The sequence below is a fragment of the Leucopleurus acutus genome (assembly GCF_964270905.1).
Source record: "Leucopleurus acutus genome assembly, chromosome: 4".
Taxonomy (NCBI): domain Eukaryota; kingdom Metazoa; phylum Chordata; class Mammalia; order Artiodactyla; family Delphinidae; genus Leucopleurus; species Leucopleurus acutus.
In genome coordinates, this window is record NC_139146.1 from 117,227,662 (window position 1) to 117,371,840 (window position 144,179).

The 144,179-nt window shown below is 39.6% G+C and overlaps 3 protein-coding genes across 4 annotated transcripts; 1 reads left to right on the forward strand and 2 right to left on the reverse strand.

Annotated features, from left to right (window-relative positions):
- The first annotated feature begins 23,925 nt into the window (after positions 1-23,925).
- On the forward strand, positions 23,926-60,897 carry COPS4 (COP9 signalosome subunit 4). Of its 2 annotated transcripts, XM_082837820.1 has the most exons (10): positions 23,929-24,085; positions 32,730-32,809; positions 35,144-35,295; positions 36,388-36,491; positions 41,341-41,494; positions 41,655-41,805; positions 48,535-48,705; positions 53,238-53,353; positions 55,537-55,621; positions 60,408-60,897. In XM_082837820.1, the coding sequence occupies exons 1-10, from the start codon at positions 24,012-24,014 to the stop codon at positions 60,539-60,541; spliced, it is 1,221 nt and encodes a 406-aa protein (XP_082693946.1). In that variant the 5' UTR covers positions 23,929-24,011; the 3' UTR covers positions 60,542-60,897. The 2 variants fall into 2 exon arrangements, with proteins under 2 accessions (XP_082693947.1, XP_082693946.1); XM_082837821.1 differs by lacking the exon at positions 55,537-55,621 and having other exon boundaries at positions 23,926-24,085.
- A 5,947-nt stretch (positions 60,898-66,844) lies between these two features.
- Positions 66,845-104,632, reverse strand: PLAC8 (placenta associated 8). Its single transcript, XM_082837824.1, has 5 exons — positions 104,571-104,632; positions 90,693-90,834; positions 88,377-88,501; positions 83,123-83,237; positions 66,845-67,104 (listed from the first exon to the last, which is right to left on the reverse strand). Exons 2-4 carry the CDS (start codon positions 90,802-90,804, stop codon positions 83,133-83,135), a joined length of 342 nt encoding a protein of 113 aa, XP_082693950.1. The 5' UTR covers positions 90,805-90,834; positions 104,571-104,632; the 3' UTR covers positions 66,845-67,104; positions 83,123-83,132.
- A 27,098-nt stretch (positions 104,633-131,730) lies between these two features.
- On the reverse strand, positions 131,731-141,771 carry LOC309960879 (placenta-specific gene 8 protein-like). The gene is made up of 4 exons (XM_082837868.1): positions 141,453-141,771; positions 139,778-139,902; positions 134,284-134,398; positions 131,731-131,937 (listed from the first exon to the last, which is right to left on the reverse strand). The coding sequence occupies exons 1-3, from the start codon at positions 141,550-141,552 to the stop codon at positions 134,294-134,296; spliced, it is 330 nt and encodes a 109-aa protein (XP_082693994.1). The 5' UTR covers positions 141,553-141,771; the 3' UTR covers positions 131,731-131,937; positions 134,284-134,293.
- Between the last annotated feature and the right edge of the window lie 2,408 nt (positions 141,772-144,179).

Sequence of the window (144,179 nt, forward strand, 5' to 3'; positions counted from 1 at the left end):
GAGTTCAGGAGCCAGCACACCTCACAGGCCACTGAGCAGACTGTGATAACTGCTTTATGATTAGACATCCATATCTGTTTCAGTCAGGGTCACATGCAGGGCATGGTGGCCTATGCGAAAAGAAACTCTCAAAAGGAGCTTGTGGGCATGGCAGGAAAGGGTTTGGCCATCTAGTTACATGAATCATCACTCTAATTTTATCCCTTAGGAATGGAAGATATGTACTAGCACATGCAACCTCATCATCTCTGTGTTGAGGACCACTCCAAGAAAAGAGAGGATCTTCACAAGCCAATGGGACTGAGGAGCTTTAGTTTACCACATCTGTATGAAAGGTTACCTTTCAAGGTATGGAGAGAAAAGAATATTGAACATACAATGCATTCTCCATGCCTCCAACATTTCTGCTCATAAAATCAAGTTCTAAAAGCCTTAGTTTTAAACTTATTTATGTTTTTTATCAGCATTTAATTAATATGTATTGCTTCCCAACTTTGTGGAGGGAAATTAACCAGACAGACCTCAGAAATCAACAGAAGAGTGGCATGATCACAGCTGTACTTTGGGAGGATTAACTTCATCTCAGTATTTTATTGGACTGGAGGCAGGGAAACCAGTTAGAAGGCTATTACAGTAATTAGTTCAAGACAGAGATAAATGGAGGGACGGATTTAGGGCAGTAAAAGAAATGAGTTAAATATAATATAAAAAATAATATAAGATAGAAATGATAAATGCTCTATGCTTTCACATTTTTAAATGGTTTCTTAGAGAATATTACCAGTGCTGAAACACTCTTCTTTCCCTTAGTTACAGGTGGAGGACAACCTGGTAAACAACTGTTTTCATTCTTGCACATACTAATATAAAATGGTGATGACCTATCATCATATTATAGGTGAGTAATTGGTCAGATGTTGGGACAGAAACATTTGAATGTTTAAGAATTACACTTTTGTACCTAGAGCTTACCACCAGCACTATCTGGTTAACTATACTACTTGGATTTTAGCTTTCATTTCTAAGATCAAACATCAACAACTCAAAAACTAGGTACAGAACTACATTTCTCAAACTAAGGTGGGAGCAGTGAACTATAAAACATGAGTCTTGAAGAAATTTTGAGAAGTTCATATTTTCATTTCAATAATATATATTTTTTAAAAGTATATTCTGGATCACCTTGATAACCACCTCATATCTACCATCAATGGTACCAGAATTAGAGTGGGCATAGAAGGGTCTTACAAGGTAAATGATATATTTATGCCAAGTGAAAGCCAAACCACCTAATCAGTGATTTAAGGAGGAAAGCTCTGCAGCATTCAAACACAGAAAAGTAGTGTAGGTGTTGAGTTATCATAGGATATACAGCATATAGAAAACTGCACACCTAGCCAAGGCCCACAATAGTATATTCACTATGCAAAGAAAGATTTCATTTCAGCAAAACAACATCATCCATCACCCTAAATTTAACTGGTTTTACTGGCTTTATAGTTTTGTTTATATTTCATTTATAAATTTACTTTTCTTTTATACTTCCATATAAGCAATAAGCATAAGGAATTTATATACATCTAAAAATTAAATATTTTAATAAAATAAAACTATTTAGGCCAATACTGAGGATCCACAATATTTTTTTCCCTTTAAAGGGAGATTGTATATTATTCATGCTCAAGATTAACCTGGTGGAAAAAACATGGGGATTCACATCAGAAAGATCTGCTTCCAAATCTTGACTCTCCTAGTTGCTTATCATGTAACCCTAAGCAATAATCTCTCTAAGCCCTAGTTTTTTGGTTTTTTTTTTTTTGCAGTACACGGGCCTCTCACTGTTGTGGCCTCTCCCGTTGCGGAGCCCAGGCTCCGGACGCGCAGGCTCAGCGGCCATGGCTCACGGGCCCAGCCGCTCCGCAGCATGTGGGATCCGCCCGGACCAGGGCACGAACCTGTGTCCCCTGCATCGGTAGGGGGACTCTCAACCACTGCGCCACCAGGGAAGCCCTAAGCCCTAGTTTACTTGCAGGGTTACTGGGAAGACAGTTATGCGGTACAGTAAAGCGCAAATGAAAATTCTTCTCTTCTTTTTCTATCTAAATTAGCTTCTCCTGATTTCTCCCTTTTTTAAAAATTTTATTTACTTACTTACTTACTTAATTTATTTATTTATTGGCAGCTCCACATGGCATCTCAGTTCCCTGACCAGGGATTGAACCTGGGCGCTGGACAGTGACAGCATGGAGTCCCTACCACTGGACCACCACAGGGAATTCCCTCTCCATAGAACTTTTAATCTGTCATATATCATGCAGATTACACCTTCACAATGTCTCCTTCCCACTGTAACCAAGAGTTTCCAAATCTCCAAAGCTCAGAGCCAACTACGTATTTTTACCTTTATCTCCTCTCACCTGCAATACCTCCTACAGAAAAAGCTACAGGACTTATCTCCCTCAAGTGCATCTCTGAGGCTGTCACTCTCCTACTCAAAAATTTTGTGTAAGTCTCAAGGCCTTCTGTATTAAGGTCCTACCCAACCTAGCAACTTTATCTCCAATTCCTAAAGTGAAAGTTTCCTGAGGCAAAGATACTGAGGTATCGCCCATCCCTAGCATAGTATGTGACACATAATAGATACCCAATAGTAATATCTGAAAAAAGTAACAGGAATCTGTAATGCTCCTCTCCACCAAAACAGACGACCGACTACCTCCACTGGCATAACTCTTCATTTCTTTCTAACACACTTCTAATTATTAATTGTTTTAACCACAATAATCTAAAAGCTGGTCTTGAAAGACAATCACAAGGAATCACAAAAAGACAATAGCACTCGGTGATTTAAAAAAAAAAAAAGAAAGCCAGTGAAAAAGCATTAAATCTCCCTCTTTATTTTAATTATTTTAAGAATTCTTAGTTTTACTATTAACTTAGCAGCTTGGTTGGCATGGCCCAAATAACTGCAACATAAACGTTATAAGAAAAAACAAAAACAACCAAATTCCTACTGGATAAAACGAGAATATCAGGAAAAAAAATGATTTAGAAAATTCATTAACTAAAACCTCTGAGTACCTCTCAGTTATTTCCCCTAAAAATTTTTTTTGGTCTCTTATTCTTCTAGTGAATGAATTCGGACACTCAAATGTCCAAGCTATACACACAAATATTTCCTCTCTGAATAAAACACTCAGTGAATAATATTGCATGACATACTATGACATCATCTCTTTGTAGGAAACTTGGATAAGGAAAATCACTGCTATCATAAACATGACCAGGGGCCATTTCTTAAACATTCACCTCTCTGTTCACTCATATATTCAACCTTCCAGTGACCCAACCTTCCACTACAAAAGCTGGAAAAAAACAGAGGGCCCCAAATTAATGTATAAAAATTTGATTCACATGTAACTTTTCAGTAACACTACTGTTGGGGATCTGCAGCACAATCTAAAACATACATGAATCTTTAGGTAACCTAACAAAATTAGACAATGGCTGTCACAGAGTCAATCAAGCCAATTCTCCAGCTCTTTAAACAAAGGGCTAACAAGTCAAGTATGTAAAATAAAACAGAGGTCTCAATTTATCTTTAACCAACTTAAAATTTGACTCGTATCAAGTGCGAGCATCAAGCCATCACAACTTCCTTCTTAAGGAAGGTAAAACTTGTGAACAAAAATAGAGCGCCCAGAGCTGCACTTCACTTGGATCATAAAATCTACTGTGAAATTTTCCATAACTTTACTCTCTGAATTCATGAAATGGATGAGAGGCAGGGAAAAACATGGATATCAAATATGACTGACAGTATCTCAATTGTTATTTGCCAAATGGCAGGGCCCAAGGGGTCCTCTATAGATGACAGAGCCATAAAAGAAAACGACAACAGTTTTAATGATTACAAAACTGGTCCATATGCCCAAAAAATGTGAACATCCACACCCCAACAAGTCACAGACTATGATCTAAGACACAGAGCTTAAATGCAGAATAAAATGTCAATGCTCTGCCTCCCTAAAGAAACATACAACCCCATAAACTGCTGAACATCATCAAACCAACACCCGCCAGAGTGGATATTTTAAATATTAAATCAGGTAATCATGATAACTGCTAGCGGTTCATCTAGGCCTCAGCAGCAGCCTTAGGTGTAAGAGCAAACTCAAGCCCTCTTAACACTCAAAGAATAATGTTGATGTCATTATGAGGCTACTGATTCTTTGCCCTCTGAACTAGTCATTCCCTGACCCACGACGCAATTCTTCTCCCACCCACCCCCTCCCCCAAATAAAGAGAGCTCAAAACAGAGCAGCCCTCGGGTATCCCCTTCTCCTCTACCTCCGGCGGCTGCCGCTGTCTCCTCCCTCCGGCTCCGAGGTGGGGACTCCAGAAGGTCCCGGGCAATTCCGAGCCCGGGCGGTGCTTGTTTTGCCTGTGCACGGTAGCTCCGGCCAGCCGCTTCCTTCCCCAGTCTGCACGAACTGGAGCGCTACAGGGATCCCGGGGCCAAGGAGGGAGCCCGGGTGGCGACGCCGCCGCGGCCGCCGCCTCTGGTATGTCAGGGGCCGGGATTGTATTTCGAAAGATCCGCCATTTTCACCTCGTCATCACCATCACAGCTCAGCAGCTTCCCCGACAGCCGGAGCCCGGGCCGCCGCCGCCGCCGCCGCCAGTAACCTCCCCCTTCCTCCTCCTCCCCTCCCCGGCCCTCCCCTCCGGAGAGGCGCACACCCACATATCCGGGGAAACCTCCCGCCGGCCCCGCCAACCTTCAAATGCCCAGGGAGATACTAATGCACACACAGTCCACGCTGAGACCTTTCACCCTGCCACGAAAGATGGTGCTCCGGCGGGCCCGGTAGCAACGCGAAAGCAAGTCGTGCTACCTGCGGGGCCCCAAGTCCGGCACATTTTTGTTTTGAAGAGCAAAAAACATGCGGAAGGGGGCAGAAGGGCAATAAAGAGCCCAAACTCTCTCATTTTCAGGAAAGCAACTTGAGAGAGTTGACGGAATGCCTTTTATTCACTGTGTCCCTCTCAGACACTAAAAACAGGATCAAGACCTTTAATGCCATTCACCAGCTCTGACATTTTCCTCCACCGTCAGCACTACTTTTGACAGAGTGGGCTACTTCCAACTGCACGTCCGACCTCTCTGATACATTTGTAAATTACAGGCATTGATTCTCACGCAGATACTGTAGTCAAAAGGTCTAGTTTTCAAATAAATTTCTGAACTATTTTCCACTTAATTTCGTCTGATCATTTCTGTCCATAAACACTGTGACTTCCAGTTCGTTTGTCATTGGTTTAAGACGTCAAAGTGCCACTAGGTTTAAAATGTACTGAACCTATTCATAAGTGAACAATTTCTAAAATACAGAAAATATACCTCTAAGTTAAAATTCTTTGCCAAATGCTTTTAGAATCTAAGTCACCAAATTAAAAAAAAATCTGCCGCTGATATGTTTATTTGATACTGTGAAAATAAGCAGCTTGCTTCAGAGCAAGACCCTAGAGTTACCCACCCAGCTCCACCAGCTCCTCTCATCATGCAGTTTAATAAATAACTAAAAGAGAATATATGCAAATTTTCATCATCAAAGAAATATCAGGAAAACATAAGCTGCAAGGCTTCTGATGGGAACAGAATTTAAAAAAAAAAACTAAGTTGACTACCTTTGTTAATTTCAGATTTGATAACCACCCATTGAAAAGCTGAATTCTATACCTACCATTCAACTACAGCATAAGCTCTAAAAGACCTGTCTGAAATGAGCAAATTGAATTTCAAGGTTTCGAACAGAGCCACTCTACCGCCTTTTTTAAAAGTTAGTTTAAAAAGAGAAAGGCAGAAGTTGAAAAAAGGCATTTAATTTCCTTACCTTGCTTGAATGACAACTCCATATAAAAGTCGGTAGCTTCAGGCTTAAACAAGTACTATCACCCAGCCCAGTCGCCGTTTCTATATGCAGCCTGCTAGACTCTGAGAGTATCAAGTCTTCCCAATTTCTTTATCTTTAAACTTTATTTCCCCACGGCCAGCCCTGTTCACCCCCACTCTGCTTGGTGTTTACCGTTGGTTGGCCAAGCTAAGTCTTGGCCCGCTCCCTTCCCCCGTGCACCTCGGGAACATTGTGACATTTGACTGGTGGGCTTCGCGAGGAAAACGGACATACACGAAGAAGACACCATACAAAGGGGCATAGGAAGAACGGGGCGGCGGGCAGTAGGGAAAGGAGGAGCTGGTACAAAATGACACAGCAGCAAAACCGGTTCCCAGAAACCCGGGGACGACACGGGGGCTCCTCGGACCGCGCAGTGTGCGTGTCAACAGCCGCGGGAGCCCTTCCTCCAGACCGCCGGGAAGGGCGGGCTGCCGGCAGAGCGCCGGCCCCGCTGGGTGACAGCCGCCCTCCCGAGTGCCGGCGGGAAGGGGCCGAGCCCGGAGGATCCTCCCTCCCCCTGCGGCCCAGGGATGCGGCGCGGCGTCCCCCAGACTGCAGGTTCCCGCTCTCCGCCACTACCCACTAGCCCGGGCTCCCGGAGGGGGCGGTCCGGCGCCCTCCGCCCGCGCCACCACCCGCAGCGCCCCCTTTCCCGCCCGCCTGCCCAGAGGCCCCCACCCCGGGGGCTGACACTCACCAAAGCCGGCGGCGCCGCCGCCTCCTTCTCACGCCGCGATCTCTGGGCTCCCCGCAGCCGCGGCGGCGGCGGCGCCTCCAAGACACAGACCCGGGTTTGTTCAAAATCACGCGCCCAGCGCCATTCCACCGCCGCATCCCATAATACGCTGGGCCCTCCCCTCCCGCGCGCCCCTCTCCGCCCGCCCCTCCACTCTGCCCGCCCCGCCTCCACGGCTTCCTTCTCCCCGCCCTTTCCGCGGCGCCTTGCCCCGCCCCTTGGCAACCCTAGCTAGCGTCATCCCGCAAGGCGGCCGCGAGTACGCTCCTGCTCCACGTGACTCCGAGTGTGCGCTCTGTCAAAGCTTTCGCACGGAATGTTCCATCCAGCTGAAGCTGGGAGGGGGAAGGCAGGGTCGCGCACGAGCTTGGGAGGGAGTGTGTTATCTTCTAGCTTTCCTTGTTAGGGAGTCTGTGCTGTAGGTGCGATTTCCAGCATCTTGCCGTTGTTTGATGTTCTTGGGTGGGGAAGTGATCAGTAATCACAAATGCCAAATCTCTTTGTTTTTTAGGCACTGATTTTGCGGGGGTCGCTAAAAAAGCCCCTGGAAGACCACGCAGAGTTAAACTTATTTTGAAAGGGACTTTTTTTTACGGTATACAGTCAAGACTAACACAATCAAAATTCTTTGTATTTGGTAACCTTTTACTTTTATTTTTCCCGGTATTCTTTTTATAAGGTAAGAAAAGATGCCCAAATTTGGAGTCGGATAAACAGGTAGAGATTCAGTGAATAACTGCCCTGTATGAGAAGACTACAGAGGAAACAATAGAAAATACAAAAGAGTATATACGTAGTATAAAATGGTGTGGTACAGTTTGTAATTGCTAGTGAAGCACGGAGGACGTACAGGTCAACGTGAGAGACTGTAACCTGGGAACACAAAGGAGGAGGTGAGACATGCTGTAGTGGAAGCAACAATCATTTTGGGTTAAGCAGTCCTAGTTTTAAATTCTGGCACCTCCACTAAAGTGTATAACATTTATCAAGTTTCTTTTCCCATCTACAAAAGAAAAATAACATAGCTTTCCAAGATCCTGAGGATCATATAAAGTGAGAGGTGTCAAGCAGCTACACACAGTCTCTGCCTCAAATGTTAGTTCTATTTTACCATAATCAACAGCACCCCATACCTTCCACCTCAAACTCTATGGTTAGGATTTAGCAAGGCAAGTGGCATGAAATTAGCAAAGGCTTGGTAGCCGGAAGGTCTGGAGCCTGTGCAAGGAATGTGAGAAACCTGCATGATACACAGGCTTTATTGAGGATCAGTAGGTGAGTCCAGTTTATGAGAAGCTTTGAGAGCTGGTGTAAGAAAACATCCTGGTGGTGGGAATTCCCTGGTGGTCCAGTGGTTAGGCCTCTATGCTTGCACCCCAGGGGGCCTGGGTTCCATCCCTACTCTGGGAACTAGTATCCCACAAGCCACTCGGCCAAAAATTAAAGGAAGAAAGAAAGAAAAGAAAAGGGCCTTGGCAGTTAAAAAAAAAAGAAGTGGTTAAATGATGGGTGGTACTTGTGGGGCACCTCTGGAAGGAAGAAGAGAGTGAGATGGGGTACCCAAATCCGGCTGGAATCTAGGGAAACAAAGAATCACCTTCAGAAGGAGAAAATTTCTCAATTTATTCCACAAGGCTAGCATAAACCGGTTACCAAAACCCAAGGCAAAGAGCACCAAAAAAAAAGGAAAATTCTTCTATTCTCACTATGACTTTGTTAAAAAGACAAAATTGAGTATTAAGACATAAAATCCAGTAACATGGTAGTAAAAAGAATTCACACCATAACAAAGAATGGTGGTTTAACATTAAGAAATCTACTCATGACATTTATTAAAGGAGAAAAGCCAAATGATATTCTCTAGAGATGTACCATATAACATTCAACAGCCATTTCTGAATTTTAAAAATTTCTTAGTAAACTAGAAATAAAAGAACAGTTCCTTAATTGGATCAAGATAATTATAAAAAAATGACAGTAATATCATACATTAGAGTAAAATGGCAGAAGTACTCTCGTTAAAATCACAGATCCAGGGACTAACCTGGTGGTTCTGCGGTAAAGACTCTGCCCTCCCGATGCAGGGGGCCCGGGTTCCATCGCTGGTCAGGGAACTAGATCCCGCATGCCCCCGAGTGCCGCATAAGACCTGGTGCAGCCAAATAAATAAATAAATGAATATTCTTTTTAAAAAATCAGGGACCCACAAGGATGCAGGGCTATAGTAGCTATTTAACATTTTTCAGGGCGTCCTAGCTAAATGCAATTAAATAAGAACGTTTAAAAAAAAGCTTGAAATAGTGGAAAGAAGAGACAAAATTGTCCTTATTAAAAATAATCACAAAGAGCTCAGTGTTGTGGTTAACTGTTTGGCCTCTGGAGCCAGACTGCCTGGATCCAAATTCTGGCCCTGCCACTTAATAGCTGTGTGAACCTAAGCAAGTTACTTTCTCCTCTTGAACCTCTGTTTCCTCATGTGTAAATTGGGAATAAAGTATCATCATAAGGTTGTTGTGAAGATTAATGAGGTACTATGTGTAAAGCACTTTGAATAGTGCCTGGTATATGGTAAGAGCTCATGACTGAAAACTAATAATAATCTAAACTACAATACAGTCTAAAATATGATGTAATTTTTTACTTTTTCAAGGAGAGCATTTTTAGCCCCTAAGAACCACTGCTGTTCAAACAAAACAGAATCTGTTTATATTTGCATGACAGCTTTCCTAGATGAACTAAAAGCATTTATTCAGCAAGTATTTGTTGATCATCTACCAAATCCTAAGCACTGACAAGACACTGGGAATAAAGTGGTAAACAAGACAGAGCAGCTCTATCCAATGGAATGTTCCGCCATGGTAGAACTGTTCTATATCCACACTGTCTGATATAGTAGCCGCTAGTCACCTGTGCCTGTCAAGCAACTGAAATGTGGCTAGTGTGGATAAGGAACGAAATTTTCATTTCATTTCATCGTCATTAATTTAAATTTAAAGAGCCACATGTCGGGGCTTCCCTGGTGGTGCGCACAGTGGTTAAGAATCCACCTGCCAACGCAGGGGACACGGGTTGGAGCCCTGCTCGGGGAAGATCCCACATGCCGCAGAGCAACAAAGCCCATGCGCCACAACTACTGATGCCTGTGCTCTGGAGCCTGCAAGCTACAACTACTGAGCCCGTGTGCCACAACTACTGAAGCCCGCGCACCTAGAGCCCGTGCTCCGCAACAAGGAAGCCAACACAGTGAGAAGCCCGCGCACCACAACAAAGACCCAACGCAGACAAAAATAAATAAAATAAAATAAAATAAATTAATTAAAAATAAATAAATAGCCACATGTCGCCAATGACTACAGCATTGGACAGCACAGTTCTATAGGAAGTGACAGTCAAAAACTAGTAGGAAAAAATTAGAGATTTTAAATAAATAGAGTTTCTGAAGAAGATATCAATACAAAAAATAAAAAGATTGTATAGAGGTATGAGTTGCATAGAAGAAAAAACAAAATGTACTATGGGGCACCTATTATGTGCCAGATATACTGCTAGATACAAAGTACACACTAGTTAATAAAATTTTCTTAAAATATATTAGTTTCCAAAAGATTATTTAGACGTTCCTTTGCTCTTTAGTTCCTTTGTCATAAATCCAGGATATCTCTGTAAAGCAACTATCATGTATAAATCTATACAAGTGTAATTATCACCTTTATTTATTTTTCATCATCACATAACTCTTGTAACAGATCCATAACCCCTTATCAACAATTTTAAAATACAAAATGTTTTGAAAACTGAAAAATTTCTGGAAGCTTATGACAAACTCATTCAGTAGGAAAATCAATATGACATAAGGTATTAATAGTCTCCAAAACATTTAGTGTGAATATATGTCAGTGCAGAAACATGAGTGTGTTTCACTATGGAGCTTGTTAAAGGCTAAAGGGGTTGGAAGGAGCTTTCCAAGGTGATGGGAATTTTTTCTTTTTACAAGTTAAACATTTTTATTTTGATAAAGGTTACACATCAATATGGCAAAACAAACAAACAAAAAAAGTACCTTACATAGCCAAAGTAATCTCCCACTCAGGCTTGCTCCCCAGCAGGTACCCTTCCCAGAATGTGTATATATTTAATTTAACATTATTTACACACATTCTTTTGATCCTATCTTTCGTGATGGGAATGTTTTTGACCTTGATTGTGGTATTGGTTACATAAGGGTATATACATTTAAAAAATCAATTAAAAAAAACTATTCCACCCTGAAAAAATAATAAGGGTATATACAATGGCCTAAACTCATTGGGTATACTTAAAACGGATGTGTTTTATTGTATGTAAATTATACGCCATTAAAGTTTTTGTTTTTGTTTTTGTTTTTTTGGCTGCATTGGGTCTTTGTTGCTGAGCACAGGCTTTCTCTAGTTGCAGCGAGCGGGGGCTACTCTTCGTTGTGGTGCATGGCCTTCTCATTGCGGTGGCTTCTCTTGTTGCAGAGCATGGGCTCTAGGAGTGTGGGCTTCAGTAGTTGTGGCACACGGGCTCAGTCATTGCAGCTCGCGGGCTCTAGAGCGCAGGCTCAGTAGTTGTGGCACAGGGGCTTAGTTGCTCTGCAGCATGCAGGATCTTCCCGGATCAGGGATCGAACCTGTGGCCCCTGCATTGGCAGGCAGACTCCTAACCACTGAGCCAACCGGGAGGTCCCTAAAGTTGGTTTTAAAAGAAAAAAAAAAGAGAATTCTTAAAATTTGTGCATGTGCCATCTAAAATCCAAAATATCCTCAATTCCAAAACACATTGGTACCCAAGGGTTTGGAATAAGGAAATGTAGATCAGTATCACTTTGAACACACTCCAAGTTTTTTCACTTATGGTGCAGGATGTGATTAATAATGTCAAACCACCTAAAAAAATAAAATTAACCACTAAAATCATCTGTTGGTGTCAGGCAGCATTCATTTACTTTTCCTCTGGCTTTATGATTTCTTGGCCTCCTTAATAGTCATTTTTGTCTTTCTAATTAAAAGGATAGAAATAGGGGCTCCTCTGTAACGTTCTGATGTACTTGTCCTGCTAGGGGTATAACCATCCCTGTGGTTAAGAGCAGGGTTTTCCCTTGGAGGAAGTAGATATTGCCAGTATCAGTCATCCTAGGAGGCACATCTTGAGACAGCATATGGGAACTTGCAAGAAGGGCTCACACGGAGAGAGGGAGGTACTTCCTTTCTCTCAGCCTTACTTATTTGGACTTGGACACGAAGAGTTTAATGTGTTTGAAGGAATGTGCCCACCTTTCCACCTAGTCGGGGAAAGAAAAGTCTGCCTCCAGAGGGACTGTTTGATGTTCTGTTTTTTGTTTTAATTGTAAAACATCTTAAAATTCTTCATAGCTTATAACCACAAGCATTTATTTTTCTCATGATTTGTATGAATTGATCTAGGCTGGGCTCAGGTAGGCCAGGTTGGAACCCAGGCTTTTGGTTGGGTTCCCATCTATTCCATATATCTTAATTCTGGGCCCAAGCTGATAGGGCATTAGCTACCTAGGGCATGCTCTTCTAGTCGATCACAGGAACACAACAAAAAATGAGTGGAAACATGATATCCTTCTTAAGGCTACCCCTCCCCCTCAACCAACTGGCACACTGTCACTTCTGCTTATGTTTCATTGGCCAAAACAAGTCTTACTGCCAGGCCCAGCACCAATGAGATGGAGGATATGTATTCCTTGGTACTCTAGTGAGAGGTACTGCAAAGGTACATGGCACAGGGTGTAGATGTAGTACAAATTCTAGTACAAAGAGGGAATAAAGAATTGGGAGTATTGATCCAAACCAGCACAAGAAGACACCTTGCACATCGGCCTAAACAGGTGTTTAGGGAGGAGATCAGAATGCTTTAATACTTTACAATCTCCATGAAAACACCCCTTTTAAAAACAAATACAAATGACTCTTCAGTCCTTTGTAAATTGCTATGCCTATACAGTATTAACCTCCTTATTCCAGTTAAACTGCTATTCTTTTTTCTTCCAATGTAAAAATTCTAGAGTTGGCTCTGGCCTGGGACCTGTGAACTCACAAAGCTACCCACAAAGCTATCTGCTACATAGTTGTAACTTACTAGCTACAGTTAACTAGGCTGCTTTCAGCTGCAAGTAAAAGTAGCTTATATATTTCATAACTGTCTGCACAGCTCATAAAATAAATAGTATAGAAATAGGCTTTCCCAGGATAATTCAGCAGAGAAAAGATATTATCAAAGATCCTGGCTCATTCCTCCTTTCCACACCACCAGTCTCAGGGTGTTGTCTTAGATCGTAGGCTTGCCTTCCAGTGGCTGTCACTTAGTACCATACATAGACATAATACACACCACACACAAATATCAGCCACAGAGGAAGGATATTTCTTCCCATGCACCACTTTTTATCTGCAAGGTAAGTCCCCCAGAAGACTTCCCATCATGATGCACTGGTCAGTCCCGGACCATATATGTCTTGTTAAACCATTCACTAGCAAAAGGAAATGGAATTACCATAAATGGCCTAGAGTAGGGGTCAGCAAATTAAGACTCACAGGCTGAATGCAGCCCATGGCCTGTTTCTGTTAGGCCTACAAGCTAAGAATGTTTTTGTGTCTTTTACATTTTTAAATGCAAAAAGAAGGAGAAGGAGAAGAAGAAGCAAAGATACCATATGTGGCCCACGATATCTAAAATACTATTTGGCTCTTAACAGAAAATGTTTGCAGACTCCTGCCTAGATCAACCATGATATACCTTGGGGGATGAAGAAAGGCCTACCTTCCCTGAGCACCATACCAGTGTTAGGTCCACCATATCACATATGTGTAATTTCCTTCTGCTCTCCCCAAGCCTTGAGTAAGATCTTATTAACCATTACTGAACAGTTCCATTATTCACCACTCCTGAGGTAAATTAAAGGCAAAGTCAGTGTCCACATGGGTGTCAGAATGTTATGGGGGAGCAGTGGCTTTTCATTTCTCTTTTATGGGAATGATAGTGTTTAGTGAATTATCCCCAAAGGGAAGGTACACCTCAAGGGAAAACCATTAAAATGTAAAGTCCAGACTCCTTACGTTACCAACACGTCACTCCATTGTCTTCTGAATCACATAATTTGTGACAATACGTCTGTTTTAATTCCTCTGCATGTAATGTGCCCCCCCAGAAACCTTTAAGATTTTTCTTTTTATTTTTGGCTTTCAGTAGTTTGAATATTGTGTGTCTAGGAGTGTGTGTGTGTGTGTGTGTGTGTGTGTATAAGTGTTTTATCCTTTGGGGAGCTCTCTGAGATTCTCTGGATGTACGGTTTGATATGTTTGATATCTTTCATAGTTTTGGGAAAATTCTCAGCTGTTATCTCTTCAAATTTTTCTTCTGCCTTATCCTTTCTCTCTTCTGCTTCTTGGATTCCAGTTATACATACTTTGGATCACTTTGTCCCACAGTCCTTGGATGCTCTACCCACCCCACACTCTTCTACCTACACATTCTTTTTACTCTTTGATTCTTAATTTGGGTTCTTTCTATTGACCTGTCTTCAAGTTCCCTGATTCTTTCCTTGGGCTGTGTTGAGTCTATTCATGAGCTCATTAAAGGCATTCTTCATCTTTGTTGACATGTCTTTTTATTTCTAGCATTTCCTTTTTATATTTTCTTTTACTTTCCACCTCTCTGTTCATTCTTCATCTGTTCATTCATGTTACCTACATTTTATATTAGAGACTTTAACATATTGATCATAATTATTTTAAACTCCCTGTCAGATAGTTTCAACATCTCTAGATTATTTTGTCCCTTGAAAGTGGTGTGTGTTTGTGTGAGTGTGTGTGTGTATGTGTGTTTCTCATAATTACTGATTGGATGCTGGACCTTGTGTGCAGACAGGAGAGATGGAGATAAATATTATTTATGTTTTAAAATGGGCATGCATCTTTTTCTGCTAAGCTGTTAGTGTAAGAGGTTTAGTTATTCTAGTCAGGAGTTGAACTGGGCTTGGGTTTTATCGTTGCTATGGTTACCTTCAGTGCATCATCATTTTCAAATTCCTCTAAAGTTATTTTGTGCTTAGAGTTGGGGTGGGTTTGCTAAAGTTTTTTCTCAGTGCTGATATTCCACTTTCAGCTTTAGGCTTTCTATGCTCTTACCACTCAGAGGGGGTCACTCTAAGCTCATGCCTTTCTCCCAGCAGTAACCTGCTTGTTACTTGGTGCTTACTAGAATGGTTGTAGTGATGGGGAAGGAAGACAGTGTCTCTGTGGTCCTGTTCCAACTTCATTCTTAGGCAGGCTCTGTGTCCCTGGGTCTGGGTAATCCAGACCCTCCCAGAGCATTATGACCTCTAAGAGTAGACAGTTTCCAGTCTCTTCCCTGGGATTAGAGGTTTGGGGGTTTCTTTTCTTTTCTTTTCATTTTTCCTATTCTTCCAGCTGCAATGGATCTTTACTGGTGCCTTGGGGAACAACAGGGCTTGCTGCCTTCTCCCATCAATTTAAGTCTTTTGTTCCTTGGGGGAGAAGTGTCTGGGTTTCTTCCTGCCTTTCCTGCAATGGCAGCCACTCCTCTCCTCTAGGCTTGAAGGACTCAGGAGTCTTTTCCTTACCTACCACCCTGCCCCTAGTCTTTGTCCTGGCTTCCCAGTGGTGGTCTCTGGAGAAGAGCCTGTGAATAGTTGTGAACTCCTTTTATGACTGTGGCTTCTATGGTGTTCTACAAGCATGCCAGCCCACACTCAGTCTTTAGCAATTTATTTAAAAATTTAGCAGAATTCTTCCTTCCTGTTTGTATGGCTGCCCCATCTTCCTTCCCATGCTCTGCCATAGATGACACAGTGCCTGCATCTCATCTGTGTTTAGAAGCACCCGTCTTTCCTTAGATTTCAAGTTAGTGGGTTGCCCTATGACCTCAGATCTTTGATTGGCTTAATAAAAAATTATGATTTTATAGATTACCTAGATTAAAAAGCAATGCTTTTTTGCAGCTCCCTCCAGCTCGGCAGAAGCTGGAAGTCCTCCAGGTGTTATTTTATTAAGAGAGTCAGACGGTCTCTATTGTTGGACCACAGTGCTTATCACAGGTTTTACCCAGGATAGTCCTTCTACTTACTCTCTTAACCCACCCCTTCCTATTTGTCTTACTAGCTCTCAGAACTCTTGCTTTATGACTCGAGTTTAATATCTGCTTCTGGTTGTTGCCACAGTTGGTGGCAGATTTGGATAATCTTCTCCACCTTACCCACATTAGTTCCTACTCAGCCTTTGGATTTACATACTCCTTGATTTTAGTGCCACCTCCAGAGAAGGGAGATTTAGATGGAAACACCAGCACATTCAATGATGCTGGGATTTTCTAGGTCTCCTATTTATCCAACTATGTTCTTTACTCAATTTAACAAGTATTTTTTGAGTGATTACTTAATACAAAGAACATAGTTCTGGGTACTGGGTGGTTTATAGAAGTCAATCAAGCTAGCACATCTCTTTCACTCACTTTCAACTATATGAGCCCACTTGAAATATGAACACAAGGGAACAAGCAGAAAGACATGGTGGGCACTAGATGGCACAAATGAAGCCTCAGGTTACAGGGAATCTAGAGATAGCAAGGTAAGAGTATCAGAACACACTAGATAGTGAAGACAGTGTAGCCTGTGAAGATGCATGGACCTCCAAGTGGAAGGATAAGACCTACCTGGACACTATTATTAAGAGGATCTGTTGGTCATCTTGATACCAGAGGGAGTTTTGGGGAAGCATAACAGTTGTGTTCGAGCATCTCTTCCTCTGAGGCTGGAAGAGCACTAGCCTTTGAAACTAGTAGAGAAGACAGAAGACACCTTAACTGTAAATAAATACAAAAAATACATAAATAAAAGCATTCAAGAAGACTAAATTCAAAACATACACACAAGACTATGGAACAAAAAGCATGATTTTGTTCCCTTTTTAAATTAAGGTTTTACACTCAGTGAAATGCATAGATCATAAATGTATACTTTGATAAACTTTGATAAATCCATACACCCCATGTAACCCACACGCCTACCAACATATGGCACATTTCCGTCACCTCCACTTCCTGCTACTTCCCAGTAAATTCCTACCTTTCTCCATTTCCTCCTCCTCAAGCACTTTCTGATTTTCTATCATCATAGATTAGTTTTTTCTAATTCATAACTTCATGAGATGGAACCTTATTACATGTATTTTTTTAACGTCTGGTTTCTTTCACTCAACATATTGTTTTTGAGATTCATTCACATTGTTGCATGTATCTGTAGTTTTTCTTTTTGATGCTGAGTAGTGTTCTATTGAATGAATATATCACACTTTGTCTACCCACTTTCCTGACAATTTTTTTTGTTTTCACTTGGGGCTATTATAAATAAAGCAGCTATAACATTTTTACACAAGTAGATATATGAAAATCATGATTTTTAAAATACAACGTTGAAGATATATTGAAGGAGAACTGAATCTTGCTAAGTGGCCTGAAAAGTGGAAAAGATATCTCAAAACAGAGCGAAAATATAAAGAGAGAAATTATGAAGAAAAAGGCAAGTCACTTTGAAGATAAACCCAAGAGACCTGATATATGACTAGTTGGAGTTCCAGAAGGAAACAAAGGAAACGATAAAAGGAAGATAATATTAAACAAATAATACTAGAAAATTTCCCTGACCTGAAGATAGACTTGCATTTGCAGATAAAAGGGGTCACTGAATTTCAGGTAAGATCAATGAAAAAAGACACACCTAGGCACATTTGAGGGAAATTCCTGTAAAGAAAAGATCTTAAAAACTTCCAGGTGGAAAGAACAAGTTTCCTACAAAAAGAATAGGAAAAACAAGAAGAACAATGGGGAGGACACGGAGGTGGGGGAGGGGAAGAAGAGGGAGAGGAGGGGCAGGGGAGAAAAAGGAGGAAGAAAGTTGGAAATAGACAGGAAGACCAACCAGATGACAACAAGTAAAAGCTATTTATTCAGAACTTTCTATAGCAAGGGAATTGGTCACCATCACTTGTGTTTGACAGCGAGTCAGAGGCAGGCAGAGAAAGCTTTATAGTGGAAAAAAAGGAATTTAAATGTTCCCTGATTGGAGGCTGTGGACCTGAGGGGGTTGTAATCAGCCTAGCTTGAAGTGGGGTATCCCATGTAAGGGGGCATATTTGTCCTTCTCTGGTTAGTCATAAATTAGAAGTTAATTAGAAATTAAATTAGAAATTAAATTACTAAACTAAATTAAATTAGAAATTAAATTAGAAATTAAATTACTCGGGAATCTGGTAGTTATTGATCAGGTAGTGGCTGTTTTGGGCTGATGGTTACAGGAGTTGTTGTTTGGATCCTAGAAGGGTTGCTGCAGATAGTGAGTTGATTTTTTGGACTGGTTGCTACAGATTGTGGGTCAGAGTTTTATTTTCATATATGGTCTTGCCATTGCCTGTTTGCATATTTAGTCTCTCAAAGAGAAGAAAGAAAGAGAGAGAAAGGAAAAACAGGGAGAGAGAGAATGGAGGAGGGAGGGAGGGAAGGAGGGAGGGAGAAAGGAAGGAAAAAAGAGGAAGGGGAAGAGAGAGAGGGAGAGAGAGAAATCACTGGCACTGAACTTATCTGAAATCCTGGAAGCTAGAAAACTGTGGAATAACATTTGCAGGTCACTGAGGGAAAAGGACGGCAGCTCAGACAAAATCCCATTTAACTGTCAGGATGACAGAAAGATATTTGTGAATGTACACAGATTCACAAGTTTGTTAGCCATGCACAGCATCTGAGTGACTACTTAAGAGTAAATACGAACAGGAAATTCCCTGGCGGTCCAATGGTTAGGACTCCGTGCTTTTGCTGCCGAGTAGAGTGCGCGGGTTCAATCCCTGGTCAGGGAACTAAGATCCCACAAGCCGCGCAGGTGCAGCAAAAAAAAAAAAAAAAAAGAAAGAAAAAGAAAATAAAAAATAGTAAATACTACCAAACAATAAAACAATCAGAACAGACACCTCATATCAAGATAGGGAAGATGAAGAGAAAGGAAATTTGTGGTGAGTAATTCACCTTGAATTTATTATATAGTAATGTAAGTGAATAATGACAATGTGGGAATTATAACACAGTGGTAAATTAAGGATTCCTAAAATAGAAGAGACATACCACAAAGCAAAACAAAAAACTTGGTGAAATGGAAAGAAAGTACCAACTTTTCTCAGCGAAACCTAGGAATTAAGTGGAGGTAGAAGGGGCAGAAGTAAATACTGTAGGTTCTGAAAGTCTCCACTAGGAGTGAAGGGTATAGAAGAGAAAATATTCTAAAAGTCTCATTTATTGAGGTATAATAAACAGGTAACGGGGAACTAAAGTGTCTAGAAGGAAGGAAATGGCTGAAAACTTGTTCTCATATATTATTAAAGAAAAAGTGTTTGATAGTGAATGTCAGAAAAGGGAAGGTAATTACTAAATAGAAAAGAATATGATATAGGACATGACAGGATACCATAATAAAATCAGATATACCCAGAATGAGCGGTGGAATTCAGGAACGAATTAGAAGTAAAAATATTACTTTCAAAATGAAAACTAGACTAGAAGGAAACCAGGAGTAAATAAAAAGGAAAAATAATGCCTTAAGAGAAATAGAGAATGAAAAGGAGGAAATTTTTTAAAATAAAAATGATGTGAAAAAAGGAATAAAAAGATTTTGAGGATGGGTGACTAATACTAAAGATAGGTAGATCTTCTGTTTTAACATATAGATAATAGTAGTTTCTGAAGAAAGAAACCAAAGAAATAGAGCAGGTACAAGAGATTGTAATGAAAGACAATGTTGTTGAAAAAAATTAAAACTACATATTAAAAGAGCACACTGTGTACCTGAGAATATTGACCCAGAATGACCAATACCAACACTTAGTCTAGTAAAATTACTCGGTGTTAGAGGAAAATAAATTTGGGACATCTAGGCAAAAAGAGTAGGTCATTTATAAGAAAAGAAAATTAGACTCTCATGAGATATTTTTCAGCAATGCTTTATGCCCCAAGAAAATAGAGTACCACATTCAAGATTCTCAAGAAAAGTGAGCCAAGGTTGATTATATCTAACAAAACTGACTTTCAAACATAAAAGGCAGAAGATGTTACTGAGAATATGCCTTCTATGAGCCCTTCCTGAGAAACCTGTTAAAGAACTACTTTCAGACAACAAAAAGGACTAGAGAGATATCAATATAAGAGCTGACAGTGAGCCTTAAATATGTATTATTTATAGAACTAAGACTAAATAAGGATTAAAAGGAAGAAAGTACCATTTGTACTGGCTGTATTTGCTTATCATATAGTTACAGTACAATTATGAAAAATGAAAGGAAATGGGAGAGGATTAGCAGAAGATTGAACTCTTCTCAGCAATCGTATTGAGGGTGTTAGTTTTAGTATTGTTTTTCTGAAACTGTTGTGTGTATAATGTGGGATGAATTAAATGAATAATTATGGAATTTTCTGATTCTGTAATCCTCTATGTACTTGTGAACCAGGACTTTGGATGTGGAATTAAGGAGATACAGATGTAATACAGAAGAGGTTAAGTAAAATCACCTAAATTGGAATTGGAAGTATCACTATGAACTCATGAGTTATTTTATCTTTAATTATGTGTGTGTATGTGTGTATATATATGTAGGATATATATCTATATCTATATCTATATCTATATCCTACATCCATTCTATGAAAAGGTTCCCAATGACCAACACAGTAGCAGTAAGCATCCCTAGCACACAAGTTGTTATCTGTAACTATCATTCCTAAAAGGAACTAAAGGAACAAGGGCTTCTTGGAGAAATGGCTGATTCAGGGACTAGGCTGGTAAACACACAAGATGACTATAGAACAATTTTGATAACAGCACTAACAACATATGGAACAAATTCAGAGAAGCAATTGGTGCTCAGAAAACAGCACTACATACACTCACTTATACTTTTTTTTTCTATTACTTCTATAGCAAGGCATATTTGAGCTGGGCACATGGGATGCTGAGTGGAAGATGTGCTAGGAAAAAGATGTTAGGATGTCTCCCTTTGCATATTTGTAGGGAAATTGTGAGGGGGTAGAGATCATCTAGTTGATTATGTGAAAATGGGAGATCCCTGGCCAGAGAAATGGCCTTATTAAATAAGCATTTAATGAGAAGAGCTCATATACCAGTGGTGACATCTGCTAGAGCATTGTTACTCAAACTTTAATGTGCAAAATTACTAGAGGTATTTTGTTAACATGGCAATTTTGACTCAGTATGTTGGGGCTAGGACCCAAGTTTTTACCTAGTAAAAAAGAACTAGCATCAGTGCACTTCCCTTAACTCGGATGTGCCTAGTAACTTTCCTGCTAAGCAACTGGAGAGAGGGAGAGAATAAGCTTCCAGTGCCATCCAGGTTTGTTTTTCTCAATGCTATGAGCAAAAACTAAAAATATGTAGTATTCCCTTAGAACTTGGGCAGGGGTAATAAAGAGTTTGGAAGGGGGAGGCCTTGTCATGTCAAAAAAATTTAGTAAAATTGTTGCCTACAATAACTAGAAAGGCAGACAACCTCCCTCCCTAGCTTGTAGCTCTAGTGGAGATATCTGGAAAGAGCCAGTTTGTGTATGTGGCTGCTTCTTTTTGTCTTTTAGCAAGGTATTACAAGTAAAGTTTGAAGTCAGGGTAAAAAGGGAACAGAATGTCCAGAAATTCTGGAGCTTCACTAAGTTGAAAAAGCCAACTGCTTGTGTAAACCTAAATAACAGAAGAGGGATTTCCCTGGTGGTGCAGTGGTTAAGAATCCACCTGCCAATGCAGGGGACACAGGTTTGAGCCCTGGTCTGGGAAGATCCCACATGCCGCAGATCAACTAAGCCCGTGCACCACAACTACTGAGCCTGCACACCACAGCAACTGAAGCCCACGTGCCTAGAACCTGTGCTCCGCAACGAGAACCACCGTAATGAGAAGCCCGCGTATCACAACGAAGAGTAGCCCCAGCTCGCTGCAACTAGAGAAAGCCCGCGCGCAGCAGCAAAGACCCAACGCAGCCATAAATAAATAAATAAATTTAAATAACAGAAGAGAAGACTTGGCTTAAAGATCTCTCAGAGCCCATTATGACTTTTTTGCAGATGCAAGTAAATAAAAAAGCATCAGAAAAGAAAGATAAACTGAAGCAAAAATCAAACTAATAGAGTCCTCTTTACACCTAATCTTATTGTTTCAGGTGATTTCAAGGATGCCATGATTAAGATGTTAAGAATGGGCTGCATGTGGAAGTCAGGAAATAGGGCATATTTAACGACTACTTCTAGAAAAAACTTTGGGTGTGATTATTGGCCCCTGAAACTGTCTATAAGCGAACAGAGTTTACTGACTATTCAGTGAAATTATGTTAAAAAAAAAAACACTGATAAACCTGGCCTACAAATGCCCTCACTTGTTCAAGCTCTAAAACATTTCCCTAAAGAGGGACTACTCTCCAACATCCAGTTAACTTGTATTCAGAGGGCAAAGCTCAGGCTCACAGAATACAATGAACAATGCAATGATCCTCTCAAAATGCACTACTAGGGTCTAACCAGGGTAGTGGGTGTTCATAATTCCTGCCCAGGATTCTACCATTGCTGTGGACAAGTAACTGCTGTGTTTCCCACTCTTACTTTTTCTGGATTGTAACTGTGGTTATGCTGTTCCTCCTGTTCTTGCTCCACTATTGTTTTGTATTACATGTTTGTGCATGAGGCAGATAATTTGTTTTACAGTGCCATGAAAAGTTTCATCCCAACCTGATGGAGAGGGTTGTGCATCATCAGACATCCTGGATTTTAAGCTGCTAGAGAAACTGAATTGGGAAATTGAACACTCTTCTTTAGAGATGAGTGTTCTATTACAAGAAGGATACACACAGATATTATGGTCAGAGGGACAGATGGCAGTAAAGACTGCCTACTGTCCCTCCAAAACCATCCTTTCCTTTTTCCCTGGAAAAGGAAACTAAGTTTCCAGTCTCATTGTTGCCAGGCATGGTGATTTGACTAAGTTCTTAACAGTGGAGTGAGATCTGAATTGATGTGGGTAATCACCACATTACTTTCCCAAAGGATTTCCCTGTTCTGGTCTTCTTTTCTTTCCCCTTCCCAAAAGAGGGAACATGCTTCTTTTCACATATAAAGTGGCAAAAATTCAAAAGTTTAACATCCTTTGTAGGCAAGGCTATAGAAATTTGCACTCCTATGTATTGCTGCTTGTAATGGTCCCATTCCTATAAAGTGCAATTTGGTAATATCTTTCAAGATTGTAAGTACATCTAAGCTTTGACTCTCTTCTTGAATGTATTCTACCTGTACACATATAAAATGATGTACATACAAGGTTATTCATTGCAGCATTGGTTGATTGATTAAAAACAACTTAAGTGTCTAGCTATACGGATTAAATGAACCATGGCATCCCTTCATTATATGGAATACTCTCCAGCTCTAAAAAATGAGGAAGCTCTCTGGACTTACATGGTAAAATCTTCAAAAAGAGAAAAAAATCAAGAGCAGAATGTGCTATCTTTTGCAAAAGCTAGAAAGGACAAAAAAATTGCAAATTCTACAAGGATACATAAGTAATGAATATAATTACATATCAAGGTAAGGTGATCATATAATTTGTCATCCAAATGGAACAGTTGGTAGAGTGAAAGGGCATGTTATTAATAATTACTCCAGAACAACAGATGGAAAATGGCACTGTCCTGGACAAACTGGGAGGTATGATCAACCTATATAAAGGGGGCAGAGTGGGAAGGGGAATGGGGACCTTTTTTATTGTACTTTACAAAAAGTACCGGTCTGTGGTGAATTGTAACCAAAAACAACTCGTTCTTCACCATGGGTAGTTAAGGGCTGCCTTAAAGAACAAGGAACGGTAAACCACAGACGTGAGACACGGAACTTGATGAAAATCCGGTAGTTTTGCGTATCGGGCATTTGTTGGGGTTGCACAAGCGACACAGCCTCTTGGAGTTCATCCGCCAATCCGAAGTGGGAGCGTGCGAGCCTGAGCCTGTGAGAGAAGCCCGGGCCGGCCTCGGACTTGAGGAGTGGAGCTTCGCGTCACTCAACCCTGGGGGCGGGCCTAACGCAGGCTCCCACTCTCGGCGGTCTGGCCCACACAGGCGCTACTCTGTGGCATCTCGGGTTCCCTCTAGCCGCACTCTGGAGGCCTACACTCGTTTTCTTTTGGCCGTGAGAGGCCTCGCAGCCTTCGCTGAGCTGGGAGAAAGATGGCGGCAGCCGTGCGACAGGATTTGGCCCAGCTCATGAATTCGAGCGGCTCTCATAAAGATCTGGCGGGCAAGTGAGTATTTCCCAGGGGCCTGGGAGGTGGAGAGTAAAGCCAGAGACTTGTTCTCCTTGGATTGACGGCGGCTTTCGGATGTGAGGCTAGGAGCGGGCCTGATGACCAAGGGGGCGGGCCTGAGGTCGGTTGTGTAGGCAAATGTTGGGAGCAGCAGAAAACTGGAAGGGACCTTGTGTAAGGAGCCCTCAGAACCGTAGATCTGGGGTGACTGTCAACGTTTGCAGTCCCTGATGGCATCCTTTCCTGTATCTTAAGATTCTAGAAGCGCGGTTTGTGGGACGACTGCTTCCATGGCCTTCTAAGCCTTCCCTGGTGCCCCTTCCCATCGCCTGCCGGCCTCTCACACTGAATCGTGGCCTCTCTTTGCCCCTGCTCCCCCCTTTTTTCGTTTTGGTTGAAGGGAAATTTATATTCTGGGACCTTGGTGTAGAGTTTTCTGGGGAGATGGCTTCTTGAGGCTGAGAGGGCTGAGGAGGTATGGCCGCTATCATGTCGTTCAGAGCCACTTGAACCATCTTCTATGGGTTGTGTTTTGGGTACTCTCTCTCCGCCACCAACTCTGAAGAAGGGCACGTAGGCGGCATGTCACCATAACATGGGTCGGGATGTCTAGAGTAGTGATGTTTGCAGGGATCTGGATTGTTTAGGAATTTGGTCGGAATTTATGTGGAAGGCTTAGGTGCACTCCAACTTAAAATTTGTGATATGTGCCTGCCCTGCAAGCGGTGTTAGTTACAGACAGACACAAAGATGTCAGTTTTCTCTTTGTAGATTTCACAGCACTGTTTTTTGTTTTTTTGTTTTTTTTTGTAATGAACATGCATTCTGTTTAAAGTGTGCTTCTCAAGTTGATGCAATTTACATCCCGACGGCTGAGATCACTTTGATCCATTTAATAGGATACGACTGCTCTAACCTGGCCGCTGAAACCTTGACTTTGTTTTATGTTTTTGTCTGGTGGTAAATGTAATCTGCTTTATCAGTGGGAAATTTAGCTGTGTATCTTGGGCTTAACTACTTTGTGGGGCAATTTCCCTCTCAGGAAAATGGGATGATCATATATATCCTGTCTGAGGACAAAATGAGTATGTGTGTGTATATGCACTTATATCACACTTACATCACTTAGAACAGTACCTGACACTTAGAAACAGCCATAGGATTGTCGTTGTTACTATTATTATTAAGCAGTTAGTAAATACGTATGGACGTAATAATCCCTGGGTTGGAAATAAGTTGAATATGTCTCGTAGCTCAATCCGTTTTGCATGTAATTTTAATAGATTTGGATGAAAGTAAAACTAGCTTATATTTTTTTTTCCATGCCTGCTCTCCTTTTTGTTTTGGTGAAAAAAATAAGTGCATTAGGGCTTCCCTGGTGGCGCAGTGGTTGAGAGTCCGCCTGCCGATGCAGGGGACACGGGTTCGTACCCCGGTCGGGAGGATCCCACATGCCGCGGAGCGGCTGGGCCCGTAAGCCATGGCCGCTGGGCCTGCGCGTCCGGAGCCTGTGCTCCGCAACGGGAGAGGCCACAACAGTGTACAGAAAAAAAAAAAAAAAAAGCCCGCGTACAGAAAAAAAAAAAAAAAGTTTATTAGTTATCAGAAGAGATAAAGTTTTAATGTATTTGCAGGATTCTGAAACTTAAGCTAAGCATTTACTTCCTCTGCTCTGAATTGCAGATAAACAATAGTATCCACCTTATTGGGTGCTTTAGTTATTTACTGCTCTATAAACAAATCAGAAACTTAGTGGTGTAAAACAACTATAATTTCTCAATATGCTTTGGGTCTACTGAGCTATTTTGCTGGTCTTGTCTGGGCCCACTCATACAAGTGCAGTCAACTGGCAGCTCAGCTGGGGTTGGTGGGGCTAAAATGGACTCACATACACATCTAGCTGTTGGCTGGGTCTCTCTCCACACTGCCTCTCATTCAGTAGTTTAGCTGAGGATTCCTTACAGGGCCTTGGGAGTGTTCCAAGAGGGTGAGAGTGGAAGCTGCGAGGTCTCTTAAAGCTACCCTTGGAAGTCTCACAACATCAGTTCTCAAATACTGGTCAAAGTAAGTCACATGACCAGGCCAGATTCAAGGGGAGGGGAAATGGAGTCTACCTCTTTATGGGAAGAGTGGCCAAGTTACACTGGATACCATTACTGTAACAATCTAGTACACAGGATTATTATGCAGATTAAATAAAATAAAATAATGTGCTTGATAACTGATAGCCAGTGCTTCCTGAGGAAAGTCTTGGCCTTGCCTGTGGGTACATATCTGGTCCTATCTGGGCAAGAACGTGTCATATTTATTTTCATAAGAAAACAGTTCTGCCAGCTACATGCTTTATGAGAGAAATACTCTTGGAACATATCAGTGGTTTTAGGCTTTATGTTAGGAGCTGAGTAACAAAGGATTCCATATTAAAAAGTAATGGAGTAAATTTCTTTTTAAAATACTGATACTGTGTGTTACCAGCAATTTGCAGAATATTTATAACAGTAGTTATTCAATAAATATTGGTTGACTCAATGAATAGCTGAAAAGGTGCAGAGCATATATTTGAAACCAGGTTTGTCTACTCTAAAAAGCTCATTTTTAACCCATCAGACTACACTGCTTTTCTTGTCAAAACTTCAATTAGAAATGCTTTCCCATAACTATGAAATAACACAACAGTCTGAAATTGATGTAAGAAATTATCACATGAGAAGCATTTTTGCAAATTATATAGACTGCTTTTGTACATATTAGGCATTGTGTTCGTTATCTCATATAAAGTTTTAGAAGAAGTGAAAAGCCTTGAGAGAGGGAGCATTTGTTGTGATAGCTTATCTTATTCACTTGGCTAAAACCTGTGTGATTCTTCAAAATTCAGTTCAGATGTTATTTCTTCCAAAAAACCTTCTCTGAACAACCATCAACACATGGAGGACCTGGTTAGTTGCTCTTCCCATGCCCAGTGGCATCCTATGTTTACCTCTATGATAGCACTTACTTGTTTTGTCTTTTCACTTCTTGCTTTTCCAACTAGAATGTTATCTCTTTGAGGGCAGGTTTGAGGTCATGGATTATAGGTCTTTGTTGAGTCAATCCTATATAAATATGACCTTTTTTTTTTTTTTCCTTCCCAGTTCTGTGGTATGGAGGGTATTCAGAGGAAAATATCAGGCCTTTGAAATCTAAACGCTTCATTTTACAAAAAGCTGTCAATCTGGAGAAAGGAGAGAAAGGGAGACCTTTTAGCTGCCCTTGACTATTAAAAAAGCTGTTTTGCAGAAAAGAAAATAGACTTTTCTACCTCACAGAGGTAGACTTTGGATCACAGCTTTCTAGTAATACAGTGGAATAGAATTGTCAAAAAATAGAGGATATACACACACACACACACACACACACAACACACACACACACGAAACAGAGGTCAGACCTCAAAGTCCTCTTCTAACGCAGATTCTCTGGTTCTCTGTTATTCCCACACACAAGTTTCAGCGGTTCCCATCTGAAGAGTGGAGTTCCCTAAAATCTAGTGTTTACCATATGCCAAGCACAACTTTACTTACATTTTTAAATCTTAAACAGTAGGTGATAGTATTTACATTACATATGAGAAAACAGAGGTGAAACCCTTTGCTCTGGGGTCACATAGCTAGTGACAAAGCCAGAATACAGTCTGTCTGCTTGGCTCAGAGCCCTTAACTCGAAACACCTACCTACCTTTTGGTTTTATATTACTTTCAGCAAACTGGACTGCATTTCAGACAAATTTTTTTTTGCCTAGAATTTCTGTCTTCTCCTACTCTTTCCCATTTAACACTAACTAAGTCCAAATATTTAGACTGCTTAAAGATCAGCCTCATTGGTGGATGAACGTGGAGTCTGTCATACAGAATGAAGCAAGTCAGAAAGAGAAAAACAAATACCATATGCTAATGCATATATATGGAATCTTAAAAAAAAATGGTTCTCATGAACCTAGTGGCAGGACAGAAATAAAGACACAGGCATAGAGAAGGAGTTGAGGACAGGGGGAGGGGGAAGGGTAAGCTGGGATGAAGTGAGAGAGTAACATTGACATATATACTCTACCAAATGTAAAATAGATAGCTAGTGGGAAGCAGCTGCATAGCACAGGGAGATCAGCTCGGTGCTTTGTGACCACCTAGAGGGGTGGGATAGGGAGTGTGGAAGTGAGATGTAAGAGGGAGGGATATGGGGATATATGTATGCGTATAGCTGATTCACTTTGTTATACAGTAGAAACTAACACAACATTGTAAAGCAATTATACTCCAATAAAGATGTTAAAAAAAAAGATCAACCTCATTAGGAAATTATTTCTGTCTTCTAAAAAATTATATTAGCACTTAGCTGTAAGATTTTGTCTTTAATATTCTGCAACTTCATTATGATGTGTCTGTGGATTTGATTTTACTTATGTCAATTAGCTTCTGCTGTGAAATAAACCACCCCAGAACTTCACGACTTAAAACAACAATCATTTATTTAGCTCATAGTTCTGTTGTTTTGTACTTTGGGCTGGGCCCAGCTGGTTGATTCTTCCCTATTCCACGTGGTCTTGGTTCCACAGGGGCTCCAGGTGCACCTGTAGTCAGCTACATGTAGGCAGTCAGGTCAGGTAGGCAGCTCTGCTTCTCTGTTGGCTGGGGCGGTGGCAGGTGACTGGGCTACATATCTCATCATCCAATAGGTCGGCCTGGACCCATTCATGTGGCAAAGCCGTGTTCCAGCAGATAAAGACAAATTCTCTTAAAGTCCAGGCTTGGAACGGGCACTTTACTTCTATTTCTGTTGCCTTCTATTGGTCAAAACAAGCCCAGATGAAAGGCTAGGGAGATAAACTCTACCTCTTGATGTGAAGAGTTACGAAGTCACATTGCAAAGGGGCATAGATACAGAGAGTAAAAGAAATGTGGGCAATTTTTGTGAGTGCTTTACCGCAGGGGTCCCCAGCTCCCCGGGCGTTGGACCGCTAATGGTCCGAGGCCTGTTAGGAACCGGACCGCAGAAGAGAGCAGGAGGTGAGCTACGGGCGAAGCTTCATCTGCCGCCCCCCATCGCGCCCTGTTGCTCGCGTTACCGCCTAAACCACCGCCACGCCCCAGCACACCCCTTCCATGGGAAAATTGTCTTCCACGAAACCCATCCCTGGTGCCAAAAAGGTTGGGGACCACTGCTATACCGCATTATCCTGGTTAAGCTTCATTTTGTTTCTTGAATCAATGGATTGGATCATTCATTGTTCTGAGAGGTTTTTTAGCTCTCTCTTTATTTTATTTTATTATTATCATTATTTTTTGCGGTACGCGGGCCTCTCACTGTTGTGGCCTCTCCCATTGCGGAGCACAGGCTCCAGACGCGCAGGCTCAGCGGCCATGGCTCACGGGCCCAGCGGCTCCGCGGCATGTGGGATTTTCCCGGACCGGAACACGAACCCGTGTCCCCTGCATTGGCAGGCGGACTCTCAACCACTGCGCCACCAGGGAAGCCCTCTCTCTCTTTAAATGTTGCCTCTGTCCCGTTCTATTTTCTCCTCTAGGCCCCGGGTGAAACCCTTGTTAGGCGTTGTTACTGTGACCTCTGTGCCCCTTACTCTGTCTTCTGTACTTTCCATTTCAAGGCTTTATTCTGGATAAGTTCTCCTACTTTCTAGTTTGTCAGTTCGTCAAATGTGTCTAGTCTGCTGTTAAGAACTACACCGAATTTCAAGTTTTGGTAATATTATTTTTTAGTTCTATAGCTTCTGGTGATTCTTTTTTCAAATGACACTATTTATGGTTCCTAGTTTCTTCTGAAACTTTTTAAAAGCGTGTCTTTGTCTCTATAAACTTGATAAACATAAGTGTATTTCAGTCTTTCTGGTAACTCCAGTATCTGGAGTCCCTGTTTGTTGCTATTGACTGTTGTTTTTGTTGATTCCAGCTAATATTGTCGTATGCATTGTAATGTTTGTTGTTGGGCAAATTATTTTTAAATGTATTTTTAGAAACAACTGGAGGTCTATGATGTTACCTTTCAGGGAGGATTTTCATTTCCTTCTGCTGGACACCTGACAGGGTTAGGAGTCTAGGACCAAGGCTTCCAAATTTATTGGTCTTCTTACTAGATGATCCTTGGAATAGAATTTGTAACCATACTTCCAAAGTGCTAGTGTTTCCTCCTTTGACAGGTAAAACACCTTAGATTCCTGTTCTAGTTTTATCAGTCAGCTGGAAATTGCAACTTGCCTTTCAGCGTTTCCAGCAGATGGCAGAACACCCCAGAGCCGAGCCCACTTCTCCCCAGCAGAAGTGCCTCTCTGCCTCTCAGCTCTCTTTCCACAGTCAGCAAATGCTTTCAGACAGAAGCTATGGTTCACGTCTTTGCGCTTAGTCTCTTCTCTTTACTCTTTCTTGTTAGGATTTTATGCTATTAAATTTTTTTTTCATTTCTTTCAACTTTTTATGTTGTTTTGGAGGCAGGATTGGTCCAATATCTATTTCACCATTACTGTAAATGAAAGATCTGTGAATACATACCTGTTACACTAATTTTGAGCATAGATAGTGACTGTGGTACAGTTTCATGTGTGTATGTTTTATTTACCTCCAGATTCCTTTCAAGTGCCAAGAAATCAGAAATTGACATACTGAACTTTAGTTCACATACATAATAGATGCTCGATAAACATTTGTTGATGATGATGAATGGATAGGACAGATGCAAGGTGCCTTAATTAATTTTCTTTTCCTCCATAATATTTTTTAATGAAAAAGTATTTGGTACTTGTCATGTTCTCCACATCAGTCACTTTTCCATCTTTTCCATTGATTTTGATTGGGTTTTTTTTGGTGTTCTCAATACAGATTAGTTGATTGATAAGTTATGAAACTATATATTAAAACTTAAATTATTAGCAAATTTTTATAAGTGAGACATTGTCATCTTTGAATACAATATTGTTAGTATAAAATAACTGGGATTTAAGAGTAAGAGGGTTTAGCCATAGTCTTCATTTAATTGATTATGAAAAACAAGCCAATCTAAAAAAGAAATAATAAACCATTGAATGCATTAACTAGAACCATGCCCAGGGCAATAAGTAAATGTATAAATATAGATATGGAAAATATATGTGTATATGTGTGTGTATATATGTATATATGTAGAGAGAGAGAATGAGTTTTGTTTGTTTGTTTGTTTGTTTTTTGGCTGTGCTGCACAGTTTGTGGGATCTCAGTTCCCCAACCAGGGATTGAACCCAGGCCACGGCAGTGAAAGCGCCGAATCCTAACCACTAGGCCACTGGTAAACTCCCGAGAATGAGATATTTAATGTAAATAAATTTTTAGATAACTGTATTTCATCCCGCAATTTTTAAAATGACAATTTTTTATTTTAAAGCTTGATAATATTTCCTTGCTTTCTTGGAATTGTTTGTCTCTTCTTTTGGAGTTAGCTATCTTTTCTGTCAGTATACCTGCTTTCTTACAAAGCCAGTTTGATTCACTGCTGTTTTGAGAAATCGTATCACCAAGGCTGTGAGAATATTGTATGAGCTGAGAATCAGTAAGTGCTGAATTGTAGCTTGAGGGTGTGCCCTACAAATACAAGTCATAAATTTGAATGAGTTTGGGCCCTATTTGTATATTTTTATTTCTTGACTATATTCTGGATAATGCTCTGAATAATTGCAGTTAGGTTTGTAAAATGCATTAACTAATGCTTTTAATAAATATGATTGAGACAAACAAAAGGGATAAAGAATAGTATAATACCAATGTACCAACCACTCAATTTAAGAAATAAAATGTTACTAATACTGCTGTATCTTTGAGTCCTTATGATGTGCCAAGTACTCTTCTAGGCATTGTATATATAGCAGTAAACAAAACAAAAATCCCTGTCCTCATGGAGTTTACAGTTTAGGAAGGAACTTACCATTGCCTAATAATTGTTAGTGTTCTTGTTTTCCACATTTCCCCATCATTTGTAGAATGCTGATTTGAATTTTGTGTGATCATGAATATTAGGCAGAATGGTTATTGGAACTGAATGCAAATAAAGAACTAATAGGCACTGAAGGATGTTCTGTCAGGACATTTGGCTTGGTGGAATGTATTTTGTACACACTAAGACATTTAATCTCTAATATTTGGCTTCATTGCATAGTCAACATTATCCTATTGTTGGTAAACCTAGATTCATTAGGTCCATAAGGAAAATGTTCTGGGCCACCTCAAGTAATGTTCTTGTGTGTACTTTAGTGAAGGAAATATAGCTTATCTTTTGAGGCACTTGAAAGAAAATTGACGTTTCAAATTCAAAACTAAAACTTGAAAGAAAAAGTGGCACCTTAGATCCATTAACTTAGATTTACTCTTTTTGTGATAGACATGAAAACTTAAAAAATGGTGATATACTGTAAAGAAAACTAGAAGAAGTAGCACTTTGAATTACAGATTTAGTGTTTCTTGTGATGAACTAGAAACTTAAAAAAAAAAATCTGTAGTGTACTATGAAGAAAACCACAAACTAGAGCACTATGAAAGAAACCAGGGTAAATAGAAATGAACAAACATCAAAGTTAGCATTAGACTATATAATGCCTTCTAAACACTTTTTCTTTTTGGTATTGTTTTAGGTATCGTCAGATACTGGAAAAAGCCATTCAGTTATCTGGGGCAGAACAGCTAGAAGCTTTGAAAGCTTTTGTGGAAGCAAGTAAGTGGAATGAAAATTCTGTGTTTGCCTTGTATTACTGAGTTAGGACTTAAAAGCTTGCTCAAACCTTGTTTTATATCAGATTGTCAGTATAATTTACATTGAGATTAAATTAAATATGCATTGAGCTTGATTGATTTTAGAATTTAAACTACTTACAACTTGATATTTGATTGTTTTTCAATTGTTTTTCAATGTGAAGCCATTGTTACATTTACAATTAAGGTTTTGTATAGTTATTGATAAAGCAACTGATGGAGAGACAATATAGCAAATGATAAAAAAGAATAGTCTGGATTCAAATGCTGGTCTGCTATTTTATTAGCTATGTGATCTTGGGTAGGTTATATAACCTCTTTGTGCCTCCTTTTCCTTGTCTATAAAATGGGGATATGATACCTACCCTGTAGAATTGTTGGGAGATTAAATGAGTTAATATCCATAATGGAGTGCTTAGAATAGTACCTGGCACATGATAAGTACTAGATAAGTGTTAGCTGTTGTTAATGTTAAGAACATTTCTTTTGAATGGGAACTAGAAATTTCCATTCTTTAAGACACTCTTCCCCATTCCCTGACTTCTAACATATCCAGTTATCTGGAAAATTACTCAACATTCAGGCTGGAATTTATCCTGAGTTCACAATATTAATGATACTTGATAGTGCTTTACAGTTTACAGTGTGCTTTCATACACATTATCCATCACACAGGCTCCTTTTCATAACCTTGTGACTAACAATGCAGGTATAGATAGCCCTATATAATATATTATAAAATGAGTCTCAGGATTAAGTGACTTTTTCCCCCAAGGACATTCAGTTAGTCAGTGACAGAGCCCAGACGAGAAACTAAGTTTTCTTACTTATAGTTCTTATTTAATTATATTTCCCTGAGAAGTCCTAGTTTGTATAGTAATTTCTAACAGTTATAGGTACCTAATGGCACTTGTAATGAAACTGTTCTCAGTCACATCCAGTATCATCCAATTCCAATTAATATACTATAAACTGATTAGTTACAAGGCCTGTCAGTTACTGCCTCAAAAAATTGGGGCCTGCAATGTGAGACAAACTGGCAATGGTTTCAGAAAAACTCTTTTAGTGGCTTTTTTTTTTTAAAGACCGTTGCACTTAGTAGCAAAAGAGTAGTGCTTTTTATAAACTTTGATCTTTATATAAACTTTGAATCCAATGAACCACCAAAAAAAAAAAGCAGTCGGGCTTCCCTGGTGGCGCAGTGGTTGAGAGTCCGCCTGCCAATGCAGGGGACACAGGTTTGTGCCCCGGTCTGGGAAGATCCCACATGCCACAGAGCAGCTGGGCCCATGAGCCATGGCCGCTGAGCCTGTGCGTCCGGAGCCTGTGCTCTGCAACGGAAGAGGCCACAACAGTGAGAGGCCCGCGTACCGCATAAAAAAAAAAAAAAAGCAGTCTACTGTTAAAATCATTTGCATCAACTGAATAGTTTTGAACTGTCATTTATTTCCCCAGTAACTACTGATTTAAACTTAATTTATCTAAGGAGTGGTTCACAAGCATGATGCATCTTTTTAAAATGTAATAATAGTGATAATAATAACTAACATTTGCTGAGTGCTATGTGCCAGGTATTGTTTAAAGCACTTTATGTATATTGCATTTAAGCTTCACAGCAACCTTATCCACATGTTACAGAAGAGGAAAGAGAAGCACAGAGAAGTTAAGTCTCTTGCCTGAGGGCATGTAATCAGGAGGATTTGGAAGCAGTGTGGCTCCAGAGTTTTCATCCTTAATCATATATAATAATACCTCATAAATGTTTATAAACAGTGTCATAAAATATGTCTATGCATCTAGTGCTGACCTAAGTTCTTATTTGTTGTTTTTATCAGGAAAGTACAAGTGGCAGTGACTGTCACTACTCACTTTATTTAAACTTCGTGAAAATTATTTCACTGTTTCTTCTTTAACTCTTTTTTTGTAGCTAGGTAGAATATAAGAACATAAATAAAAATATTAAGTGTTTCTGTGCCTTCACTTTGTAGAAAAATAAAGAAGAGAAAAGAATGACTTAAAATTCTCAACTGTTAAAACTTTTTCCCAGCCATTTCTGTTTCTTAGAAAAGTTGTGGTATTTTTACTGTTTTGTTGTAGTTGTTATGTGATCAGATAATTCAGCATAAGGAAAACTGGTTCTATAATATAAGGTCACAGGGGTGTGGAGATTCCTAAATAATGCTTTGAAGAGTACACTGGTATATATTATTTTTAGTATTAATTTTAGGTGAAAATTGATTGCTTAATGAAAACATAAATTACTCATGTTTTCTTATCCCTTACTTTTTTTAACAAGTGGTAAATGAGAATGTCAGCCTCGTGATCTCTCGCCAGTTGCTGACTGATTTCTGCACACATCTCCCTAACCTACCTGATAGCACAGCCAAAGAAATCTATCATTTCACCTTGGAAAAGATCCAGCCTAGAGTCATTTCATTTGAGGAGCAGGTAAAAACCTAGAGCAGTGGTTTTTGTTTTGTTTTTAGGACTCTGTTTATTATGTGTTTCTTTTTTTTAAAAATTGAGATATAATTGATGTACAATATTATTATAAGTTGCAGGTGTACAACATAGTGATTCACGATTTTTAAAGGTTATATTCCATTTATAGTTATTATAAAATATTGGCTATTAGAGTGGCGATTTTTAAACTTGAGATAGCAGCAGTTATTTTGAGAGATACTATTAAATTTTTAAAGTAGGTAATCATTCAACTTCATTTTTACAAAACAGTGTGCCAAACAGCGTGCCAAACAGCATTTTACAATGTAAGATCAAATAAATATCATGATGTTTTAAGTCCAGCTGACATTTGCTCATATACTATAATTTGGTTTTATGAACCAAATATTACTCTTTAGATAATTTTTTTTTAATTTTATGTATTTATTTATTTATTTTATTTTTGGCTGCGTTGGGTCTTCGTTGCTGCGCACGGGCTTTCTCTAGTTGCGGCAAGCGGGACCTACTCTTCACTGCGATGCGCGGGCTTCTCATTGCGGTGGCTTCTTTTGTTGCGGAGCACGGGCTCTAGGCGCACGGGCTTCAGTAGTTGTGGCGTGCGGGCTCTAGAGCGCAGGCTCAGTAGTTGTGGCGCACAGGCTTAGTTGCTCTGCAGCATGTGGGATCTTCCTGGACCCGGGCTCAAACCCATGTCCTCTGCATTGGCAGGCGGATTCTTAACCACTGTGCCACCAGGGAAGTCCCTAGATAATTTTTAAAAATCAGTAAAATTGTTGATTAGGCTAAGAACATAGGAGAACTCCAGCATTATATATGCAGTGACACAAAAGCAAAACTTAATATTTCAACTAAATTATTGCCATAATCCACATTGCAGAATGTGTTAGTTCACTCTTTTGATATTCTGTAAATGCAGAAGTCATTAAAAATTTGGGTAGTCTAGGTAAACTTTTACTATTTACTTGCCTGCATAGTATGTTGAATGAGAGCATTGTCACAATAGATTATCATCTATTTATTTTAACTAGTTTACTAATATCAGCGGAAGTAATTTAACATGTATACCTCCTATTCCAGGTTGCTTCCATAAGACAGCATCTTGCATCCATATATGAAAAAGAAGAAGATTGGAGAAATGCAGCCCAAGTGTTGGTGGGAATTCCTTTGGAAACAGGACAAAAGTATAGTAAATAGTGGATATAAAACATGTATAATTGTTCACTTACTTTTTTTTTTTTACATTCTGTTACAGGAAACAGATAATGAACAATTTAATAAATAAATAAGTAAAACTTGTACTATTTTAGAAGGTGATAAGTGCTATGGGGAAAAGGGGCAAAGTGGGGACAGGATGTATTATTAAATAGGGTGATTAGAGTGGTAGGGTAGTCCTGATATCACCTTTTCAAACACTTGAAGGAGGTAACAGAGTAGCTATGAGCTGCCTGAGGGAAGAGTTATCAGTAGATCCTCTTAGAGAGGATGGCTAGTGCAAAGGCCCTAAGACTGGAACATGCTTGGAGTGTTTTAAGAAGAGCAGGGAGACCACTGTGGGTGGAGTGAGCAAAGGGGAGTGTGATAGAGGGTGAGATCAGAGAGTATTGGGTACCAGATTACATGGGGTCTTGTAAGCCATTGTAAGGCCTTTGGCTTTTTTTCTAAGTAAAACAGTGGGGAGCCATTGGAGGATTTTGTACAGAGGACTGACATGATCTGATCATGTTAGATCATTCTAACTACCGAGTTGAGAGTAAACTGTAGACATGCGATGATAGAAGTAGGGACATTAGTTAAGAGGCTTATGAGCTACTGCAGGTGAGATGGAGATTGTGAGAAATGTTGGACCCTTGATGTGTTTTTAAGGTAAAGCTAAGGGTTTCTCGACAACTTGGACATGGAGTACAAGAAAAAGAGCCAAGATAAGCCCTGAGTTTCGGTCTGAATAACTGGAAAAATAAAGTTGCCATCTACTGAGTGGTAAAGAATAGATTTTGAGGGAAGATCAAGAGTTCTGTTTTGGACATGTGATAACCAAGTGGAAATATCTAGTAGGGAGTTGAATATATTAGTCTGGAGTTTAGGAGAGAGGTCTGGACTAGAGATGTACATTTGGGAGTCATTGATATATAAATGGAACTTAAAGCCTTTAGATTGGACGAGATCTCCAAGGGAGGGCATATAGGTAGAGAAGAGCACTGAGTACTGAGCACTCTGACATTAAGAGGTCAGGGGCAGGAGGAAGATACAGCAAGTGAGGATTGTCCATTGAGGTAAGAGGAAAACCAGAAGAATGTGGAGTGTGATATCTCAGAAGCCAAATGAGGAAAATGTATCAAGAAGGAGCAAGGGATCAACATGGTGTTGATGGTCAAGTAAGATGAGGAGTTGAAGGTGAACCGTAAAAGGTAGTAACGTGGAGGTCATTGGTGACCTTGGCAAAAGCTGTTTTGCTGAAATGGTGAGAGTGAAAGCCTGATTGGAGCTGTTTAAAAAAGAATGGGAAGAGAAGAATTGGAGATGGTGGGCATGGGCAGCTCTTGGGGAAGTTTTCATAAAACGGAGCAGAGAAGTAGGGTAGAAGATGACAGCAGAGGTTAGGCTGAGATTATTTTTTCTTTTATGATTCAGTGGAAAGCAAAAATTTGACATAGGGGAGTAGTGAAGAGGATTCTTGCAGGAGTAGACTAGAGGGGAAGGAATCCAGTGGAGGGATAGGCTTCAGATTGGAGCATGGACAGTTCATTTGTGGCAGAGTTTCTCAGCCTGGGCACTCTTGGCATTTTAGATCGGATAATTCTTTGTCCTGGAGGCTGTCCTGTGTATTGCAGATGTTTAGCAGCATCAGTGGCCTCTACTCACTAGATGCCAGTGACACCACTATGCCTAGTTGTGACAATCAAAAATGTCTGTAGGGCTTCCCTGGTGGCGCAGTGATTGAGAGTCCACCTGCCGATGCAGGGGACACGGGTTCGTGCCCCGGTCCGGGAAGATCCCACATGCCGTGGAGCGGCTGGGCCCGTGAGCCATGGCCGCTGAACCTGTGCATCCGGAGCCTGTGCTCCGCAATGGGAGAGGCCACAACAGTGAGAGGCCCGCATACCGAAAAAAGAAAAAAATGTCTGTAAACATTGCAGATTGTTCCCTGGTGGGCAGAATAGTCCCAGTGATCTATGGTAACAGCCAGGAACACAGAGTATATGGGTGCAGATATTAGTAATGTGGTGATGGAGTTTGTGCAAGTACTGTTTTCTTTGATTGTTTCAATACTCTTAGTGAAGTTGGAATCAGAGTCATCAGCTGAAGTGTGGATGGGGGTGAGAGTTGTGAGGTTGAGGAGATATAAGAATATCAAAAAAAATTCTCTGGGAGAGTGAGACGGTGTACAGCATTAAGGCTCATTTAAAGGTCGTAGTCACTAAAATGGGATCAGTCAGATTGGTTGGGTGTTTTTCTTCATCAGAGTTCGGCTACATGGTTGCAGGAAAGGAGTAGATGAACTATTAGGTTTAACCAGCATTATGATTTCGCCCAACCAGTATGACAGCATGAGAGGGGCAAGGGAGACGAGCGCACGTGCAATTCAGTGATGGAAATGATTGACCATAGGAATTAAGCCAGGTAAGGAGGAAGTGAGGCCTTTAAGGGGAAAAATACAATAACTGTAGTAGGATCAGTGGTTTGGAGTCACAATGGGTTCAATGGATTGTTAGGTTTGAGATACTAGAGAAAATGAGATGGAGAAACAATTAGAAAAAATTAAGATGACTGTTATCCAGCCAGTCTTACCTTTGATATGTATTTTAAAAAATATTTATAGTTCTTTATGAAACATTCCTCCAAAGTATATTGTATAGAAGGTTGAAAGGTGTGAAACTCTTGGTTGTATTATTAAACACACTTCCTCTTTCAGTTGGCAAGTATAAAAATACCAACTGAATGACAAAAAATATTTTCAGTTACTTCTCTACTCTTTTACCAGGTGAATAAGGGATTCTTTTTTTGTCTTCATTAATATTTGTGATCATAAGTCAAACACTACTTCAGGCATCTTGCCTTTTGTGCATTTATGAAATTGTTAGTGATGCCCGTTGAAAAAGCAATCAGTATATTAAAAAGCCTTCATTCATACGCAGATGTTGAATTTTGTTTTCTAAGGCCTCTTGTTAATTTGGGTTTTTTTTTTTGTTTTTTTGTTTTTTTTTTTTTTTGCGGTACGCGGGCCTCTCACTGTTGTGGCCTCTCCCGTTGCAGAGCACAGGCTCCGGACGCGCAGGCTCAGCGGCCATGGCTCACGGGCCCAGCCGCTCCGCGGCATGTGGGATCCTCCCGGACCGGGGCACGAACCCGTGTCCCCTGCATCGGCAGGCAGACTCTCAACCACTGCGCCACCAGGGAAGCCCTAATTTGGGTTTTTTCTTGGATAGTTTGAAAAGGCTGGAGGCTTTCTTAATTGCTTTGGTCTTATTCTGTCTGGAACAGTTTCTCCCTAGCACAGAGCAAATGATGTATTTTCATTGGTAGTTGATGTAAATATAAAATAGATATTGTTCTTTGCAGTGGTGGTAATTATCATTTTGAGAGTACTATAACATTATCTGTGAGGATACCAAGAACTGAAAATTCAGTGGTTTTTCTAAACAAGTTAAAGTGATTTGGGTAAATTATTGAGAGCCTGTTTCTTTAAAAAATGATTCACTCTGATTCTGAAAATAATGGACATAATAGATATCTTGGCATAAAATATGGAAATGCAAAAAATATGGTGCTATTTATAGCAGTTTATGTAAATATGAGTTGTGAATGGAAATAATATAATAAAAAATAATAATATATGACTTACGGAAAATTTTGAATTGATATAAAATTTTTTTTTTTTTTTTTTCTGTACGTGGGCCTCTCACTGCCGTGGCCTCTCCTGCTACGGAGCACAAGCTCCGGACGTGCAGGCCCAGCAGCCATGGCCCACGAGCCCAGCCGCTCCGCGGCATGCGGGATCCTCCCGGACCGGGGCATGAACCCGTGTCCCCTTTATCGGCAGGTGGACTCTCAACCACTGTGCCACCAGGGAAGCTCGATATAAAAATTTTTGCAGAATTAATTTCAAAGCTGGGCCAAGTCAATTGTAAACTCTGTTCTTGCCAAATGGTGGCTCCACTTTTACTGGTAAATAGAATTAATTTTTCTGTGAGGATTAATCTTGAATTATGTGAGTTTTGAATTATGTTAGGTCTTCAGTTATACATTTTTTTGCATAAAATGTGACTATTGGGATAAAGAAGAAAAATGAAAACCACCTGTATTCTCAGAGATAATTGCTATTACTATCTTGATATGCATGTATAGAAATACATTTGGATGGTGTTTTATGTACTGTTTTATCCAATTTTTTCACTTAGCAAAAACTTATGACTATTATCAGAAGTAATTATTATAATAACTGTATAGCATCTACCATCTTTATGTACCACAACTTAATTGATTACCACAAATATGATTATGGGTGATTTCCATTTTTTTTATTACGGATATTTATGAATAACTTTACAAATGAATATTCTGTACATATATATGTCTGTACAACCATGATTTTTTTTTAAGGATTTATTTTTTAGAGGTAAAATACAGTAGGTAAAGAGGATATGCATTTTTAAAGCATTCAAAGGATGTTTGGCGAGCATACTGCCAAATTGTTTTCCAGGATGGTTGTACATGTTCATAGTTTCCCTGGTAGTATATGATATGTCCCTGAACTGAGCTTTTTTTTTTTTTTTTAAGATCTTTGATTTGTGAGATTATCTGAGGATTAGAAGAAGCTAAAATAAAACATGAACAATGATAAAAATAATAAAAATTCAATAAATCTTATTCTGGAAATATGTTTTAGCTTGTCTACGTAATATACTGCAATAAAAGTATGATTCCCTTATATTAACAGAATATATATAAGGAAAAAATAATGTATTTCCTACTACTCCCAAAATTTTCTTGATGAAATATTTAGTTATTCTGTGTCTTTCTGTTATACCCTAGACAGTACAATGTAGATTATAAACTGGAGACATACCTGAAGATTGCTAGGCTATATCTGGAGGATGATGATCCAGTCCAGGCAGAGGCTTACATAAATCGGGCATCATTGCTTCAGAATGAATCAACCAATGAACAGTTACAGATACATTATAAGGTAACAGATAAGCTAATTTGGAAAATTAATTTTGTATTGGAGAATCCTTCAGTAATAAGGTGCTCCAGAATATCTGATAAACGCTGTTATATAATAGAAATTTTCTTTTGCTTTTTATTTTTAATTTTTCTCCCTAATTGAAACATTTTCCCTCTTATAGGTCTGCTATGCACGTGTTCTTGATTATAGAAGAAAATTCATTGAAGCTGCACAAAGGTACAACGAGCTCTCTTACAAGACAATAGTGCACGAAAGTGAAAGACTAGAGGCCTTAAAACATGCTCTGCACTGTACCATCTTAGCATCAGCAGGTAAATATGTCATTTACACTTTAATGAACAGTAAGTTATCTTTGCTTAATAATTTCAGGTTCATTACTATTTGAGGATTTAGCAAGGAGCTATTCTTTAAGAGGATGTCTTGTTAATAAAATTATGATAAATTTAAACAGTTAAAAACAGCGCATTGCTAACTTAAGACATTTTAAAATATGCATTTATCAGCCTATCAGGTATTAGGAGTAGTTAAGAGGTAATCTGAAGTTTAGTGCTCCTAAAATATCACTGAAAAAACGGATATTAAATTGAGAATTAGACAAAGGGAAATGAAAATTAAAATCTAGAAATGAGTGCTGTGATAATGTACTGCTTTGGGGTTTGTTTTTTTTTTATATTCAAGCCTCAGTTTTAGACCTGGTGCTTATCTTTTTCTTCCATAAATATAAATAATAAACTATTCTGTATTCTTTTTTACTAAACTGTAACATGTAAATCATTCAACTTATAAAGCAGGAAAGGGCATTGAGAGGAAATGCTGATAATTCTAAGCCATGGCTTGCTTTTCTAAATCATTTTAGAATGTCTATTTTTTTTTGTGGTACTCGGGCCTCTCACTGTTGTGGCCTCTCCCGTTGTGGAGCACAGGCTCCGGACGCGCAGGCTCAGCGGCCATGGCTCACGGGCCCAGCCGCTTCGCGGCATGTGGAATCTTCCCGGACCGGGGCACGAACCCGTGTCCCCTGCATCAGTAGGCGGACTCTCAACCACTGCGCCACCAGGGAAGCCCAGAATGTCTATTTTTGAACTGTGTTTAGTTGAGAGCCTAATGACATGTTCAGACTACACATTTCATTCTCTTTGTAGCAGTCATCTTATTTATTTTATTTTTGTTACTGAAAAGGCAGTACATAAAATGGACTGCTTGTACTCTGAAGAACTATTACTGATTCTTTTATTTCCTTGAATATAAAAGTGTGTATCCTCTTTTTTATACACAAATGATAGCATGATAAATACACTTTTACAACTTTCTTTTTTTATGTGGATATTCATCACAGTGGTCTTCATATGTCATTACATAAAACTCATTCTTTTTGATTTTCTATTGTTTGGCTGTATCATAATTAGTCAATTATAAACAATGCTGTAGTGATTATACACATATGTGAATATATGTATAGGTTAAATTCTTGAATCTAAGGGTACATACATTTAAAATTTTGATAGAAATTATAAGTTGCCCTTTAATGTTAGACCTTCTAAACAACAATATCTTTGTGAACCTGATTACTCACACACACATTACCAAATCTTTTTGTCCTTGCTAACCTGGTAGAAGAAAAATAGTATTTCATTCTAGTTTTAATTTGCATTTCATTTATCATGAATACTCTTGGACATCTTTTCATGTGTTTAAAAAAGTCGTTGAAAAACCCAATCTTTTGAGTGAATTATCTGTTTATGTCCATTAGCCATTTTTTTGTTTTTATCTTTTTTTTAATAAAAGCTCTTCATGTATATAAGAAATTAACAGTTTTTTTCTCCCAATTTATTGTCCCCTTTTTAGCTGTGTTTATGAAATTTTTGCCATGCAGAAACTTTAAATTTTTATATAGTTAAATATTTTTTAATCTTTTATGGTTTCTGGGTTTTGTTGACTTGCTTAGAAAGGTCTTCTCTATTGTGAAATTACATATTTTAAATTCCTTCATGTTTTCTTCCAGTACTTTAAGTTTTCACATCCTCTGGACTCAGGACCCCCTTAGACTCTGAATAATTGAGAACCCTAGAGAGCTTTTGTTTATGTAGGGTATATCTGTTGATTATTGAATTAGAAATTGAAGTGAGAAATTTTAAAATATTTATTAATTCATTTAAAAGTAACAATAATAGATCTCTTAGGTATAAACGTAAATGACATTTTAATTAATTTTATTTGTTTTTTGGTTGCACCACACGGCTTGTAGGATCTTAGTTGTCCGACCAGGGATCCAGCCCAGGCCCTGGGCAGTGGGAGCACACAGCCCTAACCACTGGACTGCCAGGGAATTCCCGACATTTTTATAAAATAGCTGTTTTTTCTAAAACAAAAAAAGTTAGAGAATTGGAATTGTTTTACTTTTGACTTTACAAGTCTTTTCATTGTCTAGTTTAATAGACAGAAATTGAATTCTTAAATGTACTTCTGTGCTTAGCCTGTTTTGATATGTTTTGGTGGGAGTATATGAAGAAAACCCAGCCTCACACAGATATGTAGTTGGAAAAAGGAGGCATGTTTAGTGACTTTTTCAGATAATCGTGGGTATTCGTCTTTGATACTATAACTTGACAAGTAGTGTAGTTTCTTATGGGTTAATTGGAATGTGGCATCTGAAACCATATCAGTGAACATTTTGCACTCTGTAATGTCAAAATCTTGGTCTGTCTTCAACGTTGATGGATCTTTTACCCATGTAAGATTTTGTACCATCATGTATTGGTTGTTTGGAAAATGTTGGTTTGCTGATTTATGCAGAGCTTCCAAATATTGATGTACTTTATTATCCAATATCCAATGTATTACCACTGATCTCATCAGAAAAACCTTTAAGTATTGGAAGGTTGTCAGCCTCATAGTGGCAGATAGAAGTTTTCAGAAATTTTAATTTTTTTCTTTAAAACTCAAATTTTATCAAGGGCAGCAAATGCTGTTGATTGGTGGTAACAGGCTCACTTTGTTCATTTTTAAGAAAATGTCTGCCAAATACCTAAGTCTGGAAACCATAATTTGTCAGTTGTTATTTTAAGTGAATGTGTTCCATGAAAAAGAGACTAGTTCAGCTTGCACTGTTTCCTTGGGACAACCGTTATACTTTGGTTTATAGCAAAAGTGCTGTAAGTACATTTCGCATTTCGTCACACAAAATATTAAAAAGGTATGTTCTCAAGTGTCAAGATTTAATGAAAATAATTTTTTACTGCTGCTAGGACATTCTTAAGTGAAACTCTCTCTTTTGACTGTTGAGTGTGTGGCATAATATAGTTTGTTGCCAATGCCACTGCCTTGATTTGTGCTATGGTGCCAGTAGTCTTTGCCACCATTGCTTTTGCACCAGCAGTGCAAATGTCAACTCAATGAAGAAGGCACAGGATGTCTTTGTTATTCTAAATTTAGTGTCAACCACTGATCCCTTGAAAAGGTCATGGGGACTGCCTTTGAGAATCGCTGCTTCAGGGTTTCATTTTTTACCTTCATGCTTCCTCCTAGTCATGATCTCTAACCCTTGCCCCCCAAGAGTAATCACTAGTATAGATTAGTTTCACCTACTTAAATTTACCTATAAATCCTAATCCAGTTGGAATTATTTTAGTGTAAGAAATGAGATAGGAAATTAACGTGTTTGTTTGTTTTTCTAAATGGCTATTTGACCTGGCATTCTTTATTGAATAATCCATCTTTTTTTCCCCTGTTGATTTGAAGCACACTGTAGTAGATTTCTGGACATAGTATTCTGTTCCGTTAATTAGCCTGTCTATTTATGAATATACTTGTACTATGCTCTTCAAATTATTATAGCTTTATAGTGTTTTATTATCTTGCAGATCTACTTCCCCTTCATTACTCTTTTTCTAAACTTTCCTGGCTTTTTGTCATATTTGCTTTCTCTCTCACTCTCTCTCATGCGCACACACACATATTTTTTGATGTATCATTTTAAAGTAAGTTGTAGGTCATCATGACATTCCCTCTTTATATATCATCATGTATCTCTGTAGAACAGGAACATTTTTCTACATAACTGCAATACCATCATCATCCCTAAAAAAATTAACAGTGATTCCACTGTAGAATTTAGCAGCTGGTCCATGTTATCACTGCCCCAGTTAGCTCAAGAATATCTTTTATACCTGCCTTTTTCCCCTTGAACAAGGAGCAACTTCATGTGTGGCATTTGGTGATTATGGCTCTTTAGTCTTTAGACTCTTTTAGTCTAGAGTAGTTTCCTTATTTTTCCTGCCAACTTTATTGTGATATAGTTGACATACAACACTGTATAGTTGCCTCACTTAAAAAAAGAAAAAATACTGACTTTGAAGTTGTTAGGTAAAATGTCCTTCATCCTAGATTTTTTGATATATATATATATTGTTTTTTTATTCCTTAATCCCCTATATTTCCTGTAAAATGGAAGTTAGCCAGAGGTGAGATTAGATTCAGGTTATTTTTTTTCTAGCAAGAATACCTTATAATGATGCTGTGTACTTGCTGTTGAATCACGTCAGAGAGCACACACTGTCAGGTTGGTCCCACTGTTAGTGATGCTGAGTTTGTTCATTTGATTAAGGTAGAAATTCCATTGTAAAGGTACATTGTCCTCTGTGTATTTTGTAAATAATTCATGGGGTGCTGCTTTGACACTACAAAAATCCTGTTCCCCAAATTCCTTTCACATATTCCTTTCCATAATTTAATATCTATTAATAATCCTTGCCTGGATCACTCATTATATGTGTAATATAAAATAAAAATGAAAAATGTTGATTTACTAATTCTTTTCTTCTGTATTTATTAGATAGTATTCTTCAGGAGCTTTCCTTTTTTCTCCTTTTTTTTTTTTTTCCAAATATCACTGTGGATTTTTTCTTAGCTTATTTTTCTGCGTGTATAATATACACACAGAAAACTGTACATATCAGAAGTGTACAATTTGATGAATTGTCACAAATGAATACCATCACGTAATCAACATCCAGAACAAGAAACAAAATATTACCAGCACCCTGAAATATTCTGTCCTGCTTTCTCCTAACGACTGGCCCCAACCCCTATCCCCCAAGAGCAATTGTTAATGTATATTAGTTTTGCCTGCTTCTTGTATTTATATAAATGAAATCATATAGTATATATACTCTTGTCTTGCCTCTTTTGCTCAGCTTTATGAAATTTATCCACATTGTTACATTCAGTTTCTTCATTTTCATTGTTATGTGGTATCCCATTATGTGAATATACCACAATTTGTTTATCCTATTGCCTTCTTATTAGCTATTAGTAATAGTACTGCTGTGAACATTCTTGTATATTTGACTCTTTTTTATTTATTCAGTGTGTCACAATAAATTATAGTTGTTATTCTTTTTGATGCTCAACTTGTCCCAAATATGACCAAATTATGTCTTTTTGACACAGCCCCATTAGTCTTTGAGTACTTGCCTGAAATGTATCAATAGCATACAAAGATGCTTCAGGCTCCTTTTGTATTTTCCCTGTTTCAGACATGAAATCAGCTATTTTTTGAGGATCTCTAGTTCCTTTTAATGAGGATAGTGAGATCAGGTTACTAGATATGCTCATTGATGCTGGGTATCGTTGTCATTAGGCTCTTTCAGTATATAGAGCTAAAAATAAATTTAAAAAGAAAAAGTTTGTTCATATTATTTCCATTAGTTCAGTTTTTAATGTCATCAGTTGTCATGTATTTTTTCACCATTTAAAGGTCCTTGAAGGTATAAATTGAAACTATGAAAATCAAGTTTCCCATCTGAGAAATGTTTGTTCATCTTTTATAAATTTTTTATTATTAGGGGAAGAATGCATGTTCATTGTAGAAGTACAGATAAGCAAGAAGAAGAAAATAACAACTATAACTGGAACCACGTGTAACATTTTGGCATATAGTTGGCTCTCCATATCCAGGGGTTCCTCATCCGCAGATTCAACCAACTGTGGATTGAAAATATTTTAGGAAAAAAAATTCTAGGAAGTTCCAAAAGGAAAACTTGAATTTGCCATGTGCCAGCAACGATTTACATAGCATTTACATAGATAGATCATCTCTAGGTATTATACATAATCTAGAGATGATCTACAGTATAGGGGAGGATGTATGAAGGTAATGCAAAAACAATATCACTTTACATAAGTGACTTTTGCACCTGCAGATTTTGGTATTTATTGGGGGGGTGGTCTTGGAACCAATCCCCATTGGATACTGAGGGAATGATTGTATATCATAGTCTTCACAAATGAATATACAGTTAATCCTCATTATTCACAGATTCCACATTAGTGACTTTGCCTACTTCCTAAAATTTATCACCCCCAAATCAGTACTCAAAGTACGATGCTTTCACAGTCATTTGCAGACATGTGCAGAGCAGCAAAAAATTTGAGTCTCCCTGTTTATGTTTCTAGCAGGGATCGAACAAGGCAATGCTCTACCTTGTTTCAGCTCTCCTACTATAAACAAGTGTCCTTTTTGTGGTCTATTTAATACCACATTCTCCACATTTTCATGCATTTTGTTGGTGGTTTTGCTGTCTAAAATGGCCCCTAGCATAGTGCTGAAGTACTATCTTGTGTACTTAAGTGTGGGAAGTCTGTGATGTGCCTTTTGGAGAAACGATGTGTGTTAAGTTAGGTAAGCTTAATTCAGGCATGAGTTATAGTGTAAGCCATGAATTCAATGTTACTGAATCAACAATACATATTGAATGTGGTGCCTTTAAACAGAAATACACAAAACAAGGTTACATATTGACCAGCTGACAAAAATGTTGTGACCAGAGGCTCATGGAACCTAACCCCATATATCCCCTAGGAGCAGGAGTTGAGTATTCACTAATACAGTGTTGGCAGCAAATTTATAGAACATAACTACCAGAAATAACGAGAATCAGCCTGCATATTTTAGTAGGCAAAAATGGGGTCATAAAAAAGATCGCTTTTCATTGAAAAAACAGATTGTGAGAATATGTGATGCTCATTTTTCTTCCCCTTAGGACAGCAGCGTTCTCGGATGCTTGCTACTCTTTTTAAGGATGAAAGGTGCCAGCAACTTGCTGCTTATGGAATCCTCGAGAAAATGTACCTAGATAGGATCATCAGAGGAAATCAACTTCAAGAATTTGCTGCCATGCTGATGCCTCACCAGAAAGCAACTACAGCTGATGGTAATGATTACTTCTTATAAGTATGTGGTAGTAAATATTGAGGTCACACTAGTAGAACATATGTTAAATTTGAAGCATCTTGATATCTTTCTGTAATATTTTTATGTAACACTTGATAAAAGAAGTATTGACTGAAGATGAATATTATACACAGATATGAGTTTGAAGTATAAGAGTAGCTCTATTGGAAAGCATTTCATGGAATAAAGCATTTTTTGGAAACTGTAAGAGCAGAAGAATTATAGGCTAGGCTTATAGCGCCTGGTTTTTTAAAGACTCAAACCATTTGATAAGTACCTTAATTAATCTTAAACATCAATTTGTAACAGAGCATAATTATCCAGTCCTATTTTAGAGCAAAATTTGGCACAATAGCTTGCCCAAGGTTACTGAGGGGAAAGTGTTTTCAATAAGAGTAGAACTTGGTGTCATGTTTCCTAGGTATTTGCTTAAGTCAGACTGCCTTTGCTGGGAAAGAATTTTGTAATAGATGCTTGTTCATAACATCAATTATTTTATGTATGTTTATCTACAGAGGTTTTAAAGTAGCTTATAACAGTAACACACATGATAATAAAAATATAGATGTAGGCCACCAGAAACATGGAAAAGGTCAAGACAAACGTGCAGAGCTGTCAGACTCATTGCCTTGGATTCACTGTCATCCCATATTGAAGAGAATCTAGCTGTAAAGAATTATTTATGTAAGATTTGGCTGAAAGGTGTATACCTCACCAGTCTTACTGCCCTGAGTTACAGATTATTGAAGCAATTATATTGACCTATAGAATTTCTTTTATTTAATTGTACTTTAAGAAACAAATCAATTGATTATTATCTTTCTGTCTAAAGGAGATATTTATTCTATAGGATATTCTTTATGCAGATCCTCAGAAAAATTCCTTTTCAGTCTTAGGATTAGTTGTGATTCTCCGGAGCAATTGATTTTTATCTTATTTAAACACTGTGAGTTGATAAACTGGTTGGTTTTCTTAATTTTTTAAAAAAAATGTATTTATTTTTATTTTCTGCTGCATTGTGTCTTCGTTGCTGCGCTTGGGCTTTCTCTAGTTGCAGTGAGCGGGGCCTACTCTTCGTTGCAGTTTGTGAGCTTCTCATTGCGGTGGCTTCTCTTGTTGCGGAGCATGGGCTCTAGGCACACGGGCTTCAGTAGTTGTGGCATGTGGGCTCAGTAGTTGTGGCTTGTGGGCTCTAGAGCGCAGGCTCAGTAGTTGTGGCTTGTGGGCTCTAGAGTGCAGGCTCAGTAGTTGTGGCTCACAGGCTCTAGAGCACAGGCTCAGTAGTTGTGGCGCACGGGCTTAGTTGCTCCATGGCATGTGGGATCTTCCCGGACCAGGGCTCCAACCGTGTCCCCTGCATTGGCAGGCGGATTCTTAACCACTGTGCCGCCAGGGAAGTCCCAGCTTTCTTAATTTGATGGGCTGCTAGAAAGTTTAAAAAATTAAACTTGTAGCCCACCTGTAATGTGTGTGTTTTGATTGTTGTTATTCTTTTTCTTTTTAACTTTAAAATTTTCTTGTCTTCTGTGTATTCTGAGCAGCTTCAAATAAATTCTTTTGCAAGAAGATATCTGACAAACAAAAGCTAGATAAATAAGAAAGAGTTTCTAGAATTGATGTAGTTGAGCTTCACATTTGACTTTGAGCATTCTGGCCATGAAAAAAAAAAAAGATAACATCAGATAATTCTTTTCTCAAATGAGGGCTATTCACTAGGATCTCAGAGAATGCAAATGATTTTCAAATTTCTCATAGGAGACTATGTATCAATATATAGGACAGGCATTTTGTCTTCTTCCTCTTCCATTTTAGACTTTATTGCCTTCCTTATTTATCTTTCTTGGACATCTTTGTTTATTGTCATTACAACCCTAGGCTAGCAACCTTGAGACATAGTTTTGTTGTTGTTACTACAATTCAGTGGTTTCAGTATATTCTCAGAGTTTTACAATGTAACTACTAGTCTACTTTCTGCTCTAGAGATTTGCCTGTTCTGGACATTTCATATAAATGGAATCATACAATATATGATCTTTTGTGACTGGCTTCTTTCACTTAACGTGATGTTTTCAAGGTTCATCCATGTTGTAGTGTGCATCAGTACTTCATTCACTTTTATTGCCAAATAACATTCTGTTAACCACATTTTATTTCTTCATCAGTTAGTGGACATTTAGGTAATTTTCACTATTTGGCTATTAATAATACTGCTGTGAACATTTATGTAAAAGTTTTTGTGTGGACATAAGCTTTTAATTCTCTTGGATGTATCTAGGAGTGGAAGTACTGGGTCATATGGTAACTATATTTAGTGTTTCAAGGAGCTGCCAGACTGTTTTCCAAAGTGGCTGCACCATTTTACATTCCTGCCAGCTGTGTGTGAGGGTTCCGTTTTCTCCATATTTTCTCCCACACTTGTTATATTATCTGTCTTTTTGATTTAGTCATCCTAGTGGGTATGAAATGTGGTATCTTATTGTGGTTTTGATTTGTATTTCCCTGGGGGCTAATGGTGTTAAGCACCTTTTCATATGCTTATTGACCACTTTTAAATTGGGTTATTTATGCTTTTATTATTGAATTGTAAGAATTCTTTATACATTCTAGATCTTATTATCAGATAAATGATTGGCAAATATTTTCTCCCATTCTGTGTGTTGTTTCTTCACTTTGTTGATGGTATCTTTTGAAACACAAAAGTTATTAATTTTGATGAAGTCCAATTTATGTTTTTTCTTTTGTGGCTTGTGCTTACAGTGTTGTATCTAAGAAACCATTGCCTAATCCAAGGTTATGAAAAGTTGTTCTATTTTCTTCTGTAAATTTTATAATTGTAGCTCTTACATTTAGGTCTTTGATTCATTTTGAGTTAATTTTTGTATATGGTGTAAAGTAGGGGTCCAACTTTATTATTTTGCATGTGAATATTCAGTTGTCCCAGCACCATTTGTTGGAAAGACTCTTATTTCCCCACTGAATTGCCTTGGCATCTTTGTTGACAATCAGTTGACTGTAAATGTGAGTTTATTTCTGGACTCTAAATTCTGTTCCATTATTCTGTATGCCTGTCCTCATGCCAGTACCACACTGTCTTGGTTGCTGTATCTTTGTAGTGAGGTTTTTTTTTTTTAATTTTTAAGTTTTGGCTGCGTTGGGTCTTCGTTGCTGCACGCGGGCTTTCTCTTGTTGCGGTGAGTGGGGGCTACTCTTCATTGTGGTGCGCGGGCCTCTCATTGCGGTGGCTTCTCTTGTTGCAGAGCATGGGCTCTAGGTGCACAGGCTTCAGTAGTTGCAGCACGCAGGCTTCAGTAATTGTGGCATGTGGGCTCAGTAATTGTGGCTTGCAGGCTCTAGAGCGCAGGCTCAGTAGTTGTGGCACACGGGCTTAGTTGCTCTGCGGCAGGTGGGATCTTCCTGGCCCAGGGATCGAACCCACATCCTCTGCTTTGGCAGGCAGATTCTTAACCACTGTGCCACCAGAGAAGTCCCTTGTAGTAAGTTTTGAAATCAGAAAATTTGAGTCTTCCAACTTTGTTCTTTTTCAAAATTGTTTTGGCTTCTGTGGGTCCTTTGAATTTCCATATAGATTTTAAGATCAGCTTGTCAGAGTTTCTGCAAAGAAGCCAGTTGGGATTGCACTGAATTTGTAGATCAATTTGGAGAGTACTGCCATCTTAGCAATATTAAATCTTCCATATTTTCCTGTTTATTTAGGTCTTTATATTGGAAAGTTGCTAAAAAAGTAGATCTTAAAAGTTGTCACAAGAAAAAAAATTGTAACTGTGTGAGGTGATGATGTTAATTAACTAAACTTATAGTGGTAATCAATTCACAATATATACATATATCAACTCACTATGTTGTACACCTTAAATAAATACAATGTTATATGTCAATTATATTTCAATAAAACTGGAAAGGAAAAAAAAAGAAGTGGGTGAGCCACACCTTCAGGCTGGGGCCTGAGGTCCATAACTTTGTCATGCCCTGTATTATCTTACTTAAGGGAGGATCCTATGCCTGATAGCTCATGAAGGGATCCTGCCTTCCAAACATTTCTCACGTTTGCCTCAGAGTAAAGTGCTTGTGAAGTGCCCAGGGGAATAGAGATATTTCCATTGAGCAGTATTTTTTGACTTATCAGGCTTACAAACAGCATGATTGTTTGCATGATTGTTTTGCTGCTGCTTGCTAATAAAAGTATGTGCTTATAGCAAGAAAAGAAAAGTTAGTGAAGTTGGTAGCTAGTCCGAGGAAGCAAAACCCCAAACCCAGAGGATTAACTCTGTTCAGCTAGTTAATAAATACTTGCCAATCATTTTCTAAATGTTATTTGTATTTAACTGCATGTTATTCAAAATGTATTAAGGGATTTTGGTTACTTTTACATTTTTGATAAGAATAAAGGCAATGATTATGAGTTAGTACATGCCTAGAAAATTTTTAACAAGATGCATCTTTTAAGAGTGTAAAACTAGTTTCGAAGTTATAACATTCTTATTTATATTTAAGGTTCTAGCATCTTGGACAGAGCTGTTATTGAACACAATTTATTGTCTGCAAGCAAATTATATAATAATATTACCTTTGAGGAACTTGGAGCCCTTTTAGAGATTCCTGCAGCTAAGGTATTTTCTTATTTCCAATACATAAAAGGAAGTTAAGAGACTAAATTATTGACATAAAGAGAAAATAAAATATATACAGTTGGACCTCCATATCTGCGGATACAAAACTTGTGGATATTTTGGAGGAATATTTTGGAGGGCCAACTGTATTCATTGTACTACTACATTTTATATAAGGGTCTTGAGCATCCGTGGATTTTGGTATTCATGGGGGCTACTGGAACCAATCCCTCATGGATACCAAGAGACGACTGTAATTGATAAATATTGGCAGTTGCAACAAAAATATACATTAAAAGCCTAAGGTAAATGGAAATAAATTATTTGAATGTCAAAATAGTACTGTAATGGAATTGTCTTTGATTTGGTTTTTTTTTTAAGTTGTATTTTATGGTAAAGTGACCTAGAATGGAAATCTTAAAGGGGTTCCAGGTTATGATACCCATTTTATAAGAATATCTTTGTTTAGTATCTGTTTAAATCCACTTCATAGTGGTTTCTGATTTTTAACTAACATTTGATCTATGCCTTAATTCTTTTTTCTGCCCTAGATTGACTCAGAGTTTAAAAAGTTCATCTCTTTGAGAGAATGACTATGGTAATACTCCAGGCTATTCTATTGTAACTTCTGTGCTTGATTTAACTTAAGAAGTTGACTGAGTTATTAGGGAGTTAATTTTATTCTTAGTCATGGTAACGTTTGGTTGGCTATGTATAAATTCCCAAAAAGTACCGGTCGTATGTAGAGGGTATTTCACGTAACATCTATAAAACATTCTCTTAATTTTAAGTAACAGTAAAAGCAAGCAATCAACCTTACTTTTACCTAACTTGTAGAATTTTTTTTTTAACATCTTTATTGGAGTATAATTGGTTTATATTGTTGTGTTAGATTCTGCTGTATAACAAAGTGAATCAGCTATATGTATACATATATCCCCATATCTCCTCCCTCTTGCGTCTCCCTCCCACCCTCCCTATCCCACGCCTCTAGGTGGTCACAAAGCACCGAGCTGAACTCCCTGTGCTATGTGGCTGCTTCCCACTAGCTATCTATTTTACATTTGGTAGTGTATATATGTACATGCCACTCTTTCACTTTGTCCCAGCTTACCCTTCCCCCTCCCTGTGTCCTCAAGTCCATTCTCTACGTCTGCGTCATTATTCCTGTCCTGCCCCTAGGTTCTTCAGAACAATTTTTTTTAGATTCCATATATATGTGTTAGCATACGGTATTTGTTTTTCTCTTTCTGACTTACTTCACTCTGTATGACAGACTCCAAGTCCATCCACCTCACTACAAAACTTGTAGAGCTTAGAGTCATGTAGGTATGGTCACACCCCTTTTTATCTGTTACTGAAATTTAAATTTAGTATTTTCTAATACAATTCCTTTACGTGTACACATTCAACACACAGTAAAGGACGAGGAACAATTTCGGAACCAAGGCTTCAGTAACCATTAAAAGGTGCTTTCTTCTTAGACTTTGACGTATGATCCCTTGCTGAGACTAAGGGAAGTGAATATATTTTTAACAATAAATGCTAGTCACAGTCTGTTCAAGAGTGATTTAGGGTTGATTGTGAAGATGGTCAGAGTTACTAAAATGATTGTTACAACCCAGCTTACTAAACAGACAGTAAACATGAAGTATTTCTTTAGGAATTAGGTAGAGGACCTTTTGCTCCCCTTTAATGGTCTTTTAAATCCTTTCGTTTCCCTTTTAAATTTGAACATTATTCCTCCTTTCAATATTTTCTTCAAAAATATTACTGTCTTAGAGAGTTTTGGGGGTGATAAATACTGTGAAAATTGAAATGAAATAAAATAAGAAAAGCTAGGGATTTTTTTGAGATGTGGATCCCAGTGAGAGGAAAAATTGTTAGTTTGATTTTGAGCAGAGAGAAAGTTGGTTAGAAGGCTAGATTCTTGCTTAAAATCTTACAACAAGAAAAACAGATCCCAATTAACTTAAAATAATGGATTGTACCCAGAAAGAATTGGGGGGATATAACAGGCAGATTTACAGGATTTATTCTTGTAATGAATGGCAGATGAACACATACGTAAAGTTTAGTGACGGGTAGCTAAACCAAGAGCTTTCAGTTCTCTTGGTGAGAATATGTGAATAACTAGAAATGATAATTAAAGTGTCTAAGAATTTATTGTTTTTTTTAAACAGGCAGAAAAGATAGCATCGCAAATGATAACAGAAGGACGTATGAATGGATTTATTGATCAGATTGATGGAATAGTTCATTTTGAAAGTAAGAAGTTTTGCTTGTTTATATCATAAAGAAATGGCAGTGAAGTGTTGTATATTTGTGATTAAAACATGTTGAGCAATTTCCTTTGACCCAGAATCTTACTACTGGAATGAGCTTATTTCCCAAAGAAATAATTTAAAATAATTTTTATGAACTTATATTCATGAATCTAATTAATGCAGCATTTTCTATGCTGTGGAAAAATTTGAAATTGGAATTGTTATATTAGTTCACTCATTTACTCACCAAACATTTATTGACCACTTACCGTGTATTGGGCATGTAGAAATGACAGTTGCATTTCCTGTTCAGCAGCTCACTAAACTGATGAAGACAGACAGGTAAGTAGATCTCTTGTCTTTCTCATTGTCTAATACCTCCTCAGCCCTTCTTCCCACCTCATTTATGCCCTGGACCTTACCCAGAACCATTCCACTTGTACAGTTTTAATTTGAAGTATCCCACTCTGACCATGACCTTTTCCCAGCCTTTCTAGTGGTCTTTCTCAGGTACTTCTACTTCACCTCTTCCTTGACTGCATTGGAGCCTCTGGTCTATTGGCTTTCACTTTCTTTCAGTCAGCTCAGCCCTTTTTTAACCTTTACTGTTCTTCCTATCCAGCTTAGATTTCATGATTCATCGTGAATCATGAAATCAGGATTTCAATCATTTTCATGATTCAGTTACTTCTTTTACAGATGCCCCAGAACACTTGCCTGAGAACTTTTTGTTCCTGCTGTCCAGCAAAACTTCACCTTGAATGAACCCATTCTCCATCTTTTCCATGCCTGTACTTAAGTAACTAACTAACGTTGCTGGAGAAGAGTCAGAGCACCAGACAGATTGATACCGCTGCAAAATTCAAGGTCCTGAATTCTCGACGCTGCCTGGGATTCTTGATACTTTTCTCTAGTCCACTTTTTCCCTACTCTGCAATGACTATTTCAAATTTCATTTTCCTAAACCTCTGACTTTTCTCCTCCTTCACTCTCTGTTCAATATAGATCTAATTCTGTCTTTTTCTTCTTCCGTGTTTTATGGGAGATGGTTTCTATCTGTCTCTCCAGTTCTTCCTCTTGTACTTTGGATCCCTTCTCTGAACTCTGCCACTCCCTGCTCCAAAAGAAATCTTTTTTAGGAACCTGAGCTTAGCAATTATTTTGTCTATTTTCATCCTTTTCTTCTCTGTTGGCTTCTTTTTATCAATATTTAAACATGGTCAGGTCTCTTCCATTTTAACAAAAATCCTTTTATCTTTCAGGCTTCATCCTGACTTTTCCACATATTGAATAGGGTTGATCACTCACTCCTTTTTGAGTGCCCCTGCCCCTTCTTGACTTCTGTCATCTCCTTCACCCTGTTCTCCTGTTTTTCCTCCTATTTCTCCAGGTATTCTTCCCAGTTGTCTTTGTAGATTCTATAGTGCTTTAAATTTAAATATTGGGGTTGCTTGGGACATACTCCTCAGCCTTTTTCTCCTCTACTGTTACCCTAGGTAATCTCACCTATTCCCATTGATTCAGTTACCATCTCTATGCAGACAGCGCTTAGATTTCTAGTGTAAATCTCCCTTCTGAGTCCCAGGTTCAGCGGCTCTAATTGATTAATAGGTGTTTCCCACCTGATTGCTTCGTGGGCTTCTCAGAATGAATATACCCAGAACTGAATTCACTATCTCCTCCACTGCCTGCCTCCCAAAACAGCCAGCCAGCCAGAAACTACACTGTTCGCTTTCTCCAGCATTCCTTATCCTTGACCCCTTCTCTTCTTCACTGCCCAGAATCCTTCGAATTTTACCTTGTAGTGTATCTGGAATCCATGTACTTTTCTTCATTTCTTACTGTCACCAGCCTGTTCTGAACCCCTGAAACCCCTTCTGGGCTTAAGAAATAGCCTTTTAGCTTTTTTTCTCACATCTACAATAGCTCCTTTCTAGTCCAGTTGCCCTAGTAGAGCCAGAGGGATTGTGATCTTTTAAAAATGTGAACAAACAGAAAAAAGAAATAAAAACCAAATTATTAAATGTGACTCTCTTCCTTGACATGCTGATGAATGGCTTCCCCATTGCTTGTAGAGTAAGATGCTACAGTCTCCAAAAGGTCCTGCATGATCCTTTATGGTTTTCTCTTTCCAGTCCAGCTCACAGGACTTTTTGTTTTTTCCAGCATTGTAAATTCTTTCCCACTTGAAACATTCCAAAATAGTCATCCCTCTCCATAAGCAGCCTCTCCAGCCATCTTCTGTTTGTCCCCATGTCTTAGTTTGAACAATGTTAATCAATAATGATTTTCCTGACTTCCCAGGTTAGGTATGGCTTTAAGTCATACATGCTTGTCACCCTGAATTTCTGAATTTGTCTAAATGTCTGTTTCTGTTAACCAAGCTCAGCTTCCTAGTGATAGATATTAAGTGTCTCTTGTTCTCCATGGTATATCCAACATCTTTTCCAGTGCCCTGCACGTTGTAAGTGGGAAATAAATAATTATTGAATGAGCAAACACAGTGTATGATGAAGAGTATAGCAGAGGCGTCACAAAGTAAACACAATTTAAATTAACGTATACCAACTTGATAGAATATGGGATATTTTACTTTCTAATTTTCTTAGATTTAAAAACTACAATGGTAAATCTGCTCATAATAAGAAGTAAAACATTACAAGGATGAATAAAGGAAGAGTCCATAATGTCTTTCCACTTTCACCTGCATTCTTCTGATCCCAGCTGCCTGGTATAACTAATGTCAGTCTAAAGTCTCGTGTGCCTTTCTACATGCTTATATAGATAAGTAAAAACATGTAGAGATTTTTTAAAGTGGCATTATACTTTAAAGTACATAGTGTTCTATGAAGTGTTTTTTGTTTGTTTGTTTGTTTGGGGGGTTTTTTGGCCACACTGCTTGGCACGTGGAACTTCCCCGACCAGGGATCTAGCCCATGCCCCCTGCAGTGGAAGCTCAGAGTCTTAGCCACTGGACCACCAGGGAAGTCCCAAAGTGGTTTTGTTTTTTTTTAAGTTAAGGTACCGTGAATATATTTGCAAGTCACTAGATATAAATCTAATTTATTTGTTTTAATAGCTGCATAGTATTTCGTGGAGTTCAACTATTCACCTGTTGATGGACATTCAGGTGGTTTCCTTGTGCGTATCTTTATATACTGGGACACTTAGTTCTATAGAACAGAGTCTCAGAAGTTGCATACTTTGCATCAGAGGATATACATATTTTGATTCTTAATAGCTACTGCCAGTTTGCTTTCCAGAAAGGTGTAGCCATTTACACTTCCACCAATATGAGAGAATGAATCTTTAAGATCTGGATATTCTTCTTCTTTTTATCTTTTGCCAATTGTTGAGGGGAAAATACTATGTTATTGTTTTATTGTGCATTTCCTTGGCACTAGTGAAGTTTAATATCTTTCCATGTATTGGCCATTAGTATTTCCTTTTCTGTGAATTCATGTTAGTTTTTCTTGTCTGTTTCCTTCATTCCCCCTCCACACCTTTCCTATCTGTTACAGATATTTTTCTCTGTCAGTTGTGTTTCTGTAACGCAATGCATGCCATAAACACATTTAAAAGCTCTTTTGCAGCCAAATATGTCCATTTTTAATTTTATGGCTTTTGTGTTTTCTGTATTGATTAGGAAAGTCTCCCTCCCACCTAGAGGGGTGGGATAGGGAGGGTGGGAGGGAGACGCAAGAGGGAGGGGATATGGGGATATATGTATAGCTGATTCACTTTGTTATAAAGCAGAAACTAACACACCATTGTAAAGCAATTATACTCCAATAAAGATGTTAAAAAAAAAGAAAGTCTCCCTCATTTTGGGATAAAATTAATATTTTCCTAAAATTTCTTCTAATATTTTATTTATTGTTTTATATTTAGAAATTTAATCTGTCTGCAGTTCATTTTTGTGTATAATTTTAAGGCATGGTCTAGTTATTTTTTTTAAGATGGATTGCCAATTATGCAAATATCTTTTATTAAATAAAATATCCTTTCTGATCTTTGGCGTATATTAGGTTCCACATATATGTTCGGATCTATTTCTGTACTCTATTTGGTTCCATTGATCTGTAACAATATTAGGTAATAAATTTATAGTAAATTTTACTGTTAATAAAGGAATACCTATTCCTCCACTACTATTTTTTAATTGAGTTGAAGTTCACATAACATGAAATTAATCATTTAAAAGTGAAAAATTCAGTAACATTTAGTATGTTTACAGTGTTATGCAACCACCATCTCTACCTAGTTCCAGAACATTTTCATCTTCCCAAAAGGAAATCCCATGCCCCTTAAGCAATTGCTCCTCATACCTCTCTCCCCAACCCCTGGCAACCAATTTCTATTCTGTCTCTATGGATTTACCTGTTCTGGATATTTGATATGAATGAAACCATACAATATGTGACCTTTTAGCTTCTTTCACTGATCGTAGTGTTTTCAAGTTTCACTTTCCCCAATTGGTGGCAGTGTCTTACGAAGCAGTAGACATTGGTGAGGGAACAGGTGGCCTCAGTGAAGTTGTCTGTCTGACTGCTGCAGTTGAGGTGGTTTGGTTTTATTTTGTGTTTTTTGTTTTGTTTTGTTTATACTTTGTACCAGTGATTGGGGTACTTTTCTTAACTATTTTTTAATTAGCTTAATTTCATTAACTAAGATTTTTGGAGTAAACTTTTAAAAATCAATGTTACTGTATTTATCTTCTAACTCAACATTCACTGTGGCTGCAAAGGAGTAATTTCAACTTTGTACATTATTCCTTTTTTCTTTAGCACGAGAAGCCCTGCCAACATGGGACAAACAGATCCAATCGCTTTGTTTCCAAGTGAATAACCTTTTGGAGAAAATCAGTCAGACAGCACCAGAATGGACAGCACAAGCCATGGAAGCCCAGATGGCTCAGTGAATCCTTGCAGACCTTCTGTGCACATTACATCTTTTTCCATGTTGTACAGATTAATTTCACTATCTCTCAAAAGCATTTGCATCATGACCTTACATATTTCAATCCCTTTTATGCTGGATTCAATTTAAAGAAGACATTATTAGAGCAGGAAGTACAAGCATTTAAAAATATGTAGTTCCCATTTATTCAGGGTCTCTGTATCAGGCTAACTCAGATGTTTTGAAAGCTTTTTCTTTAAACAGAGTAAGTGAAGTATCTGTGGCTAAAAAGTTTGGGATTTGTGATAACTTTGTAGTTATGTAAAACTTAAGTGCTTTGTGCCTCTCCACATGTGGTTATCTAATAAATGGAGAAGTGAGCCAAATAAAAGTAGTACTTTGTTTTTAATTAGTGAACAGTGTTTTGTTCCGTTTTCCTTTCAATTAAGCAGACACTTATTTATACCATATGCAAGAAATGCAAAGATAAGCCAAAAAGCCTGTTCTCCAGGCATTCACAGAGTCACAGAGCTAAGAGTCAATATATGAAATACTTGTAGTTGTACCAAGTACTAGAGTACATAGGCAGGAGCTTTTCACTTAGCAGAGAGAGATCAGGGAAGACTCCTCAGGATTATTTCAGCCTTGCTTTATAGTGAAAACAGGGAAGAACTTTTAAAAAAGAGTTTGGGAGCTTCCTTGGTGGAGCAGTGGTTGAGAGTCCGTCTGCCGATGCAGGGGATGCAGGTTCGTGCCCTGGTCTGGGAGGATCCCACATGCCGCGAAGAGGCTGGGCCCGTGAGCCATGGCCGCTGAGCCTGCGCGTCCGGAGCCTGTGCTCCGCAACAGGAGAGGCCACAACCGTGAGAGGCCCACGTACCACAAAAAAAATAAATAAATAAAAATAATAAAAAATAAAAGAGTTTGTAGGCAATTACCAGTTTCAGCTCCAGCATATAAGGAGCTGAAGTCATCACTCCATCCTCACAGCAAGACATATCCCACAACATGCAAGGACAGATGGATAATGTAAGCAGACAGATTGAAATTTCAGAACTATAAAATTTTAAAAAATATAGTTGATATGCTAAGAGAGGATGGAGAAAATGGAATCATAAGAAAAAGGCTGAACAGGCAGAAAAATCAATGCCTTTTATTAGATCTGAAGGAGAATTGAGGTCATAGGGCAAACCACCACTCCCAAACTGGAGAAACAGCCAGATAGAATCACATTAGAGATCAGCTTACCAGGAGCAGACCTGCTTGGGCCAGTAACTGATATGAACAGTGAAATGGTAACTTTGACAAGTTACTGGATGCTAACTGGCTTGACAGTTAAAAACCCCACTCTTAGGAGAACCTCCACACTTTATAGGATTTATCCCCAGGAACCCCACCAAGTTCTCATGATTAAGATCAGGGATCCCCTTGTGTTTCAGGGGAGGAGAAGATAACTATTTTGAAATACACCCATATCATTTTCCATGACAAAGTCCTGCCCTCTGAAGGAAATTACTCTACCAGAGCCTTATCTCACCTAAGGAAAAGCAAGTTAGACAATCTCAGCCCCCTTTAGCCTTCTTATATCATGGGAGAAGAGAAAAAAATGTCTAAGAAATACTTCTGAAAATCACAGCCCAGGGACCCAGGCCAAATAAAAGACAGAGATATAAGATTATTGAATGCTTCCCAAATACCCTTCCACCATGACAACAGAGTTCCAGTGTAGTATCTGTGCAGTATGACTGAGAGCTCCAAGACAGACTCTTTAACAAAGAATTCTTAGGGAAAAAACACAACAGGGAAGAAGACAAAACAACAAGGAAAACAGAGGAAACAAGCGTCTGCCACTTAGAGCTACAGAAAATGTTAAGTACTGCCTAGCTCCTATCTAGATTAACATAAAACCTTCTACTAAAAGACTAATTGCCTCAGTTCCTATTTCCTGATACATCATGTCTGGCCTCCAACCAAAAAGTTACAAAGGGTGATCAAAGGCAAGGAAAAGCACAATTTGAAGAGACAAATCAAGCATGAGAGCCAGACTCAGATATGGCAGGGATGTTGAAATTCTCAGAACAGAATAGAAATTTAAAACAGCTATGTTTAATTTGCTAACGGCTCTCATGGAAAAAGTAGACAACATGCAAGGACAGATGGGTAATGTAAGCAGACAAATTGAAGTTTCGGAACTGTAAAATTTTTAAAAATATAGTTGATAGCTAAGAGGATGGAGAAAATGTAATCATAAACTGCTCAGTTAAAATCAGAGCATCAACAATAGAATGTCAAAATACATGTGGCCAAAACTGATAGAACTGCAAGAAGAAGTAGGCGAGGCCACTACTATATTTGGAGACTTCAATACCCGTCTATCAGCAATGGACAGATTCAGCAGGCAGAAAAGTAGTAAGGACATAGTTGAACTCAACAGCACCATCAATCAATTGGATCTAATTGTTATTTCTAAACCACTTCATCCAACAACAGCAGAGTACACTCAAGCTCACATAGAACATTCATGAAGGTAGACCACATCTTGGGCCATAAAACACACCTTAACAAGTTAAAAAAAAGAATAGATATCCTAAAATGTATGCTTTTAGACCACAGTGAAATGAAACTGAAAATCAATAACAGAAAGATACCTGGAAATTCCCTCAAAACTTGGAGATTAAACAACATGCTTCAGGACTTCCCTGGTGGTCCAGTGGTAAAGAATCTGCCTTCCAATGCAGGGGACGTGGGTTTGATCCTTGGTCGGGTAACTAAGATCCCACATGCTGTGGGGCAGCTAAGCCCATGTGCCTCAACTAGAGAGTCCGCATGCCACAAACTACAGAGCCCACAAGCCCTGCAGCCTGTGTGCCACAACTTGAGAGATGCCTGTGAGCCACAGTGAAGAGCCCTCGTGCCGCAACGAAAGATCCTCCATACCGCAACAAATATCCCACATGCTGCAACTAAGACCTGACACAGCCAATAAATAAAAAATAAACAAAATACTTCTAAATAACATATGGATTAAAGAAGAAATCTCGGGCTTCCCTGGTGGTGCAGTGTTTGAGAGTCCGCCTGCCGATGCAGGGGACGCGGGTTCATGCCCCGGTCTGGCAAGATGCCGTGGAGTGGCTAGGTCCATGAGCCATGGCCGCTGGGCCCACGCGTCCGGAGTCTGTGCTCCGCAACGGGAGAGGCCACAACAGTGAGAGGCCTGTGTACTGCAAAAAAGCAAAAAAAAAAAAAAAAAAAAAAGAAAAGAAAGAAATCTCAAGAGAAATTTAAAAATATTTTGAACTAAATGAAAATGAAAATACAACTTATCAAAATTTGTGGGTTACAGTGAAAGCAGTGCATATCTTAGGAAAGAATAAAGATCCAAGGTCAATAATTTAAGCTTCCACATTAGGAAACTAGAAAAAAAGCAAATTAAATCCAAAGTAAGAAGAAGGGAAGAAATAATAAAAATTATAATAGAGTGTAAATCAGTGAAACTTGAAAACAGGAAGTTGATAAAGAAAATCAATGAAACCAAAGTCTGGTTCTTTGACAAGATCAATAGAATTGGTAACTCTAGCCAGATTAAGATAAAAAGAGAAGGCAAATTACTAATATCAGGAATGAAGGGGGCCATCACTACAGATCCTATGCAGAATAGAAGGATAATTAAGGAATAATATGAACAACTCTGTGCTGACAGATTTGATAACCTAGATGAAATGGACCAATTTCTTTGAGAGACATAATTACCAAAAGCCTCACAAGAAGAAATAATCTAAATAGGCCTATATCTATTAAAAATTTTTAATCAATAATTAATAACCTTCCATGACAGAAAGCACCAGGCCCAGATGGGTTTACTGGTGAATTCTATGAAACATATAAGGAAGAAATCACACCAACTCTCTATAATCTCTTTCAGAAAATAGAAGCAGAGAACACTTCTTAATCCATTCTATGAGGCAAGCATCACCCTTCCACCAAAAGCAGATAAAGACATTACAAGAAAGGAAAACTGCAGTCCAATATCTATCATGAACATAGATGCAAAAATTCTTAACAAAATATTGGCAAATCAAGTCCAGCAGTACAGAGAAAGAAGTATACACCATGACCAAGTGGGATTTATTCCAGGTGTGTAAATTGGCTCAACATCCAAAAATCAGTTAATGTAATCCATCACATCTAAAAGCTAAAGAAGAAAAATCATTTGATCACATCAATAGGTACAGAAAAATCATTTTACAAAATCCAACACCTACTCATGATAAAAACTTTCAGCAAACTAGGAATACAGGGGGAACTTCCTCAATTTAATAAGGAACGTGTACAAAAAACCTATAGCTAACATCATAATGGTGAGAAACTAGATTGCTAGATTCTTTCCCCCTAAGATCAGGAACAAAGTGAAGTTGTTTGCTCTCACCACACTTTTTTTTTTTGGCCTTACCTCATGACTTTTCAGATCTTAATTCCCCAACCCACACCCTTGGCAGTGAAAGTGTGGAGTCCTAACCACTGGGAATTCCCTCACCACTCCTATTAAACTTTGTACTGGAAGTCCTAGGTAATGCAATAACTCCAGAAAAGGAAATTAAACTTTAAATACAGACTGGGAAGGAAGAAATAAAACTATATTCAAAGTTGACATGATTATGTAGAAAATCCCAAGGAATCAAAAACAAAAAAAAATTTCCAGCAACTAATAAGCAGTTATAGCAAAGTTGCTGGATACAAGGTTAATATACAAAAGTCAGTTTCTTTCCTATATATATAACAATGAAGAGCTGGAATTTGAAATTTGAAAAAAGTATGTGTGTTCAAAGTAGGGAAAATAGGGAATTTGTAGAGTGAAAAAATAGTGGGAGAATAGGCTAACAAGGTAGATTAAGGTTATATTGTGAAGCACCAGGCAAATTTTTTTAGGATGTTTACAGTTTACTCATGGCAAGCTGTGTATAGGATGGACTGGAGAGAAGGCAATGGGAGCTGGAGTTACTAGAGGCAGAGACACTAATTCAGGAGCTATGAATGTGAGTCTCCAAAGACATAATTAGGGCTTGGACTACATCCATGGCAGTGCAGACAAAGAAGAGAGGACAGATTAATTCATTCAATAAATGATTTCAGTATGTATCTACTAGGTGTCAGGCATTCTTCTAGGCACCACAGATACAGCAACAAACAAAATAGATCATCCATTGGGGGTATTAAGTGGAGTTTAAGTGACAGAAGTTGGTGTTGGATTAGATGTGAGAAGGGAGAATGGTATGCTGAGACAGTTCAGGTTTCACTGATATCTAGATTTCTCACCTTAAACAACTGAGTGGTAATATCTTTTGACCTGTTGTGTAGAGAAGGGGTAGGGCACATCCATATGGACTTGTTTAGTAGGCAGCTGAAGAGACATTCTGAAGATCAATAGTAAGGGAGAAACTAGGAATACAGTCTTCCTTGGTGTATAGGGGCGTTTGAAGACACGGGAGTAGACTCTAAGTAGGACTCTAAGAAGAACATGAGTTGTAAAAGGAGTGGACCCAGCAAAGAACATTGCAAAGTACCTACATCTATAAGGCAAGTAAAGAAGGGCAAAACACTCAAGTTTGTTGAATGCGTCTTAAGTTCCAGGTGCTTTTACATTTTATCTCACTGAAATTTCACAATATACTTATAGTGAAATATCTAATTATAGAAGATAGTTTTGCCTCCCTCAACCCCCCACCCCAACAAATGAAATGGACTCAGAAGTGTAGGAGGAGAACGAAAGGAAATTAGGAAGTGAGATTTTCATCAGGGTACAATGTTGCAGAGGATCAAACAGGTTGAGAAATGTGAAAAAAATAGTTTCTTCATACATTTATGCATCAATATTTAACCAAAATTGAATTGAATTTTTATTACTTGCTCAGATACTTCATATCCAAAAGAGAAAGAAAATCAATAACACAACAATGAAACCATCAGGTATCCAGTTGGGAAGCAGAGCATAGCGCATTGTTGCTTTGTCAGCATTGATAATGCTTATAGATTACGTGAAAAGGAGCAAAAGTGTTGGCTAAATGTACCATAAGTGTCTTAGAATAGTTGTCTGTAGCCGTTTTCTCTATCTCTTAAACTTCTTAGAGGAAAGAGAGCTGAGTAGCTGTGGACCGAAATCTCCTGTTAGGAAACCAAACTACGAGAACCAAATTATGAGATTGACCCCTGAAATTGACTAATGATGTAAGGACATTTTATTGAGAGCAAAGAAGCATAAAGATTCATGTTAGTAAAATCTTTTATTTGGTTTATATTTTAAATGTAATACAAAATTTATAAGCCAGAAAATTTAATAGCAAGGAGAAACTAAGCTGGACCATTTAGAAAAACTAAGGGACAACACTCCTTTAAAATAAATCAAAGTTCAATTTTTTTTTTACCCCATTGATTGTGATTAAACATACCAATCATATTTCAATTGCAAAAAGTGGAGAAGCACTCAAGCTGAAGAGGTATAGAGCTGGTTTTAGTTGCTTCAGTAAGAGCTCTTCACGAGGTCAGGAGAGAGACCACAGGAGAAAGGAAAGAAAAAAAAGAGCTCTTCACCTATAAGGGACAGACAAAAAATAGGGTTAAATTTTCTCAATCTACTTTTTAAATTTTAATAAAGGTCTAATTTTAGAATCATTTTAGATTTACAGAAAAGTTGCAAAGATAGTACAGAGAGTTCCCATATAACTTGCACCAGTTCCCTTATTGGTTAACATCTTACTGTGTTAGGTTTGTGACCACGAACCAATGTTGATAGATTATTAATCAAATCCTATCCTTTATTTAGATTCCTCAGTTTTTACCTAATGTTCCTTTGCTGTTCCAGGATCCCATCTAGCTGGTGTATTACCTTTAGTCATCATGTTCCTTAGGCTCCTCTAAACTGCAATAGTTTCTCAAACATTCCTTGTTTTTGATGATCTTGACACTTTTGAGGAGAATCTGCCTCAATTTTTGTATTTTGTACAATGGGTCTCAATTTTTGTTTGTCTAATGTTTTTCTCATGGTTAGACTGGAGTTGTGGGGTTTTGAGAGGAAAACCTTAGAGGTAAGGTGCCAATCTCATCACATCATTTTAGGGGTACGTGCTATCAACAGGACACCACTGATGATGTTAACTTTGATATTAACTGGCTGAGGTAGTTTTGTCAGGTTTTTCCACTGTGAAGTTAGTTCTTTCCCTCCTTTTCATACTATACATTTTGAAAGAAAGTTGCTATGCAAACCCACACTTAAGGGGTGGGGAATTATGCTCTATCTCCTTGGGGGAGGTGTACCTACATAAATTATTTAAAATTCTGTATTTCTGGGAGATTTGTCTATTCTCCCTTCCTTGTTTGTTTTTAACATTTTTATTGGCATATAATTGCTTTACGATGTTGTGTTAGTTTCTGCTATATAACAAAGTGAATCAGCTATATGTATACATATATCCGCATATCCCATCCCTCTTGAGCCTCCCTCCCACCCTCCCTATCCCACCCCTCTAGGTGGTCACAAAACACCGAGCTGATCTCCCTGTGCTATGCAGCTGCTTCCCACTAGCTATCTATTTTACATTTGGTAGTGTATATATGTTCATGCCACTCTTTCACTTCGTCCCAGCTTACCCTTCCCCCTCCCCGTGTCCTCAAGTCCATTCTCTACCTCTGCATCTTTATTCCTGTCCTGTACCTAGGTTCATCAGAACCTTTTTTTTTCTGTCAGATTTCATATATATGTGTTAGCATATGGTATTTGTCTTTCTCTTTCTGACTTAATTCACTCTGTATGACAGACTCTAGGTCCATCCACCTCACTATAAATAACTCAAGTTCGTTTCTTTTTATGGCCAAGTAATATTCCATTGTATACATGTGCCACATCTTCTTTATCCATTCATCTCTTGATGGACATTTAGGTTGCTTCCATGTCCTGGCTATTACAAATAGTGTTGCAGTGAACACTGTGGTACATGACTCTTTTTATTAATTAATTAATTAATTAATTTATAGGCTGCATTGGGTCTTTGCTGCTGTGCATGGGCTCTCACTAAATGCAGCGAGCAGGGGCTACTCTTTGTTGCAGTGTGCGTGCTTCTCACTGTGGTGGCTCCTCTTGTTATGGAGCATGGACTCTAGGCGCACAGGCTTCAGTCGTTGTGGCTCACGGGCTCTAGAACGCAGGCTCAGTAGTTGTGGCACATGGGCTTTGCTGCTCTGAGACATGTGTGATCTTCCCGGACCAAGGCTCAAACCTGTGTCTTCTGCATTGGCAGGCGGATTCTTAACCACTGCACCACCAGGGAAGCCCCATGCCTCTTTTTGAATTATGGTTTTCTCAGGGTATATGCCCAGTAGTGGGATTGCTGGGTTGTACGGTAGTTCTATTTTTAGTTTTTTGGAACCTCCATAATGTTCTCCATAGTGGCTGTATCAATTTACATTCCACCAACAAGAGGGTTCAGTGCAAGAGGGTTCCCATTTCTCCACACCCTCGCCAACATTTATTGTTTGTAGATTTTTTGATGATGGCCATTCTGACCAGTGTGAGGTGATACCTCATTGTGGTTTCGATTTGCATTTCTCTAATGATTAGTGATATTGAGCATCCTTTCCTGTGTTTGTTGGCCATCTGTATATCTTCTTTGGAGAAAGGTCTATTTAAGTCTTCTGCCCATTTTTGGATTGGGTTATTTTTTTTTTTGATATTGAGCTGCTTGTATATTTTGGAGATTAATGCTTTGTCTGTTGCTTCATTTGCAAATATTTTCTCCCATTCTGAATGCTGTCTTTTCGTCTTGTTTATGGTTTCCTTTGCTGTGCAAAAGGTTTTAAGTTTCATTAGGTCCCATTTGTTTATTTTTGTTTTTATTTCCATTTCTCTAGGAGGTGGGTCAAAAAGGATCTTGCTGTGATTTATGTCATAGAGTGTCCTGCCTATGTTTTCCTCTAAGAGTTTAATAGTGTCTGGCCTTACATTTAGGTCTTTAATCCATTTTGAGTTTATTTTTGTATACAGTGTTAGGGAGTGTTCTAATTTCATTATTTTACATGTAGCTATCCAGTTTTCCCAGAACCACTTATTGAAGAGGCTGTCTTTTCTCCATTGTATATTCTTGCCTCCTTTGTCTAAGATAAGGTGACCGTATGTGTGTGGGTTTAACTGTGTGCTTTCTATTCCATTCCATTGATCTATATTTCTGTTTTTGTGCCAGTACCATACTATCTTGATTACTGTAGCTTTGTAGTATAGTCCGAAGTCAGGGAGCCTGATTCCTCCAGCTCCGTTTTTCTTTCTCAATATTGCTTTGGCTGTTCAGGGTCTTTTGTGTTTCCAAGCAAATTGTAAAAATTTTTGTTCTAGTTCTATGATAAATGCCATTGGTAGCTTGACAGGGATTGCACTGAATCTGTAGATTGCTTTGGGTAATATAGTAATTTTAACAATGTTGATTCTTCCCCTCCAAGTACATGGTTTATCTCTCCATCTGTCTGTATCGTCTTTAATTTCTTTCATCAGTGTCTTATAGTTTTCTGCATACGGTTCTTTTGTGTCCTTAGGAAGGTTTATTCCTAGGTATTTTATTCTTTTTGTTGCAGTGATAAATGGGATTGCTTCCTTAATTTCTCTTTCAGTTTTTTCATCATTAATGTATAGGAATGCAAGAGATTTCTGTACATTAATTGTGTAACCTGTTACTTTACCAAATTCATTGTTTAGTTCTAGTAGTTTTCTGGTAGCATCCTTAGGATTCTCTATGTATAGTATCATGTCATCTGCAAAGAGTGACACTTTTACTTCTTCTTTTCTGATTTGTATTTCTTTTATTTCTTTTCCTTCTCTGATTTTGGTGTATCACATTGATTGATAGAACTATGATTGCTGGGTCTATAATAGAACTATGGGTAGTTCTATTTGTAGTTTTTTAAGGAACTTTAAAAAATTCCTTTTTAAGGAACCTTCCTAGATATTTTATTCTTTTTGTTGCAATGGTAAATGGGAGTGTTTTCTTGATTTCACTTTCAGGTTTTTCATCCTTAGTGTATAGGAATGCCAGAGATTTCTGTACATTAATTTTGTATCCTGCTACTTTACCAAATTCATTGATTAGCTCTAGTAGTTTTCTGGTAACATCTTTAGGATTCTCTATGTATAGTATCATGTCATCTGCAAACAGTGACAGCTTTACTTCTTCTTTTCTGATTTGGATTCCTTTTATTTCCTTTTCTTCTCTGATTGCTGTGGCTAAAACTTCCAAAACTATGTTGAAAAAGAGTGGTGAGAGTGGGCAATCTTGTCTTGTTCCTGATCTTAGTGGAAATGCTTTCAGTTTTTCACCATTGAGGATGATGCTGGCTGTGGGTTTGTCATATATGGCCTTTATTATGTTGAGGAAAGTTCCCTCTATGCCTACTTTCTGCAGGGTTTTTATCATAAATGGGTGTGGAATTTTGTCAAAAGCTTTCTCTGCATCTATTGAGATGATCATATGGTTTTTCTCCTTCAATTTGTTAATATGGTGTATCACATTGATTGATTTGCGTATATTGAAGAATCCTTGCATTCCTGGAATAAACCCCACTTGATCATGGTGTATGATCCGTTTAATGTGCTGTTGGATTCTGCTTGCTAGTATTTTGTTGAGGATTTTTGCATCTATGTTCATCAGTGATATTGGCCTGTAGTTTTCTTTCTTTGTGACATCCTTGTCTGGTTTTGGTATCAGGGTGATGGTGGCCTCATAGAATGAGTTGGGGAGTGTTCCTCCCTTTGCTATATTTTGGAAGAGTTTGAGAAGGATAGGTGATAGCTCTTCTCTAAATGTTTGATAGAATTCGCCTGTGAAGCCATATGGTCCTGGGCTTTTGCTTGTTGGAAGATTTTTAATCACAGTTTCAATTTCAGTGCTTGTGATTGGTCTGTTCATATTTTCTATTTCTTCCTGATTCAGTCTTGGCAGGTTGTGCCTTTCTAAGAATTTGTCCATTTCTTCCAGGTTGTCCATTTTATTGGCATAGAGTTGCTTGTAGTAATCTCTCATGATCTTTTGTATTTCTGCAGTGTCAGTTGTTACTTCTCCTTTTTCCTTTCTAATTCTATTGATTTGAATCTTCTCCCTTTTTTTCTTGATGAGTCTGGCTAGTGGTTTATCAATTTTGTTTATCCTTTCAAAGAACCAGCTTTTAGTTTTATTGATCTTTGCTATCATTTCCTTCATTTCTTTTTCATTTATTTCTGATCTGATTTTTATGATTTCTTTCCTTCTGCTAACTTTGGGGTTTTTTGTTCTTTCTCTAATTGCTTTAGGTGCAAGGTTAGGTTGTTTATTCGAGATGTTTCCTGTTTCTTAAGGTAGGATTGTATTGCTATAAACTTCCCTCTTAGAACTGCTTTTGCTGCATCCCATAGATTTTGAGTCGTCGTGTCTCCATTGTCATTTGTTTCTAGGTATTTTTTGATTTCCTCTTTGATTTCTTCAGTGATCACTTCATTATTAAGTAGTGTATTGTTTAGCCTCCATGTGTTTGTATTTTTTACAGATCTTTTCCTGTAATTGATATCTAGTCTCATAGCGTTGAGGTCAGAAAAGATACTTGATACAATTTCAATTTTCTTAAATTTACCAAGGCTTGATTTGTGACCCAAGATATGATCTATCCTGGAGAATGTTCCATGAGCACTTGAGAAAAATGTGTATTCTGTTGTTTTTGGATGGAATGTCCTATAAATATCAATTAACTCCATCTTGTTTAATGTATCATTTAAAGCTTGTGTTTCCTTATTTATTTTCATTTTGGATGATCTGTCCATTGGTGAAAGTGGGGTGTTAAAGTCCCCTACTATGAATGTGTTACTGTCGATTTCCCCTTTTATGGCTGTCAGTATTTGCCTTATGTATTGAGGTGCTCCTATGTTGGATGCATAAATATCTACAACTGTTATATCTTCTTCTTGGATCGATCCCTTGATCATTATGTAGTGTCCTTCTTTGTCTCTTCTAATAGTCTTTGCTTTAAAGTCTATTTTGTCTGATATGAGAATTGCTACTCCAGCTTTCTTTTGGTTTCCATTTGCATGAAATACCTTTTTCCATCCCCTTACTTTCAGTCTGTATGTGTCTCTAGGCCTGAAGTGGGTCTCTTGTAGACAGCAAATATATGCGTCTTGTTTTTGTATCCATTCGGCCAATCTGTGTCTTTTGGTGGGAGCATTTAGTCCATTTACATTTAAGGTAATTATCGATATGTGTGTTCCCATTCCTATTTTCTTAATTGTTTTGGATTCGTTATTGTAGGTCTTTTCCTTCTTTTGTGTTTCTTGCCTAGAGAAGTTCCTTTAGCAGTTGTTGTAGAGCTGGTTTGGTGGTGCTGAACTCTCTCAGCTTTTGCTTGTCTGTAAAGGTTTTAATTTCTCCATCAAATCTGAATGAGATCCTTGCTGGGTAGAGTAATCTTGGTTGCAGGTTTTTCTCCTTCAACACTTTCAATATGTCCTGCCACTCCCTTCTGGCTTGCAGAATTTCTGCTGAAAGATCAGCTGTTAACCTTATGGGGATTCCCTTGTGTGTTATTTGTTGTTTTTACCTTGCTGCTTTTAATATGCTTTCTTTGTATTTAATTTTTGACAGTTTGATTAATATGTGTCTTGGTGTATTTCTCCTTGGATTTATCCTGTATGGGACTCTCTGTGCTTCCTGGACTTGATTAACTATTTCCTTTCCCATATTAGGAAAGTTTTCAACTATAATCTCTTCAAATATTTTCTCAGTCCCTTTCTTTTTCTCTTCTTCTTCTGGAACCCCTATAATTCGAATGTTGGTGCGTTTAATGTTGTCCCAGAGGTCTCTGAGACTGTCCTCAGTTCTTTTCATTCTTTTTTCTTTATTCTGCTCTGCAGTAGTTATTTCCACTATTTTATCTTCCAGGTCACTTATCCATTCTTCTGCCTCAGTTATTCTGCTATTGATCCCTTCTAGAGTATTTTTCATTTCAGTTATTGTGTTGTTGATCATTGTTTGTTTCATCTTTAGTTCTTCTACGTCCTTGTTAAATGTTTCTTGCATTTTGTCTATTCTGTTTCCAAGATTTTGGATCATCTTTACTATCATTATTCTGAATTCTTTTTCAGGTAGACTGCCTATTTCCTCTTCATTTGTGAGGTCTGGTGGGTTTTTATCTTGCTCCTTCATCTGCTGTGTGTTTTTCTGTCTTCTCATTTTGCTTATCTTACTGTGTTTGGGGTCTCCTTTTTGCAGGCTTCAGGTTCGTAGCTCCCGTTGTGTTTGGTGTCTGTCCCCAGTGGCTAAAGTTGGTTCAGTGGGTTGTGTAGGCTTCCTGGTGGAGGGGACTAGTGCCTGTGTTCTGGTGGATGAGGCTGGATCTTGTCTTTCTGGTGGGCAGGTCCACGTCTGGTGGTGTGTTTTGGGGTGTCTGTAGACTTATTATGATTTTGGGCAGCCTCTCTGCTAATGGGTGGGGTTGTGTTCCTGTGTTGCTAGTTGTTTGGCATAGGATGTCCAGCACTGTAGCTTGCTGGTCGTTGAGTGAAGCTGGGTGCTGGCGTTGAGATGGAGATCTCTGGGAGATTTTCGCTGTTTGATATTATGTGCAGCTGGGAGGCCTCTTGTGGACCAGTGTCCTGAAGTTGGCTCTCCCACCTCAGAGGCACAGCACTGACTCCTGGCTGCAGCACCAAGAGCCTTTCATCCACAGGGCTCCTTAATTTGGGATGATTCGTTGTCTATTCATGTATTCCACAGATGCAGGGTACATCAAGTTGATTGTGGAGCTTTAATCTGCTGCTTCTGAGGCTGCTGGGAGAGATTTCCCTTTCTCTTCTTTGTTCTCACAGCTCCCAGGGGCTCAGCTTTGGATTTGGCCCCGCCTGTGCGTGTGGGTCGCAGGAGGGCGTCTGTTCTTTGCTCAGACAGGACGGGTTTAAAGGAGCCGCTGATTCGGAGGCTCTGGCTCACTCAGGCCGGGGGGGTAGGGAGGGTCACGGAGTGTGGGGCGGGCCTGCGGCGGCAGAGGCCGGCATGACGTTGCTAGCCTGAGGCGCGCCGTGCGTTCTCCCGGGGGAGTTGTCCCTGGATCCCGGGACTCTAACAGTGGCGGGCTGCACAGGCTCCCCGGAAGGCGGTGTGTATAGTGACCTGTGTTCGCACACAGGCTTCTTGGTGGCGGCAGCAGCGGCCTTAGCGTCTCATGTCTGTCTCTTGGCTCCGCACTTTTAGCCGCGGCTCGCGCCCGTCTCTGGAGCTCCTTTAAGCAGCGTTCTTAATCCCCTCTCCTCGTGCACCAGGAAACAAAGAGGGAAGAAAAAGTCTCTTGCCTCTTCGGCAGGTGCAGACTTTTCCCCGGACTCCCTCCCAGCTAGCCGCGGTGCACTAACGCCCTGCAGGATGTGTTCACGCCGCCAACCTCAGTCCTCTCCCGGCGCTCCGACCGAAGCCTGAGCCTCAGCTCCCAGCCCCGCCTGCCCCGGCGGGCGAGCAGACAAGCCTCTCGGCTGGTGAGTGCAGGTCGGCCCGATCTTCTGCGCTGGAATGTCTCCACTTTGCCCTCCGCACCCCTGTTGCTGTGCTCTCCTCCGCGGCTCCCAAGCTCCCCCTCTCCGCCACCCGCAGTCTCCGCCACCCGCAGTCTCCGCCTCCGAAGCTCCCCCACTCCGCCACCCGAAGTCTCCGCCCGCGAAGGGGCTTCCTAGTGTGTGGACACTTTTCCTCCTTCACAGCTCTCTCCCGCTGGTGCAGGACCTGTCCCTATCCTTTTGTCTCTGTTTATTTTTTTCTTTTGCCCTAACCAGGTACGTGGGGGGTTCCTTGCCTTTTGGGAGGTCTGAGGTCTTCTGCCAGCATTCAGTAGGTGCTCCGTAGGAGTTGTTCCACGCGTAGATGTATTTCTGGTGTATCTGTGGGGAGGAAGGTGATCTCCGTGTCTTACTCTTCCGCCATCTTCCCGGAAGTCCCTGTAGTTTTCTTTTTATGTGTGACATCTTTGTCTGGTTTTGGTATCAGAGTGATGGTGGCCTTGCAGAACGCGATTGAGAGTGTTCCTTCCTCTGCTATATTTTGGAAGAATTTGAGAAGGATAGGTGTCAGCTCTCCTCTAAATGTTTGATAGAATTCGCCTGTGAAGCCATCTGGTCCTGGACTTTTGTTTGTTGGAAGATTTTTTTTATCACAGTTTCAATTTCATTACTTGTGATTGGTCTGTTCATATTTTCTGTTTCTTCTTGGTTCATCTTGGAAGGTTGTACTTTTCTGAGAATTTGTCCATTTCTTCCAGGTTGTCCATTTTATTGGCATATAGTTGCTTGTAGTAGTCTCTCATGGTCCTTTGTATTTATGCAGTGTCAGTTGTTATTTCTCCTTTTTCGTTTCTAATTCTACTGATTTGAGTCTTCTCCCTTTCTTTCTTAATGAGACTGGCTAATGGTTTATCAATTTTATCTTTTCAAAGAACCAGCTTTTAGTTTTATTGATCTTTGCTATCTTTCCTTCATTTCTTTTTCATTTATTTCTGATCTGATCTTTATGATTTCTTTCCTTCTGCTAACTTTGGGGGTTTTTTGTTCTTCTTTCTCTAATTGCTTTAGGTGTAAGGTTAGGTTGTTTATTTGAGATTTTTCTTGTTTTTTGCGGTAGGATTGTATTGCTATAAACTTCCCTCTTAGAACTGCTTTTGCTGCATCCCATAGGTTTTGTGTTGTATTTTCATTGTCATTTGTTTCTAGGTATTTTTTGATTTCCTCTTTGATTTCTTCAGTGATCTCTTGGTTATTTAGTAGTGTACTGTTGAGCCTCCATGTGTTTGTAGTTTTTACAGATTTTTTTCCTCTAATTTGATATCTAGTCTCATAACATTGTGGTCATAAAAGATAATTGATATGATTTCAATTTTCTTAAATTTACCAAGGCTTTATTTGTGACCCAAGATATGATCAATCCTGGAAAATGTTCCATGGACACTCGAGAAGAAAGTGTATTCTGTTGTTTTTTCATGGAATGTCCTATAAATATCAATTAAGTATATTTGGTCTAATGTGTCTTTTAAAGCTTGTGTTTATTTATTTTCATTTTGGATGATCTGTCCATTGGTGAAAGTGGGGTGTTAAAGTCCCCTACTATTATTGTGTTACTGTCAATTTCCCCCTTTTTTTTTTTTTTTTTGCGGTACACGGGCCTCTCACTGTTGTGGCCTCTCCCGTTGCGGAGCACAGGCTCCGGACGTGCAGGCTCAGTAGCCATGGCTCATGGGCCCAGCCACTCCGCAGCATGTGGGATCTTCCTGGACCGGGGCACGAACCCATGTCCCCTGCATTGGCAGGTGGACTCTCAACCACTGCGCCACCAGGGAAGCCCTCAATTTCCCCTTTTATGGCTGTTAGCATTTGTCTTATGTATTGAGGTGCTCCTATGTTGGGTGCATAAATATTTACAATTGTTATATCTTCTTCTTGGATTGATCCTTGGTCATTATGTAGTGTCCTTCTTTGTCTCTTGTAATAGTCTTTATTTTAAAGTCTATTTTGTCTGATATGAGAATTGCTACTCCAGCTTTCTTTTGATTTCAGTTTGCATTGAATATCTTTTTCCATCCCCTCACTTTCAGTCTGTATGTGTCCCTAGGTCTGAAGTGGTCTCTTGTAGACAGCATATATATGGGTCTTGTTTTTGAGTCCATTCAGCCAGTCTGTGTCTTTTGTTTGGAGCACTGAATCCATTTACATTTAAGGTAATTATCGGTACGTATGTTCCTATTACCATTTTCTTAATTGTTTTGGGTTTGTTATTGTAGGTCTTTTCCTTCTCTTGTGTTTCCTGCCTAGAGAAGTTCCTTTAGCATTTGTTGTAAAGCTGGTTTGGTGGTGCTGAATTCTCTTAACTTTTGCTTGTCTGTAAAGGTTTTGATTTCTCCATTGAATCTGAATGAGATCCTTGCTGGGTAGAGCAATCTTGGTTGTAGGTTTTTCTCTTTCATCACTTTAAATATGTCCTGCCACTTCCTTCTGGCTTGCAGAGTTTCTGTTGAAAGATCAGCTGTTAACCTTATGGGGTTTCCCTCGTATGTTATTTGTTGGTTTTCCCTTGCTACTTTTAATATTTTTCCTTTGTATTTAATTTTTGATAGTTTGATTAATATGTGTCTTGGTGTGTTTCTCCTTGGAGTTATCCTTTATGGGACTCTCTGTGCTTCCTGGACTTGACTACTTCCTTTCCCGTATGAGGGAAGTTTTCAACTATAATCTCTTCAAATATTTTCTCAGTCCCTTTCTTTTTCTCTTCTTCTTCTGGAACCCCTATAATTTGAATGTTGGTGCATTTAATGTTGTCCCAGAGGTCTCTGAGACTGTCCTCAATTCTTTTCATTCTTTTTTCTTTATTCTGCTCTGTGGCAGTTATTTCCACTATTTTATCTTCCAGGTCACTTATCCGTTCTTCTGCCTCAGTTATTCTGCTATTGATTCCTTCTAGAGAATTTTTAATTTCATTTATTGTGTTGTTCATCATTGTTTGTTTGCTCTTTAGTTCTTCTAGGTCCTTGTTAAACATTTCTTTGATTTTCTCCGTTCTATTTCCAACATTTTGGATCAACTTTACTATCATTACTCTGAATTCTTTTTCAGGTAGACTGCCTATTTCCTCTTCATTTGTTTGGTCTGGTGGGTTTTTACCTTGTTCCTTCATCAGCTGCATATTTCTCTGTTTTCCTATTTGTTTAACCTACTGTGTTTGGAGTCTCCTTTTTGCAGGCTGTAGGTTCGTAGTTCCCATTGTTTTTGGTGTCTGCCCCCAGTGGGTGAGGTTTGTTCAGTGGCTTATTTAGGCTTCCTGGTGGAGGGGACTGGTATCTGTGTTCCGCTGGTTGGGGCTATATCTTGTCCTTTTGGCAGGCAGGGCCATGTCTGGTGGTGTGTTTTGGAGTGTCTGTGAAATTAGTATGACTTTACGCAGCTTCTCTGTTAATGGGTAGGGTTGTGTTCCCATCTTGCTAGTTGTTTGGCATGGTGTGTTCAGCACTGGAGCTTGCTGGCCATTGGGTGGAGCTGTGTCTTAGTGTTGAGATGAAGATCTCGGAGAGCTCTAACCAATTGATATTATGTGGGGCCGGGAGGTCTCTGGTGGTCCAATGTCCTGGACTCGGCCCTCCCACCTCGGAGGCTCAGGCCTGAGACCCGGCCAGAGCACCAAGACCCTGCCAGCCATACAGCTCAGAAGAAAAGGAAGAGAGAAAAAAATAAAAACAAAAAACGAACAGACAGAGCCCTAGGACAAATGGTAAAAGCAAACCTATACAGACAAAATCACACAAAGAGGCATACACATACACACTCACAAAAAAGAGAAAAGGGAAAAAAAATATATGTATATATATATATATATATATGGAAGAGAGCAACCAAACCCCAGTAAACAAATCCACCAATGATAATAAGCACTAAATACTAAACTAAGATAAACATAAAACCAGAAAAAAAATAATGCAGAAAGCAAACCCCAAGTGTACAGTTGCTCCCAAAGTCCACTGCCTCAATTTTGGGAACATTCGTTATCCATTTAGGTATTCTTCAGATGTAGGGTTTATCAGGTTGATTGTGGGGATTTAATCTGCTTCTCCTGAGGCTGCACAGAGAAATTTCCCTTTCTCTTATTCTTTCACACAGCTTCTGGGGTTCAGCTTTGGTTTTGGCCCCAACTCTGTGAGTAGGCCACCCTCAGGAGTCTGTTCCCTGCCCAGAGAGCTGGGGGTTAAAGCAGCGGCTGAATAGGGCTCTCTTGCTCTCTAAGGCCAGGGGGAGGGAGGGGTACGGTAGTCATTATTGGGATGTGGGGCGAGCCTGAGGCGGCAGAGGCCAGCGTGACGTTGCACCAGCCTGAGGCACGCTGTGTATTCTCCCGGGGAAGTTGTCCTTGGATCCCGGGACCCTGGCAGTGTCGGGCTGCACAAGCTCCCAGGGAGTGTGTGGATAGTGACCTGTGCTGGCACACAGGATTCTTGGTGGCAGCGGCAGCAGTGTTAGCAGTTCAGTCCTGTTCTGTGGTCCGAGCTGATAGCCGTGGCTCACGCCCATCTCTGGAGCTCGCTTAGGCAGTGTTCTGCCTTCTGTGGGCACACTGGGAAGGAATCCCCACTCCATGCACACCCCAAAACAAAGGTCTCTTGCCTCTCTGGCAGGTCCAGACTTTTTTCGGACTCCCTCCCAGCTAGCCGTGGTGCACTAACACCCTGCAGGCTGTGTTCACGCCGCCAACCCCAGTCCTCTCCCTGCGCTGTGACCGAAGCCCGAGACTCAGCTCCCAGCACCCCCTCACCCCGCCCCAGCAGGTGAGCAGACAAGCCTCTCGGGCTGATGAGTGCTGGTCGGCCCCGATCCTCTGTGCAGGAATCTCTCCTCTTTGCCCTCCGCACCCCTGTTGCTGTGCTCTCCTCCACGGCTCCGAAGCTTCCCACCTCCGCCCCTCTCAGTCTCTGCCTGCGAAGGGGCTTCTAGTGTGTGGAAACCTTGCCTCCTTCATGGCTCCCTCCCACTGGTGCAGGTCCCGTCCCTATCCTTTTGTCTCTGTTTTTTCTTTTTTCTTTTGCCCTACCCAGGTACGTGGGGACTTTCTTGCCTTTTGGGAGGTCTGAGGTCTTCTGCCAGCATTCAGTGGGTGTTCTATAGTTGTTCCACGTGTAGATATATTTCTGATGTATTTGTGGGGAGGAAGGTGATCTCCGCGTCTTACTCCTCCTCTCCATCTTGAAGGTCTCCCGCACTGATCTGTTTGTTTGTTTAGCGCTGCATGGCATGTGGGATCTTAGTTCCCCAGCCAGCGATCGAACCTGTGCCCCCTGCATTGGAAGCACAGAGTCCTAATCACTGAACCCCAGGGAAGTCCCTGCATTAGTGTATTTTTGGAGAAAACTTATTCTTACATATAGGTTGGTCACAGTAATGAATAATATTGCCATTACATACATATCAGTATGGACTGATACTCAGATACTTATTTTATACTTTGGGTTATAATCCAATACTACCTTATTTTGTTGCTCAAGTTGTTCCAGTTTTGGCTACTGGGAACTTTTTCAGTTCGTTCTTGTATCCCTTTGTCTCAATCTGTTTTTAACGTAAATCACATTATTCTTTTATCTTTATCTCTTTATTCTCCCATTTCAGGTATTTGTATATCTAAAGTGTTATTGTCAATGAATAATGTAGGGTCCAGGCTGATGAGCAGGAGTCGGGACCACCAGGATATTTTATGTCAAACCAGCTCAAAATTTCAGTGAGATAATTTCCTTGAGGTTAAAAAAAAGCTCAAATGCCAGGATTTATTATTGTATATGTGTGGGTAGATATATTTTCCAAACAGTCTCATGTGCTTATTTAGGTAAAGTGTTGAAATGGTGTAAGGCCAAATCTTTGCTTTTGACCTCATCCTGTCCAGTCTGTGCCACTTGCCATTACCGGGTTAATTTTTCTAAAGTATAAGTCTACATATGTTACTCCTTTATAGCCTGCAATAACTCCTTAGTGCTTACCAAATAAAAGGCCAAATCATTAGCCCAGTATTCACTACATTGCATGCCAAGGTCCCAAATCAGTTTTTAAAATCTTTCATTTCTCATTATTTTCCTACTTATACCATATGTCCCTGCCAAGTCGAACCTAAGCTCATAAAGATGTTTTTTCCGTTTTTTGCCTCTATAGTTTCACTAATGTTGCTGATGGGAAGCAACACCCATTTCTATTCATCTTGTGTCAAAAATCTTCCCTTTTCCCCATCCAATCCATTTCTACCATTGTCTGTCCTGCCCTGTGGTCTGGGAGGCTGACCTGTGGTCCCCAGCAATACTGTTCTTCTCTCTGCCTTCCTGGTGTGTTCAACCAATGGCAAGCCCAGAAGGACATCAGAAAATGAGGTCAGGGTAGTTTTCCCCTTGTTTCCTTCCTGAGGGGTTACCCCAGGCTGCTCAGGTCCTCTCAGGGCAGCTGTTACACAGCTTTCTCCTTTGGGATGCAGGTAACTGCTCCCTCCCATCTTCCCGAGGCCTAGGGATGGTAACGGTTCAGCTGTTGTTGCACAATCCCCTGTCATTTCCCTGTACCTCCCACCCACACCTTTGTAAATGGTCTTCATTAAATCCTTGTATTATCACAGTTTGAGTGCCATCTATTTCCTCTTGTGACCCTGATGCTTACTTCTTCTTTAGAATTAAAACCACTTCTTTCAAGAAACTTTCACTTACACTTCTCACAGGATATCATCTTTCCTTCCTCTGAGCATAAAATAGCACTTCATCTAAAGGCATTATTCAAAGTTTGCATTTTATTTGAGGGATTTTCTAATGCCTTCTTTTTGAGTATAAAGTCTCTAAGGGGAAGAGGACCAGCTTATTTCCCTTCATTCCCCACAGTCCCTAACAGTGTCCTGCATGGTACTAGGTACGTGAGGCATTATTTGCTAAATGCATGAATATTTGAAAACATATCTTCCAAGAGTTATGTTTGTTAACTTATACAAAGTTCTCATTCACTTGAGAAAGGAAGTGGGATTTTTGCAAAGAATGGGAAAATTAATGTTTTCTTCCCATACTCAAGATACGTTCTATAGAATACTGACAAAATCATGTTGATTTCTACTTTACTATATCCTCAATAGCTAATTCTGAGAATCTTGGAAAAATGAGTTGGAAATAACTTGACTGAATTTCAGATGATGACATTCTACAGAACATTTCCAAATATTCTGTATTCTATTCCACCTCTTTCAAAGTTCACCTTCTCTTTCCTGTTTAACCTCACCTCATTATTTATAGATGCATTATGCCACAATTAATCCAAATATTACATAGCATAATTTTCATTTGCTCTACTACTTTATAATTATTTACCAGTTTCTTTCATCAGTTTGTTTGTATTAGCAGGGAAAGTGCTTTCCACTTCTTTTGTATCTCACCACACTCTTGTATTTTGCAAGTGGTGCTTCATTAATAGACCATCAGAATTCTGAGAAGTCTAGAGAAGTCACCATCCCTTTATTTGCTAAAATATAGTTTCAAAATATAGAGTTATTTTTTTGAACTGAATGTTTGTGTCCCCCCAGACACAAAACTCATATGTTGAAACCCTAACCCCCAGTGTGATGGTATTAGGAGGTGAAGCCTTTGGGAAGTAATTAGGTTTAGATGAGATCATGAAGGTGAGGGCCCCATGATGGGAATACTGTCCTCATAAGAAGAAAGGCCAAAAACTCTCTCTCTGTCTCCAATATTTGAGGACACAGCAAAAAGGTGGCCAACTGCAAGCTAGGAAGAGCATCCTCACCAAGGAACCGAACTGGCTCATACTTGATCTTGGACTTCCCAGCATTCCGAACTATGAGAAATAAATTCCTGTTGTTTAACCTGTTTAAGCTATGTTACTTTGTTATGGCAGCCCAAACAAGCTTTCTTCATTTGAAGAAATCAAAGTCAATCTTTATATTAAGATAACATTTGAGAGACTTAAATAATTGTTATTATTGAATTATTATTCAAAATAATGCTGAGTTTACAAAGCCCTTGATTATATTTCTCAACATTCACAGATTCTGGGACTTACCATTGTTTTTTTAGAAAGTATGCATGGCTCTCCTTCTGTTGATGTCTCTCTTGATTTGGCAAAGAGAACACAGAGGACAGCAAAGGGTCACGATATAGTCATCACAAATGGATCCCTGTTTGAAAATATAAAAGAAACAGAAATGTAAAATCCACCTATTTGGGAATTAAGACTTGTGGATTTTCAAGACATTTTGAAGAGAAGCAGAAGGCATTGATCCTTTGAATTTGGAGTTTGGATGGATACATTTAGGAAAATGTTAGTTGATTTCTCTATATAGCTCCTGTCTCTTTTTATGAAATCAAATGTTTTCCTATAATTTGTGATATTGAAAATAGAAGATATCTAACCAAACTATCAATATGAGGGTAAAATAAGGAGTTTCAGGAAGTAAAATCTCTTTTCTCCTCTACCCTCTCTCTTTCTCAGGAAGCTACTAGAGGATGTCTCCACCAAAGTGAAGGAGCAAACCAAGAAAGGTATAAGAAACCAGAGACTAACATGGGGGAGTGGTTAATGGAATCTCCAGTCATGGCGAAGGAGATCTCAGGGCAAAAGCAGAGCAGCAAGAGTGAAAAGCATCTAGTTCAAAGGGTAGCGGGTCAGGGAGTGATTTCATCAAGGAGACGAAAATGATAGAATGTCTGATGTATTGAATGTTTGGGGAAGAGATTTAGAAAACTGGGAAAAAGTTTGGGACTGCACTACTCTTAAGTAAATGAAAAACTCCTAATGAAAAAGCCAAGCATTATTAATAGTAGGAAAAACAAAGTTTAGTAGAAAAGGCAATCATAGTTCATTACACGATTCAACTCAACTCTGAAGAGCAAGCAGAGCTATCATAATATAAATACTAAATTCGGATTTAACCAAAATTATATATAACTATATTGGAAGGAGTGAGGTAGGGGTAGGGTGCATGTCCATGGTGGGGAAGGGGGATAAAACAGAACTAAATTCTCATCTTCCACAGTAAGAAGTCCAGAGACAATGCCCCAAACTGCAAAGTCAAAAAGTAGCAATACAAGTCTACTATTTGGAGATACGGAGGTAAACACCCAAAGATCAGCCTTTGGAAAGAGGAAGTAGGGGAGAGAAGTTTGGGGAGTACTATTTTCCTTAACAAACCTTATAAATTAGATAATTTTAAAAACTATGTGCTTGCAGAGCTTTGTTAACTAAAATGAAAGCTGTACTAGAAAACAGGGATGGGGGGATTTAGTGAGCCAGAAATCATGAGCAATTTTTGGAAAAAAAAATGAAGCAGATGGGATTACATTGATGGAGAAAGTAAAACAGAGCTAAGGAACATGAAACCTAACATAGTCAGAGGCACGGTATTTGATAAACCCCAAACCAAAAACTCTCAGTTCAGAAAGGAGGAAGAATGGGCTGGGGAATGAAAGATGAGTGGTTAACTGATGCCAGCTTGAGCAGCTGGGCCAGCCCAGAGCTGCCAGCTGTGGCCTTGCCTGGAACACAGCCTGCAAAGCAGTTTAACAGATGACCCTAATGTGGGCTTTGGGGCCCCAGAAGAGAAGAGGGGTGAGATAAGTGGGGCAGCTATTCACCTATCACATAAGAGGTCAGACTCTCAAAGACTCACCACAAACACACTAAAAGAAATAATAAAAGGTAAAGACATTTTAGCACAGCTGATAAATCTAAATCACTCCCACCCATGAGATAGCCAAATTATTTTACGTTTGGTATTCATCAAATGGTATTTTTTTCCTTCTTTTCATTTTTGGCTGAATAGAACTTTCCTGGTTCCTTTTGTTCCCTTTAGTAGTTTTAGATGTTCCACAACTAATTTTTAATAGCAATGACCCTTAAATTTTTACCCACAACTGAACATTATATATTAAAAAAATTTTTTTTGACATCTTTATTGGAGTATAATTGCTTTACAATGTTGCATTAGTTTCTGCTTTATAACAAAGTGAATCAGCTATACATATACATATGTTCCCGTATCTCCTCCCTCTTGCATCTCCCTCCCTCCCTCCCTATCCCAACCCTCTAGGTGGTCGCAAAGCACCCTGCTGATCTCCCTGTGCTCTGTGGCTGCTTCCCACTAGCTATTTTACATTTGGTAGTGTATATAAGTCCATGCCACTCTCTCACTTTGTCCCAGCTTACCCTTCCTCCTCCCCATGTCAAGTCCATTCTCTACATCTGTGTCTTTATTCCTGTCCTGCCCCTAGGTTCTTCAGAACAATTTCTTTTCTTTTTTTTAAGATTCCATATATATATGTTAGCATACAGTATGTGTTTTTCTCTTTCTGACTTACTTCACTGTATGACAGACTCTAGGTCCATCCATCTCGCTACAAATAACTCAATTTTGCTTCTTTTTATGGCTGAGTAATATTCCATTGTATATATGTGCCACATCTTCTTTATCCATTCATCGGTTGATGGACATTTAAGTTGCTTCCATGTCCTGGCTATTAACATTATATTTATCTTGAGATTCATCAACATTGTAGTGGGTATCAATAGTTCATTCCTTTTTATTGCTAAGTAGTATCCATATAATGGATAGATCACAATTTGTTTATCCATTCACCTGCTGGGGGACATTTGGGTGGTTTTTAGTTTTTGGCTATTACAAGCAAAACTGCTCTGAACATTTGTGTACAAGTCTTGGTATGGATATATATTTTTGTAGGGTAAATATCTAGGAGCAGAATGGCTGGGCTAAAAAGTAGGTGTATATTTAACTTTTTAAGAAACTGTATTTTACATTCCAATCAGCAGTGCATGAGAGTTTCAGTTCCTCCATATCTGCTCACACTTGGTGTGGTTTAGGCTGATTAATTTTAGCTATCCCAATAGGTGTGTAGTGGTATCTCATTGTGGTTTTAATTTGCATTTCTCTAATGACTGATGATATTGAACATCTTCTTATGTTCTTATTTGCCATTCAAATGTTTTCTTTTTTTTCTAATTTTATTGTTTGGGTTAAAAATATATACTTAACATGAGATCTACCCTCTTAACACATTTAAGTTTACACAACACAACGATTTGAAGAATCCCAGAATAATTATACTGAGTGAAAGAAGCTACACACTGTATAGTTCTATTATATAAAATGGTAGAAAATGAAAACTAATCTATAGTGACAGAAAGCATATTGGTGGTTACTTGGGGAGGAGGGGAGGGGAAAGAAGGAAAGATTACAAAGGGATGTGAGTAAATTTTGGGGGTGATGAATATGTTCACTATTTTGACTGTGAGGTTTCACAGGTATATACATATGTCTAAACTTATCAAATTGTTCATTTTAAATATATGCAGTTTATTGTAAGTCAGTTATACCTCAGTAATGTTCTTTTTATAAAAAAATGTGTATTTATCTATCAATGCCAGACAAAGCCTTTAGAATATCTTAGTTTCTTCCTCTTCCTTCCAATCTTCCAAATTTTGTCAAAACCAACTAAAGTTTTAGTTTTAGACTGTTATTAATTTTTCAAACTCCTAATGAGCATTTAAAAAAATTGATTATGTACTAAGCCTTTAAAAAAGTTGATAACTTTCATGTTAAATAGTCATAGCGTAATAAATAAAGAGCTCCTACAAATCAATTAGAAAAGAAAAACAACTCAATAAAACAATGAACAAAGTATATGTACAGATAATTTATAGAAGAAATGAAAAAGGACAATAAATTTTCAAAAAGTTGCTTGATCTATCTAATAAAAATTTAACTAAAACAACAAGGAAATATCATTTCCTCTCTTACAGGCAACATGAAAAAATATTATATTGGCACACGTATAATATTAATAAATTATAAATTGATATAATCTTTTTGAAGGGATACTTAACAGTATTTTTCAAATTTTGAATGTGCATATCCTGTGATCTGTCAATCTAATCTAGTACACTATCCTACAAAAATACCAGTGCATGTACAAAATCATATACGTACAACTATTTAAACTGCAATATCACTTAACCTTTCATCAATAAGGAAGTGATTAAGTATGTTATCTCTATGATGGAATACTATGCAGATATTAAAAAGAATCTGTATTACAGACATAAAAGGTGTCTACCATATATTAAGTGGAAAAAACAGGTTACAATATAGTATGAACTCATTAAAAAAAAAAAAAGCAATAAATTAGTCCTGCATATCCCAAACCCCATATGTCTAGATCTATAGCTATAGCTACATCTAATCTATATGTATATGCCTTATAGGCATAGGAAAAAGAAACCTGAGGAAGGAGACCACCAAGTTACTAATAGAATTTATCACTGAGTAGAGATTTTCACTTTTTATTTTATATACCTCTGTGTTTGGATTTGTCATAAAATTACCTATATATGTATTATCTTGTATAATTAAAAAAGTAAGAAATATTTTCAAATAAAAAATAAAATAATTTCAATGGAATAAGATAAGTTCCTAAAATATTTTGCCTATTTATTTATTTATTTATTTATTTTTGCTGTACACGGGCCTCCCACTGTTGTGGCCTCTCCCGTTGCGGAGGACAGGCTCCAGACGCACAGGCCCAGCGGCCATGGCCCACTGGGCCCAGCCTGCTCTGTGGCATGTGGGATCTTCCCAGACCGGGACATGAACCCGTGTCCCCTGCATCGGCAGGTGGACTCTCAACCACTGCGCCACCAGGGAAGCCCTCTGTCTATTTATTGATATTTGTTTCCTGTGATGGTTAATTTTATGTGTCAACTTGGCCAGGTCATAGTACCCAGATATTAGATCAAACACTATTCTAGATGTTTCTGTGAAGATAATATTTCAGATGAGATTAACATTTAAATCAGTAGACTTAGAGTAACCCTCCATAATGTGGGTGGGTCTCATCTAATTAGTTGAAGGCCTTAATAGAGAAAGAACAACTTCCCCTGAGTAAGAAGGAATTCTGCCTGGTGGGCCTACTTACTTTATGGGGTTGGTGTAAGGATTAAATGATGTAACATATGTAATATACCTGGGGCATAGTAGGCTCTGAACATTCCTCTTCCACTGTATGACATACATTGCAAATACAAGAGTTGTTTATTTTCTAAGGTTTTCACAGAAACATAGAAGGAGGTCCCATAACCAGAGGATCTATTGCTACAGTAATGGAATACAAGGTTGCAGATGCTAGGAAACTCCTACTAATCAAATTCGTATGATGATGGGTACCATCAAATTGTCTCCATGTTTATGACAATTATTTTGAACGTGGGCGCATACTTGAATGATACAGTGTCATAAGAGACTCACCGGGATGCCGTATCGAGTCCTGTAGAGGGTCCTCATTGCAACACTTGTTCCACACAGACAGCATTCATTCATATCAGATGCAACTTGACATGCAAGACACATGAAGCAAAATATGCCACAGAGACCTGGACACATGAAATCAGAGGTACAAATTACTCCACTCTGCCCCCACCACAGCTGAAAGTTAGTGTGCTTTCATGAATGGCAGTCCAAATCCTGGGGCCTTTGTCACACATCCTGCTGCCAAGTCCATCTTCACTGCTTTTGCTCAGCAACGCATCAGCTTCTCCCTTCTCTCCACCCAATCATTTCTGGAATAACCACACCTTGGAAAGTCTGTATTCTTTTTGTAGTACTGCCTTCATCCATGTATTGAATGATTCACTGAAACCTAGCCATGTTCCAGAGATTATCCTCAGTACTGACAATGCCTCTGTCTGAAGTCTAGAAGGGAAGTTAGATCATATGAAAAATTCTCCAACAGAAACCTACTCAGGATGCCAAGGAGTCACTCACACAAATGGGGCCTCCAGTGCTCTGGGAAGGAAATGTTGCTTGATCTGAATATTGAAGGATGATTAGGAATTTTATAGGTAGAGGAAAGGGAAAAGAGCCTCTTTAGATAACATGGTATGTCTAGGCAATGGCTGGTTTTCATTCAACATGGCTGGAGCCAGGGATGGGACGGGGATGAAGCTGGACCCATGGCGGGTTGGAGACTGGATAAAGAGGAAGTACGAGTGCTCAGAATGGGTCATGGTAGTCATGAGGAACCTCTGAAATATTTTAAGAAGGGAGAATGATTTGGTCAGATCTACAATTAAGAAATTCTGTATGAAGATATTAAGCTCATATTAGGACTTATAATTCACTTATTTGAGTAACAATACTAGGGGTTAGGGGATTAGTATGTTCATCTTTAGAAGGTTTTATTATTGTGGTTTCATTATCACTATGATATGCAGATGTTGAACTAATGTCCCGAGAAGTGTAAGTCATCACCCCAGGTCATCCAGTAGGACAATGAGAGCAAATCAATAAACCCAACTGTTCCATTTCCTAGGTAATTCTTTCCCTCTGTGCTTTTTAAAAAAATATTATTTTTAATATCTAATATTACTTTAAATATTATTTTACAATCTACTTTAAAAAATTTTTATTTATTTATCTTTATTTTTGGCTGCGTTTGGTCTGCGTTGCTGCGCTCGGGCTTTCTCTACTTGCAGAAGGCAGTGGTTACTGTTCATTACGGTGCTCAGGCTTCTCATTGCGGTGGCTTCTCTTGTTGCGGAGCACAGGCTCTAGGCGCACAGGCTTCAGCAGTTGTGGCTTGCAGGCTCTAGAGCACAGCCTCAGTAGTTGTGGCGCATGGGCTTAGTTGCTCTGCAACATGTGGGATCTTCCCGGACCAGGGTTTGAACCCGTGTCCCTTGCATTGGCAGGTGGGTCCTTAACCACTGCGTCACCAGGGAAGCCCCCCTTTAGGCTCTTCAATGTAATTATTAACTCAATTTCAAATTTCAATTCCAGTGATAAGTTAGAGGTTAACAAATTTTCCTTTCCTGTCTCAGAACACTGTGTAGACTTCAAGGAGGCAGGAAAACAAAACCAAAAACCTCAGAGCAAAATTTGTTATATAGGCAGGTTTGTTTGTTTCCTGCTTGGTGTTGAGAACTAAGCATTTGACCTTTCTGACACCCCCATCTTCTCTCAAACTTCCTCTCTCCCAAGTTTACTTAGAGAGCTCTCATAAAAGAAACAAAACAAAAAACAAGGAGGGTCAGAGATATTTTACCCAATGAGAAGTTAATTGCCTTTAGAATTCTTTATTCTTAGGTGTATAACAAAGCTAAATGTACAAATAAAATAATTTTTCTCTGAGCTGAGACCATGGATGAAAATTATCCCTTGTTTACTGGGCACAGTGTAACTATAAAATAATGAGTTTAATTTATGTGTAACAAGAGCAGTCTTTTTTTTAATCAAGTAAAACTTGAAATGTCTCTTTTAATATGATGTATGGTCTATTTATAGTCATTAGGCCAAGTCTGTTCACTGTTAGAGTTATCAGCTTTTTGCCTATTATCTTAACTCCAGAACTTATTTTAGGAGTAAGACTATTCTTCGAAGGGTGGAGAACAATTAATTTACAGTCCGTACAGGTTTTTTCTGTTAACAAAGCATTGCCTGACACACAGGGTACTTTGGCATCAGTGGGGAACGTTTACTACACAATAAGGGAGGAGTGAGGGAAGGATTTGGTCTTTGGTAGTTCACCTCCGCATCAGTTACGGGCGCACTTTCCCCAGCACTTACAGACGCCGCAATCGCTGAAGCAGTCACACATGCCCGTCTGCCAGTTAGAGGTTTGAGGAACCGGACCAGCTCCAGGCTGAGTTACAATGACCACTGGAGATGGAGCTTGCATTTTCGATGCAGGGTCTTACGTGGCAGTGGTCTGAAAGGAAAAACTTGGTGTAAGTAGCCTGGAGGTTGCTCTTGGAAGCCTGTTTTGAGGTACTCTGCTTCACGGGCAAGTGAGGCAATTTAGACCAAGTGACTTGTTGATCTTTGAAGAACAGAATTTCTGCAGAGGCCCCTGGGGGAAGGGATTCACTGAACTGGTAAAACGTACAGATTCTTCTCTTGGTGTTAGGGAACGTAACAGGGTTGTAAGAACTATTTTAAACAGGTGCCTGGTCTCCACACAAGACAGGGAAACAAATTAGAAAACCCGTGATAATGACCATGCCAACTAAAATTGTTGCACGCTGTTTGGTTCTACAAGAACGAAGTCACCCGCCACTGCAGTCGCTGACCTTCAACACACCCTGAAAGGAGTTCAGCACGGTGATCAGGAATGAGGCACTGTGTGTTCTGGGAAACACTGGCAGAACAGGCCTTCAGAGAGTTAGATATTTTTTAGGAGAAGATTTTATGAGCCCCATTTCTTACATCTTCTCATATCTAGAAAAGCACTAAAATCATTAACGGAGGCGTCTGCTCCCCGTGACCAGCAGTAACCTTCTGCCAAAATGTGTGCTTGACGCACGTGCCCCCTTCACCAAAATCGCGTGCATACTCACCTCCCCTCCGACCTCTTCGCAGCAGGTCCTCAGAGCTAACTGCGAGGCTGTTCTCCCAGGCTATAGTCCTCATTTGGCTCCAAATAAAACTTAACTCACAACACTCACGTTGTGCATTTGTTTTCAGTTGACAGAAGGAGTAGTGAATTACGGAAACGGACTTCTGTAAAATTGCACCATCCTAAGCTTTTGTGTACTTGCAACCTTTCTCCTCTTGACCCTCTTTTATGTTCCCTTTTGCTGTGGACTTGTTTCTGATGAGCAGTTGTAAAGGAAAAACTCCCCTGTTTTCTGTCTACTCACAGAACACTGTCACCTGTGATCACCAAATGTGTGGTAGCTTTTTTCCACACCAAGCAATTCTGCAACACCAGGTGGGGGTCCATTGGATTGCACCCTGCAGGCCTGCGAGCCCTGTACTTGTCCGGAGACCGAAGAAAGAGCCCAGAGTCAGTGACAGAAACATCAATGGTTTAATGGATAGGGGGATCTTACATTTCTGAAGCAAGGTCCTGGAGTGACAGCCCACCAGTCTTCGCTCCCAGGGCAGGGGATGGGGGGAGAGGGAGGTTACCAGTTTTAGGGGGGATTGACATCAGGTTGGCTCACTGGTTACCAGGGAAACAAGCAGAGGAGCACAGCCTCTCACCACCCCTTTGATAAGCTATCACAGGGGAGATATTCTGATCTAAAGCTTAGAACAATCACTAGCTGGGGCAGGGGGCAAGTACGTAGGTATTTGCTGATTAGGGAAGGTCAGTCATCTGAATAGAATGTAGGTTAAGCAGGGACTGGTAAGCAGAGAATGTACAGAGAACAAGAGAACAGACATCTTGAGGAGCCTGCCCATACAGTGTCCTACAATTTGGCTCAATTCTGACACTGTCTATAGGAGACAGTGTCAGATTCCATGTGTTAAGGGCTCAGTCCCACAAGACTGCCCTCCCTCCCCTACTTCAGATGCCAATTGTAAGACCAGGTTGTCACCTGTGCTTCTGACCAACTAGATCAGAGGTTCCCATGACCCCTTCCTCATGTTTGATAAATTTGCTGGATTGGCTCACAGAACTCAGGAAAATAGATTACTTACTAGATTATTGATATATTACAAAGGCTATTAAAGGATAAGAATGAACAACCAGATGAAAAGATACAGAGGGTGAGGTTCAGAGCCTGTGGAGTTTGGGGTGGGCCACCTTCCCAGTACACCAACCCCAAAGCTCTCTGAACCCTGTCCTTTTGGGTTCTTATGGAACCTTGATTACACAGGCATGATTCATTAAATCATTGGCCATTGGTGATTGAATTCAGTCTCCAAACCCCTCTCCCCTCCCCTGGAAGTCTGAGAGCTTCGCAAAAAGTTCCAACCCTCTAAACAAAGATTGGTTTCTCTGGCAACCAGTACCCTCAAGGGCTTTCAAAAAAGTCACTTCATTAGCATAAACTCCTCTGTAGTTGAGAGGGGCTTGTTATGAATAACAAGACACCTTTATTTCTCTTACCATGTAAGAAATTCCAAAGATTTTAGGAGCTCTGTGCCATGAACGGGAATGAAGACCAAATATGTATTTCTTATTAAAAACCACAACATCACAGTAGTCCTCTCCAATCTTCCTTCATCCAAGTTGGTCCTTCACTTCAAATTTACCTGGAGCCTGTATCCCTCTGACAGTGCAGACTGTCAGTGCTGACAGACCCTTGGTACGTGTTAGGGGCAAGCCCTGATGGTGTGCCCCAGCAACGTTTATTATGAAGTACATTTTGTTAGGTTAGTCCTAATTTCTCTCCATCATGAGAGGCAGTGTGGGGTCATGCAACATTGATTTGATTTGAAGTGAGAATATCTTTGCTCAAATTCTGGTTTCCTAAACTGTGTGATCTTGGACTAGTCATTGATCAGCCTAGTTATTTAACTAATCATTTAAATTTCCTCTTACTAATCTTTAAAAATGGAAATGGTTTCTGACCTATCCACCTTCTGTGCTTATTGAGAGTATTTTCTTTTGTCCTGTATTCTGAAGTGGAAATGTATTACATCTCAGTGTCTAGCACACTGTGAGTGAATCAAGCATATAATAAGTACTTAATTCAAGAAGACAATGAAAATTACCTTCTATGAGTACCTTCTATGAGATAAAGTCTAGGGATGAATTTAATGAACAATAAAAAAAGTCAGATTAGTATCAGGGAGTACGGCTAAAATGTACAAAAATGCAGCAAGGAAATTTCTTTTGATGATTTCCACAAATATCTGTTGGCAATAATATCAGCTAATATTCATTGAAATTCTACCCTATATCAGGCACTGTGCTAGACTCACACTGTCCACTTAATGTTGCAACAGCCCTGCCAAGTAGGAATTATTATCTTTATTGAGTTGATGAGGAAATGGAGGCTCAGAGAGTTTAAGTAAATTATGAAATTCAAATCCTTCTCTGGCTCACTCCACAGTCCCTGTCCCTCCCTTTGCCCCTTAGCTTTAGAGCCCTGCTCCATCACAGCACTTATTACAGGGTAGCATTTTCATTGGTTTGTTGTGATCTCCTTGAGAACTGGAACTTTCTTTTCATATTTATTCCTTTAGCACCAACTTCAATGTAGTCTAATAGAAGGTACTTTTCCTTGTCTTCTTGAATTAAGTACTTATTATATGTTTGATTCACTCACAGTGTGTTAGACACTGAGATGTAATACATTTCCACTTCAGAATACAGGACAAAAGAAAAACACTAAAATTGAAAATACAGTGCTTTGAGATACTCAGGCAATGTGATTATACTAATGCTTTCTTGTATTATTTCCCTCATAGGGCAGTGTCAAAAACAAGCAAATTACCTCCATTGTTCCATATTACTTTACACTTTTTCTATTTCTTGAATTAACTGGGTTTCTTTCTAGATTGCATTGCCCAGTAATGCCTGGCTAGTTTGGTAGTTCCCATGGACAAAAAGGGAGAGCAGTATATGAAACAAGGCAACATCTTGGATGTTTTTCCACACAATTGAAAGCGTATCAGCAATGGTTCAAACATGTCTAAATCTGCCCAGGCTTCATCATAGCTAATTGTAAATTAACCAGGTCAATCATTATAAATGGTCCCCTGAGTCCTAGCAAACAGCCTCATGTGAAGCACACAGTGTTTTTGGATGACTATTAAACGAGTTTATTTTTATTTTTTTAGAAAGAAGGAAGAAGCTTTAAAACGTTTTTTTAAAGGTTTCTGTCTGTTGAACTTTATCACCATCAGAAAACAGCTCTAGGTATTTCCCTTCCCATTAGTGAGTGTGGTCTGCAAACATATATTTTTCTAAGTTTTAATAAAATGATTATAGGTACACAAAGAGAGGACAAAATCTGACATTAAGTATTAAAAAAAAATCTTTAAAATGAGAGAAATTTAAAAGCCCCAAGGTTGATAAAATGACAAGGCAGGAACAGATAATTCACAAAAGAAGACATGAAAATGACCTTAAGTATATTAAAAAAGATGTTCAAACTCACTCAATATTAAAGAAATGCAAATTAAACACTTGTCAGGTGGCAAAAATTAAAGAGTATGCAACACATTCTTTTGGTAAGGCTGTGGAGGAACAGGTACTCATATATTTCTGGTGAGAATGCAAACTGGTGCAACCATTCTGGAAGGAACTTTAGCAATACTTAACAAAACTACAGTTACACTTACCATTTGCCCAAGTAATCCCATATCTAGAAATTCATCCTGAAGATATACCTCCAAAAATGCAAAAACACATATGCATGAGGTTATTCCTAGCAGCATTGTTTGTTTTTGCAAAATAATTGTAAGCACTATATGGGAGACAGGTTGAATAAACTATGGTACACCCACACAGTGGAGTGTTATGCAGCTATCAAAAAAAGAAGGAGGACGAGCTCTATAAACTGACATGAAGTAACTTCCAAGATATATATAAGTGGGAAAAAAATGCACAAAAGAATGTTTTTGGTATGATATCCTTCATGTAAGAGATAAAGGGAAATAAGAAAACACACATGTATCTGTTCAATTGTGCAATAAATAATACAGGAAGAATAAACCAGACACAAATGAAACTTGTTATGTTCAGGGTAAATGTGGAAAGAATGAGAGAATGGAAATGGAGTAGCAGGGCTGGGGGCAACACTTCTCTAAGTGTACCTTTTCATATGGCTCTGACTCTTCCAACCATGCTAATATTTCACATATCAAGTCAACACATAAATAGATAGTCAAAATCAAAGAGAATGTGGCAGGATCCCAAAATGCTATATAAACAGTAACAAATAGACCTGACTGTATTACAATTAATATTATAACCACACTGGGGAAGAAAAAGGTAACCTAAATAACCTTGGAAAGTATTTTGACTATATAACATAAAGCTATAAAAAAACCTGACAAATATTATACTCTAGTTACTAAACTTGTTTTTCACAGAGGTATGAATTAGCAATTCCAAAATCTATCTATCTATCTATCTATATATGGCTTGAATAATATACTGTGGATAATGAGATTGAGATTTTTCCCTGTCAGAGAAAGAAATTACAAATAAGGAAGGGAGGACAGCTAGTATGAGTCCTATTGAGTTGGAATCAGTGGTATGAACTTATGGTTATTTACACACACACACAGTTGTAAATGAGGGGGTAAGACTCCTTTGTGGGGTCTTTAAGGGTCACTCCAACACAGCTACGGAAATCCCATTCAGACAAGCATTTGAAATTAAAGAATTTATTCTACTCACAGGTCCTAAAGGGGGAGGCATGACATGCCCAGAGGGCCATGCAAAGCCCCTTAAAAGCCTGAAGTTTGGTAACAGCAGGCGTCGAGAGAGCAGAGCCAGAACTCATGGGCAAATGCCTTTATTGAGGGTCATGAGTGGGGTAGCTTGTGGCATGCAGGAAGCATTCTCACTGGGTAATTTAAATGTAACTTGGTCAATGTGGAAAGTAGGAAAAGGGTAAGATGGGGAAGTCATTATAAGGCTTATGAACACATGTACTGGGGATGGGTACTTAGAAGTGGGCAATAACTTGGTAAAAGTTCAAAACAGGCACTTAGAAAGCCACTGAGGCAACAAACAACAACTTTACAGTACACACACACACACCCGTACACACAGAGAGATATAGAAATGTGTATGAATACATAAATATTTCCTAGCCCTCTCCATTGAGAGGACCTAGAAGGAACAACCACCCACTATCAATGAACACACCTTGTGCCCAAATCTTGGTTTCTAAATACCATTTTCCAATTAAAAAAAGAGCCTGAGTTCATTAGAGAAATGGATGATTCCAGGGCTGGGAAAGGGAAGTACAAGATAAGCCTGGAACATCTTATGTACCAAAAAGTAAAAAAGGGTGCAAATATGGATTAGAGATAGGACCTCAGAGCCAACTTGATGGCTCTTCCAATGGCTAAATCTGGGACAATTTGTGTAACCAAATAATGTTAATATCTGATTATAATTCATAGACTAAACTATACGTAACTCTCTACTGATATAAATAAAAGAGTAAATTTTATTTACTCTGAGGGAGAAGGGGGGAATTCCCTGGTGGTCCCCAGAGGTTAAGACTCCACGTTTCCACTGCAGGAGGCAAGGTTCGATCCCTGCTCAGGGAACTAAGATCCTGCAGGCTACACGGCACGGCCAGAATAATAATAATAATAAAAAATAAAATGAGGGAGAATTCCCATTAATGAATATAGAGGGAGTGATGGAAATACAAGATCACCATTTGGCAAACACTACAGTAATAATTGTTATAGGAAAGACTCACAGATGGATGCTAAAATTAGACTTTGAAAGTATGATGAGAAACAACATATTTACACATCTCAAAGTATCTCCCCACAGGCTACTTATTAATTACAAAGAGTAAAACAGCAACTCTCTAGTGGATAAATCTGGCAGACACTATCTTAGTCAAGTGACCAAAGTTGATATTATCAGTAATGGGACATACTGATGTGCTCCAGAAAGTGGAGACAATGCTATGACTGGGTATATTAATAAATCTTATCTATGGGAATGAAGGTGACTAGAGCAAGCCTAACCCTGCAACAGGTAAAGAAACAGCAATCACTCATATTAGTCAGGAAAGGGAAATGTCTGGTATTTTGTGGCTTGGATAATGTTTAAAATTCATCTGTGTTCAAATATGATTACAGAGTGTTAGTGTTTTTATTTGATCCATCATGGTCTTATCTGATGTTGATGCTCTGTGAAATTGTTCATGTGCTAGAGGGGAACATCAAGACCCAGTGGGAAGGACAATATGGATGGACCTTAAAGGCATTACGCTAAGTGAAATAAGTCAGACACAGAAAGACAAATACAAGATGATCTCACTTATACGTGGAATCTAAAACAAGCAAACAAACCAAACTCATGGATACGGAGAACAGATTTGTGGTTGTTAGAGGTGAGGGGTAGGGCGTGGGAGAAATGGGTGAAGGTGGTCTAAAGGTACAAACTTGCAGCTGTAAAATAAATAAGTCCTGGGGCTGTAATGTACAGCATGGTGACTATAGTTAATAACAATGTATTGTATATTTAAAAGTTGCTAAAAGAATAAATCTTAAAAGTTCTCATCTCAGGAAAAAATTTTGTAACTGTGTGGTGATGCACGTTAACTAGATTTACTGTGATGATCATTTCACGGTATATACAAATATCAAATCATTATGTTGTACACCTGAAACTAATATAATGTTATATGTCAATTATATCTCAAAAATAAAAAAAGACCTGGTGTGAGTGCCAGGCCAGCTTGCTGCAACACCAAAGCCTAGCTCACAGCACTGGGCCAGCTCCACAATGGCAAGAGCTGCTTTTCTCTTCCTTAGGGCAATAGTGGGACAATTGGTAACATTTGGATAAGATCTGTAGATTAATTAGGTGATAGCAGTTTGCCAATATTAATTTCCTGGTTTCCGTATTTGTACGATTGTTATGTAAAACATTAACCAGGAAAACCAGTGAGGGGTGTATGGGGACTCTGCGTATTACTTTTTTATTTTTGTATTTTTTAGTCTGTGCCGTATGCATGTGGGACCTTAGTTCCCTGACCAGGGATTGAACCCGCACCCCCTGCAATGGAAACGTGCAGTCCTAACCGCTGGACTGCCAGGAAAGTCCCTGTTATTTAAAAGAATATCTTATTGAGAAATACTTTACATACTATAAAATTCAATTGTTTAAAATGGATACAGTTCAGTGATTTTAGTATATTCATACTTGCATAACCACCACCATAATCTAATTTTGAAATATTTTAGCACACATCCTTTAGCACCCATATCCATTAACATTAACAGTCATTAACATTAACAGTCACTCCCCACTTCCTCTCGCCTCCCCTACGTCCAAACAATCTCTAATCTGCTTTTTGTTTCTATTGGTTTGCTTATTCTAGTCATTTCCTATAAATGGAATCAGAGAATATATGCTTTTCTTGTAACTGACTTCATTCAGTTAGCATAATGTTTTCAAGGTTCATCCTTACCACAGCATGCATTAGTACTCTTTGTTTTTTACTGCTGAATAATATTCCATTGTGTGGATATATCATTTTGCGTTTGTCCATTGATCAGCTGATGGTCACTTAGATTACTTCTACTTTTTTGTTATTATGAATAACGCTCCTATTACTATCTGCGTACCACACAGGGTTTTGTGCGGACATTTGTTTTCATTCCTCTTGGGTGTCTATCTAGAAGTGGAATTGCTGGGTCAAAATACTAACTTTATGTTTTGCATTTTGGAAGGCAGCTATGCTCACCACTATACCACCAAGGCCATGTTTAGCATTTCGAACTGCTTCACATTGTTTTCCAAAACTGCTGCATTTTGTTTGCGGGTCCCATCATCGTGGCCAACATTTGTTATTTGTCTTTTTGTGTGTTATTGTTCCAACATTTTTCATAAATCTAAAATTATTTCTAAAAAATAAGAAAACAAAACAGGATATGGGAAGAGGAGAGCCCCCATAGGACTTAGAGTGAAAAATACAAAAGCAATCTGTTACAAAAGCTGTAAAACGTACATTCCCAAATCCAAGTAGTATATAATATAAACATAGCCATAAGAAGATTTTTGAACTGTGGTTACATTTCCCACTTATAATTCTTAGGAACCATCCTAAAGAATTTCTCTTTTTCGTATAAAACACCATAAAATGCATTCAGAATAGCTGAAGCTTATTTAAAATTTATTAGGTTTGTCCTTTTATATGCATTAAAGTGGTTTTTTATTTTGGTTTTTGCTTTATTTATTTATTTTTTAATGCGCCATAATGGCTTTTTACTGCTCTTTTACAATAAGAGAGGCTAACCACTGTGGATCTCACAGAAAACACTGCGAAAGAAGGTTTAGTAAGTGAACAAAACTGGGGGGGAGGAGGGAAGGTGGCGGCGCGGGGGGGGGGGGCGATCATTTGGGGCCTGCGTTATCTGTGGGTGTCTTTGAAGGCAGGAGTCTATCTTGAAGGGTAGGATCACCAGGTGATGGAACGAAGCGAACTTGCCTCTGGTTGTGCTCTGGCTCCCTTGCAGGGAGAAGGGACAAGGGCAGGACAGCCCGCCGGTGGCGGGGCGCGCCGGTGGCAGGCTGAACCAAGTTATCAAAGCATCCGGGCCCATCAGCGCCCCCCGCTTTTCCATTTGGGGCGGAGAGCCCACTCGCTCCCCGTTTCTGGCGCACGCGGGAGGTGTGGCTTCGGCAGGAGCAGGGCCCGGGGCTTCAGCAGGGCGGGGCGGAGGGTGGGGTGGGCTTCTCACCGCCGTGACCTCTCGCCCCTCAGGATGGTGACTGCGCGCAGCGCTGCGGCGCAGAAGGTGTTCTCCGCCAGGCACCCACGTTCCGCCTCCCAGTACGTGAGTTGTGTACCCGGCCGTCTCCTCTGCTGGGACCCGACTTTTTGCCCCCGAATCCCTCCGGGCAGGCAGCGCGGAGCCCGAGGGCAGGGTCGGCCGCAGTCGGGGCGCGGCCAGCTCCAGGCGGCTGCGTCTCGCGGACGCGGGGAGGGTCCGCGAGGCTGAGACCCGGGCTGGTCCCTGTCGCCGTACGCGGCTGGACCTGCCGGACTTGGTGGGAGCCGAGATTGGCCGGGCAGGCGCGAGGGAGCCCGGGGTCTGGGACAGGGTCGGGGTGCCGCTGCCCGGCACCCTGCCGCTCCGCCAGCCGCGGCCGCTCAGTCTCACCAGGCATTTGTAATACATTTTTTAAAGTTTTCATCAGATGAATGGGCTGATCAGCTCACTTCTGATCAGGAAGTAATACAGAAGGAAACTATCATCAGCAACCCCCTGCCCGTGGCCCCAATGATTTTAACACCTCTTAGGTGGTCCCCAGATTCTACTTCTAGTGCGCATGCCTGTTTTTCATTTTAGTAAGAAGCATCCACAGCTTTCTAAACAAACTCGTTCTGTGGATTCATGAAAAAGGAGATAAAGAAATTGCAATTGTGTCATTTCTGTTGCTCACCCTTTTTACAATAATCACCTTGGTTTGGGGGAAAGCTTCCAGTCCTGAACGTAAGCTCTACAAGGGCAGGGAATTTTTGGGGACTGTGTTCTCTGATGTAACACAAAAGCTTAGCTCAGGCCCTGGCACACAGTAGGTGCCCATTAACACGCCCGCTACCGCGGTCTTAGTGCGTGATGCCCGCTGGAGCCGGTGCACATCAGACACAGGCTAGTGCTCAGCCCTGAAAACGCAGTGGCAGTTCTCCCTAGAACTCCTTTAGACTGCCGGACATCCTATATCCCAAACCCCAGTACTCACATGACAGAAACCATAGTTTTGGGTGATAGCTTCCCATATTTGGGGCCTGGGAAGAAGAGGTGTTGCAGGAAATGCTTTAAAAAAAGGAAATTCAGGGCTTCCCTGGTGGGGCAGTGGTTGAGAGTCCGCCTGCTGATGCAGGCGACACTGGTTTGTGCCCCGGTCCAGGAAGATCCCACATGCCGCGCAGCGGCTGGGCCCGTGAGCCATGGCCGCTGAGCCTGCGCGTCGGGAGCCTGTGCTCCGCAACGGGAGAGGCCACAACAGTGAGAGGCCCGGGTACCTCAAAAAAAAAAAAAAAAAAAGGAAATTCAAACTTTCTTTTGTATTTCTTTTTAATAATCAAATATCAGAAAAAAACAGGAAAGGCTATACAAAATGTTTGGTGGTTATCACTAGGTGATTGGCTGGTAGATATTTTTATCTTTATAATTTTGAGCATTGTCTGAAAAAAGTTTTTACAATTAGCATTTATTCCTTTTATAATCAACACAAGAAATACCCATTTTGGAAACAAAAAGCAAATGCAGTGACAAAATCAACAACAACAAAAAGAAAGTAAAGGGTTGTGCTGATTATCCTATAGCTGTCTGAATTTTTTTCTCCTTAGCCCCTGGCCAGTGCCTGGCACAAGTTGGCATTCAGTAACCAATTGCTGAATTAATGAATTTATACCCTTCCCATGATCTCTCTCAGGAAAAACATGTTCATTTAACTTGCTTATTTTTTTAAGAAGTCTATGCTGTGATTTTGAATAGAATGATCTGAAGATTTCAAAATAAAAACTTGCCTGCAATTATCTAACCATCCTTTCCTTTTCCTAACTGTCCTCACTCTGTACATACTTTATATATCTGTGTATTCAGATTGGCTGCTGTTAGCCCTTAAAGCAGAGACTGGAGCATTCTCTGAGTGCCTTTGAGGTTCAGTCAGTGGTAATCTGCACATTTTGTAGCCAGCAGCTTCGTGGGACATATCCATGTGCTGACTGCCGGTTAGTTTGTACCACAGTTTACTTTCTCAGTGTAGTGGCCTCAACAGTCTTTAGCCCCAAAGTCAAAAGCTCTCTGTTTCTGTTTCTTTCACTACTTTTGACTTCCTCTTTTGAATACAGAAAACTGGGGCACCCCAGGTGTTTCTGTGGACTTTAGCACCTAGAACTGAGCAGAGATTGGGGGCCCCAGGAGGTTTCAAGGTTCACCTCTAGTGAAGGTTACCTACAGCAGGGTGAAGGCTACTCTATCCGGCCCAGCCCAGAACAACAGCACTAGGAACCAGCGCCCCAGCGACTTCTTTTTGACCAATGTGGCTTATTCTGAAAGAGGTTTTGTAACTTCTCACATGAGATTTCTTACTCCAGAAAGAGCTCCCTGGTAGCTATCAAACGGAAGAGAAAACAAGCACACTTACTCCTGTGCAGTTCTGTGGTTTAAATATCATTTCACAATTCTAGGCATCCTTTAGGTTACAATAAAATATAAAATAAAAACGAACTCAAAATATCCTAAACGGTTGCAAATCTCTTTGCTTCAGCCATTAAATACCCAATAGTCTTTAACCTTAACCATTCAAGGTAAAAGATCGACAGCAGGAGTTAAGGGGAAGATAACAAAAGACAACTTCCCTGAAATCATTTTAGTGCCCAGTAATGTTTCCAAGAATTTCTGGGACCTTGTCTACAAGCTTGTCTCCTCCGTTCAGTCGTCTTTTCAATGCTTACTGTGCGTAAAAACCACTTGGAGAGTTTGTTTACGATATAGATTCCTGGGCACTATCCTTCGAGACTGTGATTTAGGTGGGATGGGCTGGGGTCCAGGAATCTGTACCGAGCACCCTCAGGGCTGCTGCCCCTATGGCATAGGGTGCTGTCATGTAGAGAAATGTGGCCCCTCTGCATAGACACAGCTTGGTGAGAATTAGAAAAATACCATCCCTTTCTCCAGGCAGATGTAGCCATGCCAGGGCCTCCAGCTTTCCCGAGGAGCACAGGCTGAACTAGCCCCACTCACCCCTGGGCTGCCTGCCCATGCAGAGGCCTGGCGTCTCAGGAGATTCCAGCATCAGTGCCCTTACAGAGGACACTTGGTAACCCACGGCCCTGGGCATTTTTATTTCTCTTCTGTTAAGAATAACTGCAGATCCAGCCCACATTAGCAAACATTACTGGACACTCAACGTGTGTAGCGCTTGTGTTAGATATGGTAGGGGTTCAGGAGAGTCTGTAGTTTCCTCTCCACAGCCGGTAGCTCTGCCCATCACTGAGGGACCACACAGCTGTTTCGTTTCATGTTGTCTTTGATGCCACAGAGCAGACAGGTGACAAAAAAAGTTGGTGGGGGCCACTCCGGAAAAAGGAAAAATGGAGGCAGGAGGAATTGAAATGGGAATCTTGGTGGACAAGATTTGAAGAGAGACTGAGACCCCTTTCTTTAGAAGACCCCTTTCATGGAATGACCTCAATGCCCAGAAACCTTGCAGGATTTGGCCCACATTTTAAACACCCTAATTTCATCCATTAGTTTTAGTTACAACTAATCTTATACCTGTCTCCCTGCCCTGGAAAACCTCACTCTTGAGAAGGACAGCCCCTATCTTATTAATATTAATTAGTATTAATCTACTACATTAATTATGTTAATATTAATCAATATATCACTTAGATTTTCCTTTTCTTTCTAGTGTTTATCAATGTTAAATTTTAATTTTTTTTGCTTTGATTGAAACATTTCCATTTCCTAATTTCTCATCTCAGAAGTTAACAAATGTGAGATGAGAAGGGTCTCTTTCTTTATACATATAAATACAGCACCAGAATTTAAGTTTGAAGCCTTCTAGTCTGTTTTTCTTACTGTCATACCAAAAATTCAAGGATTCTCATGATTCATTAGCTAAATCTATAAAATTCCGTCTTCTTTTTCTAATGGAAAAAAAATCAAGCAAAATAGTTTCAAAAGAAATTAGACTAGCACGAGTAAACATGCCTATGTATGAAATAAAGAGTGAAATTAATGATAAAGTTATAAACACAACGCCTAATATATGTATCCTGCTGAAAGCAATAGTTGATGAGGATTCAAGACTACCTTATGAAAAGCATGGCATCTCACACATGCCTGGTACATGTTGAATTTGACTAACTTAACTAAATTTAAAACAATTAGATAAGAGAACATTGGTCTTTCGGCTGGACCTCGAAATATTGCATGTTAGAAATAATAACAAGAAAATCAAATACTATTAAAGAAAACTTTTTTTTTTTCCCCCAGGGCTAGATAAGCTTTTAAAGAAATGCTTCATTTCAAAGTACTTACAGTTAAGAAATAGGTTCTGGGCAGGCTGTATCTTGTGGCTTGAGAGAGAATCTCACTAGAAGTGAAAGATACAGAAAAGAGAGAAGTATGTTTCCATCGCAGTACGCAGTACAAAGTACATAATCAGTGATTTTTCATTGGCCAGTGCAGTCTGGGCAGAGGAGTGTTCAAGGTATGTTTCTGTTACTTTGAAAGTGAAAGCATTTCTTGCCTGCAAAATTGTGTTCCTTCTCCTACATTGTGTTAAGTACACTCATGTATCTTTTTTTGGGGGCGGGGGGAAGATTTGATTCATTATATAATTTGACTGGTTTTACATGTCTGGCAGAGCTTACCAGTTTTTAAATTTTACTTTTTCCCTTTAATACAATAAATAAGATTTAGTGTGTATTTATTGCCATTTTTAAATTGGGGAGCTTGTAGGTAGGGTCAAGGAGAAAACAGGCTATCTGGAATTCCATACCTAATCAGACACTTTTCTTTTTTTCTTCTGCCTCTTTGGACTCCTTTGTTCTCCCTGACATTGGTTAAGTAAATGCCTACTAAGTGTTAGGCACTGTACTAAATGCTTTTCATGTATTAATTTATTGAATTCTCCTCACAAGTCTGTGGGGTATTATCATCCCCATTTAACTGGCAAGGAAACTGAGTCACAGCAATGCTAAGTGGCTAGAAGTTGGCAGCTAAGAACTGGCTGAAAAGGGACTCTAATCTGTGTCTGTAGAGGTCTGCACCACATCCTGCCTCACGTTCTCACCCTATAGTCTGACGCTAGCCTCGCTCTAGTGGGAAACATCCGCTGTTCCTCACAACCTCAGAGGGAGTGAGAAGGCTGGCCACTTTCATGTCTGAAAGACTCAAATTACGGAATCAGAAATCAAAATGTTTTGAACAGGTATTTCAAAAGGAAGAAATTCAAATGTAAAAGAAACGGTATAAAGAGATTGGGCGTGATGTAGTAAAAAGTGCCATAGTTTGTAGCTGAGCTGACAGGGGATAAAATCCTCGTTGTTCAACCTCTTATCTGTGTGGACTTGGAAAGTCAACTAAAAAGTCTAAACTTTGGTTTCCTTACCTCTAAAATTAGAAAAATAAAGTTTACCTACCAAAGTCATTGGGTGTCATTGATAAGGCTTAGTCTGTTTTATTTTATTATTATTTTTAAATTAAAAAAAATTTTTTTTTAGTCACGCTGCACTGCATGTGGGATCTTATTCCCTGACCAGAGATCGAACCCGAGCCCCCTGCAGTGGAAGCATGGAGCCTTAGCCACTGGACCGCCAGGGAAGTCAGGCTTAGTCCATTTTAATTTTCAATGTATGTTAGCTGATATCACTGAAAGACTGTTGAGATACCAACTATAATCTGAAACAATGATCCCCCCCACACACCTCCCACCCAGGTGACATCCAGTATTGACAAGGTTTTGCAAAATGGATGATAGACTCATCGATTTTTGGTGGCATTATAAATTGGTACTCTCTTTTTGGCAGTCAGTATTGGCTATACATACATAGCAGAATCAAAAAATAGACTTATCCTTTGGCCCAGCAATTTCACTAAGAGTGAGTGTCTTCTTAAATTCTGTGCTCATAGGCATTTTGTTTACCTCACCCTGGTCCCAGGCCTGAAAGAATACAGGAAAGAAAGGGTCAAATCATGTCAAGTCTGTGTTTAGCCTGCTATGCTACCCAGAGTAAGGGATAAAAGAGCTTAACTACACAGTCTACCCCTTTGAGCTACACTGGGGGCAGTGGGAGAAGAACACTCAACGACAGTGAATTCTATGTGAAGTAAACCTTTTTTAAAATTTTGAAACAATTTTTGACTTAACAGAAAAGTTGCAAAAATAGAAGAGTTCTCATATGCCCTTCACCTAGCTTCCTTTAAAATTAACATCTCATATAGTAAGATGATCAAAAATTGAAAATTAACATTGGTACATGAGCATTAACTCAACCACAGACAAAACTATTTGAATCTTAATAGTTTTTCCATTCTCTGTTCAAGGATCCAATCCAGGATTCCACCCTGCATTTAGTTGTCATCTCTCTCTTTAGTCTCCTCCGATCTGGAGAAGTGCCCCAGGTTTTTCTTGCTTTTCATGACTTTGACATGTTTGAAGAGTACCTATGTGGAATTAACCTCTTCTCCAAGGAGCCCTGGGTCTTTTCATTGGAGAACAGCATTTAGAAAAGATCTGGGTGCTAGGCGGGCTCATTGCTGTTGGGTTCTCATTGCTTTTAGGCTCCTTCAGTAAAGAGAGGGGATATATGTATATTTACTCATACACATGAATGAATGTGTGTACATATATGGATATGCATACATATGCCCATCATTATCAATCAAAACTGTGACTTCACACTGATACCTCTAATTCTAATCCAATTCCATGAGGTTTAATTCTAGCTTTCCTCCTTGCCTTATTTTAAGTTCTTTTTCAGACAGTGAAAAACTTAGCTTTCATTATCTACAATATATTTACCTATTTGTTCAATCCAACCCTTTTATGTACACATGGTGCTTTCAGAATTGCTAACCGACACCTCTGTGAGAAACCAATTTACCAACTAGACTACAGTGTTGTGTACAGTTCTTTTTGCTTTTTTAGCTTTACAGGATCAAGTCAAAACACTGTTTTCCAAAGTTACTTAGGTTACTTCTTTTCTTTCCTGTCCCTTTTGGTGTGGTAATGTAAGATCTATTCAGAAAAAGGTCACTCCCTCTTCATCTCTGCTGTCCTGTTACCATCCCCTCACCCCCCTTTCCTATCCATCCCCTGTCTTTTTAGTTTCTGGTTTATCTTCCTTTATCTATTTTGTACTTATGTGGAGAGGAACTGAGACCCAACCCACAGCCCCAGCTTTGCACACCTTTGTGAATATACCAAAACCCACTGAATTGTGCTTTAAAAGGGTGAATTTTATGGTATGTGAATCATATGTCAAATTTTAAAAAGCCGTGAGTTAGAAATCCTTTTTATTCTTAAAAAGGAAACAGCTGGAGCTAAGCTCTGTGTTCAATGCCATTCTCTAATTAGCATCTGGAATAACTGGAGCTATCATATCAGTTAGAGGGCCAGTTTCTTGTGAAATTATAATTAATATTCTTCTAGCCAGAAAACTGGCCATGATATAAAAATTTTCATAGAAAATTGAGCATTTCCAGATGCACATGAGGGCAAAACATTTCTATGTCTCAGGCTTTTATCAGGTCACGTGTAAATGAATCTTGATTTCCTTTGCTTGTCCTCTGGGCCCATTGTTATAAAAGTTGTTAGAAATCTTGGCAGCTCTGCAGAAGAAGTCATATCCTGTACGAAAAAGGACGGATGCCAAAGATCATTTTGGTTTATGAGCTCTTGTTTTTTAGTTAAAGTATACAAGTCTTTAACCTTCCTGTGGAGAGAAGACTAAGAGTCTGTTACCTCTAAATGGGGAGGAGCTGGCTCATGCAGTAAGTGCAGCACAGAGAAGGGGTCCAGCTCACGTAGTTATTTCTCTAACCAAACATTGTCTCCTGGGGAAGGATAATGAACCAATAAAGACCAGATGATTTACAACATGCTTGGTAAAGGAGAAGATCAATATTACAAAACCAATATATGTGGAAATCTATTTCTGTGCTTAGATGCGCATTCAGCCCCAACTCATGCCAGCAACTCGTCAGTTTATATCTGGTGGAAATACCTTTACAGAAGGTTGCAACTGAGAACACAGTTTTATGATAATGAGGAGGTGCTATGGAAGAAGTTGTGACATTTGTTTCCCTATATATTATTGTGGGAATCCTAACTGCAGATTAAATTCCTGTCATTCTGCAGCTAGATGGAAGATTCTCCATTTCTTGGAGGGACCCTGTCTGCATACTCAGTGGCTACAGACTTGTAGACAGGCCCAGCTTTCTTCATGAAATGTAGTAACTTCCATTAGGGAGAGGCTGTGTATAGGCTACAAGTAACAGAACCCACTTACCTGCCCCTTTTTCCCAAACGAAACATAAAAATAAGAAAGCAAGAGCCTGAGGGCAGGGATATAAAGAGCTCTTCAAAATGACTGGAACCAGGGACTTGAATAGGGTTGCTCTCTCTTTCTGTCTCATCTTTGTTCTTCTTTATTGCAGACTGTCCTTGTCTGAAATAGGGAGTGGGTGTGTGCCTCAGGATAGACAAAATCATATAAAATGATGGGACTCATCTTGACAGGCTGGAGCGGAAACTGCAAAGATTCAACCTGTGGTAGCACAGTGTTAATGAAAATAATTAATAAATAATCTCTGATAACAAAAGAGTTTTATTTGAGCCAAACTAAGGATTAGCCTGGAAGCCAGCTTCCCGGATTACTCTGAGAAGCTGCTCCGGAGAAGCATGGTTTCCAGCACAGTTTTATATCTTGTCAGAACAAAGAACATTAAACAAGTTAGGGATACATATCTTCAAGGTTTCAAAAACAAGCAAACAAAAAAAACACACATAGATCAGCACATATAAAAACAACAAAACAAAACACATAGATCAGCACAAGTCAGCATGGCCTTGGCCCCTGGGAAGGGAGTCTTATCATCAAAGGAGTACCATGGTTAGTGTTCCAGGAAGAGAGGCATTTAATCTTTATTTTTCACTTGGACATTCTTTACTACTGGTCAGTGTGCCCTTTTCTATACTAATTAAAGCAGATGTACAATGTATGTTTGATAGGCCATAAACAGGCTATTTTAGTTAGCATAACTGAGTTGTGTGTCTCTGGTTTCACTGGCATCCCACTGCACTCAGATGACCTCTCTGTTTTTACTTTTGTGTTTTTGAAATTGATAAAACTCACATCCTGTTCTGTACCCATAATTAAGAAACGTGTACATTGTCCAATCGTTGAATCTAATTAGTTGTTTAAAAAATCAATATGAATATTATTGTGGCTCTGTGACTATTTTTTTTTTAACATCTTTATTGGGGTATAATTGCTTTACAATGGTGTGTTAGTTTCTGCTTTATAACAAAGTGAATCAGTTATACATATACATATGTTCCCATATCTCTTCCCTCTTGCGTCTCCCTCCCTCCCACCCTCCCTATCCCACCCCTCCAGGCTGTCACAAAGCACCGAGCCAATATCCCTGTGCCATGCGGCTGCTTCCCACTAGCTATCTACCTTACTACGTTTGTTAGTGTGTATATGTCCATGACTCTCTCTCGCCCTGTCACAGCTCACCCTTCCCCCTCCCCATAACCTCAAGTCCGTTCTCTAGGAGGTCTGCGTCTTTATTCCTGCCTTACCCCTAGGTTGTTCATGACATTTTTTTTTCTTAAATTCCATATATATGTGTTAGCATATGGTATTTGTCTTTTTCTTTCTGACTTACTTCACTCTATATGACAGACTCTAGGTCTATCCACCTCATTACAAATAGCTCAATTTCGTTTCTTTTTATGGCTGAGTAATATTCCATTGTATATATGTGCCACATCTTCTTTATCCATTCATCCGATGATGGGCACTTAGGTTGTTTCCATCTCCGGGCTATTGTAAATAGAGCTGCAATGGACATTTTGGTACACGACTCTTTTTGAATTTCGGTTTTCTCAGGGTATATGCCCAGTAGTGGGATTGCTGGGTCATATGGTAGTTCTATTTGTAGCTTTTTAAGGAACCTCCATACTGTTCTCCATAGTGGCTGAACCAATTCACATTCCCACCAGCAGTGCAAGAGTGTTCCCTTTTCTCCACACCCTCTCCAGCATTTATTGTTTCTAGATTTTTTGATGATGGCCATTCTGACTGGTGTGAGATGATATCTCATTGTAGTTTTGATTTGCATTTCTCTAATGATTAGTGATGTTGAGCATTCTTTCATGTGTTTGTTGGCAGTCTGTATATCTTCTTTGGAGAAATGTCTGTTTAGGTCTTCTGCCCATTTTTGGATTGGGTTGTTTGTTTTTTTGTTATTGAGCTGCATGAGCTGCTTGTAAATTTTGGAGATTAATCCTTTGTCGGTTGCTTCATTTGCAAATATTTTCTCCCATTCTGAGGGTTGTCTTTTTGTCTTGTTTATGGTTTCCTTTGCTGTGCAAAAGCTTTGAAGTTTCATTAGGTCCCATTTGTTTATTCTTGTTTTTATTTCCATTACTCTAGGGGGTGGGTCAGAAAGGATCTTGCTGTGATTTATGTCATAGAGTGTTCTGCCTATGTTTTCCTCTAAGAGTTTGATAGTTTCTGGCCTTACATTTAGGTCTTTAATCCATTTTGAGCTTATTTTTGTGTATGGTGTTAGGGAGTGATCCAATCTCATACTTTTACATGTACTTGTCCAGTTTTCCCAGCACCACTTATTGAAGAGGCTGTCCTTTCTCCACTGTACATTTCTGCCACCTTTATCAAAGATAAGGTGACCATATGTGCATGGGTTTATCTCTGGGCTTTCTATCCTGTTCCATTGATCTATCTTTCTGTTTTTGTGCCAGTACCATACCGTCTTGATTACTGTAGCTTTGTAGTATAGTCTGAAGTCAGGGAGCCTGATTCCTCCAGTTCCTTTTTTCGTTCTCAAGATCGCTTTGGCTATTCGGGGTCTTTTGTGTTTCCATACAAATTGTGAAATTTTTTGTTCTAGTTCTGTGAAAAATGCCAGTGGTAGTTTGATAGGGATTGCATTGAATCTATAGATTGCTTTGGGTAGTAGAGTCATTTTCACAATGTTGATTCTTCCAATCCAAGAACATGGTATATCTCTCCATCTATTTGTATCATCTTTAATTTCTTTCATCAGTGTCTTTTAATTTTCTGCATACAGATCTTTTGTCTCCTTAGGTAGGTTTATTCCTAGATATTTTATTCTTTTTGTTGCAATGGTAAATGGGAGTGTTTTCTTGATTTCACTTTCAGATTTTTCATCATTAGTATATAGGAATGCCAGAGATTTCTGTGCATTAATTTTGTATCCTGCCACTTTACCAAATTCATTGATTAGCTCTAGTAGTTTTCTGGTAGCATCTTTAGGATTCTCTATGTATAGGATCATGTCATCTGCAAACAGTGACAGCTTTACTTCTTCTTTTCCGATTTGGATTCCTTTTATTTCCTTTTCTTCTCTGATTGCTGTGGCTAAAACTTCCAAAACTATGTTGAATAAGAGTGGTGAGAGTGGGCAACCTTGTCTTGTTCCTGATCTTAATGGAAATGCTTTCAGTTTTTCACCATTGAGGATGATGTTTGCTGTGGGCTTGTCATGTATGGCCTTTATTATGTTGAGGAAAGTTCCCTCTATGCCTACTTTCTGCAGGGTTTTTATCATAAATGGGTGTTGAATTTTGTCAAAAGCTTTCTCTGCATCTCTTGAGATTATCATATGGTTTTTCTCCTTCAATTTGTTAATATGGCTTATCACATTGATAGATTTGCGTATATTGAAGAATCCTTGCATTCCTGGAATAATCCCCACTTGATCATGGTGTATGATCCTTTTAATGTGCTGTTGGATTCTGTTTGCTAGTATTTTGTTGAGGATTTTTGCATCTATGTTCATCAGTGATATTGGCCTGTAGTTTTCTTTCTTTGTGACACCCTTGTCTGGTTTTGGTATCAAGGTGATGGTGGCCTCGTAGAAGGAGTTTGGGAGTGTTCCTCCCTCTGCTATATTTTGGAAGAGTTTGAGAAGGATAGGTGTTAGCTCTTCTCTAAATGTTTGATAGAATTCGCCTGTAAAGCCATCTGGTCCTGGGCTTTTCTTTGTTGGAAGATTTTTAATCACAGTTTCAATTTCAGTGCTTGTGATTGGTCTGTTCATATTTTCTATTTCTTCCTGATTCAGTCTTGGTAGGTTGTGCATTTCTAAGAATTTGTCCATTTCTTCCAGATTGTCCATTTTATTGGCATAGAGTTGCTTGTAGTAATCTCTCATGATCTCTTTTATCTCTGCAGTGTCAGTTGTTACCTCTCCTTTTTCATTTCTAATTCTATTGATTTGAGTCTTCTCCCTTTTTTTCTTGATGAGTCTGGCTAGTGGTTTATCTATTTTGTTTATCTTCTCAAAGAACCAGCTTTTAGTTTTATTGATCTTTGCTATTGTTTCCTTCATTTCTTTTTCATTTATTTCTGATCTGATTTTTATTATTTCTTTCCTTCTGCTAGCTTTGGGGTTTTTTTGTTCTTCTTTCTCTAATTGCTTGAGGTGCAAGGTTAGGTTGTTTATTCTATGCTTCTTAAGGTGGGCTTGTATTGCTATAAACTTCCCTCTTAGAACTGCTTTTGCTGCATCCCACAAGTTTTGGGTCGTTGTGTCTCCATTGTCATTTGTTTCTAGGTATTTTTTGATTTCCTCTTTGATTTCTTCAGTGATCACTTCATTATTAAGTAGTGTATTGTTTAGCCTCCATGTGTTTGTATTTTTTACAGATCTTTTCCTGTAATTGATATCTAGTCTCATGGCGTTGTGGTTCTGTGACTGTTTTTAAAGGCAGAGCCAAACTTCATTTTTCTTTATCCATTTGATACAGCCTTACTAGTTGCTGGGCACTTTTCTAATCACTCTGCAGTTATTAACTTGTCCTCATGACAGCCCTATGAGGAAGGACTCTTATTAACCTTATTTTATGAGTGATGAAACTGCCAGGCAGAAAAGCAACAAGCAGAAGGTCACAGAGTTAGTTAACTGAAGAGTCAGGATTTTTTTTTTCTCTGAAGTTTCTATTCACTTATTACATGCTTTAATCATCTTCTCGATGCCAGTTTCAAATCTTGGGAATTCTGTTTTCCCTGGATTGCTCCTTCCTAAAAACCTCTATCTACTTGCCCAGTTTGGGCTAGTTGTTCTCTAAACCTGCTGGGTTTCTATCCACCTGAATCTTTTCTTTATTTGTCCCCAGGTTTTTTCAGATTTTAAGTCATCCTTTTTCATGGTTCACTCTCTCATTTAGCTCACTTGCATTGAATGTGACTTTCTAAGACAGGAAGTATGGGAAGTGCATTTTTTGAGTCTTTCCACGTCTGAAAAAATTTTTTACTCTTCCCTCACACTTTATAGTTCAACTAGACTTATAATTCTATGTTTAAAATAAATTCCCCTATGGGAAGGAGGAATGAGGTGGAAGGGGAGACTCAAGCCAAAAGAAGGCAAGAAAGAAGAGGGAAAAGAGAGAGCTAGAAAAAGAGAAATAGAAAGCAGAAAATAAGATGGCAGATTTTTCCCCCCAGATGTAGTACTCACTTTAAATACCTCAGTTAAAACACAAAGTTCTCAAATCAGATTTTTAAAATAAAGAAATAGATCTAGCCACACATTCTAATCAAGATTTGCAGGAACATAATATACAGAAACTTTAAAAGTCAAGGGATAGATAAAAGTCTACCAGGCAACTAGCCAAAAGCAAGCTAGTGTCACTGTATTACTATGAGACAAATAATATTATAATGCAGTGAAAGTGCATGAACCTCAGTGGTCTCTCCCCACATGGGTGAGCTCAAAAACGCATGGAAAAAAGCAAGTCAGAAGAATACACAGGGTAGGAAGATATTTATAGAATTTCACATAATGAATATATGTTTTACAATACATGTTTCCAAACCAAAATTATATTGGTCATCAAGACATGCATATGTGGTGAAACTATAATGGAAGTCAAGGTGGGGAAAGAGCAGGATCAGGGTGTGGACCTCAAGTATATAACAGGTACTGGTGATATTAAGTATCTTCAGTGGAGTGGAGGGTTCATGGGTGTTCATTTATTATTATTTTGAAGCCGTTTTTGTATGTTATGTGCACTCTTGTCTACAAATTTCCTTTGGAATTTTGAAAGCATTGCTCCATGGTCTTCTACTATCTGATGTGACTGAGGAGAAGTCAATCTAATTCTTATTCCTTTGTAAGCAATATGTTTTTGGAAGCTTTTAGGATTTTCTTTTTTATGCTTGTGTTTCTGAACTTTTACAATAAGATATCTAGTTGTAGATTGTCCCCTTTTCATTGTGCTGGCTCCTTTGTGGGTCCTTTCACTGCAAAAACTCTTATCCTTCAGTGCTAGGAAAATCTCATGTTATTTCATTCAGCTCTTGCTTCTGATGCCAGTGCATGTCTTATTGCATCTTCCATTGTTTTCAGTATTTCTGAAACAGTCTCCAGGACTTTATAGCAAAGAGCATCTCCCACTACTTTTTTTTCCCCCACTACTTTTTAGCCTCCTCTATAAGTATTCTAGAATATAACTTCCTCTAGTTTTTCTCCAACTACCATTTCTCCACCTAGTTTACATCTAGAAATTCACTGAACTCTCTCCTTTCTGCTGATGACCCTCTTCCCAGTCTCTTGGTTTTATTTTTTAAAATTAATTAACTAATGTTTCTTTTCCCTTTTTTTTAATATTTATTTATTTGGTTGCCCCAGGTCTTAGTTGTGGCAGGTGGGCTCCTTAGTTGCGGCACATGGGCTCCTTAGTTGTGGCATGTGAACTCTTAGTTGCAGCATGTGGGATGTAGTTCCCTGACCAGGGATTGAAACTGGTCTCCCTGCATTGGGAACGCGGAGTCTTATCCCCTGCTTCACTGGGGAAGTCCCCAGTCTCTTGGTTTTAACTATAAGTCTCCAGGGATATTATTTAAATGCTCGTTTGTTGGCTGTTTAGCACAAAGCTTCTCCATCAATTTTTCTGAGGTGCAGAGAGAATACCAATGGGGGAGGATTGAGTAGAGCCAAGGGAGTTGGAGCCAGAGCCTGGATGAAATCATACCTGCATACCTGAATGAGCACCCCAAAATACCCTGTACTCACTAACTGTGTAATCTTGGACAGACAAGGGGATTCCCTTATCTGTGCTTTAGTTTCTAATGGAGGTAGTAATACTAGATATACCAGTGAACAAATAGAGGAAATCCCAGGCTCTATGCAATTTATATCAAATGTCTTCCCCCTGATACACAGACTGGCACTAAACCTCCCCACCACGGTTTAGCTCTATGGAGGAGGGTTTCTCTTGGAGAGAGGGAGGGTTGAACATCTTGACTGCTAAATCAGGAAAAACTGGTGGCGGTGGGTAGCCATGTGTGTGGGCACTTGGGGTGAATTGAGTTTGTGCTCTCCCCCCACAGTGCCTTTGCACCTGCTCTTTTCACTCACTACCTGCACTGCCTTTCCTGTCCCTCTTGGCTAGTTGATTCCTGATCATCTTCTAGATCTCAATTGTCAGTTTCCTTGAGAAGCTTTCCCAGACCTTGATCCTGCCAGTCAGTTCTCCATACTGTGTATTCCTTTCTGTTAATACATCCCCTCACTAGACCACCTCCCTCATGTAGTTTCATTGTATGACCTCTGCACAGATTCCTCCTAAATTCCCTGCCCCCAACCCCAGGCCTTCCATCTTGCCTCTCATCTCAAGAAAGTGAAACTGTCCAGTATTTCCTCTGCGTCTTGTTGACCCAGGCACTGTTTTCTCACTGACAAAGCCTTGTTTGTTTGGTTCTACTGATTAAGTGAATTCTGTTTCTCTTCTACTATTGTTTACTGACCACTTTCATTATTTTTCTTTCTAAATATCGTGTCATTTACTTGGAAAGGATAATATAGGTAAATGGTACAAAATTCAAAACTATAAAAGAGTGCATCGTGAAAAGTAAGTCTCCTTTCCTCTCTGGTCCCCCAGTTACACTGTCCCCTTGTATGAAGATGTTCACTGGTGGCAGTTTCTTTTGTATCCTACAGGGATAGTAGATGTACTACAAGGATGTCCATCTAGATATTGTTTTTTTATTGTATACAATAACTGTACACTCCTCTTGGCCTTGTTTTTGGTTTTCATTTTAGCAATTTATCTTGAAGACTTTTGTTTCCAACAAAATCTAACATACAAAGTAAACCTAAATATGCACAACCTATATGTCTTCTTTCAAAGTATTTTATATGCTTTGTTTTATAGGTTTTATATACACATTTTAATCATTTCTTTTTTTCTTCTTGTCCATTGTAATTCCTTGTAGTAGCTACCGATGTTTTAGAAAAGCATAATAGACACATAACGCTGTGTCTGTGATGGTAGAAGAGAATAAAGGGATGGAGCAGTATCGAGAACGGCATCCCCTCCACAGGATCTCACCTGTGGGGATGGACAGGTGTGGAGGTAACCGCACCACGGTGAAGAGTCCACAGCAGAAAAAGAATTGCAGGTGGAATTTTGCAAGCTTTTTTCTTTTTTAAAAAAATTTAATTATTTATTTTTGGCTGTGTTGGTTCTTCATTGCTGCGCTCAGGCTTTCTCTAGAGCAGCGAGCAGGGGCTACTCCTCGTTGCGGTGTGTGGGCTTCTCATTGCGGTGGCTTCTCATTGCGGTAGCTTCTCGTTGCAGAGTGCAGGCTCTAGGTGCACGGGCTTCAGTAGTTGTGGCACGTGGGCTCAGTAGTTGTGGCTCGCGGGCTCTAGAGCGCAGGCTCAGTAGTTGTGGCGCACGGGCTTAGTTGCTCCACGGCATGTGGGATCTTTCCAGACCACGGCTGGAACCCGTGTCCCCTGCATTGGCAGGTGGACTCTCAACTACTGCGCCACCAGGGGAGTCCCTCTTGCAGGCTCTTGAGCCCTGAAAAGATCATGGTTTCCCTGTCCTATCATTTCTAGTTCAAAATAAATGTTTACTTTTTGAAATGGCATATCATTTATATGTGCTGAATTTCAAATGCATTTTTAATTAAAAATTTTTAATTTTAATTGACAAAAAATTTTTAATTTTAGGTAAATGATTAGAAGCATCTTGTTCTTTCTCTTGTCTCTCGCTCTGTGTCCCTGTTTTGCTGGGTCCCTGGGCATGTGCTTGGTCAGCTTCTTGGGTTGCCCAGCACTGGTGGGATGGTCAGCACAAGCCACATAGCTGGGCATCACAGAGCACTGAGAATCCAGAAGTGAACAAGACACAATCCCTGACTATAGGTCACTCTCTCAGGGGAGACAGACAGCAGGGCAATTTCAGTTCCATGTGGTAAGTGCAAATATGCTCTGTTATCACCCTGGAAGGTCTTAACCTAGGTGGGATCTAAGTTAGTCTCAGCCATATATTTCTTTTTTTACTTTTTAAAAATTTTTATTAGGGTATAGTTGATTTAAAATGTTGTGTTAGTTTCAGGTGTACAGCAAAGTGAAACTGTTTTACATATACACATATCCACTCTTTTTTTAGATTCTTTTCCCATACAGGCCATTACAGAGTACTGAGTAGATTTTCCTGGGCTATACAGTAGGTCCTTGTTAGTTATCTATTTTTTTTTTTTCGATTCAGAATTAGGTATTTCATTTTATTTTATTTATTTATTTTTTATTTTATTTTATTTTTTTACATTTTATTGGAGTGTAATTGCTTTACAATGGTGTGTTAGTTTCTGCTTTATAACAAAGTGAATCAGTTATACATACATATACATATGTTCCCATATCTCTTCCCTCTTGCGTCTTCAGCCATATATTTCTAAATCACTAACCTCATTAATTATGTGTCAGTGTTCAAGGATAAGTTTATCAACATGTGCTGGGAGTATCTTATCACAAGTTCCTATTACCAATTACGTGCAATATAGCAGATTGCGTTTTTCAAAGATGGCCCTCTTCATCCTTATCCCACCCCACACTCTCTTCTTACAGTGTGACCGTGTGACTGATATTCTCACATGTAGGGGTGTGTGTTCCCTCTCGTTGAATCTGAGTGGAAACCTGTGACTGCTGACCAATGGAGCAGCAATGGAAGTGATGCCGTGTGACTTCTTAGCTCAGTCATACAAAGGATCTCCCCACCCTCCATGCTTGTCCTTGGAACCCACCACCATATTTTGATGAAGACCAAGCTATATGGAGAGGCCACATGTGGGTGCTCTGGCCAACAGTCCCAGCAAGGTTCTCAGCCAATAAGGCAGCATCAACCACCAGACATGTGAATGAATGGACTTCACATGGTCCCAAATCCTGGCCTTGAGGCTTTGAACTGAGGATTAGGTATGATGGACCAAAGACAAGCTGTTCCCATTGATTCTGCCTGAATTCCCGACTCATAGAAAACACAAAGTACAATACATGATCATTGTTGTTTTAAGCCACGAAGTATAGGGAAGTTTGTTATGTATGAACAGGTAACTAATACAATGCACAACGCTATTTATGAGGATTTTTTTTTCTTTTTGTAGAAAGATATGAGAAATTGGAATGATGGTGAACATATTCATCTTTATCATTTGCACAAAAATTAAAGCACAGTACGTTTATTTGGATGTTGATGAAGTGACATTTAAAAACTATCATCTAGTAAGATGCTTTGAAAAGCCAAAAGCAGAGTAGTTGGTATAAAGATAACTAACACTCATGTAATTCATACAAGGCTTGAGAGCTCAGAAATTGGAGTAAACCCGAGCTGTTAAAGCCTACAGGTAATATGAACCTACAGGTAAACAGAGTAGAGTCCAGCTTCCGCTAAACCCAGTAAGCACAATATTCAAACTTTAGTGTGTCTTGGAGTCACCAGTAATTGTGTTAGAAGTTCAGATTCCCACCCAATCCCTCCTCCCCTCCCCTCCCTGCCCAGGCCACTTCCCCTCCCCCGAGTATTTTCATGCAGGGTGGGGTTTGGGAATCAGTATTTCTGCAGTCTTCATGCAAGTTGACTACAGGCAATGCAACTTCATCCTATATTAGAAAACGTGTGAATTCTGGCAGTGCAGGCAGCTTAGCCAAGGCAGGGATGACCAGGCTGGGCTCCCCTCAGAGCTCTTGAGAGCAGATGCCACGCCCCACTGTCCATCCTCGTGTCCAGGGCCGGGCTGTGCACAGAGCACACTCAGGGGACATTGGCTGAGCCGAGGCCATGACTGTGGGTGCTCTTAGAGCCGGGCGCTTCCTCCAGTTTCATAGTGTGGCTGGCCCTTGCCCGAGCTCCCCAAGCAAACGCTTCCACTCCAGGGAAATCACTCATGCGAGAGTCTCATAAGAAATTTCTGCTTCTTTGATTTTGTTTTTGTTTTGTTTTTAATTAGTAGAGATCTGGGAGTGAGTAGAGAGATCTAGAGAAAGTACAAAGGGAAACATTCCTTTACAGAAATTGTTGGTAAATGTTATTTATTCATTCTACAACAGCTTTTGAGTTTAAGCTCCTTGAAAGAGTCTGTTTTTTTTTAACTGCTTTGTCCCCAGAGCTTCACATAATGCTTCGCAAATGACAAGAATTATAACAAAGGTAATTTACTTTTCTTGGGCGCTTACTGTGTGTTAGGTACTCTTCTAAACACTTTATATATATTATTCATTGTATCTTTACATCAGCCCTGTGAGGTAGGTTCTAATATTATCCCCATTTAATAAGTTCATAAACTGAGGCACAGAGAGGCACATAGTAGGCACTCAGTAAATACTTATTGAATGAACTATTTGTGGAGTGCTTCCTATGTGCAAAGTTATCTGCTAAACTCTGAAGAGGGTAAAGAAATGAAGAAGACAATCCTGTCTGGAAAAGGATCTGGGAAAAGGGTTTCCAGTCTTATATGCCAGCCTGTTTGTGAGATTCCTGATCACACTGCCGGGAAGAGTGGACAGAGCCTGCTTCCTTCCATCTCCCACCTCCCATCCTGCCATGAACTGACATTCTTGGCTGAAACTGAGAAAGCAATGCAAGTCAGCGTGTCTTAAACACAATGACCCAAGCATGAGATGACAGCCATTTCCTGTAGAATGCCAGAATGATAATTTATTTCTAAAGAAATTCAGATAACTAAGCAGTCAGTTTCCTGCAAGTGATTTTTCAATAGAGTGAGCCCTTGGGACTTGACTGTTAGTGAGCCACAGCAATAAAGCTGAGTTCATTTGGGGGCTCAGAGGGACACAAGGGAAGTTTCCTTGTGTCTAGCCCTCTCCTTGTCCCCCCCGACTCCCTCCCCTTGCCCCATTTGTTATTCTGACCTTTATCACCCTCCAAATGTGGAAAGGCACGATCCAACAGTTTAATTTCCCCAAGATAGTTACCTTTTCATAGCCATCCACAGGGGAAATCATTTGCTGTCCTTCCCCACAGCCCTGCAAATGAGAGACCCTCTCCAAAAAATCTCCTATTCCATTTGAGTGGCCCAATTCAAGTGTCTGCATATTATTTGGTCTCTCACTTTTGAAACACTCTCCTCTTCTATATTCCTTGGTTTCACTCTCCCATCACACGAACTGCTCCTTCTGAGTTTTGCTAACCATCCCTTTTTCTAACTAATGTCCAAATCTGAGAGTTCTTCAGCCCTGGCCCTCAACCCTCTTCTCTCTCTGATCTTCATTGCTCATCTCATGCATTGCCATGGATTCAAGCACCAGTTTAGTGCCATCGAATCTAAAATTTGTATTTCTACCCTGGGTCTCTCCTTTGACTGAAACTCTTGACATCGCTGTCTTGACTCGTTCCCTTGGATGCCTTATACCCCTCAAACTTAACAAATCCCAAAAGAGCTTTCAATGTTCTCGAAACCTCTTTTCCCATCCCACTCCAGTCTTCCCCATTTTGCTTAGTGGCTCTCTCGTCCACCTGGCTGCTCAAGCTGGAAAACAAATTATCCTGAATTTCTTCCCTTTCTTCATGTCCTTCAGTTAAATTCATTGGTGTTTAGCTTTTCTTGATTGTGCCTCTCAAAGTTTAGACCTACATGCTTTTGAAAGCTGGAAACCTTAAAAAGTGGCTATCTTTTAGCTGTCAGAAATTTGTATCTTTGCTCTCAGTGTAAATTGCAAATTCGTGGGGAAGATTCTTCTTTTGTTCTGGGAGAAATAATTTTGTTTTCAGTTTTAGGGGGAAAAAAGTAGTTCCTTAGTTTGAACGAATCATCAGATGTTTTAAAAGTATATCTTCAGGTACTTCCCTGGTGGTCCAGTGGTTAAGAATCCATGCTCCCAATGCAGGGGGCCCGGGTTCAACCCCTGGTCGGGGAACTAGATCCCGCACGCCGCAGCTAAGATCCAGCGTAGCCAAAAAAAAAAAAAAAAAGTATATCTTCATCAGTCAGGTCTAGAGGGGTGAGAAGCAGATAACTGCAGCAACTCATCAATCTGCTGCAATCCTCCAAGAGAAGCTTTATTGAGAACAGATGGACTACAGCTCTGACCCCCACAAGACAAAACACAGAGTGTCTCACGGCATCTGTGGCAGATTCTATTTTCCAAAGATGGCTGCAACAATAGCCCTTGTCTTATATTCTTCAAGTACCTTGCTACACTCCACTGAGTCAGTGTCTGTGTCCCCTCCCTCTTGAAACTGGGTGGACCTTTGCCACTGCCCCAACCAAGAGAGTTCGGAAGAAATGAAGCTATATGACTTCTGAAGCTAGATCATAAAAATGTTACTCACTTCCATATCGTTCTCTTGAGATGCTTGCCCTGGACTCCCAGCAACCATACTGTGAGGCAGTCCAAGCAGCCTGTGGTGTGGCGAATGTAGAGAGGAGCCCAGGCCCTTAGGCTCAAGCCCTGGCTGAACCCATGGCCAAGAGGCACCTCCAACTATCTTCCAGCCCAGGGTGAGCTCTCCCAGTTCACACTGCATGAGCAGAGACAGAGTATCCTGCCCAAATTATAGACTCTTGAGTAGGAAAAATGGCTGTTGTTGTTTAAGCCACTAAGCAGCAGCAGCTAACTCTGATATAGCATCCATGGCAGGAAGAATGTATGGATAATTATTACACACCCTGGAAAAGTGAGATGAATTCTTTTGTGCTGTCTTTTGCTCTGTCAATTTGTAAATCTCCTACATGTCTCCTCCCCCAGCCCCAACCTCAACCTCCTCTGAGGTTGCTTCTTGGCTCTAGCGATTTACTTCTAGCATGCAGTAGCATTTAAGGAGGTTTTGATTTAATTAAGGGAAGTGGCCTGGTATGAGGGAGCCTTAGGAATTTGGAAGGTACAGGATAAAGCATAATATCAAGAGTGGGAGAATGAGGCTAATGAGAACTGTTCTCATCCTTATCAAAGATTTTTTAAAAACCTTTTTATTTATCATAACTTTTAAGTAACTTTAAAGTAAGCTACATGGAAAACACATTATTTTGCTTAATAGCAGAATTCCATGCCCATCCTGCATCTTTGGGGCTATGGTTCCTAGGACTAGAAGGCTGAGATGGAACTAAATTGCTCTGCATAAGAAAGGTATGTGGGCTGCACCCCCCTGTTCATTGTAGCATTATTTACAATTGCCAAGACATGGAAACAACCTAAGTGTCCACTGACAGATGAATGGGTAAAGAAAATGTGATATATATTGGAATATTGTTGGAATACTGTTCAGTCATAAAAAGAAGGAAGTCCTGCCATTTGCAACAACATGGATGGAACTTGAAGGCATTATGCTTTAGTGAAACAAGTCAGACAGAAAGACAAATACCATGTGATCTCACTTATATGTGGAATCTAAAAAAACAAAACAAAACAAAACAAAACCAAAAACACCCAAACTCATAGATACAGAGAACACATTGGTGGTTGCCAGCAGTGGGAGGTGGGCAAAAATGAAGGTGGTCATAAGGTACAAGCTTCTAGTGAATAAGTCATGGGGATATAATGTACAGCATGGTGACTGTAGTTAATAGCACTGTAGTACATATTTTTTGATATTTATTAATATGGGAAGTCATTCATAATTTGTGGCTAAGCCATAAAACAAAACAAGCAATTTAGAAAATAGTATGCACAACATCATCACATATTTTCATAAGGAAAATGACTAGAAAAAATACCTCCAAATAGTTTCATTTTGCACAAATGTCTTACCTGATTACTATTCTTGCCACCTTTTATACCTTTGAAACTAATCTACTGACCTCTTGACCACAATATTTTCCATGTGCTGGGGGAGTAAAAAGGAAATTAGAACAAATATGATCTGTGCCTGCTTTCATGATGCTTATCAATTACCATCGATGCAGGTGTTAAACCAAAAAAAATGAAGACTGCTAGGAAGGCAAAAGACAGGATATTCTATAAATTTATAATAGCAATCTTTGGAATCCTAAACCCTAGGGTTAATTTTTATAAGACAATAAATAAATAAATAACTTCTGTTTACTGTCATGAACAATGAAACAGGACCTGCTTTCTAGACTCAGCACTGCCATTCTGTATACACTGGTGACCTTGTAATGCTATTTAAGTTTTCTGTCTTGAATATTTGAAAGTTGCCGAGAGAGTAAATCTTAAAAGTTCTTATCACGAGAAGAAAAAATTTTGTAACTGTGTGGTGATGGATGTGAACTAGAATTATTGTGGTGGTCATTTTGCAATATATACATATATAAAATCATTATGTTGTACACCTAAAATGAGTGCAATATTATACATCAATTATATCTCAATTAAAAAAATGTAATAAAATTCCAAGTTAACCTAGAAAAAAAGGAAAAATAAAGGTATGTGGTGTCCCTGTGGCTGGCTTGCTGCAGGGGATGACTTTGGGGAGGACAGAGATGGGTGATGGGAATGTTAATTAGGTGGTTTGCTACATGGCTTATGACAGAAATCCTCCCTTTGTGTATAAAATCTACAGTAAATTCTTCATTGCTAGGCAATTAACTCCTGGAGTAGATTTACTTTATGGGGCTGTGAAGACGTGCCAAAAGACATTCAGGCTCCCTGAGGAAGGAAACCACACTTTCCTGGGGTGAAGGGCCGTGCAGGGTAACACCTGGTCTCCCAGTGCAGGGAAAATCCAAAATAACAGAAGCCTTTTACTTGACAACATTTAAAAAACTTCTTATTCTGGACATTTTCAAACTTATGTAAAGGTAGAAAAGTAGAATGAAGAATCTCTACGAACCCATCATTCAACTTTGACATTTTGACAAGCTTGGGCTCATTTTTTTTTTTTTTTAACATCTTTATTGGGGTATAATTGCTTTACAATGGTGTGTTAGTTTCTGCTTTATAACAAAGTGAATCAGTCATACATAAACATATGTTCCCATATGTCTTCCCTGTTGCGTCTCCCTCCCTCCCACCCTCCCTATCCCACCCCTCCAGGCTGTCACAAAGCACGGAGCCAATATCCCTGTGCCATGCGGCTGCTTCCCACTAGCTATCTACCTTACTACGTTTGTTAGTGTGTATATGTCCATGACTCTCTCTCGCCCTGTCACAGCTCACCCTTCCCCCTCCCCATAACCTCAAGTCCGTTCTCTAGGAGGTCTGCGTCTTTATTCCTGCTTTACCCCTAGGTTCTTCATGACATTTTTTTTCTTAAATTCCATATATATGTGTTAGCATACGGTATTTGTCTTTTTCTTTCTGACTTACTTCACTCTGTATGACAGACTCTAGGTCTATCCACCTCATTACAAATAGCTCAATTTCGTTTCTTTTTATGGCTGAGTAATATTCCATTGTATATATGTGCCACATCTTCTTTATCCATTCATCCGATGACGGGCACTTAGGTTGTTTCCATCTCCGGGCTATTGTAAATAGAGCTGCAATGGACATTTTGGTACATGACTCTTTTTGAATTTTGGTTTTCTCAGGGTATATGCCCAGTAGTGGGATTGCTGGGTCATATGGTAGTTCTATTTGTAGTTTTTTAAGGAACCTCCATACTGTTCTCCATAGTGGCTGAACCAATTCACATTCCCACCAGCAGTGCAAGAGTGTTCCCTTTTCTCCACACCCTCTCCAGCATTTATTGTTTCTAGATTTTTTGATGATGGCCATTCTGACTGGTGTGAGATGATATCTCATTGTAGTTTTGATTTGCATTTCTCTAATGATTAATGATGTTGAGCATTTTTTCATGTGTTTGTTGGCAGTCTGTATATCTTCTTTGGAGAAATGTCTATTTAGGTCTTCTGCCCATTTTTCGATTGGGTTGTTTGTTTTTTTGTTATTGAGCTGCATGAGCTGCTTGTAAATTTTGGAGATTAATCCTTTGTCAGTTGCTTCATTTGCAAATATTTTCTCCCATTCTGAGGGTTGTCTTTTGGTCTTGTTTATGGTTTCCTTTGCTGTGCAAAAGCTTTGAAGTTTCATTAGGTCCCATTTGTTTATTTCTGTTTTTATTTCCATTACTGTAGGAGGTGGGTCAGAAAGGATCTTGCTGTGATTTATGTCATAGAGTGTTCTGCCTATGTTTTCCTCTAAGAGTTTGATAGTTTCTGGCCTTACATTTAGGTCTTTAATCCATTTTGAGCTTATTTTTGTGTATGGTGTTAGGGAGTGATCTAATCTCATACTTTTATATGTAGCTGTCCAGTTTTCCCAGCACCACTTATTGAAGAGGCTGTCCTTTCTCCACTGTACATTCCTGCCTCCTTTATCAAAGATAAGGTGTCCATATGTGCATGGGTTTATCTCTGGGCTTTCTATCCTGTTCCATTGATCTATCTTTCTGTTTTTGTGCCAGTACCATACCGTCTTGATAACTGTAGCTTTGTAGTATAGTCTGAAGTCAGGGAGCCTGATTCCTCCAGTTCCTTTTTTCGTTCTCAAGATTGCTTTGGCTATTCGGGGTCTTTTGTGTTTCCATACAAATTGCAAAATTTTTTGTTCTAGTTCTGTGAAAAATGCCAGTGGTAGTTTGATAGGGATTGCATTGAATCTATAGATTGCTTTGGGTAGCAGAGTCATTTTCACAATGTTGATTCTTCCAATCCAAGAACATGGTATATCTCTCCATCTATTTGTATCATCTTTAATTTCTTTCATCAGTGTCTTATAATTTTCTGCATACAGGTCTTTTGTCTCCTTAGGTAGGTTTATTCCTAGATATTTTATTCTTTTTGTTGCAATGGTAAATGGGAGTGTTTTCTTGATTTCACTTTCAGATTTTTCATCATTAGTATATAGGAATGCCAGAGATTTCTGTGCATTAATTTTGTATCCTGCCACTTTACCAAATTCATTGATTAGCTCTAGTAGTTTTCTGGTAGCATCTGTAGGGTTCTCTATGTATAGGATCATGTCATCTGCAAACAGTGACAGCTTTACTTCTTCTTTTCCAATTTGGATTCCTTTTATTTCCTTTTCTTCTCTGATTGCTGTGGCTAAAACTTCCAAAACAATGTTGAATAATAGTGGTGAGAGTGGGCAACGTTGTCTTGTTCCTGATCTTAGTGGAAATGCTTTCAGTTTTTCACCATTGAGGATGATGTTTGCTGTGGGCTTGTCATATATGGCCTTTATTATGTTGAGGAAAGTTCCCTCTATGCCTACTTTCTGCAGGGTTTTTATCATAAATGGGTGTTGAATTTTGTCAAAAGCTTTCTCTGCATCTATTGAGATGATCATATGGTTTTTCTCCTTCAATTTGTTAATATGGTTTATCACATTGATAGATTTGCGTATATTGAAGAATCCTTGCATTCCTGGAATAAACCCCACTTGATCATGGTGTATGATCCTTTTAATGTGCTGTTGGATTCTGTTTGCTAGTATTTTGTTGAGGATTTTTGCATCTATGTTCATCAGTGATATTGGCCTGTAGTTTTCTTTCTTTGTGACATCCTTGTCTGGTTTTGGTATCAAGGTGATGGTGGCCTCGTAGAAGGAGTTTGGGAGTGGTTCTCCCTCTGCTATATTTTGGAAGAGTTTGAGAAGGATAGGTGTTAGCTCTTCTCTAAATGTTTGATAGAATTCGCCTGTAAAGCCATCTGGTCCTGGGCTTTTCTTTGTTGGAAGATTTTTAATCACAGTTTCAATTTCAGTGCTTGTGATTGGTCTGTTCATATTTTCTATTTCTTCCTGATTCAGTCTTGGCAGGTTGTGCATTTCTAAGAATTTGTCCATTTCTTCCAGATTGTCCATTTTATTGGCATAGAGTTGCTTGTAGTAATCTCTCATGATCTCTTTTATCTCTGCAGTGTCAGTTGTTACCTCTCCTTTTTCATTTCTAATTCTATTAATTTGAGTCTTCTCCCTTTTTTTCTTGATGAGTCTGGCTAGTGGTTTATCTATTTTGTTTATCTTCTCAAAGAACCAGCTTTTAGTTTTATTGATCTTTGCTATTGTTTCCTTCATTTCTTTTTCATTTATTTCTGATCTGATTTTTATTATTTCTTTCCTTCTGCTAGCTTTGGGGTTTTTTTGTTCTTCTTTCTCTAATTGCTTGAGGTGCAAGGTTAGGTTGTTTATTCGAGATGTTTCCTGCTTCTTAAGGTGGGCTTGTATTGCTATAAACTTCCCCCTTAGAACTGCTTTTGCTGCATCCCACAGGTTTTGGGTCGTTGTGTCTCCATTGTCATTTGTTTCTAGGTATTTTTTGATTTCCTCTTTGATTTCTTCAGTGATCACTTCATTATTAAGTAGTGTATTGTTTAGCCTCCATGTGTTTGTATTTTTTACAGATCTTTTCCTGTAATTGATATCTAGTCTCATGGCGTTGTGGTCAGAAAAGATACTTGATACAATTTCAATTTTCTTAAATTTACCAAGGCTTGATTTGTGACCTAAGATATGATCTATCCTGGAGAATGTTCCATGAGCACTTGAGAAAAATGTGTATTCTGTTGTTTTTGGATGGAGTGTCCTATAAATATCAATTAAGTCCATCTTGTTTAATGTATCATTTAAAGCTTGTGTTTCCTTATTTATTTTCATTTTGGTTGATCTGTCCATGGGTGAAAGTGGGGTGTTTAAGTCCCCTACTATGAATGTGTTACTGTCGATTTCCCCTTTTATGGCTGTTAGTATTTGCCTTATGTATTGAGGTGCTCCTATGTTGGGTGCATAAATATTTACAATTGTTATATCTTCTTCTTGGATCGATCCCTTGATCATTATGTAGTGTCCTTCTTTGTCTCTTTTAATAGTCCTTATTTTAAAGTCTATTTTGTCTGATATGAGAATTGCTACTCCAGCTTTCTTTTGGCTTCCATTTGCATGGAATATCTTTTTCCATCCCCTTACTTTCAGTCTGTATGTGTCTCTAGGTCTGAAGTGGGTCTCTTGTAGACAGCATATATAAGGGTCTTGTTTTTGTATCCATTCAGCTAATCTGTGTCTTGGTGGGAGCATTTAGTCCATTTACATTTAAGGTAATTATCGATATGTATGTTCCTATTCCCATTTTCTCAATTGTTTTGGGTTCGTTATTATAGGTCTTTTCCTTCTCTTGTGTTTCCTGCCTAGAAAAGATCCTTTAGCATTTGTTGTAAAGCTGGTTTGGTGGTGCTGAACTCTCTCAGCTTTTGCTTGTCTGTAAAGGTTTTAATTTCTCCATCAAATCTGAATGAGATCCTTGCTGGGTAGAGTAGTCTTGGCTGCAGGTTTTTCTCCTTCATCACTTTCAGTATGTCCTGCCACTCCTTTCTGGCTTGTAGGGTTTCTGCTGAGAGATCAGCTGTTAACCTTATGGGGATTCCCTTATGTGTTATTTGTTGTTTTTCCCTTGCTGCTTTTAATATGCTTTCTTTGTATTTAATTTTTGACAGTTTGATTAATATGTGTCTTGGCGTATTTCTCCTTGTATTTATCTTGTATGGGACTCTCTGTGCTTCCTGGACTTGATTAACTATTTCCTTTCCCATGTTAGGGAAGTTTTCAACTATAATCTCTTCAAATATTTTCTCAGTCCCTTTCTTTTTCTCTTCTTCTTCTGGAACCCCTATAATTGGAATGTTGGTGCGTTTAATGTTGTCCCAGAGGTCTCTGAGACTGTCCTCAGTTCTTTTCATTCTTTTTTCTTTATTCTGCTCTGCAGTAGTTATTTCCACTATTTTATCTTCCAGGTCACTTATCCGTTCTTCTGCCTCAGTTATTCTGCTATTGATCCCATCTAGAGTACTTTTAATTTCATTTATTGTGTTGTTCATCGTTGCTTGTTTCATCTTTAGTTCTTCTAGGTCCTTGTTAACTGATTCTTGCATTTTGTCCAATCTATTGTCCATTCTATCTCCAAGATTTCGGATCAACCTTACTATCATTATTCTGAATTCTCTTTCAGGTAGACTGCCTATTTCCTCTTCATTTGTTAGGTCTGGTGGGTTTTTATCTTGCTCCTTTATCTGCTGTGTGTTTTTCTGTCTTCTCATTTTGCTTATCTTACTGTGTTTGGGGTCCCCTTTTTGCAGGCTGCAGGTTCGTAGTTCCTCCTGTTTTTGATGTCTGTCTCCAGTGGCTAAGGTTGGTTCAGTGGGTTGTGTAGGCTTCCTGGTGGAGGGGACTAGTGCCTGTGTTGTGTTGGATGAGGCTGGATCTTGTCTCTCTAGTGGGCAGGTTCACGTCTGGTGGTGTGTTTGGGGGTGTCTGTGGCCTTATTATGATTTTAGGCAGCCTCTCTGCTAATGGGTGAGGTTGTGTTCCTGTTTTGCTAGTTGTTTGGCATAGGTTTTCCAGCACTGTGGCTTGCTGGTCGTTGAGTGAAGCTGGGTGCTGGTGTTAAGATGGAGGTCTCTGGGAGATTTTCGCCGTTTGATATTATGTGGAGCTGGGAGGTCTCTTGTTGATCAGTGTCCTGAAGTTGGCTCTCCTACCTCAGAGGCAGAGCCCTGCCTCCTGGCTGGAGCACCAAAAGCTTTTCATCCACACGGCTCAGGATAAAAGGGAGAAAAAGTAGAGGGAATTAGTAGAAGTATGAGGAAAGAAAGAAGGAAAGGAGGGTAGGAAGGAAGGAAGAAAGAAAGAAAGAAGCAAAGAAGGAAAGAAGGCAAGAAGGAAAGAAAGGAGGGAGGGAGGGAGGGAGGAAGGAAAGAAGGAGGGAAAGAAGGAAAAAAGAAAGAAAGAAGATACAGTAAAAATAAAATAAAGTATAATAAAGTTATTGAATTAAAAAATTCTTATTTAGAAAAAAAAAAAGGGACAGAAAGAACCTTAGGACAAATGTTGGAAGCAAAGCTATACAGACAAAATCTTACATAGAAGCATACACATACACCCTCACTAAAAGAGGTAAATGGGGAAAAATCCTAAATCTTGCTGTCAGAGACCACCTCCTCAATTTGGGATGATTCGTTGTCTAAAGGAGGGAAGGAAGGACGGAAAGAAAGAAAGAAAGAACGAAGGTAAAGTATAATATTGTTATTAAAATTAATTATTAAGAAAAAAAATTAAAAAAAACCATGGACGGATAGAACCCTAGGACAAATGGTGGAAGCAAGACTATACAGACAAGATCTCACACAGAAGCATACACATACACATTCACAAAAAGAGGAAAGGGGAAAAAATCATAGATCTTGCTCCTAAAGTCCACTTCCTTAATTTGGGATGATTGGTTGTCTATTCAGGTATTCCACAGATGCAGGGTACATCAAGTTGATTGTGGAGCTTTAATCCGCTGCTTCTGAGGCTGCTGGGAGAGATTTCCCTTTCTCTTCTTTGTTCTCACAGCTCCCAGGGCTAAGCTTTGGATTTGGCCCTGCCACTGCGTGTAGATCGCTGGAGGGCGTCTGTTTTTTGCTCAGACAGGATGGGGTTAAAAGAGCCGCTGATTGGGGGCTCTGGCGCACTCAGGCCGGCGGGGACGGAGGGGCACAGAGTGCGGGGCGGGCCTGCGGTGGCAAAGGCCGGCGTGACTTTGCACCAGCCTGAGGCGCGCTGTGCGCTGTCCCGGGGAAGTTGTCCCTGGATCCCGGAAACCTGGTAGTGGCGGGCTGCACAGGCTCCGCGGAAGAGGGGTGTGGAGAGTGACCTGTGCTCGCACACAGGCCCCTCGGTGGCGGCAGCAGCAGCCTTAACGTCTCCCGCCCGCCTCTGGGGTCCGCGCTTTTAGCCGTGGCTTGCGCCCGTCTCTGGATTCCGCGCTTTCAGCCGCGGCTCGCGCCCGTCTCTGGATTCCGCGCTTTCAGCCGCGGCTCGCGCCCGTCTCTGGGGTCCGCGCTTTTAGCCGCGGCTCGCGCCCGTCTCTGGAGTTCCTTTAAGCAGCGTTCTTAAACCCCTCTCCTCATGCCCCAGGAAACAAAGAGGGAAGGAAAAGTCTCCTGCCTCTTCGGCAGGTGCAGGCTTTTTCCCCGGACTCCCTCCCGGCTAGCTGTGGTGCACTAACCCCTTCAGGCTATGTTCAAGCCGCCAACCCCAGTCCTCTCCCTGCGCTCCGGCCTCAGCTCGCAGCCCCGCCCGCCCCGGCGGGTGAGCAGACAAGCCTCTCGGGCTGGTGAGTGCCGGTCGGCACCGATCCTCTGTGCGGGAATCTCCCCGCTTTGTTGGGCTCATTTTTAAAAGAAGCATATTGTAATTTTCCATGAAGCAGTATTTAAAGACACAAGAATCGTTGAGGAAATTAATTTTTTAATGGCATTCATCTCAGAGAACAGCAGTAGAAATATATTTCTTTCAAAATAAACCAAATATTAAAAATGTTTTGAAGCCATTTGAAACCATATGATTAGCTGAATTAGTTTCTTAAGACTTGAGGTGAGATAGCACTGAATAGATGCAGTATTTCATTCCAGCATTTTCTTTCACTACTAGTGAATTTGACCTGTAGAAATCAGAAAAAGAAAAGGAAAGAAAGACTAAATCGATGAATGAATTAGGACTTATCAATTCCATCTTTACATTATCTTGTTCCAAGTATCAAAACTTTCATTCCACTGCTACCCTACTGCCAAATTGCTGCATATTTAAAATCTATACCAAATAATGGCCCCTGGTTCAGTACAGCCTACTTGGAGGAGTCATAAGCACTACTTAAGATTCAGATGAGTCTTCTAGGTTAGAGCCTCATTATGCTTCCTTGCTTGAAAGTTGCATTTATTTACTCATCCACATTAGTTATTAAGTGCCTACTATGCATCAGGCACCATTGCTAGGTGGTTGGGAAAACCAACAGAATGCTCTGTAGATTGCCAGAGCTAACCCCTCTTATCAAATGGCAGTGACTCACCAAACATGCGAAGGTAAGAGACTCCTAAAGGCAGAGACCCCAAAACAATTTTTTTCATTAACTGGATGACTAGACCAGTAAACTGCCACATTCTAAGTAGGGGACTAGGGCTACTTTGGCAAAATTCTGAGCCACATTGGTAACAAAGGGCTTTAAAGAAACATCAATGCTAGGGAAGAGAAACAACAGCCAATTCTCAGGATGTAGGGTACAAGGAGGAAAAAGAATAAGAAAACTCACCATCTTGACTCTGCTTGTAAATGAGTAAAGCACATCAGTCATTGAAGAAAGCAATCAGAAGACAAATACTAGGATACTAAAATGGTACTAGGGGCTTCCCTGGTGGAGCAGTGGTTGAGAATCAGCCTGCCAATTCAGGGGACACGGGTTCGATCCCTGGTCCGGGACAATCCCACATGCTGGGGAGCAACTAAGCCTGTGCACCACAACTACTGAGCCTGTGCTCTAGAGCCCGTGAGCCACAACTACTGAGTTCGCGTGCCGCAACTACTGAAGCCCACGTGCCGCAACTACTGAAGCCCGCATGCCTAGAGCCTGTGCTCCACAACAAGAGAAGCCACCGCAATGAGAAGCCCGCGCAACGAAGAGTAGCCCCCGCTCGCCGCAACTAGAGAAAAGCCCGCGTGCAGCAGTGAAGACCCAACACGGCCAAAAATAAGTAAATAAAATAAACAAATTTATAAAAAATAATAATAACAAAATAAAATGGTACTAAAATGCAACATGAAATGAGCTAAGTTGTTCATGAAGAGGACATCATTTGGTGCTGCATGTGGGCAAAATAAGTAAGAGGGAGACAGACTGTGCCAGTGCCAACCAGTCATACTCACGAAGGCACCATCCTGACCAAACACTTTTGAAGACTTTGGGAGATAAGACTTTGTAGACAATAGCTATTTCCAGGTGAAAATAAAACTTTGATAACAAATTCAATGGGATTGGCAGTAAGTGATGGAAAGGCAGGACTGAGTAAGCCATTGCTCTCTGGCCTGAGAAAAATAGGAAGAACTGAGAGGATTAAAAATGTGACCAGGGGCTTCCCTGGTGGCGCAGTGGTTGAGAGTCCACCTGCCGATGCAGGGGACAGGGGTTCTTGCCCCGGTCTGGGAGGATCCCACATGCCGTGGAGAGGCTGGGCCTGTGAGCCATGGCCGCTGAGCCTGCGCGTCTGGAGCCTGTGCTTGGCAACGGGAGAGCCACAGCAGTGAGAGGCCCGCATACCGCACAAAAAAAAAAAAAAAAAAAAAAAGGTGGAAAAATGTGACCAGGAGAGCTTAGGAAACTAGGTAAATGAGTAGCTGCCCAACTTTGACCATACTGCCACCAAAAAGTCAGTACTCTTCTTCCTAAACGGGAACTTTGGGCCTTTTGGATAACTGGGTGAACTGTCCACACTTAATTTATAGAGACTGAGATAGCGTTCTACCACTTTGGAGAATGAATTATTATTTCAATATTGTGGAGTTGACAAGAACATATAACTAGATATATTACACAGTCACACTTAGTGTAACATCTCAATAGGTTACTGTTGACAGCAGTGAACCTGTGATCTAGGCTTAGGGAAATGAATGTTCTGTCGTACACGTGTCTCTACTACCTTAAATCATGATGTAGTTAAGATAGTTATGGATGAGATGTGGTATGTTTATTTGGTACATCACATGGCCACTCTACATGTGGCAGACATCCTAACAAATCACAGAATTCTTTCCCATCCAATCGGGGTTAGCCCTCTCTACCCAGGCTCTGGGAAGCTGACTCCCAACTGATTGGTGTAGGCTGGCCATTGAAAGTCATTTACCCCCCATTTGGTAATGGACATCTCATGTATCGGTGAGACAGAGTACAAAAGGAATCAAAGATGTCCTTGAGAATTTGCTTTGATACTCACAAATCAAAGAATTCCCACCAACTTACCTTGCATATTTTACAAAGCATTCATTGCTCTTCTTTTTTCAATATCTCGCTTGAGTTGACAAAGGGTGCAAAAAGGGAAACATGCCAGACATAGGAAATCATTACAAATAGACCCCTGTTAAAAAACAAACGGATCAACATGTAGCCTATAAATACAGTCATACAATTCCTTGCATTTGTTTAACTTTTCATACCTCTTTAAAACATACATTTTATGTCACTTGTTTATCATGAGAATTCTGTGACGTTATCCCCACTTTTCTGATGACCAAGTGAAGTTAACTGACTTGCTAAGATCACAGAAATTAGTGGCAGTGATTGGTCTTTCTCTTCTCGAGCCAGTGCCCTTTTCATAATAACATACCATTTCAAATGATCTGCAGGTTACAATTATAGCCCCAGTTGTCTATCATCTGTTGTCTCTTTTTTTTCTTTTTAAGAAAACTTTTGGTTTATGTATTATTTTTATTAATGTGGAATAGTTCCCTTTAAAGCCAGTTGTGTAATGCACCAATTTTTCCAATTGGTTATGAGTATAGTGCCAGACAAAGCTTTACCTTGTATCCCTCTAGCCATTTCTATTGACATCCCTCATGCTATTCTGCAAGGGAGGAAGTCCATAGGGAGGGAGGGATATATAAAGTACGGGAAAAAGAAGAAAGAAGAGAATGAATAGTGTCTGGAAAAGCCACTATTCATTCGTAGAATGGGCTGCTTTGCAAAGTTTTTTTTTTATAAATTTATTTATTTATTATATTTATTTCTGGCTGCATTGGGTCTTCATTGCTGTGCACAGGCTTTCTCTAGTTGCAATGAGCAGGGGCTACTCTTCATTGTGGTGTGTGGGCTTCTCATTGCGGTGGCTTCTCTCGTTACAGAGCATGGGCTCTAGGTGCACAGACTCAGTAGTTGTGGCTCATGGGCTCTAGAGAGCAGGCTCAGTAGTTGTGGCGCACGGGCTTAGTTGGTCTGCGGCATGTGGGATCTTCCCGTACCAGGGCTCAAACCCGTATCCCCTGCATTGGCAGGCGGATTCTTAACCACTGCGCCACCAGGGAAGCCTTTTGCAAAGTTTTGAGGGCCCTCTCCATGGTAGGTCTAGTTGGGTCTTAATGCCCTTGGGTAGAGATGCCCTTGAAGGGACTCCTGCCCTGTGTAGTCGGCACCGAGTGATCTGAGGGTTCTAGTCTGACAACCAGATTCTATGACTGTGTGTCTTGACTGATTGAAATAATTTTGAACTCCATTTTTGGATAGCACTTATTCTTTAAAATGTTGAATTTAATACAACTCCCAATTTACAGTGTGAGCAGGGACAGAGAGAAAGAGAGAGAGAGAGAGATCTATAGTAGATTTAGTTTATAAGGATTGGGAGCTCCTAAATGGTGAGATTATAAGTGATTTATTTTTCATAAAATTTTTTTTCTTTGCTACAGTGATTTTGATGTTCATCTAACAGAGAAAGCATGTGGGACAAAGAGTGGACAACTAGATAACAATGTTAGAAATCTTCTAATGATGTGACCTTCATCAGATGGAGGAATGGATATTCAGCTTGAAGAAAATTCAGTCTCTTGGCCTTCTCTTTTTCCCTGATAAAGCATCCTCTAACCCTTCCTCAAAGTACTTGTTTTTTTCATTCTTTAGTTCATTGTTTATTTTTATTCTTTTTATCTTTTAAACCTTCATTAAACCAACACTTACTGAATACATATTATATGCTACAAGGAAGAAAATATTCAACAAGGATGTAACCACTTTTCTGTTCCAGCATGTCTGTGTCTGTCTTTTACCACAGGAAGTTTTTAGGGGGAAAAAGTCCCACTATTATTTGCTGAGAGACCTAGGGAAACCTTTAGAAAACACACCCTATTTCTAAGTCTGTTTCATAATACAAATATAGAGAATATAGAAAAGAAAAAAACATTCGTTTTTCAAATGAGAGGAAATGAACTACAGGTTTATACCATGCTGAAGTTAATAAGGGACATAAACGCCTTGACCAGAGCAGCTTCTTGGGAAGTGGGTGCCTGAAGCAAAGATTTTGCATTCATCACTCTGTTTGGGAAAGGGGACTGGTGCTTCACTTTTTTTGGAAGCTGTTAAAAAAAGAAGTTTTGTTTACAGAATCATTGAGGAAATAAACAAATGAATTGTGGTACATGGCTGAATACACTTCAATTTGGGAAGACAAGATGGTCAAGTGGGAAAGACCAGACCTGACTCCAAGTCAAAATAAGCTTGAGCCCGAATTTCACCATTTACATGTTCTGTGACCTTAAGCCTTTCTCATTCTTGGTTTTCATATCTATAAAGTGGAGATAACAATCCCTGCACCATAAAGAGTTTGTAAGTAGTAAATGAGCACATATATGTTAAGGTAGTGTCCCAGCACCTAGGCGTTCAATCAGTGGTTGTTTTTTTTCTTTCTCCTCTGCTACAGAGGTTGTGGCCCTAGCCAAAGGGATGCTGTCTTGACTGTGTCCATGAAGGGAGGGGCAGTTCAGAGAGGCTGTATTGGAGCAGGCCTATAAAAGTTTGCATAGATGCAAACGGGAAACAAAGCAAAGAACCTGAATTATATAAATCAGTCCTAGGGTTTACTAGCGATTTTTGAAGTCTGTTCTAAGGAAGAAGAGAGATACGTTGTCTATAAATACACTTATTTAATGTATACCAAGGAAATTTATTATAGCATAGAATCCCAGACCCTAGAAGTGACCTTAGAAATCATCTTGCACAACTTTCTCACGACAGATGAGAAAACTGATGCTGACAAATGACTTCTCAGAGGGTCCAAAAGTTAGCTACTTGCTGAGCTGTTCCCAGAACCTTTATCTCCAGAATCCAGCTAAGCACCCCTTCCTCTATGCCATTATGGTCGGGCCACTTTGAGAATCTCACCCTCACACCCATGTACACAACTACATACACCCAACACTTAGTGTACAGTTTTGGGAACTTTATGGGACAGCCACAAAGTTAAGAACCCCTGTGTTAAGTTATGCTGGCATAAATGAGAGTGGCATAAATGAGTGGCATAAATGAGAGCTGCAGGAAGTGCTGAGAGACAGGCAGCTGGGCAAGCCCACAGGAGGAATGTAGCCTGCGCGGAGAAGACAGCTGAGCTAAGAACAAAGATAACAACAGTTACCTGCCAGGCCCTGTGCTAAGTCCTTTCCATGCATGATCTTATGTGACTCTTACTATGCCACCTTGGGGGAGGTATTATTCTTACCATTTTATCAGTGAGGGAGCCAAAGCTTAGTAAGACGAATAACTTGTTCTCGGTCACAATGAGCAGGGCAGAGGCTAAGTTTTCAGGAACACAAATCCGTCCTGTCACTTCTTTGTTTAAAAGCATTTTAATGGCTTTCCGGCTCACTTAGAATAAAAGCTAAAGTTCTTATAATGGTCTCCAAGGCCCTAGAAGGTCTAACTCTTGCTAATGCTCTGATGTCATCTTGTATTATCTCTCCACGCTCCCGCCTCCCTCCCCCCACCCCCTCAAACTATTTCTGCCTCTCTGGCTGCTTGCTGTGTCTGGAACATTCCAGGTAAGCTCTACTTCAGGACCTTGGCTCTAGCTATTTCCTCTGCCTGGACTTTCCCCAGATGAGTCATCCTCTCATCCTTTTAGGTGTTTACTTTCTTACTGAGGTCTTTCCTGATAACTCTATTCAACATTAGAACCTTTCAATACTCTATTCCTCTTCCTTGCTTTTTTTTTTGTGTGTGTGTGTGGTACACGGGCCTCTCACTGTTGTGGCCTCTCCCGTTGCGGAGCACAGGCTCTGGACGCGCACGCTCACCGGCCATGGCTCACGAGCCCAGCCGCTCCGCGGCATGTGGGATCTTCCCGGACCGGGGCACAAACCAGTGTCGCCTGCATTAGCAGGCAGACTCTCAACCACTGCCCCACCAGGGAAGCCCTCTCTTCCTTGCTTTATTTTTCTCTGTTGCACTTATCGCCATCCTATAGATTATACTCTTACTTAGTTATATTGCAGCTATCTTGTTCCATTAGTGTCTGAGCTCTACCATTGATAACCATCATAGTAGTAATTGATGCGGCAAGAATCTTTGATGGGTGAGGGTTTGATGAGGAACAGGATATTTACATCTTTCTACAAAGTCCTTATCCATTATAAAGGGGAAAATAGCAACGTTGTGATGGAGAATCTTGACAGATGCTATCTTAACCAAGGAATCAAAGTTAACATCACGCCTAATGAGATAAATTGATGTCACGTGCTTCCTGATGTGATGCAAAGCAAACATAGCATCACTTCTGTGGAGTTTCTGCCAAAAGTGTGTAACCTAAGTCTAATCATCAGGAAACATTTGACAAGCCAAACGGAGGGATAGTCTACAAAATAACTGATCTGTATTCATTAAAAAAAAAAAAAGACAAAGACTGAGAAACTCTTCCATATTGTAGAAGACTAAAGAGGCATGACAACTGAATACAATGTTTGCTTCCAGATTGACTTTCTTTTCATCTAAAGAAAATTATTGGGATAATTGGTAAAGCTTAAATGATATCCATAGATTACCTAATAGTACTGTATCAATGTTAAATTCCTGGTTTTGATAATTGCACTGTGGTAATGTAAGAGGATGTCCTTGTTTTTCAGAAATACACACTGAAATAGAGATAACAGGTTATCACGTTTATAACTTGCTCTCAAATGATTCAGAAAAAAATAGAAGAGATACATAGATAGATGGAGGGAAGAGAAAAAAATAAAGAAAATGTGGCAAATTTTTAATATTTGGGGAATCTGGGTGAAGCATATTCAGGAAGTCTTTGTACCATCTTTGCAACTTTAAGTCTGAAATTATGTTAAATAAAAATCTCAAAAAAAAAAAAAAAGAATGTAAGCTCCATGAAGACAGCGATTTTGATTTCCTTTATTCACTTATGTGTCTTTAACACCTGTAATAGTACTTTGCATGTTCTATGTACTCAATAAATCCCTGTTGAATGAGTGAACTTCAGCTTATGACCTAACAACGTTCTAGATGCTCAATAATCCCTTTTGAATGAATGAACACTGGCATATGAGTTACCAGTGAGGTAACTGTCTCACCAATGTGCCAGCTCTGAGGGGAGTTATCATACACCCCTTTTTTACCCAATGCTTTCTAAGCAACTGTCACCCACCCTGCAGGGTCCTCTGACTCTGAGTAAAGCCAGGAGAGATTAAGGATTCTGTGCTGACCTCCATCCCTCACCTGCTCGCCGCCAGCAACTTTTTCAGAGACATATCTATTGGATCAATAAAAGATTTTATTATGAATATATTCCAAAGGATAGATAGCCACATGGTCTTTGTAAATCACTTAAAAAATTTAGGATGATAGTGGAGAAAAGACTAGGGTCAAATCATGATGGTGAGGGGGGCAATCATGGAGATCCAGTCAGACTGAAGGAAGGCCCTCGGCCTGTCCTGTCTGGATAACTATTTCACAGTGGACGTGGGTGACTCACCGGGATGCCGTATCGGGTCTGATACATGGTCCTCATGGCGACACTTGCTCCACACAGGCAGCATTCGTCCATGTCAGAGGCAATCTGACATGAAAGGCACAGGGGCAAGAAAGTCCCACAGAGGCCTGAGGGCAGGGTGAAATCACACAGAGGAATCAGTCAGGGTCATCGTGAGTTTGACTTAATCACACCGCTTTCAAAAAGATGCTCACTCAGGAAATGGCCTTAATGGACATTCAGAGAAAACACTGGGGTCCCCTGGCTCTTTATGTCTTGCTTCTGGACCCTACACTCCTGGAGGTGGGGAAAATTGACTTGTCATATGCCAGGTCAGATTTAATTGCAAAATCTCCTGCCTTGCCGATCTGAGCACGTCCAAATTATTTCTTCCCTACCCTTGTTTACATTTGGATCATCCTTGAATAGGAAGTTTGTGGCGTCAGGGGGTCTGAGAAACCCTCTGAAAACTGTGGGAGGGTGTTTAGGGTCAGAAAACATGGAGTGAAGAAATAATTGGAAAAATGAGTAGAGCAGTAGGAAACAGATTCTAGATGGTTGTTCTGGCAAAGAGTAGAGGCCTATTATGGTTATGAGGATTGAAGCAAGTAAAAGTTAAGGGGTATAGGCATCAAAAGCTTAAAAAGCATACTGAAATTTCACTTTAAAGAGTCCATATAAGACAAAAAAGGGCCTACGGAAATAGCAACAAACAGGAAACTGTTCGCAAACATGCTGAGTACAAGTCTATTTTGAAAAGTTCTAGAGTAGAGTTTTGATATGACTGTATCCTACATGAGATAAGAAAGCTCTTGTTTTTTGATTGATGGCTTTAAGCAAAAGGCTATCTCCACTGAACTTGGAACTTCCATCATATACAAAGAAAAGAGGCTGTTTTTCAAGACAGTGGAAAGACCAGCCACACAGAGAATGTCTGCAACTCTTTCGGCAATAGACTCTGAAACAAGGAAATTGTCTTACACAAAAGTGTGTTGGGTAGTGTGAAGGAATTAAACTGAAAGCTTCCTGAAATGGAACAGCCACAAGAGTCACATGAATACTGAAAACCAGAAACACAGACTCACCACTGTAGGGAAAGGAAGAGGTAAAGAGAAGACTGGAGAAACACATCAAGAACACAGGGATACTAAAGAGGTGAAAAATATAAAAAGAGGTGATTGATCTGGACAAGAATCACAAACTCAAGGACAGGCAAGTAAAAATAAATGAGTAAAATAGTTGGAAAAACCCCACAAAATAGCCAATAGTGGATGGTGGACATAAATATGGCAAACTGTAGAGTGATGGTCCCTTTGAATGGGTTTAGCTAATACTCGGTAGCAACTGACTTCTGCCAGTTGAGGATGAGGAATCCTCTTTTCAGATTTTCCAAATTTTTAAGAGAAGCTGGAAATCTAGATTGGAAAGTTAGATTTTTATGTGGGCTCTGATTTTTATATGGTTCCTACTATTTTAAAATTAATACAGCAAGAGGGGTCATTATATACAGGACAAACAAAACACATCCTGTGGCAAAATCTGCCCAGTGGTTCCACCTTGTGACCTCTGAGTTCTAGAATAAAACATGGATCCCTTGAGAGGATAAGCAAACAATTTTTGTTATGTCAGCAACTGCACGACTGTAGCCCAGGAGAAAGCAACGACCATGTGCACTTACAAATCCCCACGTCATCACAGCAGTCAAACACGCCGGTTTGCCAGTCACTAACCGTCGCACCTCCTGCGCCATATCTTGGCTGCAAAACAACTGGATTCATTTTTTTTTTTTTTTTTTGCGGTACGCGGGCCTCTCACTGTTGTGGCCTCTCCCGTTGCGGAGCACAGGCTCCGGATGCGCAGGCTCAGTGGCCATGGCTCACGGGCCCAGCTGCTCCGCGGCATGTGGGATCTTCCCAGACCGGGGCACGAACCCGTATCCCCTGCATCGGCAGGCGGACTCTCAACCACTGCGCCACCAGGGAAGCCCCTAGATTCATTTTTAAGACTAAGTTCAAAAAGGTACTGCCTGTGAAAACAAAACCAAAACAGTATTCAACACCTAACTGTATTGGATATAACGTAGATACCAATTCAGAAGACATTTCATTGCACCCCTCCTGCTTAGGGTTAGTCACATTCAGCTAACTTAGCATAACATTTCCAGACTATTGCCAATATTTGAGAATTAAAAACATAAGGGAAAGAAAAACAACATAAAGGAGAGGGGATGAGGATTCCGTTCTCAGGTTGTCTGGTTGTGTGTTTTGTTTTGTTCTTTTCCTTTTTCTCCTTTCACCAATCTCTCTTTTCATCAGCAATTTTCAAGACAACCATCCTGAACAATGTCTATTTTGCATTTGAAGTGTTTCTATTTAATAGTAATTATAATCAATTTTTACAAAGCTATTCCACAGACATTATCTTAGTTGCTCTGTAAGAGAACTCTGTGAGATAAAGTTCTTTACATCTGCATAAAATTATTATTAAAACAGATGCTTCTAGCTAATGTCAGCATTAACTGCTTATTCGTGGTGTCCTGATAGCTAAAGTTTACTTGGAAAAAGATTAATTTCCCTTTGTGAAGGTATCTCTGAAAAAAGAGGCTTCAAGTCCCACAGAAAAACCCAGTGGTTGCAAAACCAGTAGGAAATAAGTGTCCCCCAAACAAAGTGGTGCCTATACTTCTCATATTTCATCCAGCGATCAAGCTCAGTCTTGCGAGCTGCTACCCCGTCAGAACTCTCAAGAGAGAAAATGTCTTCACTAAAATAATTTCACTAGTGACTTCACTAAAATGATTCACTAAAATGATTTCACTACTGACTAATGTTAAAAATTTCTCCTTTCTTATTTCGAATCTAACCATAATGCTGTGCTCTGTAGTCTTGGTCCCTGGTCACTTTCAACACTTCCCTTGACTAGTTACAGGGCATCCCCCCACCCCTATTATCTCTCGGCTTTTGCTCCTTCAATATTCCTCCACTATGTTCTCAGGAAAGGCCCCAGTCAAAGGTTCTACCACAAGGCTTCCCAATCCCTAGTGCTTGGTTAAAAATGCAGATACTTGATTCTGATTCAGCAGCCTGGGGTGGACCCTGGGTGTGTAAAAATTTCAAGAGGTGATTCTGATACAGCCAGTTCTGGAGACCACTGTGTATATGTCATATCACTCTTCCTCAGTCCTTCCTAATCAGTCTTCTAAGCTCTTCACCTTGCTCTGCATTTCTTGCTGACTCATTTGTCTACTCTGAGATCCCTGACTATTATCAGTTGATTTCCACCAACAGCCAACTCCCCACCAAGTCAAAGTTCATGGAATAACAAATACCAAAACACTTTGAACTGTCTTAGAAAGGTGCCTCAAATATTTATTATCAAGAACTCGCTTTATGACACAAAGAGAAAACCACCCAGATTGAGAAGGCTATATAATTATGGTCAAATCACACGAAGAATCATGTTTGAAACTGCAAGGTGTAGATAAATATTTAACTAGAATTAGAAGGTCTTTCTCCTTTCTGACTGACTCGGAGGGCAATGATGGCTTTGCTGATAATGCAGGAAAATATATTGCTATGTGGTGGTGCAGACTATTAACTGACAAGCTAAAGTAATAAAGGACTGACCAGGGAGTCTTACAACAGTGCCTGGCACACAGCAGATATGCAGTAGAACATTGTTGAAAGAATGAATTAGCAGAGAGGTGGTGGTTAACAGTCATCAGAATGGATAGTATTCCCTTGTCTAATAGAGTGAATGTAAATTTGTGCTGGGGTAAGACACAAACTTTTCAGGTTTTGTATAGATGTGTTTTGTATTTCTCATTATAACGGAGTCTTTATGAATTAAACTATTCTACATAGCAGTTAGTGTCCACTGGTTTGTTTATAGATATTCCGTCTTAGAAAACCACTGTCATATTGTTAGCTAACATTTGTGATATAACTTATTTAAATACAATAGAAAACTTGCTTATAACTGACAAATTTTCCTTTTATTGTTTTAAACTTTAGTGTAAGAATCACTTGAGGGCATTTTTAAGAATGATACATCCCTAGAAATTTGGATTTAATCTAATAGGTCTGGAAAGGGATTGAGGAATCTGTATGTTTAATAAGTGCCCAAGTGCTTCTTAAGGGAGAAGGGTTAATAAAAAGTAAGAGTGGTGAAGGGGACCAGCTGTATTATTGCCTAATCTGACTGCTTTAACTCTAAATCATATTTGTTTGACTCCTTTCCCAGACAATTATTCCTCTGAGAACCAAATCAAAAGGGGACAAGAAGAGAAAAGGATGATTCATTCAAAGTCTTTTTATCCAGCAAGCCTGGCTTCATTTTGGTATTGGGTATAGTTACAAAACCAGAGGGGGGTATCAGAACTTTGAATAAGGAGGAGAAACTAAGA

What these genes read in the sequence shown, in the direction of transcription:
- COPS4 (XM_082837820.1), top strand. Translation starts at nt 24,012, where the DNA reads ATGGCGGCAGCCGTGCGACAGGATTTGGCCCAGCTCATGAATTCGAGC. An exon ending in TACCATCTTAGCATCAGCAG is followed by an intron (nt 41,806 to 48,534) that starts GTAAATATGTCA and finishes TCTTCCCCTTAG; the next exon opens with GACAGCAGCGTTCTCGGATG. An exon ending in TGGAATAGTTCATTTTGAAA is followed by an intron (nt 55,622 to 60,407) that starts GTAAGAAGTTTT and finishes TTTTTTCTTTAG; the next exon opens with CACGAGAAGCCCTGCCAACA.
- PLAC8 (XM_082837824.1), bottom strand. Translation starts at nt 90,804, where the DNA reads ATGCAAGCTCCATCTCCAGTGGTCATTGTAACTCAGCCTGGAGCTGGT. An exon ending in CTTCAGCGATTGCGGCGTCT is followed by an intron (nt 88,502 to 90,692) that starts GTAAGTGCTGGG and finishes TCATGTGTCCAG; the next exon opens with GTCTCTGTGGCATATTTTGC. An exon ending in GGACTCGATACGGCATCCCG is followed by an intron (nt 83,238 to 88,376) that starts GTGAGTCTCTTA and finishes ATTTTCAAACAG; the next exon opens with GGATCCATTTGTGATGACTA.
- LOC309960879 (XM_082837868.1), bottom strand. Translation starts at nt 141,552, where the DNA reads ATGAATCCAGTTGTTTTGCAGCCAAGATATGGCGCAGGAGGTGCGACG. An exon ending in CTGTGATGACGTGGGGATTT is followed by an intron (nt 139,903 to 141,452) that starts GTAAGTGCACAT and finishes CCCTGCCCTCAG; the next exon opens with GCCTCTGTGGGACTTTCTTG. An exon ending in AGACCCGATACGGCATCCCG is followed by an intron (nt 134,399 to 139,777) that starts GTGAGTCACCCA and finishes GTTTTTTAACAG; the next exon opens with GGGTCTATTTGTAATGATTT.